The sequence below is a fragment of the Microchirus variegatus genome, assembly GCF_963457635.1.
Source record: "Microchirus variegatus genome assembly, chromosome: 17".
NCBI lineage: Eukaryota > Metazoa > Chordata > Actinopteri > Pleuronectiformes > Soleidae > Microchirus > Microchirus variegatus.
The window spans coordinates 18,233,683-18,336,162 of record NC_139818.1 but is presented as its reverse complement, the minus strand read 5'-3'; the positions used below and the strand labels follow the sequence as shown (position 1 = coordinate 18,336,162).

The 102,480-nt window shown below is 42.1% G+C and overlaps 2 protein-coding genes across 2 annotated transcripts; both read left to right on the top strand.

The window, feature by feature from the left end:
- Window positions 1-3,883: 3,883 nt before the first annotated feature.
- LOC310939052 (putative JmjC domain-containing histone demethylation protein 2C) lies at window positions 3,884-78,923 on the top strand (the record flags this gene model as incomplete). The annotated part of the gene is made up of 5 exons (XM_083903719.1): window positions 3,884-4,039; window positions 46,492-46,692; window positions 70,021-70,134; window positions 78,472-78,633; window positions 78,909-78,923. The coding sequence occupies 5 exons, from the start codon at window positions 3,884-3,886 to the stop codon at window positions 78,921-78,923; spliced, it is 648 nt and encodes a 215-aa protein (XP_083759845.1).
- A 35-nt stretch (window positions 78,924-78,958) lies between these two features.
- jmjd1cb (jumonji domain containing 1Cb) lies at window positions 78,959-96,991 on the top strand. The gene is made up of 27 exons (XM_083904213.1): window positions 78,959-79,033; window positions 79,120-79,263; window positions 80,260-80,301; window positions 80,468-80,732; window positions 81,083-81,634; window positions 81,725-82,088; window positions 82,676-83,651; window positions 83,893-84,090; window positions 84,227-84,399; window positions 85,144-85,306; window positions 85,403-88,049; window positions 88,647-88,848; window positions 89,637-89,851; window positions 89,937-90,089; window positions 90,839-90,928; window positions 91,044-91,168; window positions 91,295-91,529; window positions 91,625-91,842; window positions 91,961-92,317; window positions 92,403-92,571; window positions 92,663-92,753; window positions 92,852-92,982; window positions 93,126-93,248; window positions 93,409-93,548; window positions 93,647-93,823; window positions 93,918-94,049; window positions 95,585-96,991. The coding sequence occupies exons 1-27, from the start codon at window positions 79,013-79,015 to the stop codon at window positions 95,675-95,677; spliced, it is 8,196 nt and encodes a 2,731-aa protein (XP_083760339.1). The 5' UTR covers window positions 78,959-79,012; the 3' UTR covers window positions 95,678-96,991.
- Window positions 96,992-102,480: the final 5,489 nt, after the last annotated feature.

Below are 102,480 nucleotides of genomic sequence, written 5' to 3'. Positions count from 1 at the left end.
TGTACGACCATTTTTGGCAAATGTCTCATCAGCCCAAATAAAAAGTCAAAAATATCTTATTGCTATGCAGAGACAAACTTAATTCTTGAGACTAAATTTGGTTACATAATCCACAGAGAAACTAGAGAGTTGGACCCATAGTTTTATTTTATTTTATTTTATTGTATTTATCCTTTATTTAGCCAGGAAGGTCCCATTGGGGCACAGGATCTTTTCCTCCAGGGCATCCGGGTCAAGACAGCAGCATAAATAGTACACATAGTCACAGAGACAAGACAATTTCAGATATAAAACTGCAGAAGTATAGAGGTCATACCAACACGATCCTTAATCCAAACCCCTCAAAAAGGTTATGTAAAACAACAACATGTTTCTTTTATGACAGTCCATAAAATGTCTTAGAAGGGAGCGTCTGTAGCTTTAACATTATGTTGCAGCTCATTCCATGTCCATGACCCAAATCAATGTTAATTTTTGCACCCACATATACACACACACGTGTGTATATATATCCGCCTGTTTGTTTTATACATTCATACAGTCGACAGCTATTATGCGAATTTTATTATTTTAAACAATGTATTTTATTCAATTTCACACACTTACAGAAACATGCAAAGTGATGCAGCCCACATACATGATGAAACACAAATGCAGCCGGCTGCTTTTGTCTTCCTCGTGACATAAAACACGCCAGTCTTTAGAATGTAATCATATTCATTACACTTTTCCATACATAGCTCTTGGCAGACACAAACCCCCATCTGTGTGCTTTAACAGGCCTGTCTCTTTGTGTATGTGCAGACAGTCATATCTGAGCACACAAATGTGTGCTTTGAGGCCGTGTACGCGTGCTGCTATGATTGTGCCTGTGGAGATGTTTGTGTCCACATGCAGATGCAGGTTTTGTGTATAGATGCCTGGGTATGTGTGCGTGCATGCGTGTGTGTGTGTGTGTGGAGGCGCAGGGGGGGTGGTTGGATTGGATTGGATTCATAGCTACTTGTTATTCATGAAGGCGGCTGTTGCGGTGTGCAGCAGTGTGAGGTAGATTCCCACTGGAGCCTCTCTGGTCACACAGCTTGTCTGGGACGGCAATCAGACGATCGTGGCTGAACAGAAAAATACCGAGCATTCACATGAGGGCTCCGCTGCTAACCTCACGATACTCCATCATGTCACACACGGCTGCAAAAACACTTGCAAAGAGACCTCAATATGGGTACATTTATTGATAACCAGCCATTCAAAACATGTTATATTGAGTACATAATCATTGCTTCATAACAGAAATATTAACGTACCTTAATATACATACAATGTGACACTGACATCCTATTAAACAACATAATATTAAGCCTTAATGTGCATACTTTTAGGAGCAAGTCAGAATACCTGCGTTTGAATGACAGGTGGTATGGTGAAGATGCAAGAGGTTAAGTGGATGAGTTTAATAACCTGAGTTCAAACATCCAAAGCAATGGACAGTGCACTACAGAGGTGAAGTGGTGAGGTCGACATGGTTGGAGTGGGTGGAGGCGAGTGTCTATCATGGAGGAGGCAGATCTGAAGATACTCAGATTTTCATTGGGAGTGACCACGATGCACATGATTGGAAATGAGCACATTTGAGGGACAGGACAGCTCAGGTTGAGACACGAGGTGAAGAGAGTCACGGTTGAGAAGGTCTGGTCACGTGCAGAGGAGGGTGATAGCGATTATTATTGGACAAAGGATGTCGAAGATGCAGCTGGGGGCAGGAGGCAAAGGAGGAAGACCACAGAGAAGGTTCGCGGAGGTCGTGAAGGGAGGACATGAGGACAGTCGGTGTTCTTCTTCCTCAAGAAGAAGAGGACATTATTTAAAATGCTGATGGTTTCACTCATGTCAGAAAAAGAGGAGCTTCATCCTCTAATTATGGAAAAAAGGTCATGTTGTCATGCGTTTGTAGAACAATAAAGAGAAAGAGACATGACCTTTTTTTCCTCAAACACACAGTATATGTACATGAATTAACAAAAGCACAGTTTATTCAGGCTCCTGCCAACTCATTTTTTTGTGAGTTTTTGTTGTCCTAATAACCCAGTAATAAAAAAGCCTCGTTTTGAAGTCGTCACTCTGTGCAGCCAGAATGCTGCAGCCCCACACAACCATACATTTCTGTTTGTTTAACAGACTAGACAAACAGGACACACTGAGCGCCGTATAGGTGCTAATGTGTGTTTTTCCTTTAAATAGCTTTCTCACATATGGTTGTAAATGAGACAAGAAATACATTGGTCTCACTTCTTCATAATTACCACACAGCTTTTCCTTTTTTGTTTGTTTCATTTTCGTATTCCACTACGATGACAAACCTCTGCTCGACATGTTTTTTTTATTATTCCTCTTCCTCTTTTTTTCTGTTACCTCTTTCCTCTTTTATCTATTGTGGTTCTATACTGTGGCTGTGTTCCTTCGATATCTTTGCCCTTTTCTTTTTCTCTCTCCACTCCTCTTCCCCAGCATCTCTTATTCTGTCATCCACTCTCTGTGTTCCCTCCTCCTCCTCCTCCTCTCTTGTATCCCACCCCGAAGGTTGCTTCAGGCTGATTGCTTTCTACATGCTCCTCACACAAACCTCTATACTGTCCTCAAGAAACACTTGTGCACAGACAGAGTCATGCAGTAGAGCCACTGAACACACACACACACACCTTCTCTCTCTTGTTCTCCTTCAGTTTTCATATGCCTTGGTCTCTTGCTCACTGTTTTTCTCTCAGCCGTGCTCTTTTCCAGCCCGTGGAGGCCTCAGTGGAAAACAATAATAATAAAAAAATGAGTCAATCCTCACTGAAAGAAAAGAAACAGAACATGTCAGAGGCATTTCAAATTCTGAATGAAACATGAACACAACAGAGCAAGATAAAGGAGGTACAAATATTGAATGAAATTATTAATTCATTTACCTTTGGTACAGACCTCCTACATCCTTGATCCCACTTTTTTAAAATTATTCTGTTGTCGTCACTTGAGTGTATTACCCTTCTGCAGTAACTGCCTCCAATGTGCTGTTTCATTATAAAATAAAACATGTAATCCACTGCAGTGAGCATTGTGGGCATAAAATGCCGATTACCTCACAATTGAGGTATAGCAATTGTTGCATACCGGGACCTAATTTTTTTTTAGCACCAAATACTTTCTGAACATACCAAGAAATATAGGTTTGATAAATAATCTCAATTTATATGCACGTTATTGAATAAATGTGCAATAACGGCTAGAAAAGGAAAAATGTATTTGGCTACCCCCAAAAAATGTCCAGTGACCCATCCTTGCATCACAACCCAATCTTTGGGAATAACTGCTCCAAAGTAGTCCGTGACAATTATCTATTACCTACGTACACATGTAATATAATTTAAAAATATAATATTAAATAAAAAAAGAAAAACAATACATTGTGCTGTTAAATCGGTAGTTGCCTCCACTTGCTGCAGCTCAACAAGAAAGAGCAGTCGAAAGTAGTACCAGTGAGGTGTATTTGGAGCGGAGGGACACAGCCGTGTTGCGGCCGTGTGAATGCCATGGGATCCAGCGGAGAAACACGAGTGTGGATGGCGGTGGTGATGCGGTCCAGTGTTCCACGGGTTTTTTTTCGAGCTGAGAGAAAAGAGACTGACGCTCGAGCGGGTGGAGACTGCCACACATTTAAATCCCCCGGGTCGGTTTTTCCAGCTTTTAGCAACAACTAACTTCTCCTTTTTAGGCTTTTCTTTGTGCCGCTGGATTCTTTAGAGCTGATTTAATGTCGTAAATGACAGGTTTGTAGGGGCGTCGTTGTCGGGAAGTTTTTTCGAGGGGGGGTGGGGGGGACACATTCGGACCAGCAAAGAGGGCCATGGCAGTCGAGGCTCGGCCGGAGCTGGTCGGGAAGCGGTTCCTCTGTGTCAGCGGGGACAAGCCGCCTGAAATCGGCGACCTCGCTCGCTGGCCGTGGAGGTCCGGTGTCATACGAGCTGTCAACCACCGTGACAACGACAATCCCGACCTGACGGTAAGGAAAACGCCGACTTCGTGCATCTCTGTGACTCTGTTACATGCAAAGCAAACGGGGGGGAAAATCTCTGTGGTTGGTGGCTAGCCAGCGAGCCAATGTTTGTAGGCTTACCAGACGGAAATTATCCTGTGGCTTTGTCTAAGTTATTAGAGCAGCCGAGTACACCTCTTGTATTTTTTTTTTGACCACGTTTTCACTCAAAAGTCTACGTGTTCATTTGTGTACAAGTTCGAGCAGCTATTTGACCACTTAACCAAGTTAATGGGAAGCAGACTTGCTAGCAGGGGGGTTAAGGACAGCAAAAAACAGCCAGCACAGGACATTACACTACTTCATTTTCACTCAAATACCCATTTCATTCACGAGTCATTCAGTGCAGCGACAGACCTCCATGTTTTCACGTATATGTGTGTAGGTAAGGACGGTGGAGCACATACAGGAACACTGTGTCTCGCAAGCAGAATCCGCTTCTATTGCCAAGTATAAGGAATTTCCTTCGGTGCAGAGTCAGTTGAGATTAACGCTAATTTGCCCTCTTAATATTAAAAAAAAACACCATAGTAATGTGCACATATATGTGCAGTGTGTGTGTGTGTGTGTTTAGGAGTTGCTGTACAGAACAGCTGTGCAGATCATTGCCCGCGAGGCATCACGCAAACCTTTAATTTCACAATAATAATCAAGTGGCAGATGACAGTGGGGGGTTCGCAGTGACACCGTCTGAGAGAGAAGGTCTGTTTGTTTGTGAGAGAGCATGTGTAGGAATTTGAGTCGATGCTTTAATCTGCTGTACACTGCAAATCAGCTGACGGAGGTCAGGTTGGCTCCTTAGATTTACCCCCCCCCCCACATCTCCTCATTACAGACCCCTTTTACACGTTATTGCTAATCTCTTGTTACCTCGTGGCTCCTTGGTCACAGTCTTAGTCTGGTGGTCGACGACCACAAAAGCGTCGTCTGCCCTGCCTGTGTTTTCCAGGCGGACTGTCAGCCAAACATCTCCCCCCCCCTCCCTCCCTCCCTCCCTCCCCGAGAAGGACGCAGGAATGCTGGGACTTGTAAAAACATAAAAACTGCCTTTGCTGCGGGGCTGAACAATGGCCAGTTCATCATCCATGTCAAATGTCGTGTCCATTTCCACGACGATCAGGTGTTGTCACTTTTGCAAGGCTTTTCAGGAGCACGTATATGTATTTTTTTTTTGGTCCTAAATGATGTCGACAGGCAGTGATAGATGCACGTTTTAGTACTAAATTGGTCTGGACCCCCCTCCCCCTTTAAAAACAGGTATTTTACTAATGGGCTAACGTGCAAAAACCAGCAAACAATGGCATATTTGCCCTGACAAGCCCTTGGCTGTCTGGTACACTGTACTGTCTCAATGTACACTGTGCCTGTTCCCGGTTTTTCTTTTGTTCACTGAATCCTTCTATCAGGCTATGCAGATAACTGGCCAAACCCAAGCAGCAGTTCTGATTCGATTATTGAGCCGTGTGTGTGTGTTGTTTTTGTACATATTCCATCCTTTGAGCACAGCAACGCCTCACCTGATAAAACACCCTGCAGCACCATATTATCCCGTAATTGCAGTGGTCGTCTGTTAGGTGTATTCTTTGTGTTTTGTTGAGCTCGAGTCGTCGTGTGTTCACGTCTGCTGTATTTTCACGGCATAAAATCGGACCAGTGTTCATGTCACAGGTCCTCCTCACATTGTGCTGCTTTTCTGTGGGATTAGATAGTGTCACACGGTTGTATCTTTCTGTTATTCTGCTTAAATTCTGCATTTACATCAAGTTGTCCGTGTTCAATCAGTCATTTACGGCGTCATTTGCAGTATCGCAACCAAGCAGCTATCCTTTTTTTAACGTCATATTACATGTAATTTGTATGTTTTCTCATCTGCACGTGTTTCATTTCAGTCGTTGAGCTGATTTAATTCAGTCAGTGAGTGAGTAGTCTTCGGGTTTAATTCCATACAGTGGGGCACAGTCTCATTAGCCAGGGTCTTAACTAGCTGAGTGAATACAGACAAGAAGGACTTGAGATTAGATTAAAAGAAGTGTGTCAAGCCAAGCTGTCAGGTCTATGTCAAGTGTGTGGTCAGTCAGGCCAGTTTTCCACGTCTCATCGAGGTTCGGTGCTTATCGGTTTGTTGCTTTTTATCCAAGTAGGGGGGAAAAAAAGCTGTTAACACGTTAGGCACAAGTATACATTGATTATTAGAGATTAATCATAAATCATCAAGCCCCAAATGGCAATGTTTAACCATGACTTTGTTTGGTTGCTTTTTAGAACGTCGATTACATTACTTTTTATACAATGTGGCTCAAAACACTGTTCCCCAACAGTTAGTTAGTAGAAGTAGCAGCTCTGGCAACACTAATGTAGTGATTTACTGCTTATCTTCATATTCATTTATAGTGATTTTAATATATTTGGGCTATAGTTGGACAACACAATTAATTTGAAGACATCATCAGTCAATAAATCCAGTAGTTGGAGATTATTCATATGTGTAGCCTAAGTCTTATATACATTTAATAGCCACATTAAAGTATGAAACATCTTACTTTTGAGTATATGTGATTATGCGCTTAACAAGGGGAAAAAAACAAAAAATCACACAGGACCTGATTATATACACTTAAGATAATCACTTCACGTGATGAGATCTTAGTATCCTTAGTGCCCCAATCCAAGGTTAGCATTCTTAGTATGTGTGTGTGTGTGTTATAGTTCAGGGTTATGTGCAGTGATATGTTAACCTAACTAAAGTGCGTTTTTACTTCCACATGGATAATCATTCACAGTAACTCCTGTGGCATAATGTTGGAATATATCTATATACGACATTTCTTCCCAGCTTTTTGAGGTGAAACTAGGATACCTGTGCCTGGCAGGCATTCCGTGAGGTAAATGGCTGTTGCGTGTAGGTGTGGTTACTTACTAGCGCTGATTATAATTATTATTATTGGGATTATTATTATGATTCAAGTCTTGAATAGTCTTTATTTGTGCTGGCCAAGTATTGTGCATGCACTTAGAGAATTACTATATTACTTTGTGCTGTCTATAGTCATGTATTCAATAATCAAATGTGATAATGTGGCTGATATGATGAAACTATGAGGCACAGTCTTGGCTTTCAACCTCATATGTCACCGTATTTTTTAATGTGTGTATGAGCACCAAATGTATGTTCGCAGGAGAGAGTCAGTCCAGTTTTATTCACCATATATCTGAGGTTGATATAAGGTTGCCTGAGGTACATTTCCTCCTTTTGGTCTTGAAATTAAAAAGCTAAACAACAACTCCAAACAAGTATTAAGATATTCTACTCCACAAATGACGTCGCAAATTACTTTACCTAGTTAAGGCGTTGCAGGGATAGAAAGTGAAACAGAAAACAGAAAATTGGCGAATGTAAGAATCAGTGAAATGCAGAACAGCTAAACAACACTGTAATCATTTGTAGGCCATCAAACCTCCACAGTCATCTGGAATCACAATGGGTGGAAAACCTGGGGGGCAACTAGGTCACTGCCTATAGTGGTCTTTGTTTTCCATTACAGTCCTCTGTGTGTGTGTGTGTGTGTGTGTGAGCGTTTACAGTAGCAGTTGCTGTGAGTTTGTTTTTAGGGCTGTGGCCTGAAGTTCCTCTCCATGTGGCTAATCAGCAGAAAATGACAGGCTGTGACCTGGGAAGAACCTTCCACATATAGAGTCTCTGCATGAGCGTTTGCAGTGCTGCAATTCAGCCTCTTTAGAAACGTTTCTAAACTGCGTGCGATGGCGTCTGACGGGGGGGCCGTGAATAGCGGCATTGTTGCAAACAACATCGCAAACATAAACTAAAGAGACAGGGAATAAACATGACCCGGGGAAAAGCCTAATCCCTCGTGCATCGACGCTGCAGCAGTGCCAGCACATTTACAGTATATCTCGCATATACTATGGCATGAATTTGGCTTTATTTGGCATGTGTTTTCAGTCCGATGTAAAAATCAATTGTGTGGGTTGTTTGTAAACGTAATGCTACAAGGTTACCGAGTGTTTTCAAGTGTGTCTGGTCTGTAGGAAGATTACGGCTATCATTAGATTACATTCATGTATTGTGGTTTCCCGCACGTTGACTGCTTTGGTCCGCATGACACGTTTGTTTTATTTCATTTCATTTGCTCATACCCTAATCTTGTTGAGCCAGGAGAATATTCTACTTAACTAAGGCTTGTCCTTAGCTGCCATGAGCTGTCCTCAGTTGTCTCCTGTGCTTGTCAGGGATGGCGATGCTAGAGCTCTGGCATCAGTGCCACCGTCCTCTGACTACTGATATTTTGGCCTGGCTTTCAGGCATTGTGGGGTGTGTGTGGGGGGTGTCATCTATCTAACACTTGTCGCAGAGCTTTTATTGCACTTAACATAACGAGTTGTCAACCTGTCTGTCCTCTGCCCTGCTGTACTCGGCGTGGGGTGGGGTGAGGACGCAATATGAACGCAAATTACAGCGGAATGTTTGAGAGAATGAAATGCTATAAACTAGGTTAAAAAAACAACATGAATAACAAAAAAATACCTTTCCTAATAAACATTTTACTTTGGTTTCCTGGGTTGTGGGGGGGCTTTGGTGAGGAAAGACTGGCCTTATGTGGTGTTTTGGCAACTGGATACGTTAAGTGTTAGCGGTTTGTTTTCTGGTGCCTAAGGAAACAAAATGTAATCTGAAGCCAGGATGGGCTGGCTGGATTTCTGGCTGTATGTACCCTTCCCCCACATCTCCCCACACACTCGCACACACACCCTGCACTAAAGCTCCACTACATCACAGTGCTACATATGGCAGCCATAAAGCTTCCTATAGGCTTGCAGGCTTCCCAGATAACCCTGGGAATACATTAGGCTCCACTTCGGAACAGCTGCTGTGGTTTCCTGGTATACTGCATACTGTAGTCCACTATCGCTGTTGTCAACGCTAGGGCTGTGATGGAATTTTGTTTGCAATAAATACGATGAAACGGACTGAAAAGAACATGTGTCATCCACATTACCATTGTCTGGTGTAGATATATGTGACTAATTGTGTTATGGTGAATTTCAATTCATGTATGTCATCAGCTCAAACTGACTCTACACAATCTTATTTCATGTTATGACCTCAGTTTTGACATTAAAACAAGAGATATGGCCTATAAAAATATCACATAATATTTAGAGTGCGCCAATATATCCAATATATACTCGATACCACTCACTCTTGTATCTCCACTGTTTTAGATTCAATAATGGTTTCTATTTGAGCACATAATCACAACTAAGTTCAAACTAGGCGATTACACGATCTCTCTCTCGCACGCACACACTTGTAGGATTTCAACAGCTGTTTAATGAATGACAACCCACATGATGAAGCCCTGCATACTGGAGTCTGTTCTGTCGAGCTCAAACTAAACAATGAGCCTTAACAGACGGACTCAAAGCAACAAAAAGTACATTCAAACAAGAAAACCTGAAGAAGACCTTTTTCAAAACATCATCACTCAAAGTGCACCCTTGTTTACGTGACCTTTGCAACGACGGGTCACGTCAAAATAGTGTAAAATAAAGGCAACCGGTTAGGTTATCGCAAAGTATCTTTATGGAGGATTTGACATGTGACGACAACGGTTGCATTGCTACTTTTACCTCGTTTCATGTTGACGCCGCTTCAATTATATGCTGACGTATGTGTGGAGAGCTAGAATCGTCCTGCTTGGGTGACAGGCAGCTCTGGACTTTGGAGGCAATTAGTGGTTTTGCTGAGTATTTATTTAACTTTTACTCCAATTTTTAAAATACCTCTCTTGTTATACGATACGCAACATCACACACAGGCAACCTTTCTTTTCTGAATCATTTGATCGGACTCCATTTTCTAACCTTGTCAAACTCAACACATTAAATCGAGTCACCTCTGTCGCTCTCTCTCTGACCTGTAAGAGAAGCAAAATGCTGCTAAAAAATACCGTTAATATTTGTAACTTGGGATTTACTACGCTACCTTTCAAAAGTTTGGGGTCATCTATACAATTTTTCAAGGTTTTTCATTAAAACTCACACTTTTGATTTGCAAACTGAATAGAAAATAAAGTCAAGACATTGAACAAAACTGTTTTCAGCTGTGATAACATCATTGCACAAGGGTTTTCAAGGGTTTTCTAATCATCCAATAGCCTTCTAACGTGATTAGCAAACACAATGTACCATTAGAACACTGGAGAGATGTTTGCTGGAAATGGGCCTTGATACACCTATGTACATATTCCATTAAAAACCAGACATTTTTAGCTAGAATTGTCGTTTATCTTATTAACAATGTATAGAGTGTATTTCTGATTAAGTTAATGTTATATTTATTGGAAAAAAAAGAGATTTTCCTTAAAAAATAAGGACAATTCTAAGTGAATGGTAGGGTATATTCCAAGTAAAATCATCCGCCACTACAATCCAATGACAAACATACTGTAGTAGACTGACCAGGCAGTTGATGTCACAGTGATTTCAGTCGATAATTCAAATTTATCACACCAGTATCTTTGCTGCAAACCGTTCGGTCATGGTTGTGTTGATGATGAGTGAAGGAAATTTACAGTCTGACTGGAGAGCTGTGGCTAATTGTAAAAGCTAAGGAATAATATTTACCATACCATGCATTACTGCAATTATGTCGTATGCTTGTAGTTAAGTACAACTTTACTCCATGACATTGCAATGGCCGTATTTGCCCGTACCCCTCACATCAGCAGCTCCATTCTTTTTAAATAACACCTTCAGTCAGAAGACAGCGCAGACAGACTGTGACTGTGTCCTGAATATGCAATAAGTCAAACCTCAGCCTGTCTGACTGCTGTTAAATCCATCACACCGTGAGACCGCTCTCTGAGGAGGGAGCTGATAAATGACGGTATGGTTTTCATTCAAGCTCTCGGAATAAAATGTACACATGTTTGGTATTTCTCCCTCGCCTGTTGTGGTGGGAACGTCCCACAGAGAGTTTAACACGGTGTGTTTCAATACATGCCTTGTCCTGTGCTCCCACTGCATATTATTCCTTGGGACCGAGAGCTATCCTGTGTATTTTCAAACCCTGCTGTCAGGGAATACTGGGCCGGCCCTCTAACTTGGACTGTTTCACCAAAGAATGCGAGGGAAGCTATTTCGGTTTAGCCAGTAATGAGGAGGTGCTTGCTCAGTTTGGAACATCTCCCAAATGAATCGAGCAACTGTGGCTCGCGCTTGTCCATCGAGTTTGGCTGTCTTTTCTTTTTTCGAGTCGAAGACAAGCTGTCACCTGCTGCTGTTTGTATTCTGGTTATTTATGGGGGTTGTGACACACACACACACACACACAGGCTGAGTAAAGTGTCTCCATGTCCACCCCCTGAGGTTAATCTGTAACTGTCGCTTGTTCCTCGCTGGCTGTAGAAAGCCGGGGCTTGATGGAATGTTGTCTTACCTGCCTGTGTGATGTCTCTCTCTCGCTGTCATCCTCAGTGACACCAGTTGACCCCGTGATGTGTTTCACTTAATCTTATCACCAAGTTAACTCATTACATTATCACGGTATCTTACTATAGAGTGAATCATAGACAGTTTTTTCGGTGTCTTAAGCTCTTACGAGCAACTGGAGAATATTTTTGTTCTACCAGAGTCAACTCCTTCAACTGTTTGATTACTGGGGGCCTCACACACCAGACAACACCGTCCATATCAAAAGGAAGTAGGTTCCTTGTGTTTTGAGCTGATGTTTTTGGGTGTACACACATCTCTGAGGACCTCTGTGAAACATTAAACCAGATCTAGAAGGCTTACCAAACAAGGTATGTCTGTCTCCCAAGATTCAAGTGCTGCAAAAGTCAGAGAAAATTGCCCAATCTCTCACTATTCCCCTCACTGACACTGTCTGGCTTAAACCTCCTTTCCACTGGTCAAAAAAAACCAAAACCCTGACTAACATCTGGCTTTTGTCTGCAATGGGAATAGATACAGATCAGCATTCTCTCCTGTGTCCAATGACTCTGCTCCTATTGGTAGTAATGTAAACATGCCTGGGAGAATATGGAAATTCAGCCATCTCCTACTTTTAGTTTTCCATGTCTATTTTCAGAATCTTTACCTTTTTTCCCAGTGTGAAATTATCATGCACACCGTTCAGGTAGTGCTGCTAGAACTGTTAATTTTGATGATGAATTTTGAAAGGGAGACCGACGTGGAAGACGAGACGCTCAACTGCCGTGACGTCCATGGTGCTTTCCTCTGGTGTGTTGTTTGTTGTTGAGGACGCGTTGGTGACGTGACACAAAAAACATCCGACTAAATGCAGTGTTTGCAGTTGGAAAGGCGTCAGTTGCCTTTTTTTTAAAGTGGGTTTACCTTTGTTTGTCAAGGATTTGTTAAGGATTATCCCCCAGACAATAAATGCCACTGTCCAGTAGCAATGTCATATCTCTACTGCCATCTCTACACTACATATGTGACCTTTATATACACAGTCTATCTATCCAGTGGTTTATAATATCTACTAGCAATACTTGCTCGTACACCCACACTACATATTTGTACTTGCAGTTAATCACCAACACATCTACTGTAGTGGCCGCACATGATGTAGAGAAATGTTTTCTCTTATATCTTCTGGCATATGCACGACTCTGCACTTCGCTGCCGCCTTTTGCCCTTGTCATTTCGGTGGTGCTCCTCGAGTTGAACGTATTCCAAGCTGAAAATTGATAGTGAAGCTCATATTTAATAACATAGATTGTTCCAGTGTCCTCAGGGCAGTGCTTTGTGTTACTGTTTCAGGCACACATTCAGAGTATTAGACCAGGCACTGAACGCGTGTTTGTGTTTGTACAGTCTGTGTCCTTTTCTGTTGCTTTCCTCTTGCTTGTCTTGACCGTTTTGTCCCCGCCGTTTACTGTCACCCTGAGCTGTTCTATGTCGTCCTGTTCTCCCCGACCTGTTGTCTCATTAACTGTCTGATCGCCTCTTGTCCTGTCCTACTGTGCGGTTTCACAGTCACAAAGTACGTCCACTGGTTTTAACCACCAAAACCAAATGGATAATAACTGAGCCGAACATCTGCAGCTTCCTGCCCATCAGATATATGGGTTTACTGCTTGTCATTCATGTGTGACGACTGCAACTAAAATCATTTAATACATGTTATTGTTCCATACTATTGCAGTATGCAATAATAACAAAAGTTTCTAATATACTTTCAATGGAAAAGAAGCTTGCAGAGATTGTGCGTCTGCTGTAATGTGTTTTTTCTTTTTTAACATCACACTGGCTTGTTCAGCCTGGCCTTGTGAGTTGGTGCATGATGAACTGGCCGGCTTTCTGATGAGGGGAGGTGAAAAACGGAGAGGGACAGATCGACCGCGAGGTGTGCAGATGAAGGGAAGAAAGAGAGACGGAGAGAGTGATGTTCCAGAGAGCTGAAGCGAAAGACGGGAGTGAAAGCTATTTGAAAAATGAGAGAGAGGTAGAGCGAGAGAGAGGGAGAGAGCACGCTGTGTACTCTAATTAGTCGTTTGGTTTTCCAGCCAACCAGGCTCTCTGTGGTAGAGAGAGAACAAGAGAGCAGAGGATGAAGGAGAGAACAAGGGAGAGAAAATGGGAATGTGAGAGAGACGGAGAGCGAGAGAGAGAGGGGTCTCTTTCTCCTCTGTCTGGCCTCTCTCCCATAGCAACAGCGGCTTAGCCACGTGAACGCCAGTTCCTTTGAGTTCACCCACTGCACAGAATTTAACTCCTTCAGCACTGGATTATGGCACAGTACAGCGGCACAGAGCCTGTGTGCACACACACTAAAACAAACAAGTGGAGTACTGTTTTAGTCTGATTTCAAAGAACACAGTCGAGCATGAAGGGAAGAGAGAAAAGCATCATATTGACTGGAGGAGAGTCTCAGAAAGCCTTTTAATTCATTCATTCAAAAGCAAGGCCTTTATTGACATTGTCTTTAACGCATGATATACTTGAAATCAGACCAGGTTTGGTGCTTTTCTACACCCCCAGACGTCTAAATGTCCTGTGTATCAGGTGATCTATGATGTGTAAACAATTACACAGGAATGTATTTTACGCATTTTTGCTTATCGGAATGCGCAGTTGTGATTACGCAAGATTACACACAAATCACTGTCTGAAATTGAATTGTCGCAAATCGCATTCATAACTGTTACTACACTTAATTTTCCGGGTTCACGTGAGACTCATTTGTGACCCAATTGCTCTCCACAAGTCCAGCGCTAGACATGTCCAGACATAGTGCCTGACAGCACAACTGTTGGTGATGTTTGATACACAGAACAGACAAAGGTAACCGCGTTGTGTTGTGTTGTGTGTGCGCAAAACGATATGAGGACCAGTCCAGACAATATCTGGATGTGAGGACTCCTCCTCACAGCAACATATAAAAAAGAGGGTGACGATCTCACCTTGCATTCGACTTGTGGACTAATGAAAAATAGAAATATACCCTCTAACACTGGCTACTGATTAAATATTGAGCTTGAATTTAGATTTATTCATCCCCACATATGAGGACTGGATTAATAGTGAGACAGCAGAGCCAAATCTCAGTGTTACATTTTAACCTTTGTCAAATTAGTTCACGCAACGTTTAAGCCTATCAGCTGCACATGACTCTCTCTGTACTACTCACTGATTTGTTTGGTAACACTTTGGATTAGGGAACGCATATTCACCATTAACTAGGTGCTTACTAACATGCATACAAGTAGCATATTAGCCCTTTATCAGTAAATATTAAGCATGTATTCATGCCATAATTGAGGTAGAATAAGGTTATGTAGTATAAGGTGTTAATACATGCTTAATGATTACGATTAAAGGGCTAGTATGCTACTTGTATATGTAACTAAGCACCTAGTTAATGGAGGCAACAGCACTAGTGCGCTAGTAAAGCGAGACAGCTGCAACCAGGTTGGAGTATAACTGAAAACACAAATAAACGGCCACAAAAATGACTTGGATTGTATAATTCCCCAACCCTGTGCTACCGGTGTATACACACAAATGCTCCCTCAGTCAGGTCTGATAGTTTTGCTAGCTGGAGCTCATTCTCATATGAAGGACGCAGCATACAAATACTTACTCATACTCATATACTCATAATTGCTTTTTGTTCACAAACACCAAAGAAAGGCAGTATAATAACCAAAATGTTAATTGTTAACCAAGTAACCAACAGTTATGTATTGCAGCTTTAGCTCAAAATATTATAGAAACTATTATTTACATACTGTTCTGTTCATACTGTAGATGTATTGTTTTAAAGGAGGGGGGATTGTACTGGGAGCCCTGGTATCAGGTGTGGTAAATGGTTTAAATGTCTCGCGGGTCAGGTAAGATGGGCCCTCCAGCAGGTTTTTACTTGGGGTCCCGGGGAGATCTGTGGAATCCCACATGCAGGGAGGGAGAAACATAAAACTGCCAAGTCATCCTGCCAACAGACTTCAGGTATTTCCCAGTTCTGTTCTGCCCTGGCCTCCACCCATCTCCTCCTCCGCCAACACCGGCATCAGGACAAGCAGCAACAGATCTTCGCACGAAACTCTGGCGTGAACCTACACCGTAGGCAAATACTGTGGTGTCTGGAAAGAGGGTCGAGTCACCAACCGTATGAATTAAATTAGGGAGAAAGACGCTTATTCCAAGTGACATTGTAAAAGTCTAAGCAGCAAGAAACTGCAGTAATGACGCAACACCTTCATAATGTTGGGAGAAACACTGCAGTCGGAGAGTAGGTTTGCCATGAGAGCAGCACATCACCACATAGAGTTGGAGAGTGTGGAGTTAAATCAAGTGGAAATGAAAGAGAAGGGCGAACCAGTCCCACTGTTTGCTGAAGAATGATTGTTGACTGGAGCCAGTGCAGGGATAAAAATGGTTTCTGTGCACAGCTCCACCCTGTAAATGAAACACAAACCACTCTCAGTTATCACTGCACACCAGAGGCATGTTTTTTTTAATTTTATTAAATCTATGTACCTAACGCAGATTGGAAAACAGTCCATACATAATAATTACCAGTTACAATAACACAAAACAGTTGTGCGGGGGTATGTAAGTACAGTTTAGTTCTGCAACTCGGTTTTAAATGTGACCTCCACCAGTGTATTGAATTACAAAGCCTTGGTACACATCTTGAGTAATACTACCAGCGTGAGTGTTTCGGGGAGGAAATGAAAATGTAAAAAAACCCTGCTTGATTTCTGAGTGTTTTTGTGAAGTGATCTTTTTGATCATGGACTGATCATTAGTTTGTGCTCGTGTGTAAATGGTCCAAGCAGCTGCACTGTGTAATAGTCTTGTACATGGACTGGATCGCTGGTCTCCATGTGAACTTCATTCTGGCTTTCCTCTCCGTCTTCTCCACTTCTTCCTTTTGTTCAAGAGCTTGCTGCGCTAACTCTTTCCAGATGCCTGCGAGTTAACTCTCCTCTCTTTCTCTGACAAATGGATTGGCTATTGTCATACTGTTTCTGTTTTAGACATCATTCGATTGTTAATAATAGTTTCTTGAAAGAATACATATATTTGGACGTTCACATTTACTTCTGCCAATTTTTTTTTTTACTTTGCCGTGATAGGTGATACCACTAACATACTTATGTGATTCATCAACCTGAGTGTCTTGTCATTAAAAAAAGTGTAATATTCATAATAGATATCAAGCTGCAGCACGCCCACAGTGCCCGAGCTGCTGAATCACACTGTGTATATTTGCTTTGAGAAGTCTTATATTGCTTCAGCGCCGGTGTGAGCAGACCCGGTATTTGACGTGTCTGAGCTGGAATGCGAACCGCAATTAAAACAAGTTAACTCTTGTTACCTGAGAGAGGAAAGAACTTTGTCAACACTCTCTCTTTCCCCTCTGTCACTCTGCGTTGTCTTTTCTCTGTAGAACCAGTCGGTGTCTTTCAGTCGGTGTTTTAATGATTATTCCCCACCCAAGTGCTGAACCTGTAATCATATATTGGAAAAAAAATATTACAAAACATTACATCCAAGGCGTCTTATGCCACTGAGACTCAAGAACTTCTGCAGAAAAATCTCTGCGTATTTATTTAGTTCACCTCTCGTCAACCGTGGTAGCTTTCTAAAGTGCAGCCACAGCACTGCAAGGACAACAGCTCCAGCAGCAGTGCACATTATTCATGGTCCATGCGCTACTGGTAGGGTCACGTGATAAGAGTGTGATGATAAAAAAGGAATGATACTTGGGTGAACTGATAATACCGTGAGCGATTAGTGACTGTGTCATTACCACAGAGACTCACAGAGGGTGAGCAAGAAAAGACTCGTGCATATTGGTTTTGTTGACTGAGAACAATTGAATCATGTTGTTGTTAAAGTTAAATTCTAAATGATCTGACCTACTTTTTAGGCCTGACTCCTGCAGTTCCTTGTTTACACAGTCGAATATCAATACAACTAATACACTTAATTGAGTTGATCCGTCAATATCTTCTTACTCATTACTTTGTTATCATAAAGGTCACCCGTTTAAGTGACACAAACAGTTGTTTATGTTAGTATTTATCAGCTCTAATAGCTCTCTCCACGGCGGCGCACAATTAGCCTCGTCGGTATTGTTACGCGGCTCGCTCAACGGTGACAGACGCGAAAGCCGCACAGCTCGTCAAACAAGCGGCCACACACACACACACACGCGCATGACCAACCAGTCAGGCTAGGCTGCTTCTCCTGCTGCAGAGAGGTGGAATTAAGGTCCGACGTGACACGCTGTGAAAGCTAAGTGTGCCCGGGTGTGTCTCTGAGCTCTGAACAGTCACTTTACTCTCACATGTCTAAAAAGCGAGGAGTGGCTGTAGTAGTGGAGTCGTGCAGTGTAATGAGGCTGGTGAATGGAGAGAGAAGAGGGAGGCATGGTGCTGCCTGCATGTTGCAACGATAAAGTGATCCATTCTCTCAAGTGCAAACAGCGGAGCCAGGGAAAATGTCTTTCAGGGAGAACTTCATTTAATCCATTGCACTTAAGGCATGCACTCATTGTGATCATTTGTATTATTCTAGGGTAAGAGGGCAACAACGCTTCAATTACTACAGTTCTTTTCGGACTCTCCATGACTATAAACTGTCCCAACCTATTCACCACTGTAACCCAGTGTTTTGCATTTTTAAATGAAGGATCACTGGCAAGAAATGGAGCAGACGAAGAAAAATATGGTGTTCACTTTCCATCATCAGTCATTTGAACCAGGAGTGAATGCCAATTAACCCGTTAAGGCCTGAAACGCCTAGAAAAAAATGCCGGTCAAACCCTGACCGGCTATATAATATATTGATGAGTATTCGATTACGGTGGTAATTCTCGGTCTTCCGTCACTTTCAAAACCTTCAAACTCATCGTCTTTATCGCTTAACCATAAATCCCGGTCAATTGGTTCAGTGCATCTCTTCGCTGTCAAAGTCCTCCATGTTTACTCGAAGAAATTTCAAATCAACGTCACGAGGAACCCTTATACCCCCCCCCCCCCCCCGAAAATTGACGTATCTGCTTTCCCGGCGTCAATGGTAGAAATGCGGCAATGCTTTCCTGGCGTCAATGGGTTAAACACATTCCAACTGTTGGAAAAACCAGTTTAAAGCCATGATTAAATGGGTTTTGACCACTGGGAATGGGTCATGATTTGCAGGCACTGTGGCCCGACGATGGAGCCATATTTGTTGCTCCGTTACTATCGGGGCTGGTCAGACCCCAGAGTTGATGACTTAAACATCTGTTCTGTATGTGACCTGTGTAAATGCTGTTGTTTGAACTAAGGACTTAAAAAAAAAAAGATAGCGGGATGTGTCGTGTTGTGTGAAGTCCAAAGTTTCTGTTGACATTGCAGCAAAAGAGGCCGCACTAGCCACTCGTCATCTCTTCTCATTTTTAATCAAACGGATAAGTTGATCACATTGACTCCAGTTTACTCTGTGAAGTCTATCAGGAATAGTTCAGGAATAATTTGCCGAACAGCCAAAGGGGGCAACTTCGCTCATAGCAGAAATACCTCCAGTTGTTTGAATGGAAGTTGATGGAAAAATGTGCTTTCACTTGATTTACAACGTCAGGACATATTTTCCTGTGGAGTTATTGGTCTCAATTGCTAGTTTCAGGTCTTCTTCTTAAGCACATAAAGTAAGGCATCATCCAAAAGGCACCTGGTTGCAGATAATGTCTGTGAGGTTCTGTCAACATGGGCGACTTGTACGAGTGACATCACAACTTAGGTGTTTTATTTGTACCACCCTCTTCACTTCACCTCTGAAAACAAGTAAAAAGCTCCTGGATTGGAACATTAAGTGGTTTTTATACATTTTAGATGTCTGAAATGAAACGCGGTGGGAACAAAATTTGTTTTCCCTTTTAAAGTTGTGGTCGTCTTTTTTCCGTCCACCCAGAAAGTAGACTGCTCTTGCCATGTTTTGTTGTTTGTGTCTCGGCCTTAAACCTCTATTTGATGGAGAAAACTATAAATATGGCTTTGTAAAAAAAAGACGTATTTACTAAAGTGTGGAGCACAGAAGCACACACAGGACAAAGGGCCACTAAATAAAAACATATGTGCCGTCCAGCTGAAAGTGATGCGTTGCCTCTGCAGGGCTTACACATTGCCAGCCTGTGAGACTTGAAGTGCAGCCTTGACAAAGACCCACTAGGCCACATGTAACATGAGATTGTTCCTCGAGAATCTAGGGCAAGGTTCCCTCTCAACATGTGCCCGTCAGTGTGTGTTGTGCTTGCTTGGCAACTTCCAAGTCCGCCTACATATTATGCATTAACGTGTGTGTGTGTGTGTGTGTGTGTGTGTGTGTGTGTGTGTGTGTGTGTGTGTGTGTCTGTGAATCATTCACTAAGTGTACAGGTTTGAATGTATAGTATGACCAGGTTTGTGCATACGCGATAACTTTTGTGTGTTTGCAGATTCATACTTGGCTTTGTGAATGCTTCCTTTTTTGTGTGTGTGTGTGTGAGTGTGTGTGTGTGTGTCCCAGTGTGTCCCAGTGCAGCAGATGAAGGCAGGGAGGGGTGTTCTAGTGCTGGCTCCACTGATTGGTTCCATACAGACTGAAACTTGACCTTCGCAGCAGATGTCTGTAAGGCTGCCAAAGACAAGCACGCAAGCACGTGCACAAACACTCCCGACGAACACAAGACAGAGTACACAACCCCGCTGCTATTTTACTGTATCTCCGTTTTTTGAAGGTGTCTCCTTGTGTCTGCACCATCTTTGAATTCGATTGTCTCTCTTCAGCATAGTGCAGACGGCTGACAGAAAACAAAAATTTCAGAGGCCTGGCATGATGAGAAAAGTGCGCTGACAACCAGAGGGGCCCGAGGGCCCTCAGGAACTGCAGCAGGCACAAATGTGAAGTGTTCGTGAGGATATTTCACAGAATCCAAGTTTGCGGCTTGTGGCGAAGTAGTGTTGGATCTTTTTACTGGTGTTTTTGTGGAGTTGGAGTTCACACTGGAGTCGACACTGAAGATTTCTGCCTCTAGAAATCCCTTAAGTCTGACACAGTAAAGCTTTCACCTTTCAGCTTTGCAGGTGTTTTTTCTTTAGCTGTTTATGCACTCTGATCTTAAATGATATAGTACTCCTTTGCACATTATTTTACTTTGACCTGCACTGGTGTGGTCTTAGAGTATATCCTTAAATACAAACACACTTTGTACTGTTTCTGTGCAGTTAGAGAGCAGCATTAAGGCCCGTGGAGCACAGTGTGCCGCCTCTCTGTAGTATTTCACAGCTCTAAGGCAGCTTTGGCATGATGGAGAGAGACAATATCCAACGTGTCTGCTTGCTTGCTCGTGTGCGTTTCAGAAAACGTCATTAGACTAAACTAGTTTCTGAAGATGTTTTTGAAGTGCTGTTTTCACGACCGGAGACAATCGAATCAGCCACTCTCGTCACGGGCAAATGGAAAAAAATTCATATAATCTTTATTAACGCTGGCGCTAATGTTATTGGCACCGCTTCTGCGACTACCACAGGGTAATGCTGTTGCTGCTACTGCTGGCATTGCAATTCATACTCCATAGGAGTGACTCTGTCGCTGTGAATGCTTCCATTTATGACCATGACACTGGCGTTCCCTGTTTCACTCGAGACAAAAAGACATGTTGGCCCAGTGTCACTGGAGCTTTTGCTTTTACTGTAGATTCGATTAGGCTGTGTGTGTAGATCAGACAGACGGTTTCTAAATTGAGGTGACTTTTAGTGTATAACTCCAGTGTCTGACTAATAACTGGTATTGAACTGGTATTTATTTAATGAACCAAATGTGTTTTAATAGCTCAGAAGCAGACGGTGGAGCAGGTGGTGCAGGTTAAGGAGTCGCTGTGCCTGAAGACGCCGTAACTACATTAACAGTCTACCGCAAACAGCCACGGTTAACCCAGTGGGGTTTGAACTGCGCTGCAGTTTTTATTGAGAGGTGTTTCTTATGTTTTGCCCAGCACATTAACAAGCAAACCGCATCAGTGGAATTAACATTTCTCAAAAACCTTTTAACAGAATTGGGTCATTATAAGATTTGCAGCAGAGCGAGCTGTTGTGCCGGCTTGCATTACATTATACGTTATATCGGTGTAGGTAATTAATGGCGGGAAATAAATAAAGAACTTGCGTTATTTATGTCGTAAACTAAAGTAGCACATATTCTTTTGACTAAAATATACTATGGGAATCAGGAGAAAAACACCAACCTCATCATTTGTTTAATATCTACCACCATGATTTGTGTACCAGCAACTGAGAGATGACACTTAACCTGTTCCCATACAAGGCTTCACAGACCGCCGTACATAATGTTTTGATTTATTCTAGAGCTGCAACCAACGATTATTTTCATAATTGATTAATCTGTCCATTATTTTCTCGATTAATCATTTGGTCAATAAAATGTTAAAAAACGTTGATCAGTGTTTGACAAACCTGGAAATGACGATGTCTTGTTTTGTCCACAAACCAAAATGATTCAGTTTTAATGATTCCTTTGTTATACGGAGCAAAGAAACAAAGAAAATGTTCACATTTAAGAAGCTGAAACAATCAGAAATATTGTTTTAATCATGGATAAAAGCTTCAAACTGATTAAAATAGTTGTGGCCAATAGTTATGGTCATTTGCAAAGAGGCACGGTTTATGTGCAGATGATTTGCAAGGCCATTGACAGCCAACCTGCTTGTGAATTTTAACTGTCGACAATTATGTGTACACACACACGCGCACTCATATCAGTCATGATAAAATATGATAAAACTCTGTTCAGCACACAGGGCTTTCCTTACTTAATCAGCTATTACTCCTGGAGTTCAATTGTATTGTTAAATCATTTTGTTTTGATGATGCTAAGTCAAACAGTACAAGGCACTTCTTTGTATATCATTTGAATATCAGTGCCACTGCGGTTTCCTCAATCTGGGCGTTTGATGAAAATACAATTGAAGTGAAAAGCAGCATGATTCAGTGCTGACTTTTGTTCTGTGAGTGACGCACGCACACACACACACACACACACACACACACACACACACACACACACACACACACACACACACACACACACACACACACACACACACACACACACACACACACACACACACACACACACACAGGAGACAGACTGATTTACTTGTGATGAGAGCAAATGAGCCAATTCTGTTATCACCACATGATTCTGAGCTCAGTAAAGTGCCTGGCTGCTGCAGGGGGAGAACCCCATACTGTTTGTTTGGGTGTGCGTTTACTTAGAAGGTTCCTCATGGAGAAAGTCTTTCATGGCTGTCAGACTGAGGCGGATCATCGACAGACTGAAATGACAACACGTTGCTAACGGATTTCACCGACAGGAGCTTTGTCTATGTAAAAATGAAAACAAAGTTATAGTGTGTTTTTTTTTTTTTAAAGAAAACAGAACCGTGAGCCAACCGCGGAGTACATAAAGTAAATTTATATCATGTAATAATTGATAGAAAATATGGCAGATACTTGACATTTATTTTGTTTTTGACCTAGTTTTGTCTTTCATCACTTTGTTCATCACTGTCCATTTCAGTCATGTGATAGATAGATAGATAGATAGATAGATAGATAGATAGATAGATAGATAGATAGATAGATAGATAGATAGATAGATAGATAGATAGATAGATAGATAGATAGATAGATAGATAGATACTAATTAGTAAGCTAGCTAGTATAGATTGATATATACTAGTTGGTAGGTAAGCTAGCGAGAATAGATAGGTAGATACTAGTTTGTGAGCTAGCTAGCATAGATAGACATATTCTAGTTAGTAAGCTAGCTAGCATAGGTAGAGAGATACTATTTCGCTAGCTAGAATAGATGGATAGATACTAGTTAGCAAGCTAGCTATATTAGATCGATACTGTAATAACTAGGAAACTATTAATAAAAAAAAATCTGGAAATTACAGTGCCACAACGGCTTCAAAACAAACATAACACCACACATTTCCTCAGATAATTTCCCAACGTTATAAGTAGCGATGAGCTTATTCTCCTGGATATGTTCCACAACTAAACAGCTCAGCTGTTGAATCACTGTTTTTCACTTGGCTCTATTCAACTAATTTCCTTTGGCCTGTCTGACCTTTGACACTTTGGGGCCAGTGCTCACAAATCTGGAAGCTATTGTTGATTCTTGGCCACATCATGTTAGCATATTTGTCCCTAAGTCATGTGTCAACTTCCTTTAAGTTTACGATTTCTGTAAAGCTTAAAAACATGTTCTTGTCCTAGAATAACTATGACAATGTTGGATTATGTTTCCATCTATGTTTTTCTTCTGGATATAATCCATAATCTTGTATCCAGCACCATGGCAACAGCCTAAAGCTACGCTTTAGGCTGACTCTTCTGTTTCCGTTTGCCGGCCGGTGGTTGGACTTTGACCTGTGTGTCTCTGTAATAGCTAAAGATAAGAACAGTAGTTTGTGAATGAAAAAGAATGACACGGCAGCTCACTGCTGAAACACAGGAAACACAGTTTCTGTGTGCTCCAACACTGACACATTTTACTCCATCTATCAATAATAAGTAAGTAATGTAATAACAAGCCTCACAGTCTAACTTTTTAAACATGACTGCATATTTTTTAGTCTTTAGACTAGCAGGTTTTTTTTGCTTATATAATATATTTTCTGCTGTGTGTGTGTGTGTGTGTGTGTGTGTGAGAGCGCTCTTTTCGAGCCAGGAAACATGCAATTTGAAACGGTGGGATGGTGGAATTTCTAACCCACATGCTGTAGCAGGAGATGAAGACACGTGAGCCAGTTGACCTCAAACCATCTCTGAGAGAGAGACGGTGGGGAGGGGGACGGGGCGCAGTGGTGAAATATACACACACGGCACGGAGAAATATGTGTGTGTGTGTTAAACGGAGGAGGGAAGAGGCTGGGGGAGAAGGGGACGCTGTGAACAAACTGTGCTGGTGACATAACACCGTCCTGTAATTGAATTACCTCTAACGTTACCTGGGACATGGGTTCAGTTTCGCACAGAGCGAGGCGCGGCGGGGGCAGTGCCACCTCTCGTCCCGCAGGGAATACAGAAACCGACTGTATTCACAGTGAGATCAGGCACTTGAAGGAGGGGGAAAAAACAGACCAAGAGAGATGGAATATGGAGGGTTCTCAGTGTCTGGTTTCAATTAACATGCTCGACAATCCTGCTGTGTTTGTCTCTTGGCTTTCACACATGAACGTGTAAGGGTGTGTGTGTGTGTGTGTGTGTGTGAGTGAGAGATAGAGAGACTTTGTCTGGAGTCAGTTTGAGGGTTATTTCATGTCGTGGCTCAGGACAGTTCTGTTTATCACAATAACGTACAAGTCTCACTATCGTGCACAAATATACTCCACACACTACATACTATAATGGAGACCACACATGAATAATCCCATGTCAGAGGCACACACATGCACATGGGTGGCCTTTAACTAGTTCCTTGAACTCAAAGGTGATCCAGTTCAAAGCCCAGAGATGTATATTATTATTTTTTGGTTAACTAGTCAACAATTGTGTCCTTAGCCCTGGCTGACCGTGATAAAAAGTCAAATGTACCACTGGCTGTATAAAATCTTGGCATAGAGGCCTCACTTTAACACTGGCTCCATGTCATCCTTTCATATAATGCAGTAAAGTTGATTTGTTGCACGGTGTGCACTTTAATCATTTTGGTCTTCTTTCTGTTACTTTGCAATTGCTAATCAGAGCACGCACACATTTGTATTCTAAAGATCCTGACGAAACACTGCACATACAGAGATGTAACCATTGACTTTTTTTTTTTTTACAGCCCCTGTTAAGATGCTTTCTTTTTTGACCACAAAAGTAATCCTGTATTGGTCACCTGTTTATGTTTATGGGTTATGTTTCAGTGTTACCTCTATTGGGCAATAGTGGGCAAACGTGGGGGAACTGTGTCTCTGTTCCTGTCTGCGGTGCTGGCAGCATTCGTGAACATCTCTGTTTTGGGGGCTTGAAAACTTTGTAGCACGTAGCTGTAGCAGATATGATGCATTTCTTAAGTTTGCATAACTTTTCTTTTGTTTCTAATGCAAAACAGACAGTTTAAGCTACATTTATAGTTCCAATTTTCATAAAATCCTGACTCTCGCCCAGTTTTTTTTTCTCTTTGATTCAGGTCTATAACATATGTTCATGAGAGTGATCTTGACGTCAGGATTTAGTTAAGTTTGGCTCCAACTGAGAAGTTTATATAGTTCACTGCAAACACAGAGAGAAGAATTTTTTTTTTTCCCTGACATGGCAGAATGTGTGTTCTGCTGCTCTGCTGGATCCATTTCAAACACACACTCACGCACATGCACACACTGCCTTTGTTGATGTTTGCGTTAAATAGCTCCGGGTTGAGTCATCGCTCCTCTGTGTATCTCCAGCTTTCACTGGAGTTTCTATTTCTTTTTTCTTTTCTTCAAGCTTGAGTCAGTCCACATTAATTCAGATACTGTGGCTCCTTTAAACTTTAAATTTACACAGAAAGGCACCATAAAACCATTTTGACACAGTTCCTAGTAATTAAAAGAAAACTTCAACTTTCAAGAATCTTAAAGATTAAAAATACCTTTTCCTCTTGTTTTTTTGGACAGAAAGGTTTAGTGCTTTGTATCTGGTTGTAATGTGGATGTTACTCTCTGCGGTTTTGGGCTTCACAGAGCCGACAGTAAACAGGCCTTGTAACGGCAAGATCGCTCTTATATTTTTGGACTCCAGAATAGTGCGGTGAGGTTTGAGTCTCATGTGCTGTGTAATTAAGCCGGGGCTAAATTTAAACCAATCTGTGATTAGATTTAACAAGCTAACAAACACAGACAGCGCTGCAGCTCGCACACATCACATACATGCGCTGTTGCATGTGTGTTAGACGTTGTTGTCGCGAACGCTACAAAGACAATGTTGGAATATTTGCAGGTTGCATTAATTTAGGTTCCAAAAGATCCTTCAGCCATTATGGCATTGCAAAGTAGAACAGAATGTGGGCTATTCTTCATTTAATGGCTTTATTTGTGTGCTAAGTCGAAGCAAAATCCTGCTTTGGTTAGGTTAAAAACCTTGCACGCGTTCATGCAGTATATACTTTTAAGGACACTACATTTAACTCCATTCATTCCTTACCACTTCCTCATTAAGCAGATTCTGCCTTAGTAGGACCAGGTTTTGGTGTCTATGAGGAGTAGGAGTCAGGAAAAGTCAGTGTTTTTGTCAGAAAAGGTCCCTAAAGAGGTGTCAAGCACACACACACTCAGTCAGTCAACCCTGACAAGTGGCCGTAATGGTGCAGAATTATGAAAGGCTATCTGTGTGATGTCAGTCATTGGCCACTAGTATGAAAACAGAAAACTACTGAATGACTGACAGCTTGGTCTACAGCTGTCAGTCATTCTGTCTGCTGCCTCCTCTCTCTCTCTTTCTCTGCCTATTCACTAACACGGATTGTGGTAACTTCTCATTAAAAAAAAAAAGGTCTGAGGCAAATGTCCACGAGGAAGAGAGAGAGAGAGAGAGAGAGTGAAGGAATACAGACATGTCTCCGAGGAGTAAGAGAAGAAGTCCAAGTCTTGAGGCCAGTTTATTGTTTCTGTGTCAGCATGTCTACAAGAGTCCATGTGGACTTTGTGTGGGCTGTGTCCATCCTGTGTGTGTGTTGTGTGGACTCAAGTTGTTTCATGCAAAAATGTCCAAATGTATCCATACTTGGTGTTATTCATACCAAATAGTCACATGGACAAATTTCCTTTTTCTTTTTCCATTTGTTTAGCCAAACGAAACAAAGAAAGGATTCTTTTTTTTATTCTTCCTGTCACACTGACATAGTGTGCAGGTGTGGAATGTGCCCACGTATGCTTTAGTACGAATCGAGGCTCATCCACGACGTCCGCCGGATGGAAAAGGGGAAACCATTAAACTCTGGCGTTGAGAGCAGTTACCACCTGAACAGCACATGTCAGGCAATTAAAGATAGAGGTGAGTCAGGAAGCCTGTCCAGAGTGTACCTCGCCTTTCACCCACATGTCAGCCGAGATTGGCTCCAGGCCCCTGTGTCCAAATTGTTCCAAAGCTTTTGTCATCGTTTGCCAAGCTCCTGTCATCTTTTTTTTTTTACAACGCACAGCTGATGATCTTAGACCACACAGGTTTTTATCAGCTGCAGAAAACAAACAATTCTGAACTACAGCTAGTGTTAATTGATATTGAACGTTTTTCCCAGGGATTTCACTCGCATCTTACAGACTCCTTCAGCACATGTAGAGTACATAGTTGTCTTTAAGATCAATATCGCCGCTGTCAAATAAACATTACTGAGTCGCTGAGAGATGTTCCAGATAAAATACCCTTTTTGCCTGATTGACCTTCACAGAGAAGTCATTTTGTAAGCCCCTGAGCTAACCTAATGCAGTTTCGGCAGATCTAGTCTCGTGTTGCACGTCTTACAAATGGGTTAGCTTTTGTCCAGGATCTTCATCTTTAAATTTCAAATGCCAAAACACTCGATCTGCCTTAAGGCTGAGTGGTGGCTTGAGTTAAGCAGCAGCCACCATGTGTATGTCTCTCACTTTGAGACCAACAGCTGTAAAGCTCCACACATCTGTGGGAAATCAAAAGAACGCCTATTGTGAAGTGAATTCTTTTTTTAAACCTTTTCTTATTCACACTGAATGACAGCCTGTGACGATCAAATCTGAGACACATCCTGAAAAGCACTCGCACCAGAAACCTGATATATCCGTGAATAAATAGTGCTGCCACACCATTTACCTTCTGCTGTCTCTTGTGGTCTCGCTGTCCCCCGTGGAAGGTGACAGACTTGAAAAGTTTCCAAGACACACTCAAAAGTTCATTTCAGAATTAAATTGCTTTTTCAGGCAAGAACTGGAAAAACAATGGATAGACCTGAGACCACAGTGTCTCCAGCAGCGCCGTCTAAAGCTCATAAGATCGGTTATGCTTACTCAGCTCATGTTTGCTTTGTTCTTTGCTTTGTTTCGGCACGTCTGTCAGTGACACACACACTTTTATTATTGTGTTGACATCCCCAGTGTTTACTGCTATGAAACCCACAGTGGAGGGAAAACACTGATTTCAGACTACAGACACTGTAGAACTCCTTAATCTGTCCCCCGTGGATCTGACTGTGTGCACGCTAATGTCTGGTTAAACCACTCTAATATGGAAGTCTGCATTGAACAGATGGTAGCGAGCAAGCTGCTGTGTATACATGCGTGTGTGTGTGTGTGTGTGTGTGTGTGTGCACATGAATGCGTGCGTGTGTGATCTCCTCAATAAGGCTCTTTGGCTGCATTACTGTCCTCAACAGTGAGGTAGATATGAGCAACAGTAGCCATCGCTGCATTGTGGATAACAATGGCAGCTCTAAATAACGATAAAAAGAGTTAATCTGCGTATTCGTCGGTTAACAGAAAGTGATTATGAATAATAAGAATCAGAAACCCAACCAACCAAAAACAAACATGGTTGTTCTTGCAGCAAATAGTGTTTCATAAACACTACCTGCTTAACAACCAACTAATCATTTAAGTCATATTGATTTTTCAAACTACAATTAGACCACTAGACCTCCTCCTACATCCTTATCCTTAACTTTGCTAGCAGCTTGAGTTAACCATAGTGACATATTGCGCAGCTCAAATCCACTGTGTCAGACCAGTATGAAAGGAATTAAGCTCACATTTGGGGGTCCCATGATTATGGCCTTCTCTGATTGGTAGAAGACTGAAGCTTACTTAGAAAAGGGGGAATATTGCAGCATTGCTTTTTGGCTGTTCAACGAATCTGCATCTCAGACGCTTTTAATAGCAAAAAGCATCAGCTACCATGACAAACATTTCATACCGTTTTCTGTTTGCTGTGGTGAGCTAATGAATCTTAAGTTCATACGTGTGCCTGTGCTTCATAATAATTGCAGGCTTTTATTTTGAAAATCCATTAAAAATATGTGTACTGGATAAATACGAGGTGAATTCATCATCACCTCGAGTAACCAGAGCTCTCAGATGTTTCACTATATCTCCGTCTCAGAGATTTGTTCAGTTAAGGTTTGTGTTGTGTATATTTTCTTTGATTATCTGATATTATTTTTTTTAGTGAGCCACTTGAAAACAGTGTCCAGGTGGCCTGGTTTAATGGCATCTTGTTTTCTTTGTGATAATCGGCAATGTTTTTCTCTTAGACAGCTGTCTGACTCTATGTACAGTATAGACAGTGATATAATATTGTTTCCAATATCAATGACTCACTTAGCTGTATGTCAGGATGATAAAGATTTGAGTTCAGTAATTGCTGACGCTTTCAGACTATTAAGAGCCCTTTTGTTTTAAAATGACTCGGCTATTATATTCCCCGAAGCTTGATGAACTGATTCTCGTGATTATATTACAGTGTCTGCAGACAATCAGTCATGTATTAACCATTGCAAATTGTTCCATTACAACACAGCCAGTGAGGAGCATGTGGGAGATTAGAGGTGACATTTAATTTAGCAGCTCTGCTTCCGAAAAACAAAGCATTGCACCAACATACTATATCATGCACCTGGGAGTGTCACGGTAACCTGCAGTCTGTGGAATTTGTGCCAACGCTTTGATCGTTTATCATTTTCTCCCACAGTTATAAATCTGTCAGACCGTGAACATGTAATGTTCTCAAGTTGCTTTATTGAGTCTTTTTCCACCCACAGGTGTATACTGAAAGGTAACACAACACTGTAGACTGGTTTACCATGGAAATACCAGGTTAAAAGAATGGGAGGAGTGGTCTTTTGTGTCGTAAATCCTTATTGAAGTATTTATTTTCAAGCTGTATGGAAATCAGTCATCAAACTGTTCAAACACACTTGAGTTCTGTTTGTTTGGGTGGCTGTTGCTACTCGTGCACCAATCAAATAGCTGGTGAAGGTTTTATCCCAGCTTGTTTCGCCCTGTTGTTGTGTAAAGTGTTTTGAGAGGCCATTAAGAATGTAAGGACCCCAAATACCGCTGTATTTGTAACAGCGGGGTCGTATTGTAGCAGTGAATGTTATGTTCTATAAAACTGCGTGTTTACGGCAGGTGAGGAAACATCGTGTCTTTGTAGTAAAACTGAACGTGTGCTGAGCCACACACACAGTCATGGACCCAGGTTATTGAATATTTAGCAGCCAGATGACTTGACCTAGATTTACATTTACTACTCTGCCCTCTTTCACAAATGGCGCTTCTCCATGATACTGTTCTTGTACTACTTTGCTTTTGTCAAGTCGACTCAAGTTTGGTATCAGGCACGTCGTTTTTCTCAATATGGGGATGGGTGCACTCTACTTATTACTAGATTAAATCACATTTTGACCCAATATTCTGAATCGGAGATTGACGGGTTTGTTCGCGGTTGGCTTCTGCCTCACTCGACTCCAAACAGAGCAATGAACAAATCGTTTATGTAAGTTCACTATGTTCACCCGATCATCCGATCATCCGCGAACGACACAACGCTATCACAAACAATGGAGGACATTGAGGCGATGGTGTACTTGCTGCTCGGTCTGAAGCTGTTCGTCACGCACAAAGCGGACAGCAGCAATGCACATTAGCGCTAATGCTTTTGCCGTTTTTAAGAAGACACTCTCCGACGGTGGCCAGCAGGCTGACGTCGCATATTTAGTATCACCTCACCTCGCCAGAGCAGGTACCAGGTACTATCCCTCATGGAAAAGCAAAGAAAACTGAGTAGAGTAGAGTTGAGCCGAGTCCTGCTACAACTGCATAATGGAAACGCGCCAACAGAGATGCTTCATGATCACATAAGTGCATCGAAGACTGCACTCTTTGCACTCATTAAGTGCACAATCCTTCCTGCATTTGAAACTGGAGACCATGAGAACATGAGCGGAAGTACTGCAAGGGGAGTTGACCATAAAACAGGCTGGTAGAAATGGAAAGCTTTTCTGTCCTGCTCATGTTCGTGTGTAGATATTTCACAGATGAAGTGCTAGCTCTTCTGACAGCTAAATCCTTTGTGTGTATACAACGGACTTACACGGCCATAAATCTTAGTTTTTTTTTTTTTTTTATGAAAACTACTAAATTAAATTGCTTCTTCTTTTTTTTTAATGCTTTACTTTCCGTGTCTATGAAGAGGTCATAATAAATCATTTCACTTTCTTGGGAACCTTGTAAGAGATGAGCTCACTCCGTGTATGTATGTGTACCATTACGTGGTCTGACTCGTGGTGTCACTGGGTTTATTTACCAGCGAGAGTTCCTTCCCTTCCCCCCCGGGGGGTCTGAATCAGCTGAGCGCCGCAATATCTAATGTGTTCACTCGAACACAAGCGCACATGCACTACACAAACGCACATCGATGTGGTGTGAAACGAACTCATTCATTAGCCAGCAGCCAGCGAGTGGATAAGAGCTTTCAAAATGTCCCTAATGACTTCATCTTCTCAGCCGGCAGTGAGTATGTGTTTGTGAGAACTGGTATTTTCACTCTCTTAGAAGATTTTCCAAACTCGTAAAAAAACATTGTGCATTGGTCTATAAACCAGTCTTAATTAGAACCATTGTTCTGTCATATGTATTGTTGAAATATCTGCTATTCTTTGCACCTAAGCCCTCACATAAACCCTAATCTGAGACTATCTTAAACTTGAAGCACAGGATTGATTGAAGTGTGATTACACGTCACTTATTTGGTCTAGCTTAATAACGGAATGAGACAGCAGCGTCTGTGTTTGGCTCATGTTTCTATCACATGCACAATGTGAACTATCGATTAGATAAAAGACTTTTATATATTACAGAGAGAGTTACAGAGGAGGGGGGACTGTGATGTTGCGTCTGCTTGTTGTTAGCTCAGCGTGTTTCACACTGTTAATTGTCCACCAGATGTTGTGCGTGGAGACCACACCCTTTTACACACCTCATCGTTCTATCTTGTGTTTTATCTTTTTATTATATTAGGCTTTACTAGAAAGTATAAGTCCATATTTAATGACATGAACAATCAGTTTGTTTAGTCTGCTTTATCTTACTCCGGTTTGATCCAAACTTGGCAGTGCCTGAACTCCTTTAAGAATGAAATTGACACAGCTTCATATACTCACTTAGACTTGAAATCTAAGACATGTCTGGTGGCCTAGCGGTTTAGGAGACGTTCCATATACTGTAGCAGCAACCGAGGCCAAGAAGGGTACATGTCATAATCCAGTCTATGTTTGCTTTTCCACTATGAGAATAACTGCCGTTTCTTACGCTGTTACTTATTTCCAAACTTCAATTGGAAAGGAATTTTTTGGCAGTGTACATATCATTTACTCTTGCCAGCTTCATTGTCTTCATCTTATTGCTACATCAGTAAATCCTGGGTTAGACGACACCTTTTTTTTAGCCCAGATAATCTGCTTGCTGACGTTGTATCTAAGGAAGGGTACTAAGAACCAGAATTCAGTTCATCATCATTGGTCGTCAGTATTAAAGTACAGTTAAACATCTGGTACAAAGGACACCACTGTCAACATGCATGTCGCGTCACTTCTAACTGCTGCTGCCAACAACTGTGACTGAAGGCTGAACATAGGGAACATGACTCAGGGAAAAACAGTTGCAGGGCTGTCACCAAGTTTATTATAAGACAACTCTTCTCTCTGCCAAGCACTTAGGACTACTGTTTGTTTTCCATGTGTGTTTGAAGTGATGGGATGGAGGGAAAATGGTAGACATACAGTAGAGAAAGGTGGAGTGCCTGCAGTCATGTGTCTTCAGCCACTTCCTTCACAACAATTAACACTGCAGGAATAGCAGCTCCTAGAAACGAGTTGTGCTACTCTTATAGCTGTGTGTGTGTGTGTGTGTGTGTGTGTGTGTGTGTAGAGTCAGGTGACAGACAGGTAACACAGGAATCTCTCCACGCCCTGAGCATGCAAGGAATTAGCTAGAGGGAGCAAGTGATCAGACTGTATACACCTTTGTGTGTGTGTGTGTGAGAATATTTCTAATACTGCTGCTGGAGGATATTTTGACCTTTTCTGTCAAAGAGAGTTGTTTTGTTAGTCCACCACCACCACCACCACCACACTCACACGGTGCTGCATGTTACCCATCGTATTTTAAGAGTGTCCAGCTGCTCTTTGACAATCTTTGGGCCTTGGTAATGTTTGTTTGGGAGTGAAGCAGCTTCCTGTGCAGTGCACTGCCATGGACGCGATGTGTGTGGTCGAACAGAGGTGTTAAACATATCATCCGGCGATTCCTGTAGACCTTTCCCCCCGAGCTTCTTCTTTATCATAAGTAGTGATGTGGTAGTGATCTGACTAAAGAATATGGCAGCGAGAGAGAGAGAGATCACCATCTGAACTCTTTGAAACCTCTGCAATCACTAATCCTTTTTAGGGCACATACAGTATATATATATATATATATACTCACACACTCCCTCGTCTCTGTTCCCTTTCTCTCTCTTGTACCAGGCTGTTATAGCCTGAGATGTCAGAGACCATTTGTCTTCTGCAACACACACACACACACGCACGCACGCACACACACACACACACACACACACACACACACACACACACACACACACACACACACACACACACACACACACACACACACACACACACACACACACACACACACACACACACACACACACACTTGTTCTTGTCACTCTCCACAAACCTTGTGCAGACCTACTTTTGAGTGTTCGCTCAAATAGAGGTCTCCTTTGTTCGGTTCTCTCTCTCTCTCTCTCTCTCTCTCTCTCTCTCTCTCTCTCTCTCTCTCTCTCTCTCTCTCTCTCTCTCTCTCTCTCCCTCTCTTTCTCTATGTATGGAAACTCGTGGCCTCCCCTCTGTCCTTCAAAAAGCGCCAAATCTCTCTCTCTCTCCGTCTCTCCCCCCTCAAAAACACACACATTTTCTCTGTCTCCTGTCCGTCTCCCTCCTTCATATTCTCTCTCTCACACACACACACACACAACCATACACTGTTAAGTCTCAGTGAAGTCACATGCATCTGTAGTAGTTCTCTGTTTCTCATATTATTGGCCTGACACGACACCACAGGGTATTCACGTGATCAGTAATCTGTCTAGCCGTGTGTGTGTGTGTGTGACATTGATATTGAATAATTAAATAAATATTTATTTATTTAACGCTTCAATAATGATGTCTACTAAGCTGCAATAAATCCGGTACAGTCATAGCGTGGGAACTGTCTTCAGTGTCGCCCTGAAGACGTCCAGTAGGGCCTTTGTTTGAAGAATGTGTTGATAAAAATGATATTTAAAACAAATATGGATGTTGTAACTGTCCTCTGTGTTCATGTCTGGTTCTGCTGGTGGCCTGATTGATTGTTACAGACGGGTCAGTGCTTCTGTGTCAGACTGAAGCAACAGTGGGGCAGAGTTGCAGCTAGAGATCTCGTGTTATTATGATAAGTGTTCATTTTAAAGGGCAATTGTTGGCATCGCAGTTAGAAAACCTTTAAATCTACCCCTCAACGCAATTAATCATCCCATTATTTTCACTCTACTCATCATCTCGCAGCCATTCAGAGGGTTTTACTCAGCTTAGCTTTCCTGTCTCTGTCTGATATTTAGCTATAACTGAACTATAATATTTCACAGTGACATCATTGTTCCACAGTGTCCAATTCCTCACCCTTTTGTCCAGCATTACTATAACCTACTGGGAATTCATGACACCACCCAACAATACAGCTGAATCAAAGCAGATATTTAAGCTTTAGGTGCCCATTTACACCCTTTTGTGCAAGCATCTTGCATAGTTTAGCCGAATGATTCTCTACTTTGCATGGGTAAGGCCTTTACCTGCATGATTTGGCTTCATATCCTCAGTATAACTGTAACACACAAATGTCAAATCATACCGTAACACCAATAAAATATTTGGCCACTTGTATTTACAGACGTCCGTCAGCACCATCTCGGAGAATCACCTCTGCACATGTGAGGTAAAAAAAAAAAAGTAATCGGTCGCCTGACTCTTTCTCACTGTGCAGGATAAACAGAACACTAACACACACATGCACTCACACACACATAAGCTTGCACAGTCCTCAGGCAGGCATGCAGGCATGCGGGGCTGGAGAAGACAACAGGGATTTTCCCATACTGCCTCTGCAGCGGCTGCCCTAGATTCCACCAAACGATTGTCTCGATGCAACTCGGGCTATTATTAGAGCTGTATTATCAGGAGAGACGGAGTGAGAGGGGAGGACGGAAGGAAGGAGAATGTAGAAGAGAAAGAAAAGAAAAAGAAAGACAACAAATGCCTTGTTTTTGCTTCCACCCCGTGTCCTCACTTCCACTGAATATTCATCACAATGTCTCTGTTGCTTTGTGTCACGAGGGTTCCTCAGAGTATTCTGTGTTTAATAGCTCTGTATTGGCAGTACAGTACGAGGAGTCAGGCACTCGCCTCCTCAATGTTGTTTCTGTTGCATCCAAACATCACAGGGTGACTTAATGTACTCATAAAGTGGGGAATTACTTTATTTTGAAAGGTTTTTTAAGTACATTTGATTCAAAACATTAATTTCTCCAAAGATACAATAAATTCAATGGTCCAACACGTTCAATTTGATGAGTTAAACACGGAATGTGTGCATTTTGTGCTTTATATAACATATTTGGCATAAAGAGCTGTGTTTTCAATGCACAAGCTTAAGCTTTAGCCTCACGCTGCATACCTTTAAACACATCAAAGACCAACTCAATTCAGCCAAAAGGAAGTATTTAAGTCTTTTCCCCAGCAATGTCTTTAGAACAACATTGAACTATTTTTGGATGAGCCTTTTCCTTCCTTCCCTCTCTTCCTCTCACCTCTCCCTCCCTCGCTCCTCTCTTCTGGGCCCACACATCCTCCGAGATGGAGGAGGAGGGTGGGGGTCACGTCGCTCCTCCTCAAGGCTGTTTACTTTTCCTCTCTCTCTTTCTTTCTCTCATCTATCGCTTTTCTGTGTCTGTGCCAAGTTATTTCTCTTCCCCTCTCACCCGTCTCCCAACTTTTTTTTCACTCCCCCGTTTCTCTGCGCACGGCGTTTCATGTCTCGACGCTCTCTGTCATTCTTGCCGTCGTTGCGTCTGCTCCGGCTCCCATGTGGGTTTGACAGCGAGAGGTAGAGTGAGGCGAAGAGACGGAGGGAGGGAGAGGTGACCTTGTGGAAGAGGGGATGTCACTTCATGCTGTCATTGAGTATTACTTCAGCTCATCTGCTCTCTTATTCCATTTCTCCCCTTCACGTTACTTACACCTCAGTGAAGCCATTCTTTCCTCCTCATGTGTTCTGTCAATCTATCTCTGTGATGAATCTTTGACAACGTTGAGCGGATCTTATTGTTTAATGCTGTTAAATCCCACTGAGGACATTTTATTGACTCTGGGAACTTAGCTGATGCAACATTTGCGGATCTTCTCGACCTTAAGTGTCTGGGTGTGTTGCTGTTGCCTGTGGACTTTGTTACGCCGGTGATCTCTTAAAGCTTTCAGTGGTTTTCACCAAGAGCCTCTCGTCTTTGTTCTCTCCTGAGGGGAGGGAGTCGATAATGTGACCGTACAGATGTTCCCATGTGTGAAAACGTGTGAAATAGAGCTGAATCGATTATTAAATTAATTGTCAACTATAAACTATCGATTAATCGGTTTGAAGCTTTTTCCAAAAAGATTTCTGATTGTTTCAGCATCTTAAATGTGAATATTTTCTTCGTTTCTTTGCTCCACATAACAAAGAAATCATTAAAGGAGACATATTATACCCTATTTCTCCAAGTTAACCTAGTTTCCTGTTGTCCTAATGAACATTTCTGTGGCATCCTTTGGTCAAAATACCATAAGAATGAAGCACCACAGCAGTTCAATCACCCTGCCAAAACAGCCCTGTTCAGAATGCTCTGTTTAGTATCTCTTTAAAGAAAATAAAAAAAAGTAAAACGAAACTTAAGGGACAGGAAATGACATCAGCCACAGAGGCTACTGAGAGCTAACAGCAGTTAGCATTTGGAAAAGTGATCATTTGAAGGCTCTAGCAGGCACATTGCCCGCATATATAAAATGTATCCACTGGACACGTAAATCTTCTGAGGCTGGAAGTTTGTGTAGAACTCTGTGCTGCACTGTGGAGCAAAGAATAGAACTTTTCGCGGACGTCCGGTTTTCGGATGCCGTTGCCCTCGCCCGCACTCTCGCATGTTTTTACGGACAAAGCAGACTTCCGCATTGTGACGTCCCGGTGAGCGCGGAAGTCAACATTGCCTGTTTTATCTCCTGTACTTAGACTGAGGAGTCCCAGAGTCCCAAATATAAATATTAAAATGATTAAAAAGTTGATTTTGCATAATATGGGACCTTCATATGTGATCATTTCAGCGAGTTGGCGTGAGTAGACGTAACATTCGCGTTGACGCGAGTTGACGTGTTGCTCTGGTTGTGACAGCCAGCCAAGCACTGAAACGTTTACAGCTGGCCTTCGTTCTCCTCCGCTCTCATAACGTATCAATTATCCGCCGGGTTTTTTGCGAGATTACTCTGTCCTCACTCGGTGTCATGTTTCCCCTTTGTCCTACCATTTACCCTTAGCCGTAGCCATTCCAGTTGTGAGAAAAACCCACATGCACACACATGGTCAGAGTTTTTGTATTCGGAGCAGAACATCAAATGTGCCTTTGCCCACAGCAGCCCCTACTTGAATTCTGTTTTGCATGATGAGATTTCTTCTTCTTCTCCTGCTCTCTCTGTCCTTGAATGATGAGATTTTTTTTTTCTTTCTTTCCTTCTCTCTGTCTGACTCGTTCTTGATTGTTAGTAATTGCGAGGAGAAGCCAGCCAAGAGCCCAGTGACTCAGAAGCTGTTTCATATATTTATGCACCTCTAGGGGACCATCTCTCTGTCTCCCTCTCTCTTCCCCTCGCTGATTGGTATTCTCTCGCAGTAGAAAGCAGCAGCAGTATCATTTGCTCCATTGTCGGTGAGGAGGCACCTTGGGTGCAGAGTTATCTGTGTGGTGGTTGTTGCTGCGATCAGCTTCACTCTCCTCTTTTCAATGCCTCTGGAGGTGTTATGTCTTTCACGTTTGCCTGTCTGTCCCATTTTGGCACGGACGTACACTCGGATTCAAGGTTGAAGCAATTAGAATTTGACAAAACATGTGAGGTAATAGGTTAAAACGATGAAGTGATGACATTTTCTGTTAAAAGGTCAATTCCGCTGACTTTCGCCGGTGACGGCATGTAATCTAATCTTTGTCCACACCCTTGGAAATAGCGGTGATAGGAGCATGGATCTTAAAATACAGCTGTGTGTGTGTGAAACATCCACGTTTGCAGCGTGACTCATTAAGACTCTAATGTTCTCTCTTTTAGCGTCCGATTAAATCTGAAATTTGGCAAGTAAGCATTTTCACTTTGACACCAAATCCTCAGCCGAGTTGGCCGACTGTCCACCGATCACAGGATCAGACACTTTCAGTTTCACACTGGTTTGATGAAGCATATAAACACAGGGCATTAATCCTAGTGTCATTTCAAGTCAGTCACCATCCTTTTCTAGTCTCCTGAACTTAAATTTCCCAGCATAAATTCCACCTCCTCTCATTTCAAATCACCTTCCTCCCATACATCAACTTCTTGCCATTTTTATTTTTTGCTCTTCTTCCCTCTTCCATTCTTTCCTTAATACGGTCCTCTCGCCTCCTGCTTCATTTTCCGCTGTCTGTCACTGAGGAAACGATCCTCTTCCTCATTTGAATCTTTCTTTACATCTTGTCCTCGCCTCCCTCTCTCTCTCTCTCTCTTGCACTGTTTCACACCCATTGAATCCATTTCTCCATTTCCTCTCTCTGACAGTCATTTTTTTTTATCCCTCACCCACTCCTTCTATTTCTGTATTCATCTCTGTTTTTGCCTCTTGTTTTCCCTTCCATATGTTACTCATTAGCCTTTGCCACTTATGCTTTATTCTCAGACATTTCCCCCCCCACTGCGTGTCTTTTCAGAACCAGCAGCTCTGTGTTCTTGATGACTTCACTCAAGCACAGCAGTTACTTTGCTGCAGTCTTTCCGTGCTCTGTCATTCCCCCCCCCCCCCTCCTTCTCCCCTTTTCATCATAAAAGCGTTGTAATGGCTCTGTCCTGTTGCATTGTACTCGACCTCATATGACACTGTGTGTCCACACCCTGAGGAACCTTTTGTGCCGTATCAGTTCACTTGGTGGATGTTACATTATTCTCTGCATGTAGCGGCTGAGCATGAAGCATGATGATCGAGTTATGTACACCAATGTTTACGGCTGTAAAATGCACTCACTTCACACTTCATTGTGTTGTGGATTTAATTGTAAGTTTGCCCATCAAGCTACACTTAATGCCAATGTGTAAGATGTTTTTACAGCTGTTTCTTTGCTTCCTGTTTGCTTAGTTGTCCTCGACATGAGGAGTCGATGTCAAGTTCACCTGAGGCTAACTGAACTCGCTGGACTTGGTTGAGAAAGACACACAGTGTTCACGCTGCACGTCGCGAATAAAACCCAAGTCATGAATCCAAGACGCTGTGTGTAGACCTCCACTATAAAAGTTTGTGGCGAGGCGTAGATCAAGTCAAGGTTCAAAACCATTTCTAAAGCCTCGTGTGGCCCCAGGAGAACAGTGGCCTCGATAACTGTAAAATGGAACCAGCGGGCCTCTTCCAACAGTTGCCTGGATATAACTGAGGGGATTGATGGAGGCAACCAAATACAGATCCTACAGAGTCCAAGACCTTAGACTGTTCACTCGTTCACCTTTCAGCTTTTACAATGACCTGAAGCAAACAGCCATCACTGGAGTCAGTGTCTGTGCTGAAGTAGAAACATCTGTGCAGAGACCAGTTAACAAACACTTCCCACTGCCCAAATCCAGGTGTGTCAAACCTGTAGAGACTCAACCATGAATACATTGAGTTTATGGTTTGAAGACATTTTCAAATGAGAGATTTGTACTTTTTATTCTAAATGTTTGAGCATTTCTTTTTTCACTTTATACATTGTGGCTTGGCTTGAATGCAACAAGCACTGGAGGATCTTGACGGGAGTCAAGGAGCTGTGTATGTTAAATTGACCTACATTTAGTTCAGGCTGGCTATAACATTTTTTCATTTGCCATCAGATTGATTATTAAACTATTTAAGTCACATATTTCTACACACAACCACACACTTTGGTCATTGTACTCCATGTGCCCGGCAGTCAGGCTTTGTGACCTTTTGGGTAATGGGGGGGATAAACAATGTTTTCTGTGCAGCCGAGCTCAATAAATCAGATTAGATTTTTTTTTTTTTGGAGAACTGGATAGAGCTAACAGCATGTGTGTGTCTGGATGTGATGCCAGGGCTGACAGACTGACTGACAGAGAGACAGAGGGTCATGTCGCTGAGTGAAAAACCCATGATGTCATCAAAAGGGTTAAATCACAACAGATGAAACAGTAACAGAGCGGTCATGGACCTTCACATCCATGTCATGTCCCAGTAAAATCTGAGAGATGAGCTTCATTTATCAAACAAACCTCAGCATGATTAATATCATACCGAGCCACAGCCAGAGTCACATGCACAGATTGTGTCTCGCCTTCGTCACTGCGTCATGTTGTCCTCGTTTACCCTCTGCATGCACGGCCCCGCTGCACGGTGTTCCGTGCCGTTATCGGTTTATGTATTCTCCGGGCTTTCTATGCCGTTTGCATTTAAAAGACAGAGTGGGCTGCTCGCGCCGCATTGGTCGTTGGCTTTCCTCATCTCGCGCTCATTGGTTGTCACTGGCCTCTGGTGCAGCCAGCCAGAAAGTAGCTCTGCAGGCTTTAGTGATGGGCAGATTATACCGTGTGCTTTCATGTACACACACAGTCACATATAGCCGCATATATATATACGAGTCATATAATGTACATGAACATGCAAAAACAAACGAGAGAGGAGTGTTGGTTTTCCAAGCTGCTTTAAACTGTGGGATACAAAGTCCATGTTCAGTTTAGTCCTTTTTTTAATATAGTTGTCACTCAAATACATTGTGGATTTAGTTCAAAACAAAAATCCACATATCTGTCAGATTTTTGGATATTGCTTCAAAGACTGAAAGCTAAATAAAACTAACAGTATAGTATAAGTATTCATTATAGAGTATCATAGTTTCATACTCAATTAAATAACCTGTGCTTGGCCATTCATTTTGTTTATTGTGTGTTTATATGCTGCCATATATGCAATATAAGCACTGCAAAATGGACATAGGCTTTTTTTTCCCTAACCAGTGAAGCAATGTCACCATTTACAATGTGTTTGTGTGTACACGGCACTAAGTTAGTGCTTCTAATGCAGACAAACATTTACCTACACCTTACTTTTGTTTACAATAATTTACATAAGTACATATTTTGATGGAAATCCAAATGACAAATAAGTTTCGTCTAAATCTGTATGGATGTGCTGAAATTTGGGTGCACCAAAATAAAAGTTAGTCCAGAGCTGTGGAGCTTTATCTTCCGCAGGACTTTATACACTTGATTGGTCCACTGGATATCCGCATGAATAAGCAGGCGCACAGGTATTCTTAATTGTTTTTACACATCGATGTACACACTTGATACATCTTACCTAATTTCCCCCACTTGCCTCTCTTTCTCTAATCTTATATCTTCTTCATACACCGCAGTGCAGCGTGTATGTTCACGACTGAAAGAGGGAGTTTGCTGCATTTAATGCACACACACATTCACAGTTAACAAAAAGAACATATTTCCTAGTTTTGTGCTTTTCACGGACTGGATAATTTAAATTAGTAATAACATAACCCAACATTTTAGTAGGTCGGGCAGTATTGTATCTCTAAATTACGCTTGTATAAATTGTGCAAAATCTACGTATATTTAAAGCGTGTATGTGGAAAATGTCTGCGTCCTAGAGACACTTTGCCAGCTGAATATAAAAAAAAAAGCCCATCCTCCACAGTAGATAATAATAGCAGGAAATGCTGCTGACACACTGCTTAATGAGAAGTGGTTTGGGTGAGATGTGACACAAAGCCAGGTATAGCATCATCAGGTGCACACCGCTACAGATTGTGTGTACTGTGAAAGCAGTTTTTCATTTTCTCCAGCTCTGAGCTCCCCTGAATCATTGAACCGCACACACTCGCTCACAGTCACACCATCTGCACAGTGTCGTGTTTTGGATGGCCCTGCATCTGTGGTCAGCAGCGCCGTTCCTTTGTCTCGCTCGGTGTCGTTAGCGGGCGCTATCAGCGGGGCCTTCAGACGAGTGACACCCAGCCTATAGTGATGTGGCAAATGGCGAGAGCTGATACTGATAAAAATCTGATGCAGTGCAGTGTTGTAAGTGTGGCATCTGCTCCCCTTTGTTCTCTCCCTTTGTCTCATATTCTGCTCACTGTGGCTGATAGGAGCCTACTGATCCTTGAGCTGTGTGTGTGTGTGTGTGTGTGTGTGTATGTGTGTCCAGCGCTCACTGCTGCCTCCCGTTACTGTGGCAACAGACTCACCAGACACTTTCTCCTCTCTTTCCCATCCTAGCATGTGAATGTTTTTCTCAGCAGAACACTCGGTGTACTCGATGTACTGTTAGTGTGCAGTTCTTTGTGTAGATGGGCTCCGGTTTCATCGCCGCTCTGCACACGTTTATGATGAGCATTTGTTTTACTGTGTATCTATCTATCTATCTATCTATCTATCTATTAGGGATGCAATGGTACAGTTTCTCCACGGTTCAGTATGTATCACTGTTTTGGGGCCACGGTTTCGGTGCGGTTTCGATATCTTAATATAAAACTGCTCAGACTAGCAAAGGCAATATTACATTGTAAAAATAATTAAAAGCACAGATATAATCAAACCACAAACTTTATTTAAACAATAGTGCACTCAGATCAAATGAAACGGCAAACATGAAACCACACAAATTAAAAATAAATACAGTTTAGTTGCTATCCAACAATTTTAACCCACTCACAGAAACTACAACTACAAATACACCATGCTGCTCCACGTGAAAGAGATGGGTGTCGACGCTTGCTCTGGGTGGCGCTGTAGAGCGAGTGTCTGTCGAATATCCAACCTCAAACCAACTATCTGTCTATGCTAGCTTACTAACTAGTATCTATCTATGCTAGCTATCTTGCTATCTAGTATCTATCTATCTGTCTATCTATGCTAGCTAGCTTACTAACTAGTATCTATCTATCTATCTATCTATCTATCTATCTATCTATCTATCTATCTATCTATCTATCTATCTATCTATCTATCTATCTATCTATCTATCTATCTATCTATCTATCTATCTATCTATCTATCTATCTATCTATCTATCTATCTATCTATCTATCTATCTATCTATCTATACTATTAACACACTCGCTGACACATGTGTAATGTAATGTGTATGCAGAGGGATGGTTCTCTGTGTCTTTTAACAGTCCTTATCCTGTGTTTATACCGTTTATGTTCGTAGTCTTTAACGCAGACGAGTGACTGACACTTATGCACTCGTGTGGCAGCAGAAACTCCGTCTTGGATTCTCTTATATGTGTAAAGCGAGGTGGATGAGCTCTAAACCGTCGGACCGGTCGCAGGTGTTTGTTTTCAGTGTGCTGTGTGCTGCAGCAGAGTGTGTGTGTGTGTGTGTGTGTGTATGAGTCAGAGAAACCTGAGGCTGTGAATAACTTACAGTAGGTCTAATTATGGCGGGCGCTCTGACTACAGTGTGTTCACTTTATAGGCAGAATTTGGCAGCGGTCTGTGACTTGGGTTTTTGTGGAGTCACATTTTTATAAACTTTTGACCAAGTCTGACATTTCCTGTTTTCAAAAATTGGGTCACTGGCTTCCATGTTGTCACGTACTGTAGCATTTATTATACATTGAAGTACAGCGTGTGATCTTGCGGTCTTAGTCAAATATAAAAATAAGTAAATGACTATTTCACACCTAAAACACAGTTAGACCTGCAACTAACGATTATTTTCTCGATCAATCGGTGTTTGTCAAACCTGGAAATGACGATGTTCTTGCATGTCTTGTTTTCTCCACAAACCAAAATGATTCAGTTTTAATGATTTCTTTGTTATGTGGAGCAAAGAAACAAATCTGTCCATCCAGATTGCGACCACCTCGCTTATCTTTTTTTTCATTTAGTTTGCTGCTTTTATGTCACTCGTTGATAACAGTGTTTATGTTCAGGGGACTTTGTGATGTGATACTGACGACCTGGGTTATAATGACCTGAAGAGAAATCCTTGTGTGATATTGATTTTTTTTATTTTGTCTGATGACTGTATTTAGAGACTTTGGTGCGTTTTTTTGAATTTATTTTATGTATTTTATACATTTTATGCTTTATCATGACAAAATCCCCCCCCCCCCAAAAAAAAATGTTTGTTCTTTGCCCTAAACAAAGACGATGTCGCCTCAGCTGCTGGAACGCTCCGATGATCATTTATAATTGACACTGTAAACAGTTGATTAATTAATCAGAAGTAGTTTTGGAATGTCATTAATGAATCAGTAATTAAAGTATTAATAATAAATGGCAGTACACTAAAGCTGTTAAATAAAGTGAATTTAATGACACTCCCCTGAGATGAAATGGAGACTGTGACATTGACAGGTAGAGGTTCATCTTTGTTGTCTGGAATGAATTAGAGATGAAAGAATGGACGGCTGATAGTGGAGCTGATGGAGAAACAGTGTCCTGGAATGACTGCCACTGATACCCCGCGACATCAATAATCAATCGCGGTGTAACGTGAGAAGGGTCAGCTGATAAGAGCAGCGGGTAATAAACAGGGCTGCAGCATCAGCGGGGGCCTGCTCGGTATCTGCTCGCTTCAAGGGATCACTGGGTCGACTGCAGTGGTGTGTTTTTTGTTGTTGTTGTTGTTGTTGAGGGGTGGGGGCAGGGGCGAGGGGGCGGGGGAGGATGTCGAGGTATGAGGATGGATGAGGGAGCGGGAGGATAGGAGATCGGATGGAGAGGAGAGGGTGAAAATGAAATGAGATGATGGATGGAGCACATGCACACACATTCATGCCATCATAAAAATCACACTCCAGTGTCATCCGGTGACTGAATTTTATATTAGAAATAAAAAGAATGGCTTCTCTGGTTCCTAATAATGCTGTCTTATTATACATATTATATTATACTTGCATATACATGTATAGATATATGTATATCTATATATACACTTGTATACATGCATATATGTGTATATATGTATATATATGTATATATAGGCTAATACAACAACAGTGTAAATCCAAAATGTGTCAAAATATCATTTAAGCTGAATTATTGTCTCGACCTACACACATCTTATTCTACAGATTGAAGGGAACATCGTTGTGTCTCACATATCTGCACAAATATCACACAATAATCATTTTGAATAAGTTTTTCAAATGACAATGTGAATAGTGACGTAAAAATGACCATTCCCTCTGATATAGCGAATCATGTCGCAAGCGCAATTCCTGGTGAAATAATGTAATGGTGGCCTCAGACACAACTCTAATGTTGCAGCATCTCCTCTGTGTTGCTGGAGTAGTTAGTGAGTGGGGTGGGGTTTGCATGTAGAAGCAGATGCAGATGCAGAGCGAGGATGGGGGCGGTGGGAGCTTGAAACATGTGAGATGCTAATTTCTGCATGACTTTATGTGGAATAAATACTGATTAATGTCTGAATCACTAAACTACTCCACAATTGTTGCTTATGTGTTTGTTGAATCTTGTTTTCCTCTCTCTCTCTCTCTGATGTGCAGGTATACGTGGAGTTTGATGATCAGGAGTGGGAGAAAAGAGAGTGGGTCAAGGTCTACGAGGATTTCCAGCTGTTTCTACTGGAGCACCAGCTGGTCTGGGCCAAGAGGAAGGAGGGAGCAGGAGGAGGAGTGGGAGCAGGTGGAGGAGCAGGAGGCCTGCTGCAGGCAACCAAGGCTAAACACATACAGTGGCCCGCTCTGGTAAGAGTTTGATTTTCTATTTATAGGCCGGACAAAACAAACAGTTCACAGAGTATGACTAAGCTCTTTGTAATGTTTACCGCAAACTTTTGAAAGTACAAAGCTCAGACTCTTTATTTTTCACTCTGTGTAACATATTTTGTTTTTGTGCACAGTCACCAGTGTTGTCATGGTCTCTGTGACGTGTGTTGTTGCCTATCTGAGAGTTCTGCTGAGGGGGCTCTGTCTCTCTATGTAGCCACTAAATGATGCCACTTGTTTCCCCTGTTTCACTGCAGAAATATTTAGGAAACTTTGGAAACTTTATTTCCATCCCAGAGGGTCTGTAGTCGCTGCTCTCGGTTGCCACACAGTATGACAAACAAACACGAAACCCTCTGATAGTGGTTATTTACTTATAAAGAGATGGAACACGATTAGGCTTCTTGTGTTGCCTGATAAAGTGAGATAAAAAAGTACGAGTGTATGCGAATGTGCGAGAACATGTAAACAAGTTAGCAGAAAGGATGAAAACAACATGATTTACTACTGCATTTGTTTTGTTTCTGTGCGGAAAGCAGGAAGAAACAATCCTCCACCTCCGAGTAGGAACAATAAATCGTGTTTACAAAGAAAATCTCACTGAATTGTGTCAAACAGCACTGTTGCTGGTCTAATTTAGCCTCAAACACAGATATGTAGACACTCTCGCATTTGATTTTCCCATGTATAGATTCATTTGTTATTGATTCAGATTGTAAAATATCTGATTATAAGTATATATGTGTTGGAAACTTGGTTGTGTTTAACGTGGCAGACATAGATGGTGGTTTCTTTTTCGAACACAAAGGTTTTACTCTTGGTCAACTGTTGAAACTCCGTGTATGGTGAAGAAATTGAAACCACATTTAAAACATATTTGTCTGGTGTGGTGGTTTTGGATTGTTCCCGCCCTCTGCTGTGTGTTATTATCAGTGAACACATAATCTTTGTCATATACACATGTGCTTTGTTGTGGTTGCCGAGTGGTTACTGTGGCGTTTTTGTTGTTGTTTGCATGTGACACAGTTTCTCTGTCACACACGCACTCACACACGCACGCACCCACGCACGCACTCGCTTCAGACAGTGTTTTTGTCAGTGTGCTCTACTGGTATGTTTGTCACTTACATATAGGTTTTTATTATTATTCATCACTGGATTTAGTTTATTGATCTTTGACGAAGAGTGTTTGTGTGTGTGTGTTCCTGCTTTTCTGGCATAAACACTGACTTTGTCAGGGTCAGTCGTCCAAAAACCTGGTCCCGAATGTGGCGGAACCTCATTTTCTGAGGCCAGGATTTTGAATCATGGTTAGGTTAAGGTTAGGGTTATGCTCTAACTGGTTTACGGGGTTAGGGATAAAGCTTTGTTTAGGCTGTCCAAATGAAGTCCTTAGAAGGATAGCTGCATGAACCTGCGTGTGTGTGTGATTCACTGTTTGATTATGTAATTGCAGAGTGCACTGCGCCATCTGGCACATGCATGAGAGATAAGAGTTCAAAGACTTATACACACAAATTTTTAACTGGTTGTTTTTCTTCCCCTGTCAGACCCTCCTCCTGCTTTTTTTTTTTTACCCGCTTATTCATCATATCACAGCCCCTCTATTGCTATTGTCATGGCAACAACTTCAAAGTCTAATGCAGATTTACACACACATAGTGACACAGTGACGATGCTGTGATGCTGTTTCTTTTTTTAAAAACGGAACCGTTAGATTATGAATTTCATTTAAATTTATGATGAGATTACAGTAATTTGAAGTGACAAATTAGGCAGAACAGGTCGGCGAGTTGCTTTTGTAATAATGTAATAAAACAACACGCACTCTTTTCTGAAGGCACAAAACTTAAGAAAGCGTCATGCTGCTGTCTCGCTGCCGTCTCCTGTTCTGAAGTTTGTGACTGTAGGAGGTAAAACTTTGAATGCTGTCACAAATATAACTGATTAACCACCGATAAACAAGAGTAAATGTGACATACTGTGACAGCAGCCTCAGCAGTCAAACTGCAGTGAAAAGCTGTCAAGAATTCCCATGCTAGATATTGTACATTTTCCTCAGCACCAAATGCATAAAAACAACAATGAATCTGTAGCTGTCGGTGAATATTTTGGATTTTATATATATATTTGATCACATGTGATAACCAAAACAATGCACAATAGATCACAAGACTTAATTTCCCTCATAAGAAAGTAATTTAAAAGATGTTTAAAGACTGTATCAGACACAAAAAAGTGATATTAATTAAGCCATTCCTAATGAAAACATGATTTTCTACTAGTGTCTTAGTGATTTGCATTAGCATTCCAAGGAGGAGTTATCTGAAATACAACAGAAAATCTGTTGGCAAACTCCAGACTGCAGGAATTAGCAAGTGCTACCGCTACACTCTCATCACTTGAGGAAGAAAGATGCAACATCTGACACTCTTTATTCTCAGTCTTAGCTGACGTCCTTCTTTGATGCATTTTGGAATTTCAAGTTCTTGGAGAGATTTGGATCTGCTCCAGATGCATATATTAGTCCACAGAGACACAGACAGACAGCTTGACTCATTATAACATCATTACATAACTAAACCCTTGTGATTTCCACACCCACAGTCCCCTATGTCTGTTTTATTTTGCCTCTTTCTCTTCTTTTTCATTCTATTTTTCGGGTCCTCAACCCCAAACTTGTACTTGTTGTAATCTTCCAGAACTCTTAATCTTTATAAATCTTTGTCTATCTAATGATTCTGCATACATGCTTTGGACAAAGCTGATAACTGAGCCCAGTGTGTAACTTACTCACCATAGTGAGGTGGGAAAACCCACAGAGAGCCACTTGACATGATAACAAATACGCTCTGTTTAAGGAGGAAAAGCCGCTCTCTGATATCGTAGGATTGATCATGGCCTTCAGTAATGTTACTGATAGCAGCAGCAGCAGCAGCAACTGCAGTAGTAGTTCAGAGTATTAATAGAACACATACTGCTGCTTGTAGTAACAGCTGTGGCAGTAGTAGCTGTTGATGGAGCAGCAGGAGGCGGATGCAGTAACCTGATAACCAGCCATCGTTGGAAAATTGGAAAATATCCACATAAAGAAGAGTAAAAGTGTTAAAATAAGTGACTGCCAGTCACTTCTGCAGTGTGGAAAACACAGAATATGAGGACGGATTTAGAAGCTGAATATGTTTTTTTTAGTGATCAATACCTCTCACCCCGTTGCTTGCTTGTATTTTGAGGGGTTAGCATAGGGTTGCATGTGTTTTAAGGCTGAGGAACAAAAACACAAACCAAACTTAAACTCACACACAGACACCACAGCTTTCAACAGAAGTATTTAAAGCCTATTTTTAAATTCATGAGTAAAAGCTATGTTTAAACTCCATGTTCTGTGACGTTTGACCACATCCTGTAACAAACGGTTATGTTATTCTTCCTGTTATTATATGTTGTTATATATTTTATTTGCCAACGTGAGAAGGACAACTGATCTCATGATTTAAATCTTATCAGACTTTTTCACGAGTGTCTAGTTTGGTCACTAGAGAATTGGTGAAGTGGAATGGAAATAATAATATTTATGATGATATTTCACATAATTTCACAATAAAAGTGTCTATTTTGATATGGAACGATAAAAGTTCACAATATAAATGTATTTATGATTCAAATTGAATATAGGCAATAAAAAATAATTGATTTGGGGGTCGCATGTGGACCCTGGGGATCACTGCTTTAAAGTAACTCAATGTAGGATTTGCTCTTGGGTTCCCCCTACAGTTTACAATGGTATTGTTTATTACAGCTGTTTTTCCAACATAGAAAACAACCATGTCTTCAGACTTGTGCAGTAGCCCATGTTATATGATGACGATGTTTTATTGTTTAACAACTAACCCTGAAAAAAAACAACAACAGAATCACAGTACTTCAGTTTGCAGCTTGTGTTTCCGATCTGGCTAATATAACCTTTTGCTCATTGCATGCACATTGTTTGAATCAGTGAACAGAGTGGATGAGAGGACAAACAGATGACAAGCAAACATGTTACACTTACTAGTCCAACAATAACAGGACCGGGTCACCCTCGGTCAGAGCGTTTATCTGGGGAAATGACAGAAAGAGACACACACAGACAAACCCTGGTTTAAATTGTGGTTAGGTATGAACTATGGGTAATGCTTGGTTTAGGCCGTCTACATGTCCTAAGAAGAATAACAGCACAAACTCGTGTCCTGTATGTGTGTCATGTGTGTGTTTGTCAGAGAGAGGATCCTTGTGTTGTGTCAGTAACTGCTGCTTTAATGGCAGCAGTCAATTGAGCCAGGGCTTGCCTCAGGCTGTGTGTTTGGGTTGGGACTGTTGTGTTGTAAAGTTCCCACTGACCCCACCCTGTTCACATGGGCTCCATAACTCACTAAGACGCTTTCCCTCCCCCCCCCACACACACACACACACTTAAAGAGCAGGAGAGAAACCACATTTGGCTTTAATTTACTTGTGTTTCTCCTTCTCTGTTTTTCTGCGCTTGTTGCTTTTCCACTGGTTTCCCAGAGATACAGCACAACCACACTGACTGCATTCATTCTCCGAGTCTTCAAACAAGAACCATGTATTAATGCGCACTCATTTACTGTGATTGTATACAGGTGTGTAAATAGTTTGAATTCACATAATACTGTACACATATGCAGTATATATATAGTGTAGTACACTAAACAGTACTCCACATCTGTCACGGCACAGTATTATAGTGTATTAATCAGTTGTTTGGTCTAATAAATGTCCAAAAAGTTTATCTGTGTGACAAAAGACTCAAACAAAGACCTTTTTTGGGTCTTTTTTATATATAAGGCAGCACAGAAACCAGAATATACTTATATTTATTAGCTGAAAGTAGTTATATGAAAATCTCAACCTTAAATCAATTGACCAATAAGCAAAGTAGTTATCATTGTCCTTTTTACTTTTTTTTGCATAGATGACTAAAACACTAACTAAACACCACTGGAAGCACGTGTGTGTGTTTGGATCGCGAATGTCAACTCAGCACTTCACACATCCATGTGTGTAAAAGTATGAATGCACACATGCTTTAAAACACTTGGAATTCTCTCTCACACACGCAGATCCAAAGCAAAGTCTGACACTCAGTGTTTTGCTTTTCATTATATTTTTTTTTGTTCAGAAGAGAGGAAGTACTCACCGCTTCCCATTCACTGCAGTTCTTCATTTATGTGTGTGTGAGTGTGTGTTTGTGGATAGGAAATGAGTCTTCAGTGAGTTTCCTGTCTGCCAAAGGACTGATAAGGTGTTAACCGTGTCAGACTTTGCTGTTGCATCTTTTTTTCCTGCTTTACTCTTACATTTTCCTCTCCGACGTGGCCTCACGTGGCAGACATGTAAATAATGTGACTAAAAATGACCTCCACTGTGTTTCTGTGTGAGCTTCTGTCTCTTTGCCCAAATCTTTTCATGCGTCATCAGACTGTGATGCAGTTTATTTTCTCTCTCTATGAAACTATAGTCTGTGTTGTCAGACATTAGAGTGGCATTTCAACCATTCGTTTTAAACATCAGGTGCACTTACACAATTGTGGCTTATGATTATAATGATTTATTAACCTGGTGCTTAAAAAGAGAAACCTTTTTCTGCAGGGGGAAATGTGTTGCACATGCTTTGTGGGAAATGTGCCAGCATGGAGTGCTTAGGTGGGTTTGGGTCCCCGAGTTAACTCATGCATGCTGTAGTAATTAGAATCCCAACTGCATTATCCGACTCTGAGAGTTTCAGTCAGACTAGCATGTTTGCGTGTGTTTTTAAAGTCTGGTTGTAGTTATGCTAACGCAGTAATTCACATCTTGAAAGTCAACCTTTAAAATAACAGTGAAATACTGCATCGCTGACTTCAGACCGGGGTTTTGTTACAGTCTGTTTCCACCGCCTCTAAATATAAATGTGCTAACAATGCTCCTGACCCCAATTTATTTGGATATCAACCTGCCCACGTGCAATTGGATGCTGTTTTATTGGATTTGCTATTTTAAAGATGCAGTGAGTAACTTCTAAATATAAACTAATGTCACTTAGATTCAAAGCATTAGCAATTTAGTAATGTACAGCAGCAAAGACAGTTAAGATAATAAATATGCATTTTCACTAGTGCTGGGCATGTTAACGGTGTTAGCGGCGTTGACGTTTACGTGACTCCCAATTGTTAAAATGAGTCTCTGAAGTAATGCAGTTTTTTGTGTTGCGGCACCAGAGTCCAGGCACCACTTTAGCTCCTTTAGCTCTGTTGGCGTGCTTACAGCCGAACTGGAGCGGTCTGTTTATTAAACGAAAAGACCTGTGTACTGCATATGTGTGCCTCTGTATTTAAAGTTTAGCGTTACTTTAGAGACTCATTTTAACAATCGGGAGCCACCATAGAAGCACACCAACACTGCTAACATTGACGTTAACATGCCCAGCACTCATTTTCAGGTCTAAATGTACAATAGAGAAAAGTCTTTTCACAAAGCTCTTCAGGCTCACCTGAGGCGTGGGGTAAGTCTGCGTTGGTAGCAACGGCAGCATTGTTTTGGCGACAGCAGTTACACGCTGGAGCTTTATCAGCGCGGTGTCTGATTTGGACCGCGACAATAGCGTCTGTCTGAATCAAGGACAGACATCCGGTTGTGCCTTTTGTGCCAGGTGTAAGATAGCGGCGCCCTGATATTCTAAACCTGGCATTGTTTACATCTGCGTTCACTCGCTTCTCTCACTGTAGATCAGTGGAACAGACGGGAAAACCTTGAGCAGGAATGTGCATTGCCTCACCCCCTGTGTGCATGCTCATGCATGTGCATCGTGAAAAAAAAAAAAAACAAGTGACCCACTGCTTTTGAAAAACGTTGCTGCGGTTTGAGTGACAGGCGATTATCTGATGAATGGATAATTGACATTTAATACTCTTGACACATGGACTCGGCCAACAGTGCGGGTGTTGATGTGTCTTCTGTCATGACAAGATAACCGCGTACATGCGAGGTGTGGTTCACAGACGGTACACACTGTACTCAGTGAAGTGAAATACCTGAATTAATAATGCTTAACAGTTACTCTGGATTACTACAGTCTGTGTTGAAACACACCTGGTTATATTTTTTGTCAATCAGTCTCTGACTTCCTCTCTCACACACACAGCTTCTCACCTATTCTCTCACACACATTCTTTCTCATACTGACACACACACATAGAAAGTTTTCAGCATCTTCTCTATCAGCTTGCTGACCGCAAATCTTGTCTGCAGAGCGTCTTGGATAATTAATCCCCTCGTAGCAGCCACTTTTATGGAATGTTTCCCTCTGTAATGATGCTGAGTTCGGTCCTTTTTATATCACGGCGACCATGTTCCCACGAACTAGACTCACTCGCTCGTCTTCTCCGTCAAATGAGACGTGATTGCTTTGCGACTGGAAACGCTCCACACCTTCATATTCTCAAAAGCTGCAAGTATTCTTGTCATTGATGACGGCTAATAATAATAATAATACTGTCTATTGCCACTTATTAGTGACAATATTTATTATTAGCTGTCGTTTTTAATGTAGTCTTTGGTTGCAATTACTTCTTCATTAATGCTAATGAAGCTAATGGTAGCTATCGTCTCTGGAACAGTATGGGTGAATATCTAATTTATGATTTTCTTTACATGTATTGCTATTTGAGTTGCTATCTAATATATATATATGTAGGTATATATATATGTGTGTGTGTGTGTGTGTGTGTGTGTGTATATATATATATGTGTGTACTGTATATATATATATATATATATATGTGTATATATATGTACTGTATATATATATATAATGTTTTAAGCTTCAGAATAACAAGCATTATCATGGGATACCATCACACTGTTAACCAGTGTACTTTATTGCAAGGGCTTGAAGACATAAAAAAACATTTACGTGTTACATTGTTGTATTTTTGTTGTTGTTTTTTTGTGTTTTATAGCGCAAAGAACAATCAACATGAGAGTAATTACATTGCAGCTGTTTAAAGTTGTGCCTTATTTTTTACAACGATCGGTAGCGAGCTCTCTTCTCTTCTCTCTTTTTTTCCCACACTGATGTGACTCCACCAGTAAAGCAGAAGTCTTTCAGTGTTACACAACAACACAGGACTTTTTTCTTTTTCTTTCTTTTTCTTTTTTTGGGGGTTAATATAACAAAAAGTTCAATAGTCTTGCCTCCCTGTCCTCATCCTATTTCTCCCAATTCATCTAAAATGGCAGTTCTTCATTGGAACTCTGGCTGCCTGTACCTGGTATTGACTCTCGAGACAGATTTTAATTAATCTACACAGCTTTGCTCTGACCTCCCCCTGTTCTGATGAGGGGATCTGATCTCATCTGACACTGGAGACAAGTCCAGCAAGGACGGAGAGACTCAGAGAGATGCTTATAAAGAGTCAAAGCCCTCCTGTTCACGACATCTGTCTATTGTTCCCTCATCCTGTGTGTGTGTGTGTGTGTGTGTGTGAGGTTTCATCTCTGATCCAGATATTACATCATCTCTGTCTCCCAGGGAGTGTTGAGTGCTGTGAGAACTCATTAGACTCTTGAGTGCAGACTCTCATCAAAGACACGAAGCGAATTCCACTGACCAGACGACACCCAAGGGCAGAGAGAGAGAGAGAGTGAGAGAGAGAGGGAGGGAAAGTGAACAAAGGGATTAGATGTAGAAAGAAAGTGACTTAGGAAATGGGAGAAAACACACAGTAAATTGGTTAATTAACAAAAAAAACACATACTCAGCTCTCTCATATTGACATTTTGCAGTCAGCTGCTGTGCTGTAACAAAAATACAAGGTTAAGCTTATAGTAGTTTTCTCTCGTTTTTACATACAACACTTATTCTCTTAACTACTGATCAATAAGTAATTGAAACATTCCTAGTTCCTAGTTTTGAGCAAAATGGGTAAAGCCCCTCGCTGTTGGACACAAATATTGATTTTGAAGACCCATTAAGGACAAGGGATGGCCATTGTTTGAATTTTGACGATGCTGCTAATCTCATCCATACTCCTTATCACGCTGTTACACAGTCACACAGGTATTTTTATTGTTTTATTGTGAGCAAACATGATTGAAAAATACAATTATAAAAACTGTCTGTATCAGTTATCATCCTCCATCTTCTTTTCTCTTCCTTTCTGTACCTGCTGATGTGGATGAAGTCATCTTTCTCACTTTAATAGACTAATATTTGTGACTAAATACTTATAAGTCTTGCTTGCAGTGGATAACATACACACACATACCGGAAGTGGATGAGATTCTGCAGGCAGACAGTTTATAACATCACATTACTGCTTGTGTAATTAGATCTTGGATAAATTACTCCTGCTAGCATTTTACTTGTGAGGTTATACTTGCTCAGTTGGAGCAAGTGCACTGTATATGTCATAATCTGGGCTGTATGGAGAATTCAGTGTCAGGTTTCACGCTCATCTCTAGAAAACATGTATCTTTGCCTTTATTGTTGTCTAAACCTTAATCGGTCGTTTAGTGACAGGCAGGGATGATTCAGGTGGAAGTCATGAAATAATAATAAACAAAAAAGTATTGTACCACGTGTACCACAAACTACAGCAACAAAACCCCACCCTTTGTTTTAAGTATTTACATCCAAATAACTACATCACACCACTGTTCCCTTATACCACATATAGTACAGTGTAAACGGTCTGTGCTCTACTGTAAATGGAGCCAGGCGGCTGAAGTGACAGGCCACATGATAACGCGTTTGTCTGCCACCTCTGTAGCAAAGGCAAATGGTGCAGAGCCAACATTTAAACTAATGGAACAGTCTCCTCGAGCTGACACACATACACATACACAAACACACACACACTTTTTCATGCTGAGTTCTGGCTGAGTGCCCGTGTGCTGCTACACACTAGTGTAATCTGGCAGAGCTCTCCTGTCTCCTAATTCCAGACAGACGGAGATAGATAGATGCATAGATAGATATAGAGAAAGGAGCTGTATTTCACAGATCTTGTTTTGTGTTTTGAACTGAAGTTTAACGTTTGTGAGCATGAATCGGGTGCAGTTTCTTCAGCAAATTCCTGAGCAAGTTTCATCGGTAATTGCAACCAGCAGCAGCACCGAGTGTTTCGTGCAAGTATCCTTGAAGAGACGCTATAAATAAATCTTTCCCAAAACGAATCCCGCAGCTGTGATGTTTCGCGATCCATAAGCAGGTCAAATGTGTCCCTGTTTATTGGTTTTTGCTTAGTTTCCCACAGAGAATCCTCAAATTGTGATTATTCATATTCGTACCCTTGAGCAATGACGGATACACTTGTGCACACCGAAGTCTGTGTCGCATTCAACCCGAATCGAGACCATTGTGCTCAAACTGACCTTAGTGAGATGCACAAAAACCATAAATATTATGAGGTAGTAAAGTAATGCTATAGGGTGTTTGCCTCAGTATGCAGATGTAACACCTGTGTTACAGATGGAGCCATTCCATTAGTAATGTTAGCAACACTATTAGCATCACTATTTTTGTCTTAAGTCCTGGTTATTATTATCTGTGTGTCGCTCAACACCAAACACTTACTGTCACTGCCCTCAGTCATGTTTTTGTTGTTGTAAAACAAACCCACATTGCTGTTTATGGCATCGTTTTGTTTATTTGTGGTTGGCGATGGACGCTATTTACCGTGAGCAAACGTGGTTTAGCGATCATTCAAATTTGAAATGGTAATACTGGTTGCTGGTGCATATTTCTTAGTTTTGCTTGGTGTGATCTTTTAAATACACCAAAAGTGGCACTGACTCTATTTACTTATAGTTTTTTCCCTGTACATATTGAGCAACTTTAACTCAACATTTTTTCTCAGTATTATAAAACCAGACATATTTATTGTGGTCTGTTTGAGAATCCTACTCTACTTTTTGTTTCACAAAATGAATGAAACATGACTGGGACAGCGTTGAAACGTGTTGTGTTACGAGAGAATACAAAGCAATTTCACATCTGACAATGGTGATTTCCTGGAAGAGGTCTGTAACCAATATTGCTTGTGTTAAAATAAAGATTCTTGAGGGTGACATTGTGTACTTTTGAGATATTTGGCTCAGTAGAAAAGCGTCACTGTCTAAGACCAGCCTTTTTAGAGAGTTGCAGGATCTGTCTTCTTCTCTACAGTCAGTAGTGTCAGCTCAGATTTTTCTCTCACACACATTCTCATGAGGCCTGCTGGGACAAAGTTCAGTAGAGGATAGACTGGGCTGAGAACTAAGATTTAGGATTGATCAGTCATAATAAAACAAGTTGGACGAAACAAGACGCACGTTTTCCAACATTTTCCTGACACCAAGCGACAAAATTGATTTGCGGGAATTAATTGACAGATTCATTAACGGTGAAAATAATCGTCAGTCGCAGCCCTACGCATAAATAAAAAGATTTAGATGAGTACACATTAGCCTGAAAACACTTCTCCAAGTCTCCTATGTGATGGATTTTATGCCGTTTGATGTTTATTTAAATCATCACGACTGCAGCGGTTTGAAAGTGTAAAAGCTCCTCCACCCTGTCAGTTTAACCAGGACACAGGAAACGCTGCATATTCACTCATCTGTAGCTGTCAAGCACAGCGGCTGTAATTGACCCAACATTTATTGGTTTGCTGTGGCAGCAAAATCCCCGAACTGTCTGCACCTCTTGTGTCTTCTCCAGACACAACTGACACTCGGCTGAGGACGTGCATCAGACATCACGCAGCTCCATTTCGGAGCCCTGGTGATTTTATGTGACACATGCGGCAGAGACGTCGATTAATATCGGCTGTGTGGCGCGACATTAAAGCGGTTTTCAGCCATCTGCTTCCATGTCATGTCACAACTGTCACTTTGTATAAGGGTTAAGTGCTGTAACTGGATGAAGGATTTTTTTTTTGTCACTGGACAACTGGATGTGAAGTTATCAGAGAGCACAGACCTTCATACCCACTGTTGTGCTGTTTATGCAAAATGAAATGACTGCAAAGGTTGTCGAATTCGTGCATTTTAGAACGATTGTGAGAAAGACCGAGAGATATGTAGAATCGAAGCTGAAAGAGTGGGAGTGTGATACAGTGGTTTGAATTGTCTCTTCTTCCCTGCATACCGACTGCTCAAGTCCTGCTATGTTACCTAGCAACCGTGGTCCACTTTGTAAAATGAAATCCAGCAAATACACACGCACACACACACCCCCACACACACACACACACACTCACACATCCACTCACAAATACATATCAGCAGGCATCTTGTTATCTGGTAACTGTACTGTGTGTCTGCTTATGATGACAGCAGAACAAAGGAGGAAGAGAAAGGAGAAGGAGAGTGTCTCATCACCATGTAAGCGCCGCTCTACTCAAAGCAGTGTCTCTAAACTGTGTCCACCATCATAGTGCTCGTGGGCTTGTTAGCGCCAGCCAGAGAGAGTCGGACAGTTCACTGTGTGCAATGGAGTTTTGGTGGAAATGAGGTCAATACAAAACACCAACCCTCCTCCCTCATCCAACTCTCCCCGTTTCTCTCCCTCTAAACAGATGGAGCCTGGCTAGTGTAATCTTTTACCTCCTGTGGATCAGTGTGTGCATATATAATTAAAGCTTACCTTTTTTTTAAGCAGTGAGATCTGCAGTAAAACAAAACAACAAAAAACCTCATTTGTCTTTTTGTGCACAGGAGGAGGTCTGTAACTGACAAGACAGCAGGGACACAGGAAGTATTTCATTATCACTTTTATTTCAGCCAGACATCTGTGGATAGGAAGCACAGTCAATCGGGAAACTTGGTTTATAATGTGGATTTCCCCCTCAGATAATAATAATACAACGCACATGATAAATGTCCTGCAAGACAAATGTGTAACTTCTTTGAAATGTGAGTTTGCTAGAGCCAAAAAGGCTTCCAACACTCTTTAATATCATAATATATATTTAAATTCAAGGGTTTCATCTTGGTCAACCTTGAATGACCTCCTCTGCTTCACCATCTCTGTTTTAATAAGAAAGGAAATATTTGGTTCTCCTAGTATTTCCATTTTATTGTGTGTATTTATCAATAATGGAGCTGCTGAAACTCTCCCTGCAAAGCACAAATGCACCAGGGAACCAAACAAGACAACTATTTCCATGGTTCCACTCTTGTTTCCTCACATCATCAAACTAGATCTTTTGTCATTGAGTTGCCACTGAGAGATCCTTAGCAGCAGGATTTAACTCACTGATCAATTTAATGTGCCGGTGCTGTTGCTGTTTTGCAGCGCTGTAACCTGGGAGGGTGTTGTTGTTTTTAACAGATAGCTACAGTGAAAAATAAGGAAAACACTGTAGCATTGCGCTGAACCGTCCATTTTTGAAGAGATGAGCTTGTCCGTTGGGCACTGAACTTTTTTTGGGCGGGGGGGATGAGGATTACAGCAAGGAGGGAGACCTTTGACTCAGGCAAGCTAGTTATTAGCCGGATTAACAGGCTAAAGCCTGAAGTTACTCCATCTGTCTTTGTGTTGCTTTACTCACTGCTGCGGGGAAACGACACTGTAATGCACCAACCAGGCAGGGAGGAGATAGGAACATCATCTAGAGAAAAAAGCCACAGAGGACATTAACTGTGTGCGCCTAACGGGAGAAAACCACTTGCCAACCTCCTTCACAGAAATCTTGCTTTAGTTTCCAGATATTTGCAGCATTGGAGTTCCCAAATGGGAGCTTGGATATATATATATATATATATATATATATATATATATATATAAAAAAAGAAGAACCACAGCATTATAAACACATGCTATTCCCAAACATACATATAACTCCTCTTCAGGTTAGCATTTGGATGGATGGACTAGTTAATAAGCTAGCTAGCATAGATAGATAGATACTACTTAATAAGCTAGCTAGCTTAGATAGATACTAGTTAGTAAGCTTGATAGATAGATAGTAAGCTAGCTAACATGGATAGATAGATAGATAGATAGATAGATAGATAGATAGATAGATAGATAGATAGATAGATAGATAGATAGATAGATAGATAGATAGATAGATAGATAGATAGATAGATACTAGTTAGTAAACTAGCTAGCATAGATATATACTAGTTAGTAAGCTAGCTAGCATAGATATATACTAGTTAGTAAGCTAGCTAGCATAGATGGATAGATACTAGTTAGTAAGCTAGCTAGCATAGATGGATAGATACTAGTTAATAAGCTAGATAGATAGATAGATAGATAGATAGATGTTAGTAAGATAAATAGATAGATTCTTACAGATGCACAGTTAAACAAATGCACCACATGACAATATGAGGACAGCAGCAGTCACATGCAAGTGCTTATAAGAAGTGGTATATAATGGACTACAAAATATCACTGCTCAATGCTGTGTATGTGCACTGTTAAAGAGTCTAAATCAGCTGGTCTGTAGTCAGCTGATCGGGTCAAAGGTGACTGTTTGGGCCGTGTGTGTGTGTATCCATGTCAGGGTTCAGCAGCAGGGCAGCCAGCTGTAAAACTATGCTATTCAGCCATGCGATCCAAAAAAAAAAAAAACTGTCTCACACTTTCCAATCTGTTCATTTTTAAATGCCAACGGCAAAGCTGCAGCTGCAAAATAACAATAATCTACCTCAGTAATGTTGTGAAAGACAAACATGTGTAACCATGTGACAGAACACACCAGTGTCTTTACCGTTTGTGTTTTACTTAAAGTAAACAAGACCCTGTGCCTGTGTATCAGTTATATAGTGATTATTTAACATGGACATAATTGTCACTCTTATCTAAAATCCTGGGTTTGTGACCTCATGTGGGTGAAGCACCACTGACACCACCTGTGTTTGAAAGGTCTCTGTAAGTATTTCTTTATAGAATGAGGACACGCTGTGATTGCTTGTGTCCTTTTTTGCCGGTGACACTAGGTCAGTGCATTTAATCATGGTTTTTGCCATCATTCAGAGAAAGTGTGCTAAGGCTAAACATACTCTGACCTTAGAAGGACACTTACAGGTAATGGAACATGGTTTCACTCGTCACACATCATGTGCATTTCTCTAACAATGCTCAAAACATTCTGTAAACCTGTAGTATTTCCACACCTTGTGTCCCTTTTATGTTCTGCAGATACAGGGAAACCATTTTGGAGGCCAACTGTTGTTCCTGCCCAGAACTATTAATAGCACGTAATGGATTAACACCATATGACAGGTCTTATTTTAAGCATCGGGTTCCTCGTGCTGTAAACATAGCACTCCAAAAAAGCAGCAGCTGTGGTTCTCTCTTACACGGTGAGAGCTGGAGTTGGTTTGTACCATTTTGGCTGATCTCTAATGGTGTCTGCTGCTGGATAGGATCATGGATTTATTAGAACCTTTTACCTGACCTTGTATCATTTTATTGCAATATTTTTTACATAAACTTACAGTATGAAAATAAATGAAATAAGGCATATTAAAGGTCCAGGTCCTATGCCGATTAAAAACTCAACACATACATTCATATTTTTACATTCTCATCCCCTCAGTTATCATAATATATGTCAATAATGCACTTACTCCTCCCTTTATTAACCACATCAGCAAACTACGGTGGCCTTTGAGTACTATAAAGCAAGGTCTTTGCCTAAGATACATATAAATTGTTGTTTTAATGCTATGAACGGCAAACATTTTTTGTTTTAAAGTGACTAAAGCCCAATTTATACTCCTGCGTAAAGTGCTCTACGTCGGTTACGGAGACCCCTCTATGACGCCGGAGAGCCCCTCTGGCTGCACAAAGGGTTAGGGTTAGCCCGATAACGCTGCTCTGTGCCGGCCACAATGCGCACCGAGCATCCACAGAGGCGGAGCTGATCACCACCGACAACGTCGCTACTGCCAAACTCTAAATAAGTCATATCTTAATACACAAACCACATGTTAAGACTCTAAATGGCTAATTGCTCGCCTCAAATGATCTTAAAACTGCGTTCCGGGAAACTGAAAAATATTTATTTCAGGTGAGAAACGACCACTGTTTCAATGTTATTCAGCTGCAACAACAACAACAACAGTTTTTCTCTCGCGGACGCCATTGCTCACTGTAGCAAGAAGCACAACAACACTGCATAGAGACCCCTACTGATCGGGCGGGAAATTGCAGTGTGTACCACGACGGAGAACTATGAAGGCTCTATGGGTCTCTTTGGTTACGCAGTTGGATATCGCATTACGCAGTTGTAGAAGTATAATGTGGCCTTATTACACTTGTAGTTTGTCAACAACCTCTGTTAAATGTTACACATATATTTGATATACAAGAAACAAGGTCTGATAGAGCATTTCTATCCCGTGAATATACTCCAGTAGTACTTTTACTGCTGTGTCCATGTCTCTGTTTCCTGTGGGGAAATAATTTTAGAATAAAGTTAAGTTGAACAGAGCGAGAGGAAGCATCGGGTAGGGAGACAGATTGATACAGAGAGCAAAGCTGTGAGAGAAAGTGAAAGAGAGAGAGACCAAGTCAGACAGTGCGGTCAGTACTGAAGAAGAAAAAAACAAGTATGCGTCACACAGATAGAGAGAGAGAGAGAGAGAGAGAGAGAGGGGGGGGGGGGGGGGAGGAAGTGTGTGTGTCGACTGGCCCTCCCTCTCTCTCTCTTTTTTGCTCTCTCTCTGTCCCTTGGAGCGTCAGCAGCAGTTAAAATGTCGGCTGTGTAGCTCTTCCTCTGCTCGGCTTTCTCTCCCTCTTGGCCATCTGTCTTTTCTTACCACAAGAGGAAACCACACTCTCGCTCTTTCTCTCCCTCTCTCTCTCTCCTTTTTCTCTGCCTTTTGTACCCTCGTCATCCTTTATTTTCTTTCTTCCTGTCTCCCCTCTCTCTGCTTGTTGGATCAAAGCTGGGGTTTTTTCCCCCCCCTCTCACCAGAGCCTTGCTCCTTGACGTTATTTGGAGACGGGAGGAGAGAGAGGTAACGTTGCAATTTTTCGAATCCTCTTGACGTTTTTATTTCAGTTGAAAACAAAACCCTGGGTTGACTTTGAGCCGTGGGATTTGAATGGATGGAAGTGACAAAACAACCTTGGAACTGTGGATCTTTTCCGAGATAGAATATGTGGTCATTCTGGTCTGTGCTACCCTTGTAGTTGACGTGTAAGTTGTATGTATGTAGTGTGTGGTACTAGTTGGGAGTGTAGCTTCCTCTGCAACGCCTTACTACATACACTCTACAAATGCTGTGTAATACTTGTTTGTTGTTATCTAATTTCTTTTCCTTTTACTCACATTTGACACATCAGTGACTGACTGTTTCTCCTCCACATGCATTTGACTTTGTGCTTCCATGAAGAAAAGTTCTTTATAAATCAGTAAATGACCAGTTATGCGGTGCTGTGTGTGTGATTAATAATAATAATAATAATCATCGTATTTGATATTGCTCCGTCTTGAAACCTGACTCACACTAGTGGCTATTTCACTTCCCATTAGTTATTTTTAGCTTTTCTACCACGGTTTGTAAAGACACATTTGTCATGTGATTCTTGGAGAAAAAAAAAGCTATTGCATGTCGCCACGTACAACTTTGTTCCACATTCTGACTTATTACAGAGTTTAAAGGGACACTGCGCTGGTTTTAGTTACAACTCCGCCTGTGAAAGTGGTTGCATGTTTCCTGTGGGTTTGGTCGTACTTTTTTTTTTCTTCTCCCCCAAGTCTGAGAAAACAAACCTTGAGTGTCTCATCAGAGGTATCTTGTACTTGGCATTGAGACATTTTAATGGAATGTCTGGCTTCCAATTGTGGGCACGGAGTTTAAAAGATGTGGGTGTGTGCAGCAAGGGCAGGGACTCGGAGAGTGTACTACTAATGCCTCTCAGTTACATTATGGGATTCATATAATCCAGTGTGTGTGTGTGAAGATTCAGCTATAGCAAAGTGTGGCTTTAAATTGTTGGATTAACCTTCTTAATAAGGTTTTGAATGCCCCTGGGCCGACAATATTCATGGCATCTCCAATGTGTTCATATTAAGTTCAAGGAAACGCACGTTTATCTACTTGTGCTTCATTTTTGGGAACATCCTCATTCATTATTTAGATGGGAACACATTAAAAATAAGTATTTTTTGAATAACATATCCCAGTTTCAGCAGCTCTCATTTCACCGAGTGACTTTTTGATTATGTACAGGGCAGAACAAATATGGAAATACACATGATAAAAGAGGAAAAAATAACACATTCAGTCTCTTACTTTCAGATTGTGGCTTCATTATAATCTAATAAGACAATATACATGATTAAATTGAACCTCACTTTACCGTCTTGTGGCTTAAAAGCACTTGATGAACCTCAACAGCAGAGTCGCTATGTATTTTGGTGCTCAGTGGGATGAAACTTAAGATTGAAGTCATTTTTGCTCCACTCCTGTGCAGGACTGAAGAATATGTAGGTTGTGTCCCAGTACTTGTGCTGCAGTAGCTGTTTAGAATAGCGCTCCAGATGCTAGTCGGTTCCCCGTAGACGACCTAAATGGTGGCACTCGGCCACCTGCTTGATTGAGTGCCCAACACATTTCTGTGCACTCGGCCGTGTCGTGTCCTTCACCTCTTTAAAGCCGTGCCCACCCAGTGAGCTGCTGTTGGGGGAAAATAAAGCATGCTTGTGTTTGAGTGATTAAAACTAGTATCTGATAAATGAATAACAGTTAATTATAGTTGTTAGTAATAAGTTATGTAGGCAGGGACTGGGTGAGGTGAGGGGTGATCTCCAGGAAGTGGGTGTTACACTGTTATGTTCTATCAAGTGAAGGAAATGCAGCTGTTTTTGACAGTTCCAGTCTTTTACCATTAAAGAAATAAGCAGATAAGAACCCGACCTGTATGTGTAAGGAGCTGTTGAACCGTGACCTATTTAGAAAACAAGGCTCATCAGTGCGGCAAATCCTTTACCAATTTCAGGCGTTTTTTTGCTCGTTGTGGAAGGGTTAAATAAACGAGCCAAAATGGGGTCATTGGGATTATTTTGTAATTTGGGAAAATACTTAAGCAACACCATATTGTATTTATTCTGGAGGATTAACTATTGCTTTGCAACATCAGGTGAAGAATTCCACTTCCATCTTAAAGAGCTTTTGACTCACACCATGTATCATAATATCTAAATAATTTAGATATGGTAGAGAGAGCATTTGGTAATATTTACATGCAAACATTCCTTGGATTATGCCAAAAATGGTCTACATTATGTGTCATGTTACACATGACACCAATGTCGTGTTTTCAGCCTCTGTGCCTTGGGCATTGCTCACACTGACTGATAACCATGAGGTTCCCTCCCTTGAATATGTGGCCTAAAACGACCTTCATCAGATAACGGTCTCATAACAGCATAACAAGGCTGTAGTGTGGGAATGTGTCGGTTTAGAGTAAAGACTAGTTTAAGATAGGATGGCAAAAGTTGAGTTTGAGTTTGTAGTCGATGTTTTTTTTTTTTAAAAGCAAACAGTGTGTGCAGAGTGAGAGTGTCGTGTCGGTGTTATGCATGTGTGGGTGGTGGTAGTCTCTCGAGGTCACTTAGTGATGCATGAGTTCCATCATCCCCTCTTCATTTCCTTTACATTCTGCTGCACCTCCTATTCAATAATTCACCACACGCAACAGTGGAGGATGTGTTTTGTGTTCACAAAGACTGATCTGCTTTCGTGTAATGGCATCGTTCCATGTCTGTAGAGACAGAGAGAGAGAGGGGTTCTCTCTCGTAATAACTTTGGTTCCTTTTATGGAGACATTAGGGCGTTTAGATGTATTGGTTTTAATAGGTGTTATGCTGGGACAGTGAGCGAGCGTGTCTCTCATCTGTTTATCTACTCTCCTGCTGCCTGTCTGGAAATACACGGTGACAGAATGGGTTTTTCCTGGCATACTGTGGCAGATGTGACCTAATTGTGGTTGAGTGGTGTGTATGTGTGCATGTGCATGTATGTGTGTGTGTGTGTGTACATGTCATTTAGAGGGATGGAGGAACGGTAATTTCCTTCCAGTCTAAGAGGGAGAAATCGGAGAAGTGGTCCTTAGACAGCAGCCTCATATCTCAAATCTTAAATCCAGCCCCTTTGAAACCGTTGTCAAGCTCATTCTTCTTGACTTCTTTTTTCCAAAGCTTTCAACCACATCCCACTTTTATCTTTTTCGTGATTGGGCCGCAGAGACAAAGCTAGCATATATTATCTGCTGGAAGTGAAATATTTGCTTAATAATCTTCTAAACTCCAGGTACTCTGTGTTTCTTTCCCCGCCCAGTGTGTGCCAGATAAAACAGGAGGCGTCCAGAACACACATTCTGCAGACGCATTCAGAGCAGTTGGTTTTAATGGCCATGCACTTTAAATCTGTAAGGGTCATGTTATGTAGGCCCGTGTTTTTATGAAGACATTTGTATATAAATAGAGTTGATTCATTCCCATTCTCCATGACCTGTCACTCATCTTTTTTTTTTTTTTTTACAAAAAGATACACCAGCCTGCTGTGGTAACCATGGAAGCAGAGCCTCTGTAATGTGGTCTCATTTAATGAGCCGTGAACCGTGTCAAGGTTTCATCATGAATCTACACCGTCTCTCCGTGATGAACCCAGCCTGTCGGTGCTGGTCATACTCATAATTATTTCCCATCATGCATCTACACTGGTCATAAATGCAGCCTGTACATCGAGTCCTACATTGATGGCTGGTCACATAGACTCAGTTGGTAGAGTATGACGCGAATAAGATTTGTGCAACAATCAATTTATCAATGTTTTTCCAGTGTTTTTCACTGCTAGTTTTTAGTTTTAGACTTAGTTTTTGTTAACTATAATAACCCTGGTATAGATGCATTGAGGACAACTTTTTTTCTGCTCTGCCAAACCACTTCAAGAGGTGGTTGGAAACCCATTGTGTACCCAATGCATCTCCAACCAGCCAGAACAACTCATAAGTGTAAATACGCTGCAACAAATCTACGCCGTCGTTTTTATAATTGTCGAAAAACGACTACCCCCGCTTTCAAAAGCAAATCGGGCTCCTTACAGTATCGCAACTTCACGTGCGACTAACGGTGGGATGATCGTGATCGGGTAGCAATAGGATTTGGATGTGGACACCGGAGACGCATGTTAACACCTCGTGTAAATGCATGTGGTCCAATCCCAGAAAAAACGCACTCTAATGCCAGGTGTAATAAGAATTTCCCTCGGAGTTGTTAAAATGTTTGATTGTTATTACCTTGTGTTTTATAACTCTTCTCTCTCTCTCTCTCTCTCTGTGTTTACTCATGTCTCTTTTGTTTTATTAGGTTTTCAGAGTGTCCTATTATGTGTGCGCTTGTAAACAACATAACCCTGGTGGTTACACAACCTTGATTAGCTCTTAATGTGCTGTCAGACCCAAAATACAAGGGCCTGTGTTGCTTCAGGCGTTAGTCAGACAATACACCGTAGTTCTGGTTTTGGTAACAAGAGTCTGAACTGTACTTTATTTTTGAAACAGTACAGCTACAGTAATATGTAGCACAAAGGCAATCCACCAGGAGCAGCAGCTCTTCACAAATGATTGTGGTCTGGTATGATGCAGCCTCCGCATCTGGCCTCACTCAAGCAATCTGAGAATGCTGCATTTTTTGCCTTTTGTTTGTGTGTTGTGTGTTTTTTCCCCATACAGAGCTAAAAAATCTGTGTGAATGTAGTTTCATTCCCAGTTTTGAGAAATCTGGTTGGTCTGGCAGCCACAGTTGGGAGGCAGGGGGGTGTCATGTCAGATGGGAGATGTGATATTATTAAAAAATGAGGTGATTAAATACAGGGACAGCTTGGGAGGACATGCACAGTGGTGCACACGAGAAGTGACAGCAATATCTGTGTAACCAATAAAGGAAAACCTCTGCGCAGCCAACACACTTGCCATGTAGAGTGTGTGTATATGTCAGATTGTTGTTTTTGGGAAGAAATAACCTTCAACCCCGCCACTAAATTCTAAATGCATTCAATAAATGTTGAATCAGTGTGCTTATTGACCTGAATATAGTAAAAATTGTGATATATGAACAAAGTCCCTGTTCATGTGGTGTCCTAATGAGTCTCCAGAACAGGACAGCAGTCGAGACTTGGTCCACCGCCGCAGGCAAAGTGACACTTACTAAAATAAATGCCAGCGATTTCTAAAATATTGTCCGGCAGTGTGGTGCTGTGTTGCCAGCTCCATGCTGCCAGTGTTTGCCAGATATGTGATATGTGTAGACAGACAGAAATAGAGCTGCAGACACACATGCTATCAGGTTCTGCTTGCACACACAATGTCCGCCCTGCCTCCTGCGGGTGTGCGTGTGTGTGGGAGAGCAAGAGTAAGGGAGGGGGTCACAGCGGTTGTGTTTCTCACCTCTAATCTCTCATCTCTCTATTAGTCTTGCGTAACCATGAATCATGGCAGCACTGACACCTGCTACACACACACACACACACATGCATGCATATATCCATATACATTTCTTTTGAATAATTGAATGAGAAATTGCATTTACATAGAGAAAGTGACGTGACGTGAATAATGACAGCCTTTGCACCACAGTGATGGAGGTTGTTGTAAATAGTGTTACTGCCTTTCTGCCAGCCACAACTACGGTAGCCTTGTGTTTGTGTTGTCTGTGCACTCACAGCTGAGTTCAGATATCACTGGTGTGTATGTTTGTGTGTGTGGAAGAAAAAGCGACTTCAAAGTGGAGTATAGTGCCTTTGAACCGTCTTGACTTCCTCTGCTCATTAATTTATTCACCACTCTGGGGCTCTCCGACTCTTTCCCCTCCATCCCTCTCTCTGCCTCTCTTCATCATCTTGTCTTCACTTGTGATTTCTCCCTCTAATCTTTTTCTGTTGCTCTGTCATTCATCTCTCTTCTCTTTCCACTGCCTCAGTTCTCTGACTGATTTGGTTTATAGCTTCTTTTTTTTTTCATCAGGATCTTACAGCTCTAAAATAAATTATACATGGATTCTTTATTATATATTAGTATAGAATGAATGGATTGCTTACATAGATTGGATACTGGGTTGTGGGTTTCATTCCCATCTCCCAGTATGAATGTGTGAGTGAATGGATGAATGTCTAAACTGCAGTTTTGACTGGTCATCATGACTAGTAAAGCGCTATATGAATACAAACCATTTACTGTAGAAAATTGCTCTAAGTGAATCACTGTGTCACTTTGCTATGTGTGAACTGACCATATTGTGTCTTCTGTGTTTGCAGGCATTTAAGTCGGTGGTTGGGAAGAGCCTGTTGTCTTCAGTAACAGCAGTGGAATTCTTGTTAGACCAACAGCTGGACTTCCTGTCGGACCATTCGTCGTACCAACCTTACCAGGTAAAAACCACGCTTGAGATTACTAATAAATCACACAACATAATTGCCAGGACTTTGCTATGTAGAGCTTCTGTTCTAATAGCTATCAATAAAATCCAGTGAATTAACAATTAATTGATTGGATTAAATGAGTTCCTTAGAAATGTATGCCACAGTAAGCTTTTCACACATTTGCAGTCTTATTACTGGGGTTTTTGTTTGGTTGAATATTGAGGACCTTTGTGTTTATATCCATTACAAGTGCAGACATTTATCTGAATTTTGTACCATCTCACTTGAGCCTTATGTAACCAGGAGGTACTGCAGTCAGTGACACTGGTGATGTAGCCTCCATCGTAACACACTTAAAACATCATATTTCTTTAACAGCGCAGCGTTTTTTCTCTGCAAGGTCTTTGTCAAGCAAACACAACCATCTGAGGGAAGACGTGTTATGTACACTCAAAGTCAGACAAAGGCTTTTAAAATAAGGAAATTGATTTGAAGTCGGATTCCATTAATATGATAGAATTGGAGACACTGCTGTGCTTTTCTGTCAGTGTAGAGCTATTATGAATTAGAATGATGCATGTGTGTATGTGCCAAAGTGAAAAAATACTTGAGGGATATTGACACGAATTCAGTGTTTAACGTGAACAAAAACAACCTGCTGTGTTGATGCATTTCTGCCGTAAAAGAAACAGTGAGAGATTTTTTTTTTGATATTGTGAGATAAGTAATTCACAATAAGTGTGTAGGCTGTTGCACTGATTCACTGAGAGCAGCAAGGGCTGGGTGCTGTATTCCATATGGATGTGACATTGCCAGGGTTTAGTGTGAATATAAAGCCAACATGTGCTCTCGCAGTCTGTCCTCGGACTGGTTTTACATCGCGTCTCGGCACAGACTCGTAAATTAAACCATCACGTCCCCGCACATAAATACTGACACGCACGCACACTTGGATACTGTAGCTTCACAACATGCAATAATTCATAGAGCTGTATGCTTGTGTTATGTGGCTGTGTGTTTAATTAGAGTGTGTGTATATATATATGTGTGTGTGTGTGTGTGTGTGTCAGTGCTGTGCAGCTGAACACAGCTTGTATTGTGCTGGCTGGAACACTGTGTTCCACTCAGTGTCAACCAGACGGGAAGACTGTGTTCCACACTCTGACCATCCGTCATCAGTTTGTGCTTTAAGACCAATCCAAATACCCAGAATGAAACACTCTCTCTCTCTATTTTTTATTTTTTCATTTATTCCTTTGTTTTCAGCCAATCGGGAGGCAAATCAATTGTGATGCTCAGTCTCTGGGTGACTCACGCTGTGTATCTGTGCAGTGGTTTCTGATGCTGTGTCCACACACTGACGTTGTCATGGTCTGCTGGCACAAATGTTCCGCAGTGTTTAAACAGATGTGGAACTCGATAGTGTTACATGGAGTCAGTCTGAAGCGGCACGGTAATTAAGCGATATCGGTTGTTAACATGTGAGATCCTTTAATTTGATGTTAGGATTTTATTTATTTACAGAAGAGAGAACGCAAAAAAAAAAAGACTATACGAGAGGAAATGGGGCAACTGTAATAACAGCCTGTTCTGAACATTAGACCTCGAAAAGAGAACTGGTTCATACTACTATTAGGATCCCATATTGTAGAAAGTAATAATTCTATCTTCAGTCATCATAAAGCAGCTCTATGTGCTATATAAACAGTGTTCACACCGTGGAGAAATGCACACATCTTATTATCGGAAATGTTGGGACAATGAGTAACAACACCAAGATCCACTAATAAAGACTCTCATTGGAGTTATCTTCAGCTTAGATTTGTCAAAAGTGTCCCATTTTAGCAGTTGTTTTAATAAGAGTTCAACTTGGATTGAAAATCTGTAATTTTTATGGCTGAAGATTGGCCCGGCAGAGACCTCGGTCTTCCTCTCTTTTGCCGTCACGCAGTTCTGGCATGGCGCTATCACGTTTCTACACGGAAGCACTTGAAGTATCAGGCTGTGTGAGATGTTGCTCTCTGTGCTGACACTTAGGGTTAGAAGGGAAAGTCAATGACGACCATGTGAAGCTATACAGTATTTTGATAATAAGCCAAAAAATCACAGATGCAGCCTTTTTACTAATGTTATTATGTGGCAGTAATGTGAGCCTGATTGGTTGTAGGATGACTTGAATATCAATATTTTATATACATAATGTATATACTATGAACCCAGCTAGTATGTTGCACTGCATTATGTCTGGTCTAATACTGAATACTGTCTACATTTCCCCTAGTGTCTTGTCCTATTTACCACACGTGCACACACACACACACTTACACACTGCAGATATCTGTGACAGTGACAGCCTGTAGACTTAATTGTCTCTCCATGGAGTCTGGCATGACCTGGACTTAAGTGGACTGAGTTTAAAAAAAAGTACACACAGACTGGCTTGTAGATGGACGGTGGAAATGGGATATTTTAAATGGTGGTACATGGGCTAAACGGGGCAGAGTCAGTACATGCATGTGGTTATTGTGACATGTTTAACTCAGGGGGTGCTATAAATGAGACAATCCTGTAAATATTGAGTGTTTTTTGGACTTTGTGGCTCTGGGAGTTCAACAGGTTACATTGACCCACCTATTCCTGTAGTCAGTCAGTCATATAACACCACGAAGCTTTGTACTACACCACACAAAAACAAGCTAAAATAAAGATAACATAAAATATATATGAGCCAGAGAGGCCCAGTGACATAGCTGGTACAAAAATAAAAGTTGTATCACAACAATTGTGTTACTTGTGTTCAAGTAACACAATTTGTCACTCCACTGGAACTCACACACACACACACTATACGGTATATATTGGTTATAAAGCACAACCATGTATGTTATAATGTGCCAAAGTTGTGGCTAATATTGACATTAAAGTCCATAAGTCCTATTATTCCTATTTATTCCTGAATAAAAAAAATAACCTGTTGAACTGTGTCACTGTGTGAGATTGTGACGATGGTTTCATTAGCTGTGTGGCACTAAAGAAAAAGTATAGATAACAAGTCTTTTTTTTTTCACGTTGGGTCATGTTGCCTTAACACTCCAGTGTCACACCTGGCACCAGGAGAACAGAAAACAGGCCAACCTGACCAATGACAGCTCTTGTTGTCGTGAAGTAGTATCTCTATAGCAACTGAATCCCAGACATGTGATTACACGAGGTGTACATCAATTACTCTGGGGCTACAGCAGCACTATTTTAAAGGCAATCGAGTCTGTAGGGACATTCTCTCTTTGTTTATCTGGTTATAGTTACAATCAACAAACCAAAGGTCTCAGACACATTTACTGTAAAGCTGTGTTTCCACCAAGTGGAACGGTTGGTGCGGTACATGTTTTTTTGAGTTGATACCATTTTTGCCACCCCAGGGTAAACTGGTACGGTCCAGGAGGAGATAGACCAGCTCCACCCACGACAGTCAGCTGATTTGACTCATACAAAGCTTATGTCTTGTTTTAACAAGCAGGAAAAAACAAGATGCTGGATGTCCTCCATTGTTGTCTGCTGTGCTGTTGTTTGCTTTGTTGCGTTCGATGTCGTCGTTCATTGTTGCACTGGTCTGACATCACGCTACATATCTAGTTAAGTTACTGTTCTCGGTCGAAATGCAAGCCTGATCATGGGCTCTACCATTCCAAACTATACCAAGATGAAACACGGCATACGTCGGGCAGCTTTATAGTACCCAGAGTCACACTTCTTTGTAGCAAATAGCAAAGCAAATCCCATTCACTCGGATATATTGTTTTATCAGTTTATGTCCTTCTCAAAATATACTCAAAAACCCAACCACTGTGCAGACCACACAAGCGCATCCTCACACTCCAGCAGCCTCCTGATGTGAGGGAAAGTTTGGTGCCTTGCTTTCTTCCAGGAACTGCTGACTGCAAAGAATCACATACACACACACACATACACAAATGTCCATTCCAGCTCTCTGTTCCTCTGGCACACAGAGCTGCCCATTCTTTTTGGAGACCTTTGAACCCTGCAGAGCAATAAAAACAGTCTGACTCTCACACACACTCAGTGTGAGCAGTGAAGCAATAGCCACGCCCCTCTCTGTTTTTCCAGTTGGACAGGAAGGCTGGAGGGAGTGAGTAGGAGAGGGGGGGGGCTTACAATCTGTTTGGCATAAATGGTACAATGAAGTCACTGTTAAGTGGGCCAACCCAGCCTACTGCGTGTGTGTGTGTGCTCGTGCGTGCTTCTTTCTGCTAGAAAGTTATGGTGTGTGCTCAGAGTGAGGGACAGGAGGTAGAGAATAAAACTGTTGGTGCTGACTCAAGAGTTTGACCAACACACACACGCACACGGCACAGTTTTCCAAACTATTACGCTGGTGGCAGCAGAGTTGTTTTTTTACCCCTCTTTAATGGTAAAGACATTAAATGTATTGAACATGTTCTTCCCTCACAGCTGCTCTCGGTTGATTGCGGCCTAGTCAAGTGAAATGAAAGGTCGTAAACGTCCGTCTTTACCCCCTCTTACTATAGAGCCTATAGGAAGCGCCAATAACAACACAACACTGCCTTCAGAAATCCTTCAGGGTTCACGCGGAGTTGAAGTGATGCTGTAATGCACGCAGAGGCGAAAAGAGCAGACGCTCATCAGTCTGTTGACATGTGACAAAACATGTCACATATTACTGTACACTTGGAATTCTGTTGAATTAATCAAATTTGATTCATTATCGCAGTCATGCTGCCATTGTGAATTAACATCTGATGATGTCACTTTGCGCTTGTGATGCCAGAGTCAGAAAACACATTTCCACTCCGGTTCTGTGAAAAATGATTGCTTTTGAATGATGCCTTATCAAAACTGTATCAATTTATAATGTGTACCTTTAAATTCATTTGTACAATCCAGATATGCAGCTGCATCTGAAACTTTTACACCAATAGGAATTTAAATTGTAGGAGAAAAGCAGTACATGCACCTCTGCATACGCACACATTCACACTTTGTTATATACTGGTCATCTCCTCCGAGGCTCTATCCAAAATAAAACATCTCTATTTCCCGCTACTATTGTACTTACAGTAATATAATATTACCATTTGACTTTCTCAGAACAAACATTTGAGTTTTAGTAACAAAATGTATTTATCTGTCTGTCAAATCTTAGTTCCATATTTGTGAATGTTTAGATGTAAAGTGAAGTGTCATGTTTAAACATCTTAGATATTGTGTTTTGGGATGTACGTCTCTAAAACAACATCCACAAATGCTCCTCATTTAGAATTCCAGTCCCTGGGCAAAACTATTCACCATCAGTTTTTAGAAGAATGACATCAGAAAAACCCTGTTACAGTTTGTTCCCCCCCCTCCTCTCTCACGTTGTCTCCATGGAAACAAACAGTGTCACTGAACAGAAGGGTGTTTGAAGTCTTTCACGAGCCATCTGTCTTTCTTCTCCATATATATGTGAATGTGTCATATTTGTTGTTATATTCCTAATTATCTGGTGCACAAGATGTGCTCGTGTCATCCTGCAGTGTGTGTGTTGTGTGTGTTGAGTGTGCACTTTTGTGTTATTCACAGCAGGGCTTTTACAAACAGCCTTCAGTCACAGAACACAATGCAAGGTAAAGGTTGAGGACAGCAATTAACAATTAAAGCTGCATAATGTATTTTAAATAATTGTCTTCTAAAGGTACCTGTGTCTTATTTTCTGTTAGAAAGGCTTTCATGATTCAGTGAAGTCAGTGGCATAATGTAGTAGTGTAAGCTTTTATGCCCTTGTACACGTGAGTGACTAATAACAAACCCCCACACATTCACACTGTATACAGTATTAATTAAACAACAATGTGGATTTTACTTTGCCTCTTGTATTGGAAAAGGCGAAAGGAAAGGTCATGATTGGTCAGAGTGCTGACAGGTGAAAACAATGCATGAGCCAGAGCAGAGGAGCTGTTCAATGTCACGTAGTGCTGAAAATGACCACTGACAGTGTGTCTATATATATGTATGTATATGTATATATGAATGTGTATATATGTATATATAGATGAAAATGTATATGTGTATATATATATATAGATATATATGTGTATACATAGATGTGTGTGTATATATATATATATATAGATGTATATGTGTATATATATATAGATATATATATATATATCTATATATATATAGATGTGTGTGTATAGATATATAGATGTGTGTGTGTGTATATATATATGTATGTATATAGATGTATATAGATACATACTTTTATATACAGGCAGCGACTTAAAGGCGTGTCATACATGGCACAGCATTCCACCATCATAATAATCCATTATCACTGGGAAAAAATGGTGCTTGGTTTATTTCAGTCGTGATGTCCTGCTGAACACGCTGTGACAAAATGTATATGAGCTCGCTCTGGACGGCGGTGCCGTTTGATCAGCTCTTGCAGCAGCACATGGTCACGACTTGCCAGCAGCTTGATAATTGCAAGACATTTTCCACTGTTTAGTTGAAGGAGAGGTTTGAAAGTAGCCAGTGTTGGCATCACATTCACTCACAAATGTGCTTCAACGTTTGTCTCCAAAGGAGCACAGCTTTACGCACACGCTGTGCATCAACGGTGCCGTAGAGTTTCCACTGTTCATGCACCACACAGGCTCCAACAGAGGAGCCCAATCTCTCTCTCTCCCTTCATCCATGCATTATTATAGAAGGGTGGAACACAAACTACACAGCATAAATTATAAATCCCAGGCTCACCTCTCCCCGTGGAGCCCCCACCCTCACCCCCGGGTGCGGCTGCACCTGCTGCATCGCCTACAGCTACGCCATTTTACCAAGTCTAATCAGAGTTGATAAATACACGTTTCGCACATGGTTTAGTGTCATACTGAGTTCTGCAGCAGATGCAGCAATTTGGCTGGTTGAAATAAAAACCTCAGTAGTCTCCATCTTATAGATCTCTATGTAAAGTCCCTTTAGAAAATGCCTGTGATTTGGTGAAATATAAAATAAAAATACCTTGTAATTTCACTTTATGGACAGGGAGGCAGCATGAAAATACTTGATTCTGTGCTGATGTTCCCATTTCTCTTCACTCGCTTATAGACCAATAGGGGGCCTCGGTGACAATGTTGCCTTGGTAACACCTTTACTGTGTATTTGTCTTAACAGGCCCACGGTGGGCCAGAATAGATATTAGCAGAAATGGATGCACAGGGCGGGCAAATACATGCGTGTTATTTTTATTTATTAAACATAGTACAAGTTCTATTTATGTCCAGTGTTGACATTAAATCTTCTTTTTTTTACCTGGTGGTGAATATACATTCTATTATGTACCAGTTTAACTTAACATCAAAATTATACACGTCCTCTGTTCATCCTACTCTCTTAAGGAAATGCAGTTGGTCCCTCACATTGTAAGTATATATGAGAGACATGCTGACCTTAGTAGCTCTGCCTTCCACTGTGCTATTCTTAGTATGCTGATTTAAGAGAGAACTGGACGAGACTGTGAAACTGGAACACTGCAGCAGAGAGAGGGGGAGACTGAGATGGGAAGGTGAAATGAAAGACTAATTTAGTCTGCTCTGCTTCCTGCTGAGTCTCAACCTCTGTTTTTATTTCTGTCTTCTGGACCGCATCAATCAAAGTCATTTGGATTGTAGTAGTTTATTGTCTTGAGAATTCATATTCACCACCACATTGCATTGTGATTCTCTCTATATATTTGACTAAAGATTTTAACTATGCATCAGACTGATTCCTATGTAGATGTATACATCATATATTAAAGTGTCTGAACCCTGCTGACTACCGTTTAGAACGTGACACAAAAAGGACAAACGTTACTACTAACGGTGCAACAGTGTTTCCCTTGGATGATTCGTCTGCGACACATCACTGGGCTCCTCAGACTCAGAGTGATCTTGAGAGAACAGAGACTCACAGCAGGGAGGACAAGTTTGGTGACTGTTGTTTTCCCTCTTCCTCATGCAGTTGGGAGTAGTCCTGATTTATTGTTGTTTGATATAAAAAATGTTCCCGCTATACTTCTTTCTTTCCATTGTGCGTGTAATAAAATCTTTGCAAGGCTGCTGGTTCCCCCCCCCCGGTGAGCTCATATGAATTGACACGTGCAGTGTCTATAAGGCAAAACAGCAGCTGTGCTTTGTGCATCATAGCACCACACCTTGAATGCATTCTCATTCTCATTCATTAGATAATGGAGTATTGGTCATATTAATTCTGTCACCATTTTCAAAGTGTTACTCGTAGTGTTGCGTGCTGACTCTTTGCTGTGTTTTGTGTGTTTTTGTTTCTCAGGATGAGGTGGACAGTCAAAACCCAGTGTTAAGAGACAACCCTCAGCTCCATGAAGAAGTGAAGGCGTGGCTCAAAGACCAGAAAGTGCAGGAAATTTTTATGCAAGGCAAGTTTTTGTTGTCTGTCGATAATTATCTCAATTCATCGTTTGGTCCAGAAAATGTCAGAAAATGTAAAAAAACAAACAAAAAAAAAACGTTGATCAGTGTTTGTCAAACCTTGGAATGACGATGTTCTTGAATGGCTCGTTTTGTCCAAAATGATTCAGTTTGAATGAATTCTTTGTTATGTGGAGCAAAGAAAAGAAGAAAATATTCACATTTAAGAAGCTAAACCAATCAGAAATCATGTTAAACCGATTATCGATCATCAAAATAGTGGACTGTTTATAATTGAATTCTCAGCACTGAGAGAAATAACACTGCTTCATGTTACAGGTCCCTATTCATTGAATGGCTATCGTGTGCGTGTGTATAGACAAGACTCAGCCACCCAATGGTTCACCGGCATTATTACACACCACGACCTCTTCAGTCGAAACATGGTCGTTATGAATGACCAGGTAAGCTTGCTCTCTCTCACACACGCAGTCTTCGCAATACATTGAATGAAGTCTTTCTTTTACTCAACGCTCCTCTGTGTGTTCAGGTGCTAGAGCCTCAGAACGTGGATCCGTCGATGGTCCAGATGACCTTTCTGGATGACGTCGTCCACTCGTTGCTGAAAGGAGAAAATATCGGCATCACCTCTAGACGAAGGTCACGATCCAGCCAGAACAACAACTCTGCCCATGTGAGTACATAAACACACACACACACACAAAACAAACTGAAGTATCTTGTCTCCCAGCAAATACTATGTGGAAGCGCATTTACAAAGAAAACGTTGCCCTTAGTGATGCCATCAGAGCACCATCGAAAAATAACCAGCCTGGAAACACACAAAAGAATAATGAGGTGAACAAAAATGGATGAAGATAAGATCAAGGCCGTATAGTATCGGGTATTGATGGCAAAGTGGTGAATGGGTGATGCTCTATAATAGATGCACTATAGAAGGAGACAAAGCTGGCTGCTTTTGTGAAAATCAGGACTCCGATGTTCCACATAGCCTCTATTTGAATTACTTGTATTAAGCCCTGCGTGCATTATTCTGTGTTAAATTAATCTGCAGATTATTTTTGATTTATTAAAATAGCAGAAAGAGTTTTAACACATTATCTAGTGTGGATTATTGGAGCCACTGCTCGTTTCAGTTTGCTCACATTAATTTGACCTCAGCCTTGTCAAGAATGAACAGTTGTTTATCTGTGTTTCAGAAACATTCATCTACACTTAACATTTTAAAATCTTCTTGAATTTCATTCAATCTTTAGTGGTGTTTTTTTTCCCCCCAAACTAACTGTGGTTGTCTTCTCTCTTTCTTATTACTGTCAGTCACATGTCTGTGCCCTCTCATTTTTTTTTGAGTTTTCCGTCTTAATTGAGGCGGCTTTGAAGTGAAATACATTTAAACACAGAGACTGTGCACTGTTCAGGTTAACAATCGGCTTCTTTCATGTGTCTGAGCGGTGCAATTGAACAGAAAGCAGCAGAGCACTTTTCACAGTTATTTTTGGTCGAAAATAATGAGACAAACTGTGAAAGACCTCTTTGTTGAAGCAGTCCATTGAGGAGTCATTTCTGGTCTAGCAGTTATTAACCAAATGTGTCCTTTTTCTACATTTTCTTCATTTTAATTTAATTTTTCTATTATTATTTTTTAATTTCCCTCTTCTTGGTGTTACAGATGGCAGGAGGGAGACCCGGTGGGACCACTGGCAACACTCAGGTAAACAAACCCTGCACAACATGTACCCTAGATACCCATAGATTTAATGCTTTTATCAATAACAACACTGGGTCTAGACTTTATCTTTTAAAGTACCTTGAGATAACATATGTTTGTTTGAGTACATGGTGTAACATTTCTATCTTTTTGTGAAATCATCTCACAGAGCCATTACACGCGAGCCCAAGCCCACAGCCCCCGCCCCATCATGACCTCATCAGGTCCCAACCCGAAAGGTTCACAGGGGACGTTGGCTTCCCAACAACACAGCCAGTCGCAGCAAAGCCAGCAACCGGCGAGCCAATCGCACCACTCACCTGGCGGCAGCGGACGGGAGCAGAGGGAGCAGCGCAATTCCCGCTCGTCAAGGAGGAAAGGATCAGACAGCAGCGTTCCGGAGGAAGACAAGGACAGGAGAGAGGAGAAATCAGGTAGAGGTGAAGACATTCATTAGCAAATACTGCCGTAAAGATAAACATTAGCTCATTGTATTAAGTTAGAGTGTTGAATTGTTGTGATTTGGTTTTCTTTGTCCTGTCTTCTGTGTTTAGAGGTGAGCGTCAGTTCTGCATTATATTGCACCGGGGAAGGCAATAATCTGAAGTAAACACCTGAGAGCCATTTTAATGCTCATGAGCAACTAAAATCAGAGGCAAAAACTTGACTTCCCATTTAGTGATTTGACATATCAGAAAAGAGAGTCTCGGGTATGAAGTGACAAAGATGTACACCACTTGGTAACGACTAATCAAACCTTTTTTTTTATTCATCATTTATTCAGACTCCAAGTCCAAGGTGAAGCAGGCGGTGAACAAACGCAGGAAGGGCGAAGAAGACGAGAAGAAGGCGGGTTTAAAGAGGCTCAAGACTGACATGACATCTGATCTGTCGGAGAGCAGTGACTCAGAAAACCCACACAACAAACGGGTCATCCACTCATCGTGCTCCTCTTCCTCCTCCTCGTCCTCGTCCTCGTCGTCCTCGTCATCGTCGTCCTCATCGGAGCCCAATTCTGAAAATGAACTTAAGACTCGCAGCAATGACGTAAAACCAAGTGCCGTTTCCAGAATGGAGGAAGACGAGAAGCCGCTGATACAGGGCGCCAAAATTAACAATTCCTCAGCTCTCATTGGACGGCTGTCCCCGTGGGTGGAGCTTCAAGTGACAGAGGAGAGCAAAAAGGGCGTGGTTAAGGATGCAGGGAAAATGTCCATGAAGGAGGTGGAGGAATTGGTGGCGGTAACACAGATCACCCAGTCTCCACGGCAACCGTCTCTAATGTCTGACAGCATCCAGGGCGGCGTTACGGAGAGCAGCAAGAACACTGTGAAAGGTACAGGCATCTGCTGCATGGCAACTCTCATATAGCTGATCATTTTTCAAATGTACCATTCTTAAAATGTTCGATTTTATTATGTTTTAGCATCGTCTCGATCCCAGACCCCGTCTGCGCCCCACAACCACAGCGGTGGCGTGATTGACATCACGGATGACGCCCAGGCCACGGTGCACCGCGAGAGCTCGGAGGCGGTGTCGGCTCTGCTCGCCTCCCAGGCCGACTCCACTTCTCTCTCACCTTACCTCCCCCTCAACCCCTCCCCTGTCTCCTCTCCACCCATTCCACCTTCTCCCTCACCGTCGGAAGGAGGCCGCAGAACAGATGTTGAGCCTCCCATGCAGCAGCCGCCGCCGCCGCCGCCGCAGCAGCAAGGCATTATGGGAGGTGCCTTGGCAGCACCGAGGAGTCTAGGCAACAAAACAGAATTTGCTCCCTCTGAGGTCATCAGGTGAGTCGAGATTTCTATCTTTTTTAATGTCCTGATGTGATGAGTGGGTAGCAGGTGTGGTTAAATAGCACATCTGTCAGTGATTGGTCATCAGAGAGCTGCTGTATGTTGACAGAAATTAAGATTTTACGAGCTGTCTGAATTTCTCTCTGGAAGTATTTAATACTCAAGAAATAATCCCTGTGAAAACTGTTGAGCTTGGACTCTGGAATCCACACCCCCCACATACCCAACCCCCAACATTGTCTCACTCTCCTTAAACACTAAATCCCAATATAATCCCTGATAACAATGCATCATATTTCATTCATTTATAATAGGCTTTGTGTGCACAAGCTGTTGGATAAATAAAACCGACAAGTGGTTTTTGCTATTTAGTTGTACTTAAATAGTAGCAGCTGAGAAAAACATAGAATTTTTTTCCTTTCTTGTTTTTTGTTGTTTCTGTGTTCAGTGTTCTTATCTATGCACAATAAAAATGAAGACTATTGAACAAGTGTGATTTAATTTGATCAAAAAGGTAGTTTTTGTAATCCTGTCATTTACAGTCGACGTAGAATAACAAATCTATTGTGCTTCTTTTCCAGGCCTCTCACGTCAATAGCTGATAGCGTGGTGCTGTTGGAGAAGGAGAAAACTGTCCTTCCTCATCATCATCTTCATCATCCACAGCAGCAGCAACATCCTCTGCAGCACATGCAACAGCAACAACACTACACATCCATCCAATCTGCCATTAAGAGCCCGCCTTCATCCGAAGAGACGAGAAAACATCCACATCAACAGCCGCCCTCCCACAAGATGAGCACAGTCCTCTCCCCCGATTTAGCTAAACCCAAAATGAGCCCCAGCCCAAACCCCGGCACACCTCATCTTGACTCTATGAAACAGAAACCCCAGCATCCCAACAACCACCAGAGCCACCCCTATCCCAGCATGCACTCAGCTGAACTTCTCAAAGCCCCAAAGTCCCACCCAAACCTGCTGGACATTTCCAAACCTAAACCCACCACCTCTCCAGAGGTGTCCAAACATAAAATACCCAGATACTCCGATACGTCCCCGCCTCCGACAGGTCGTTTGTCCGCTAAATTAGAAACAGTAGAACCTCTGCGGTCTGGTTTTAAGCCGGTGCCGGCGCGGCCAGAGCCATGTGGAGTCAGTACGAGCAGCAGCACTAAGAGTCCTCTGATCATCGATAAGAACAAAACCTTCACCATTTACAGAGACCCAGCACTGGTCCGCTCTGATGCAGAGAACTCGGCTGCTGCCACCATCTCTTCCAATCACGTGGCAGCCTATCTCCATCCCCATTTGCACGCCCTACACTCCCCGTCCCCTCACTCACCGTGCCACCCGGCTTCCCACCCCCACGCCGCCTCTCACCTCCTCGCCACAACTCATGCCTCTGCCCTACCTCATCCACACCTCTTACCCCCAGGGGTGCTCCAAGGCATGCCTCCGCCCACAGCATCTCTACTCGGGGGTCACCCTCGGCTCGACTCCCCCGGCGGGTTGGGTCACCTCAGCCTACCTCACGCACACCAGCAGCAGTACCTACAGGTATGACTTCAGAAAAATACTTGGCATTTTAAGACTTCAAGATTTCACTTAACACAAGCTTATTTGTTGGTTTATGCACTAGGTTTAGGTTTGTGTAAGTAACCCATTTAGCAAGTGTATATAAAAGTAAAAATACACTGTTAAATATCATATGTATGGGTAGCATGTTAATACTCCTTCCACATGTGATTTAATGACATCATCTTCTTTATTTTCACATAAAAATAATGTCCGTTTTCAGGGTCAGGGCCCTCATGCATCTCCACTTCTAACCCAAGCTCACGGCGGGTCAGCAGGGCTAGGCCTCTACCCCATCCTCTGGCAGTACCCCAACGGAACTCCAGCCTCCTACCCCCCAGGACTCAACCTGCCCCCCACGGCTAAGTGGGTCCACCCCGAAAACCCTGTCGCCGTGAATTCTGAGGCCTCTCTCAGAAGGGTAGGCATAGTCTGTGTTTTGTATTTAATGGAGAAATTGAGCATGCTCAAGAAGTTGTATTTTTATTTTATTTTTTTGTCTCAAGAGGAATGACATTTTTAAAGGTTTAATCGTGTATTGGTGTATGTGTTTGCAGAACACAGCCAGTCCATGGCTGCACCAGGCTGCTGGTAGCACTGGTGAAAGTCTGGGTTTGCTGAGCCATGTCCCTGTGCGGCCAGCGAGTGCCGATGCCAACCGCCACCCCATCAAGATGAACACGCACGCAAGCCCTCCATTGTCAAAGTGCAGCATGGATCTCCATAAAGAGTGAGTAGGACCATTAGTAGTATTTAAGTTCATTTCCAATATGCTGGTTTGGCATCAGCTGAGAATGGACATTTATTGCATACATTTATTTCGCCCCCAGCTGGACAAGAAACTTGTGAGTGCAGCTCTCCGGTGTGTGGATACAGTAAAGTGGGAGCATGAGGCTTTCCTGCTGTCTATATTTAATTTCACTACGTTAGAGCAGGACTGAAAGAAATGCCACAGGGACAATGTTTGCCTTGGACATTTGAACAGCCTGCCCTTTCCTTTGTAAAGCACGAGGAATTCAAAGAGTGAAGTTGGTCCCGAGAGGCAGACAAGCAACACCAGCTCTCAGTCAAATGAAGTGAAGTGTCGCTAAGCCAATATTAAAGCAGTTCAGAGTGAGCGCTGCTCATTCAGCAGCCATTGCTCCTTCTTATATAACCACTGTTTACATCATTTAGTCTCCACTTAACACCCATGCACACAAGCACACGGCATAATTGAGGAAACATCACAAGTGACTTCTTATTAACGTAGTTATGCCATCTTCATTAAAAATGCCGACCAGGAAGTAAAATGACAGCACTCCTGTCTGTCACCTACTTGTTTATTTAGTTGATACTCGTGTGTGTTTTCTCTAGTTTTATTGTAGTAATGCAACCTAAAGTTTTGCATGTTAGTCTTAAATAAGCAGTTGAGCAGATTGGAGAACTCCTTATGTTGTAAATGAATGTTAATGTTTGACTTGTCTGTTTGCAGGGATTTGGATAAGAAAGGCTTTGTGGATCCTATCAGAAATATGACTCTGGCCCAGCTGAAGCAGGAGCAGACAGACAGGAGTCGAACCCCCACAGGAAAAGATGTCCATTTACACCGCCTCTACCTAGACCCTCTGAGCAAGGCTCGTCTATCAAATGCACAGGTGCACTTTATTAATATTATAACAGAACATAATTGTCTTTATCTGAAGCTGTGTTTAAAAATTAGACTTTTTTAACAGTGTTATTTCCTTTCTCAGGATGCCATTCAGGCTGTAGACAGAGTCAGCAAATACAAAGAGGAGAATCGACAGATCCTCAAAGAGAGCATCGAAGTCGCTCCGTTCACCGCTAAGATCCAGCGCTCGAGTGACCCAATAATGGACAGGGACAGAGAGAGATGCAGAGATTCTGCCTTCCCCGTCCGGATACCAGCTCTCACCTCACCCAGCCCCAAGGCCAGCCATGCCCACCCCCACATCATGCAGTCAGAAAAAAGCAATTACTTCACCACGCTGTCAAACAGTGTGGTGAACGAGCCTCCGAGACTCTACTCCTCCAAAGAGCTCAGCTCTTATTACGACAAAGTTCCAGGGGTTGTAGCCAGTATTGGGGCTGCTGTGCCCAACCAGGGAGCTCTGTCTTTAGGCAACCACAGCTCCAAAACCTCCCTGTCCAAGCCTCCTCCTCTTATTAAACACCAGCCAGAGGGTGGAGAGGGTTTAGCAGGGAAAATCACTGAGCAGCTCAGCCAGCAGCAGGTAACGCTCGTCCAACAGCATCAACATCAGCATCACGCAGCTATGGACAGGATCGAACGCCGCAGCCCTGTCATCTCTCCTTCCTCTACAGCCTCCTCTTCGGCCCAAAACCACCACCACCATCATCATCACCACCAACAACAACATCACCCCCACCACCAACATCACCACCAACAGCAGCAGCAGCAGCAGCAGCAACAGCAGCAACAGCAACAGCAGCAACAGCAACAACACCAGCTCAGGGCAATGCCATCCCTCCACCGAGCGCCCGTCTTCCATCCCCCCACGCAGCACGCGCTGGAACGAAAGGAGGCTGCAGAGCGAGAGCGGGAGCGCGAGAAGGAACGGGAGAAAGAAAGGGAACGAGCAGGTTACGGCGGTCGTCTGTCTCCACCGACCCTCACGCCCATCCAGCCTGTTAACTTAGTGGCAACTGGTAGCAAAACATCAGCAGAGCAGCAGAAACCTCCCACACTGCTGCCAGAACTCAGGGACATCAAAGGTCATGGAAACGCAGCCACCATCACCTCTGTGGCCTCTGCAATTGGTGGGGAGATTCTGACTTCATCCACAGACGGGTGGAGAGGTGGAGAGATCATTCAGGAAAGAGGAGGAATGTACTGTGGGGAGAAAGCACTATCCAGGGGCAAGCCTCAAGCTGCAGTGGCATCAGTCATCGTCCGTCCATCGACATCCATTAAATATGACAATTCATATGGTGCTAACAAATCTGGTGCTATGATCCATCAGGATCTCCCCCATGGCAGGATTTATTCAACCAAGCTTCAGGGGGAATGTCCAAGGTTAGGGGAGAGTGTTAGAGAAGCTGGAGGTGGCAGGGTTATCCAGTCCAACTCAAACATGGATGATATGTGCATCCAGTACAAAAAGACTGCCATGTGTGGCATGCAAGGAACTATGGGAGGCAGCATCACAAACTCTGTGTGCAGGACTGTCGTTTCTGCCCCATCATCAAACTTTGTCATACAGAGTCAATCTGTGGCAGCGACTAACCAGTTAGGATACTCGGTTTCGCCTCGGGGTCAGTCAGGAGAGCACCAAGATGGCTTTGGCTCTCGCACCACATCACCAGGGGGATCTCTGCGTCCCCCGACTCCAGCAGGAACCTCCCAACCCAGTCCAAGTCACACTCCAAAGCCTAGCTCCATTTCATCCATTTCTGGCTCCAGCCAACCTCTCTCCTCCTCCTTTGTCCATCTCAAGAAGCACAAAGCTGCAATAGCTGCAGCTCAGTCCAGGAGCATTGCCTCCTCTGCGCCCACATCTATCTCAACTGGAAACTCCTCCCTGTCCGTGGAGTCAATTGACAAAGCTCCCATTCGCAACTCCCCGCCACCACCCCCTACAAGCCAAGCTTCATCGTCATCAGTCGACTGCAGTAGCAGCAGCAGCAGCAGCTCGGCAAGCGGCAGCACAACGCCAGGAAAGTCCAGTCCCCTACCCAACAACCAGCCCTCAGGCTCAGCCTCAACAAGCAGTGCTCAGCCCAGTAACTACCACAAGTTAAAGAAAGCCTGGTTAACGCGGCACTCGGAGGAGGACAGGAACACAACTGCTACACCGATTCCCGCCAGTACTAAACCTGAAAAGCTGCCCAGCACCACCATCCCCACCACCACCACCATCACCACCATCACCAGCATCGCCAGCATCGCCAGCATCACCAGCATCACCAGCATCACCAGCACAAGTAACACAAACAACACTGCAGCCATGTCTGAAATTATCAAACCCTGCACTGTCAACCTCAGTGCATCCACCTCCAGTGAGGTGGAAATGAGCAAGGACATTGGATTTAAAGGTGAGAGAGAGAGGCAGTCGGAGGATAAGATGGGAGGAGCAGCAGCAGGAGGAGGTGGCGAGGACAGGAAAGGAGCTCTGTCGTTAAGGCGAGGGAACAAACGGACATACGAGTCGGGTTCAGAGAGCGTAGGAGATGACTCTGACGCCAGCGAGAGCAAGATGGAGGGCCGAGCCAAGCGTCAGCCGAAGCCCACCTACAAGAAGAAGCAGAACGACATGGCCAAGAAGAGAGGAGACAACGAGAAGGATGAAGATGACATTAAGCCCAATGGTATCTTCAGATCAGCTCGGGAGAAGACCAAACTGAAACTGGCCAGCAGCAGTAAGTGTTTTTTTTACTGTGGCATTAACAATTTCTCTTCAAAATTTCTTGGCTTGACGGTGTCAATCAAATAATTAGGCCACGCGTATTCTCTTTATTATTGTTGTCAAATGTAATTTACAGACTGCAGCCCATGTTTTGTTAGCCTGTCTCTGGATGTATGTTTTATTGTGTATAAAAAGTGTAAAAAATTAGCATGAAGCGTTTCCATGACAACTGACCGGAAAAAGACGTGCGTGACGTCAAACCAGTTAGCTACGTTAGCTCCTTTAACGCCGTTGGCGTGCCTACAGTCGAACTGGCACGGTCTGTTTATTAAATAAAAAGAGCTGCGCTACAACTAACCAGCGTACCTGTACCTCTGTTTTTAAGTTTAGCATTACTTTAGAGACTCATTATAACAATTGGGAGTCACGTAAACATGACGTCACGCACATCTTATTCCGGTCAGGCGCCATGGAAACGCACCGCGCGTTAACGTTGACGCCGTGCCCAGTACTAGTAAAAATGTATTTCCTCGACTGTGTTTCTCTTTGCTCACCAACAAACCAAAACACGGATACTAATAATGAATTAATAATGTGCTTTTCCTCTCAGATGGCATCCCACGCTCCGTGTTGAAGGACTGGAGGAAGGTGAAGAAGCTTAAGCAAACAGCGGAGTCTTTCCTGCAGGACGACTCTTGTTCGGAAATCGGACCCAACCTCCAGAAGTGTCGAGAGTGCAGGGTTATCCGCAGCAAGAAGGGAGAAGAGCAGGCACACTCCCCTGTCTTCTGTCGCTTCTACTATTTCAGAAGGTAAAAACTCTCAATATTTTATTTCCTCTACGACATAAAATCCCTCCAGCACATTGTCATACGTTTACTTTGACTCCAGTTTCACTGTCATTAGAGACGGCGTTCGGTTTAAGAGGCTGCATGTCTAAACAGAATACCACAAATAGAGAAATAAATGGAGGGAGAGAGGAAGGAAAGATTTTTTTTGGCCGAAACCACAACACATAGATCATTAATCCTGTGGCTTGTGCAGTTTGCCCTGCCTCCGTCTGTTTCCCTCTCGCGTACACACACTTACTGAGAGTGCACAGACGAGCACTTGTGTTGGATAAGCAGCAGCTGCAGTCTGAGGTCTAACAAGGTAAATCTGCCAAAGAGGATTTTCTGCTCTATAATCTTTTCCCCACTGACTCACTACAGAACTGCTGCTGCTGCAATCTCTGCCTGGCTGTCGCCCTTCCCTTCTCTGCATCTCCACCTCTAATTCTTGCTGCCTCACCTTATCTTACCTCCCTACCACCTGACCCATAGATGTAAAAGGACAGTGGTTGTTTTGCTGTGAAAACGCTGGAATTATTTACATTTTTCTACATTGTTGTGCAGCTTCAGAGTAGTGATGTAAGCGTGAACTCCCACCTTTTAAGCAGCAATGAGACCATCTGCTTTTTCTTATCCAACACGTTATTTTGCAAACACTATTATGAGGTGTGTGTGTCATAAATAATACATCTTTTGTGTGTGTTCCCGGTGGTTTGAATTATGCTAACAGGTTTATTAATAAAATCATGTGCTGTTTCTTCCCGATTCAGGCTTTCCTTCAGTAAAAACGGAGTCATTCGAATGGACGGCTTCTCCTCTCCGGACCAGTTTGATGACGAGGCTCTGGCCCTGTGGGCTCCTGGGGCAATGGAGGAGAACCACCTGGAACACTCTACAGCCAAGTACATCCTCAGCTACATCGGAGATAAATTCTGTCAGATGGTTGTGACTGAGAATACGGCAGTGTCCTGGGTCAAGAAGGATGGTAAGTTATTTTAATTTAGTTAGATTTGTTATTATCTAACCCTTGTTGTGTTTTCATTCTGAACCGGTTGCGTTGTCTTTTTCAGCCAAGCTGGCATGGAAGCGAGCAGTGAGGGGGGTGAGGGAGATGTGCGACGCCTGTGAGGCGACACTCTTCAATATCCACTGGGTCTGTCAGAAATGTGGCTTTGTGGTCTGCCTCGACTGTTACAAGGCCAAAGAGAGAAGGAGCTCCAAAGGTCAGTGCTGGTTTTTATTTGGACAGCTAGAAGCCAAAAGAGAGGCCAGGACAAACTTACAATACAGTAAATATGGCATGTGTTTGTAGCACAAGCCTAGTGATGGGATCAAACTCTTAAACTTAAAAGCTCATTCATGTGTGTAACATGTCAAGCTCTAACTACTTCTATTTACTACTTACATTTTGTACTACATGTTCAACCAAATGGGTTATATGAGCAAAAGCCTTCCATTAAAAGTCACACTTTCATTCATCAAAAGAGTTGAAAAATGAATAGAAAATTTAGTCAAGACATTGACAAGATTAGAAATACTTTGACAAATACTTTGAAATTTTTATTCAAAGGTTTTCACGGGTTTTCTAATCATCCAATAGCCTTCTAACGCAATTAGAAAACACAATGTACCATTATAACACTGTAGAGATGGACCTCTATACACCTGTGAACATATTCGATTAAAAATCAGATTTTTGCAGCTAGAATAGTCGTTTACCACAATAACGAGGTATAGAGTGTATTTCTGATTCATTTAATGTTATATTCAATGTAAAAAAAAGGGCTTTTCCTTCAAAAAATAAGGACATTTCTCAGTGAACCCAAACTTTTGAACGGTAGTGTATACATGTGCAGGTGGTTTTTGAGTAAAATGGCTTAGTGGTCGTCTGGTTTCTTGTGTGCATGTTTGAAAATACACTACATCTTGTTATGGCATCTGATTTGTGTCTTTCTTTTCCTTCGTTGATTAGATAAAGAACTGTACACCTGGCTGAAGTGTGTGAAAGGCCAACCGCACGATCACAAACACCTGATGCCAACACAGATCATACCAGGCACAGGTACGCTGAATGTTTTCCTGCTATCTCGTCATTTCTTGCAAACAAGTACAATATATCATTTAGTAGATTAAAAATAACAAACAATTCTTCCTTTTTTACCCCCTCAATGTGTCAGTGCTGGCAGACCTGGTGGCTTCCATGCACGCGCTGCGAGACAAACACAGCATCAAATCCCACTGTCCCTGCACCAACAGACCGAACCTCCTCACCAAACTGCCAGTCACCAATGGAGTGTCACAGGTACCACTGACCGATCTGCTTACTATGCTGGGAAACTACTGCTACTAAACTAGCCAAACTATTAAAATGACAATTTGTATGATATAATAGTAAGCATAATGACCCTTGTGATCCTCTCTCTCTCAGGTTCTGCAGAATGTCCTGAACCACAGTAACAAGCTGTCACTGGTGAAGACCGAGCCAAGCACTCAGCAGAACTCTGATACAGGAGTAATCAAGGCGGAGACTAATGGAGGAGGTGTTGGAGGAAGCAGTCCAGGCAGCGACACAGGAAGTGCTCCTGTAACCCCACCAGAGTCCCAGTCGCCTCTGCACTTCCTGGCCGACCTGGCAGAACAGAAATCCAGGGAGGAAAAGAAAGGTTAGTGGGAAGGTTACACTTAAATCTCTCATTGAGTGGTTACACGTGTATGATATCCTCTAAAGTACTCAACTCTGTTTCCTTATGTCTGACAGAAAACAAGTCGGGGTTGCTGGGTAAATCCATGAAGGAGGACAAGGTGGTAGAAAGCCTGGAGGTTCTGCAGCAGTGTAAAACCACTTCTTTGGTCACTAACAATACAGAGCAGGGCTCCACACTCAGAGATCTGCTCACCACCACAGCAGGGAAACTGAAGCTGGGCTCCACCGATGCAGGAATCGCCTTTGCACCTGTCTACTGTAATGCATCACAGGTACACACATGAGTTTATGCAGTAAAATCACAGCAGTTGTATCACTTTGTATAAAGTAGAGTTTTTTCACTCTCTAAGGACGATATCAGTATTAAATATTGTTTTTCTTCCTTTTAAGACTGGAAAGAGTGGGCGGAGCATGCCCAACATCCTCGATGATATCATTGCTTCAGTGGTGGAGAACAAAATCCCTGCCACTCGCCAGAACATCACCACCAAGCTGTTAATCAAGCAAGAGCCCATCACCAACAACAACAACAACAACGCCGTCACCACCACTCCTGCTGTTACTGAGGACACCAAACCAGACAAGAAGAAGTTGGTGCCTGTTCCTGCGACTGTGCCAGAAGACTCAAACAGTCAGTACCCAGACATTCCCCACTGCTGGTTAAACAACAGGCAGCTACTTTGGCTCAAAGATCACCGGAACCATAACAACTGGAAGCTGTTCCGAGACTGCTGGAAACAGGGACAGGTAACAGCAGGAGTTGTCACCGCAGTGATTGTTATATTTAAATCCTTTACAGAGAATAACTGTCTCGTGAATGTGTTTGTTTCAGCCTGTGCTGGTGTCAGGGATCCATAAGAGACTGAATGCCGGTCTGTGGAAAGCTGACTCCTTCAACCAGGAGTTCGCTGACCATCAAGGAGATCTTCTCAACTGTAAAGACCAGGTGGTGACCAACTCTGGGATCAAGGAATTCTGGGACGGATTTGAGGACATCACCAGTGAGTTGATTGAGTTATTTATTGACTGATTGATGAGATGTTTACACCCAGTCACTGTTAGAGTCTGACTAAATTCTTATTATCTGTTCAGAGCGGCCCAAGTCTAAGGATGGAGAACCTATGGTCTACAGACTGAAGGACTGGCCATCTGGAGAGGAGTTCATGGCCCTCATGCCCTCAAGGTAAACATACCCAGTCTAAACAGTCTAAAGTTCTAGTCTAAAGTCTAAAACTGTTCTAGAAGGATTGGTTGATTCATCTAAATGAAATCTTATCGCAGATATGACGACTTGATGAAGAACCTGCCCCTGCCAGAGTATTCTGATCCAGAGGGAAACCTCAACCTGGCCTCCCACCTGCCGTCTTTCTTCGTCAGGCCAGATCTGGGGCCGAGACTCTGCTGTGCCTACGGTGAGAGGGAAATTAACAGAAGCAATGGAAAGGGAATTAGTAGATAAAGTTATTCGTTAGACTCAAATCTCAATGAATCTGAATAAAAATGTCCTTTGAATCTGCTTCTTCTTCTTATGGATCAGCTTTGTGTCTTCCTTCAGGTGTAGCTGCATCTCAAGACCAGAACTTTGGGACGGCCAACCTCCACGTGGAAGTGTCGGACGTCGTGTCTGTTCTGGTTTATGTAGGAGTAGCGAAAGGCAACGGAGTCCTGTCCAAAACTGGTAAGACTGAAGTCCGAATAATGAAATAATGTGAGGAATAAGGGGAGAGGAGTTTTCTGTGCAGCCAAATTCTGATGTTTCACATGTCTTCCCCACGCTCACACTTCCTCTCATAAAATGCCCCAAAATAACTGTAAAATCTGTGTGTGTGTTTGTGTAGGAGTGTTAAAGCGTTTGGAGGAGGAGGATCTAGACGAGGGAGTCCGCAGGAGGCTCAAAGACTCCAGTGAGACACCAGGGGCGCTGTGGCACATCTACCTCAACAGGGACATGGACAAAGTCCAAGAGTTCCTGCACAAGGTTTGTACCTTTTCACCGCATGCTTCAGCTTTTAAATCAAACTGCTATAAACTTGAGCACAAGCACTGACTGACACACACTCTCCCCGTCTACTTCAGCTCTGTAAGGAGCAGGGATTGGAGGTTTCCCTGGACCAGGACCCAATCAGAGAGCAGGGCTGGTATCTGAGCAGGAAGCAGCGTCAGCGGCTGATGGATGAACAGGGAGTCCAGGGCTGGACTGTGGTTCAATTCCTGGGAGACTCTGTCCTCATACCAGCCGGGGCTATGCACCAGGTATGCAGTTAGTAATATTATAATTAATGCGTTTGTTATTACTGTCATTCATGTTATTTATGTTCCACAATATCTCTTCTTTTTGTCCCATCAGGTCCAGAACCTTCACAGCTGTGTTCAGGTCATCAATGACTTTGTGTCTCCTGAGCACGTGGCCAAATCCTTCCAACTGACCCAGGAGCTGCGACCCAGTAAAGAGGAGGTCAACTATGAAGATAAACTACAGGTGAGGGATGGAAGCTCAGTCCAAACCCCTTACTGCTGAATTTGATCGGCAATCTTCATCATCATCATCATGTGAATACTTGCTCGATTAGAGACATTAGTCTTGATTTGGCAGTGCAGCAGTCTCTCTGCATCCTCCTGTCTACCATTGTCTCTGTGTGTGTGTGTGTGTAGAATAAGGGCATAAAATGATGTCGTGAGTCATCATCATTGATGTCTTTTGGACGTCTGCTCAGTAAACCCTCCTCACACACACACACTCATCGTCTATAGTGAGGGCTGTAAATGGAATGAGTCACCATCCATCTTCTGTCTGTGTGAGGAGGAACAAGTCTTCAACAGTGAGCAGCTGATCGCTGCACAGGGAAAAGTTCCATTAAGAAATTGAAAAATAAAGTGCATTAAAAGCAATGTTACTGTTGGAGTACACAACTCTCATTGCAACAGATTTGTGAAATAATGACCGTATCCTTTTTAGTTCAGTCGATCTCTTGGGCTGCATCCACATTACTCTGTTGTCATTTAAAGACGCACATTCTGCTGAAGATTTACCGGCATTTTGGTGAGACGTTATAAAATGCTGCTACCTCAATTTTAGTCTACAGCTGCATTTTAGCGTACAGGGGGGGGAAAAAAGGTTGACCTTTCAAAACAATCACAAATCTGTCATTGTTACTTCCTGATTGGTTCTAATTGGCCATGACTGTCAGCTGTCAGCTGTCAGCTGTCAGTGAAAAGCAGTTTTCATCTTGTCATCAGTCAAATAGAAAAAAACAACAACCCTGCACTGACCTTTCACTGTTGTTGTTTCTGCTACCATTTGAGTGTTTTGTGTTTGTATGGATGCAGATTACTTCTGATATGAAACACTGGGCGCTGATAGTTTTTTTTATCTAAAATGTAGTTGTATAGATGTAAACCCTAAGTTTATAGCATAGACTGTACATATTTAAAATCACCACTTTCTGATTTGTAAAAAAAGTTAAGTCCAGGAAGTAGCCACTAGAGGGCGACACCACTGGTTCAATGGAAATCCATGAGAAAATTACCATCTCACTTAATTTATAACATCATTTTCCTGAGGACTTAATGGTCTTAAACACTAGTTTCAGGTCTTTTTCAACAGAGCATGATGTCAGATTTGAAAATTATGTTCCCATTTAGAGGAAAATATTACAGCACATGAGTGGAGACCAGTGTGACTGACGGCTAATACTGTCCAACAGGTGGCGTCTGGTCATTTCTGGTTTCAAAAAGTGGTCAAAGTCTGACCACAATTTTTTTTTTTTACAACCACAATACCACGTCCATATTTATATACAGTCCATGGTCAGTGGGTTACGGTAGCTCAGTGAGTTGTCTTTTAGATATAAAACTGTTGTGTGAAGCAGCTGTGAGTGGTGATCAAAATACACAAAGCATTAACCATCTATGGTTTATAGCACACATCACTTGTTTTCATAAACAAAAAGTGTCATAAATAATGGAGGCGTTTTAGAATCAGCTCCTCAACTGTCCCCTCCTCTTCCTCCTCAGGTGAAGAACATCCTGTACCACTGTGTGAAAGAGGCGGTGAACTCGTTGAAGAGCAGCGGCTCCGAGGAAGACGAGGAGGAGGCGAACTCATGACGCCTTCTCTGGCCTCGACCTCGTCACCTCCTGCCGTCAGCACCTCCCCGCTCGCCGCCGCGCCCTCCGCTTCGCGTGGAGGACTGCGTTGCATGACCACAGAGAGGTCAGGTCAGAGCTGGCCATGTGACCCCCGCGGATGGGGGGGGGGCGCGCGGGGGACGGGGCGACCTCGCTCCTGCCTCGCACCACATCCGAGGTGGCCGCGATCCCACCTGCGACATCGTTTATCACGAGTGCCAAGATAAGACGAGCAGGAGCGACTGAACGCGGTCCACACGCACACACACACACACACACCTCCACTGTAACACGGCCCCCCAACTCGACGTCACTGATGGTGCGGTCCGGTTGCCATGGAGACCCCGCGCTGTCCTGTCCTGTCCTGCAGCAGTGATGATGGAGAGACTCAGAGACACACTCGCCCCTCTGCCGTCTGCTCTCTAATCCCTGTCTCACTCACACTCTCACACGATGTCATGGACGGGAGTTTTGGCTGATCACGACAGCAGCAGCATCACCAGCAGCAGCATCAGAGTTAAAACTTGACTCTTCTGATGTTAAAAAAAAGTAAGAAGAAGAAAAAAAAAAAGATTAAAGGGGGTAAAAATGCAAAAGAGAAATCTCAGATGTTTGAGTCAGCAGTGTCTGCTGCTCCCTCTATGTCGTCTCTCCTGTAACTTTGTCTGTTCTCGTCCTTTTTTCTTTTTCTCGTGCCGTCTTTCTGTACGTCGCTGTTCCCCCGCTCTTTTGGTTTTTCCCGTTTTTTTTTGTCACGCCGACGTCGTTTTTTTCTTTCCCTCTGTGAAGATGTATTTATTTTATAGCTCTGTGATGATGCAGTGTTATTGAGACAAAAAAAGCATTCATGTAAATGTGACTTGTACAGTTTTTTGTTGTTTTTTCCTTTTTGATATGTGGTTTTCAGTTGTAATACGGCTCTACTGTGATAGAGGACACACACACACACACACACACACACATGCACACACACACCCACTCACACACACCAGCTAATGCCTGTAACTTTGGGAAATGTTGATGCTCTACAGTCCTCATGCCATAAATGCATTTTTGAAAATGAACTGCCAAACTATTGTAAAGACTGTGTAAAGTTGTATTATGTAAAGAAAACAAAAGAAAACAAAATGGCTTATACACACAGCATTTTATGAAAAAGTATTCTCTGTAAAATGGATACATTTACAAAAAAAAAGATGTAATTTATTTAAGAAAAAAATAATTGTCTTGTTTTTTTTGTTTTTGTTTTTGTTAAGATTTACTATGGTGAACGTTTGAAGTAAAAAGGTAAAATAATGACAAAGTGTAACTGTAATGTGTAAATATATACTTTCACTGAAGTATTTTTTTAAAACATGGCTTGCTTCAATTTCAAAATTTTAAAGTGCAAGTGTTACATGCTTTGTACATTGAAGTTCAAAAGGGTTTTACATTTTCCATTAAAATGGATTTATCAAACGTTCTGGTGTCGTGGGCTTGATGCCGCAGTTTGTTTTATTGAGTTGAGTTACTGTAAATGAAATGTATTGAACTGTTATGATGAGGTTAAAGGAGATCGAAGTTAAAGGAAACAGTCCTAAATGTTAATGAAACATTGATTTTTATGTTACTTTTAGTGTTTTCAGTTTAGTTCCTGGAGGAAGGATTAATGCAGCTAGAGAATTTCATATTAAAATGGCTGAAACATGAGGAAAACGGAAAGAAAAGGTACTTAATGTGCTTGTTTTAACCCAATTGTTGAAATATAAGTTGTAATGTTTCATGTTCACCACTAGATGGTGGTGTTTGTCCACTTATCTCACTGCACTGACGTTTCTCTTTGTCTGTTTCTGTTTCCAGTGTTTGGCCTCCTCCCTGTGCTTCCCCCTAAAGGTAGGAACCAACTGTCTGTTTGTTTGGTTATTGATTGATTATTGTGATTTAAAAAATGTAAATCTCTGTAAATGTTCGTGTGTGAGCTCAGGAGAAAATGTGACACGCATCAGAATATGAAAAGGAAATGATGACATCTGGGTTTCCAAAAACAAGCAAGACTCTAAGGGTTTGTTTTTCTTTCTTTTGCATTATTTTTTGGCTTCAATGACGACTGTCGCAGAGTTTTTACTTCACTGTAATGATGTTGTCAAATAAACACCAGTCAAAGTCTTTATTTAAAAACTGTCACTTAACACATTTACTCAACCTTCCCCAGGGTTTTGTGTACAATGTCATGTTTTCCCTGCTGTGACCCGTGTGTGTGTGTGTGTGTGTGTTCTTGTCTTGCTATGCTAGCGTGGACCACCCCCTGGCAAAACACCATTTTTGTGAGGACATTATGCTCGGTCCCAACAAGGAAATGTGGCAAAGACGTGTGTGTGTGTGTGTGTGTGTGTGTGTGTGTTCTTGTCTTTCTATGCTTGTGTGGACCACCCCCTGGCAAAACACCTTTTTCATTGGGACATTTTTCCTTGTACGGACGTTATTCCCCCGGACCCAACAAGGAAATGTGGTAAAGACATGTATGTGTGTGTGTGTGTATGCGTGCATGCATGCATGTGTGTGTGTGAGTGAGAGCGACTGCTGACGTGAGCAATGCTGGGATCAGCTCTCATTCATAGTTCCAAAGCTAAATTGGAAACACGCATATTATCCTGCTCTTCATTATATACGCTGTGTGTGTGTGTGTGTTGATGTGTGTGTGTGTGTGTGTGTGTGTGTGTGTGGGTGGATGATACACAGAGACAGGTTAACTGGAGTACACTGAGGCAGAAGTTCACCACTGAGTTCAGACAGAGGTCACTCTCTCTCTCTCTCTCTCTCTCTCTCTCTCTCTCTGTCTCTCTGTTTCTCTCTCTCTCCCACTTTTGTCTTTCTTTCTTTCTTCGTTCCTACCTCCATTCCTTCCTCCCTCCCTTCATTCCTCCCTCCATTCCGTCCTTCCTTGCTTTATCTCTTATCCCTCTGTCATTCTTGACCTCTCTACCTCTCTCAACTTTAATGGCTTTTTAACATCTTTGTTGACCGCTTGTTACCAAACAACTCGGGTGTGTGTGTGTGTGTGTGTGTGTGTGTGTGTGTGTGTGTGTGGGCCCTCTCTTCCAAAGTGCAGTTAGATGAAGTGTGGTCAGGGTTCAGCTGTAGGTCAGTCAGTAATGTAACTCCGCCCCCCCACACTCGCAGATACAGCAGATTCCACTGCTTTCAAAGATCAGCCAGTAAAACTATACGACACACTTTTTATAAACTGTACTGCACGTCCGTGTGTGTGTGTGTGTGTGTGTGTGTGTGTGTGTGTCAGATGCTGCAGTGTGACGGGTGAATGAGCCTTTTATTGACCCGTATGAGTCTTTTGGTGAGTTGAGGTTTTGAAATGAGGTTACAGTTAGTGACTCAATTTCTTCAAACTTTAAGACTTCCTCTTGTTCCTTCCAGCAAAGCAATGCACGCCCACTTGTATGCTTCTGTTTTTTACAGATGATAGTCGTAGTGAGGCCATGTTATACTGTTTTATATACTGAAACTCATTTCACATGCGTTAAGTACAATGAGGTGCAGAATCAGAGCACAGATACAAAAAGATAATAAAATAAATGTTGATTATAAGCCACTTTTACACTGTTCTCTGAAGGTTCCTTGAAGGTCAGGGGTTCAAGGTGAACGACGCCTGCCACGGGATTCACTTAGTTTACCAGTGATTAAGGATCATATTTGAGTAAAACAGTGGAATAGTAGCAGTTTGGAGTCAATTTTTGCCTAAATCCATGTTTTTTGTACCATATGAAACACTAATCTATACATTAAAATAGTGTTTAAAGGTGCATTATGTAATAAATCTAAAGCAACTGGTCATAAAATCCTCCCACAGTCACAGAGACTCAGGAATAATGTTCATATAACAAACTGAACTCAGCAACAACAACAGTACAGATACAATATTCGCATTAAAAAAAAAACATTTTGCAGACTGCAAATCATGTTTATGTTTTGAAATCACGTTTTTGACATGTGGCGCCACCTACCGCTGTCTACCAATCATTGCAGTTAGTAGAGTCTCAGCTGCCGAGCAACCACGGGTTGCCAGTTACGTCTGAAATCCAAACCTAAAAGACCTCGGTATTTTGAGTTTGAATGTAGTAACCGTTTTTGGCCACATTCTTACATATGGCGCCTTTAATGTATAGACTTTTATGTTAAACCCACATTTCCTTGTTGTCAGTGGCTCACCTGCAATTAACATCCAACATAATCATGTTGTTTTCCTGTTTAAACCGTGACCTTGTCGGGATGAGTCGTCCTCACGGAGTGGACTAGGTTAGGTTAAGGTTATGGTTAGGGATCAGTTGGTTATGGTTATGGTTAAGGTTAGAGATCAGGCTTTTGTCTGTCTAAATGAAAGTGACCACACCGTCCTAAGAAGATAACAATGGTCTGTCAGTCAGTCAGTCAGTCAGTGCGTACAAAGACAAACTGCTCTTCAAAGTGAGCGGACGCGTCATAAATCGTGTGTGGGGGACAGAGGACAGCTTCCTGCTGCTCCTCCCCGTCTGAGGCTTTAGAGCAGAGACACAACTCCACACACAGAGAGAGAGAGAGACACTCACTCTCTCATATACAGACAGACAGACAGACAGACAGGGTCAGGACTTCACTGCTACTGTTGTACATGACGACCACAATCCACACTGATTGCGTTGTGATTAATGGCAAACAAAAAAGTCGCCCTCCACCAACAGGGGGCAGTGCTGTTCCAGTGCTTCAGGTGACTGTCAGGAACTCTTGCTCCAGGAAATCCAGGTTTCTGGATGATGTTATTGTTGGACTTTCCTTTGTCATGATTTTCTTCTGGTGTTTGTTGGATCTTTTTCATGAATTATTTAAAGTCTCCTTTAACTGAACATGATGGCAGTTAAGTTGAGTGAACACCAGCCATGTGTATTTATTTATTTATTCATTCATTAATTGTTTTTAATTGTTAGAATAGTCTAGATTTAAATATCTATGTACTCAAGGATCTATATCTGTGATACCAGAAGAAGTTGAAGTCACTTTTTAATAATATTACTTAGGTAAAAGTCTATATGACTATATTTACTGTATTTAAGTATCAAAAGTACATGTTCTGATATAAAGTGTACTTCAGTTTTAGAAGTAAATGTATAAAAAAAAAGTGAGGAGTAAGGATTGAGCCACGGTGGCTCAGTGGTAGGGCGAGATGTGGGTTCCTGGCTCTGCTAGTCTATATGTGTCCTTGAGCAGGACACTTAACCCCATGTTGAAGTGTTTGAATGTGTGAAAACTAGTGTAAAGCAGATCATCGAGACTAAAAAAAAAGCTCTATATAAATACAGGCCGTTACCAACTCTTCTTCTTCTGATTTTATTTGGTAGTAACAAAAATAGTTAGAGTAAAAGTACACAACATCACAGTTTGACAGCTTTAAAATAATATCAAATATAATAAAGCGCTCAGGTGGTTGTTAGTGCTCGATGTTGAGATCCCTGAAGATCAGTTCTTCAATTTGCTAAGAAAGTTCCCGTCCACCAGAGGGACGATAATTGGGTCACAGGTCTAGTTTCCGCCGCCCTGCACCACCACTGTGTGTGTGTGTGTGTGTGTGTGTGTGTGTGTGTGTGTGTGTGTGTGTGTGTGTGCGCGCCACATCACCAATTACCGGCCTTTTTGTTGATGGTTGCTCCTCTGGTTGTGAACCAGGCCTCTTCAGCCTTTGCTCTTCAGCCACAGCAGTGATTGTCTTGTGTATTTGCAGGTCTGACTCCTTTGTTTTGCACAGTTGACCACAAATTATCCTGCGTCTCGCCTCAATACGGCACACGTTCAAGCATCAAGCCTCTGAGAAATTGCGTTAACCCTTTAAGGTACGCACCAAGAAAAAAGCAAATAAATTTTAAAATGATTTTATTATTTAATTTTATTTACTTACGATAACAATAACTGAAATTAGACCCTACAGTATTTCAGATACAGGCCTCTACCAAACGGTTGAGACGTCTGTTCATAATACACCTGGTTTGCATAATTCATAAATGTACAACATTCAGAACAAGTCACATTCATTTAGTGTTAGTGAGTTCAGCTTGATGCATTTTTCAATGAGATATAGTGACTTAAAGTGTGGTCGAACGAATGGTTGAGTAGTACCTTACAGGTTTAATGTGTTTGAATGAAGTTAGCATTAAATGTTCAACACCAAATTGGGCATTTAAATATTCTTTAAATGCCCAAGTCAAATAGTTAAAATAATATTTAGTCAAAAACAGGGTATATTTTATGTAAACAAGATCCAATGGACCTAAATTCCAAAACGAAGGGTTGTGGAAATGGGTTGGACTTAATAACAGTCAGAACTGTCGGGGTCATTTTTGCCCCTAGAGGACAAAAGGTGTAAGGCAATCAGGAGGACATTACAGAGGTTAAAGGTCCAGTGTGTGAGAAATGGTGACACCTATTGGTGAAAATACAGAGAACAAACAGCTACAGGACATGATTTTTCACTTTTTCACAGCTCTCTTCTGCCATTTCATCTTTGTTGGTTTTATGTGGGCGGAGCCACTCCACCCGTCGTTTACACAGTACGCTCCAACATTAAAATGCGAAACACATTTTAAGCTACTGTTGTTGAAACGTATTGGCTGTTTCCTAAAAAAAAAAAAAATACAGATAAAACCAAACAATCGTCTTCAGATTTACGCACTGGCCCTTTAACCCTTTAAGGTGCTACTCAACCGTTTGGTCGACCACACTTTAAGTCACTATATCTCAGTGAAAAATGCATCAAGCTGAAC

What these genes read in the sequence shown, in the direction of transcription:
- jmjd1cb (XM_083904213.1), top strand. Translation starts at nt 79,013, where the DNA reads ATGGTCGTTATGAATGACCAG. An exon ending in TCTACTGTAATGCATCACAG is followed by an intron (nt 91,843 to 91,960) that starts GTACACACATGA and finishes CTTCCTTTTAAG; the next exon opens with ACTGGAAAGAGTGGGCGGAG. An exon ending in ACTGCTGGAAACAGGGACAG is followed by an intron (nt 92,318 to 92,402) that starts GTAACAGCAGGA and finishes TGTTTGTTTCAG; the next exon opens with CCTGTGCTGGTGTCAGGGAT.